At 42.2% G+C, this 144,179-nt stretch overlaps 4 protein-coding genes and 1 long non-coding RNA gene across 9 annotated transcripts in view; 3 read left to right on the forward strand and 2 right to left on the reverse strand.

Moving 5' to 3' along the window:
* The first annotated feature begins 3,349 nt into the window (after window positions 1–3,349).
* LOC149323108 (tartrate-resistant acid phosphatase type 5-like) lies at window positions 3,350–37,171 on the forward strand. 4 transcript variants are annotated; one of them, XM_089510000.1, is made up of 7 exons: window positions 3,350–3,413; window positions 24,353–24,523; window positions 25,818–25,921; window positions 31,266–31,523; window positions 32,205–32,332; window positions 33,717–34,062; window positions 35,348–37,171. In XM_089510000.1, exons 4-7 carry the CDS (start codon window positions 31,266–31,268, stop codon window positions 35,588–35,590), a joined length of 975 nt encoding a protein of 324 aa, XP_089366126.1. In that variant the 5' UTR covers window positions 3,350–3,413; window positions 24,353–24,523; window positions 25,818–25,921; the 3' UTR covers window positions 35,591–37,171. The 4 variants fall into 4 exon arrangements, with proteins under 4 accessions (XP_089366126.1, XP_089366145.1, XP_089366116.1 ...); XM_089510019.1 differs by lacking the exon at window positions 3,350–3,413 and adding an exon at window positions 3,536–3,900; XM_089509990.1 differs by lacking the exon at window positions 3,350–3,413 and adding an exon at window positions 15,996–16,176.
* Window positions 37,172–43,685: 6,514 nt separating this feature from the next.
* LOC149323109 (uncharacterized) lies at window positions 43,686–48,513 on the forward strand. 2 transcript variants are annotated; one of them, XR_016272433.1, is made up of 5 exons: window positions 43,686–45,764; window positions 45,872–46,143; window positions 46,250–46,440; window positions 46,536–46,621; window positions 46,720–48,513. It is a non-coding gene; the product is annotated as an uncharacterized LOC149323109 (long non-coding RNA). The 2 variants fall into 2 exon arrangements; XR_016272432.1 differs by having other exon boundaries at window positions 43,686–46,143.
* Window positions 48,514–51,674: 3,161 nt separating this feature from the next.
* LOC149323110 (transcription elongation factor 1 homolog) lies at window positions 51,675–58,562 on the forward strand. The gene is made up of 4 exons (XM_089487438.1): window positions 51,675–51,801; window positions 55,523–55,644; window positions 56,255–56,325; window positions 57,049–58,562. Exons 2-4 carry the CDS (start codon window positions 55,529–55,531, stop codon window positions 57,111–57,113), a joined length of 252 nt encoding a protein of 83 aa, XP_089343564.1. The 5' UTR covers window positions 51,675–51,801; window positions 55,523–55,528; the 3' UTR covers window positions 57,114–58,562.
* A 5,663-nt stretch (window positions 58,563–64,225) lies between these two features.
* Window positions 64,226–109,522, reverse strand: CNN1 (calponin 1). Its single transcript, XM_089487439.1, has 7 exons — window positions 109,363–109,522; window positions 77,801–77,922; window positions 75,047–75,113; window positions 72,870–73,007; window positions 70,446–70,556; window positions 67,756–67,902; window positions 64,226–66,569 (listed from the first exon to the last, which is right to left on the reverse strand). Exons 1-7 carry the CDS (start codon window positions 109,423–109,425, stop codon window positions 66,318–66,320), a joined length of 900 nt encoding a protein of 299 aa, XP_089343565.1. The 5' UTR covers window positions 109,426–109,522; the 3' UTR covers window positions 64,226–66,317.
* A 26,650-nt stretch (window positions 109,523–136,172) lies between these two features.
* The window catches only part of LOC149323112 (TLC domain-containing protein 4-like), a 19,418-nt gene continuing 11,411 nt past the window's right edge, over window positions 136,173–144,179 (reverse strand). Inside the window, exons 4-6 of the mRNA XM_089487451.1 lie at window positions 143,771–143,865; window positions 137,700–137,773; window positions 136,173–136,810 (exon numbers count right to left, since the gene is read on the reverse strand). Of these exons, the coding sequence (XP_089343577.1) occupies window positions 136,519–136,810; window positions 137,700–137,773; window positions 143,771–143,865 (461 nt within the window). The 3' untranslated portion in view covers window positions 136,173–136,518. The remainder of the gene's footprint in view (window positions 136,811–137,699; window positions 137,774–143,770; window positions 143,866–144,179) is intronic.

Below are 144,179 nucleotides of genomic sequence, written 5' to 3' on the forward strand. Positions count from 1 at the left end.
AGAGGACACACTGTCCAACACAATTTTCTACTGAAGGACTTGTAAGATTTGTAGGGAGGCTACAAGGAATTTGATGGGAAAATTCAGCACAGGGTGGCTTTTGTAATAACCACCACTCTTTCCTCTCCTTTGTTGTCTCTCTTCATCCCAGACTTTAATAGTGGGAACAGCATGGTGGACCTGAAGGTGTTGGAGAACTACAGTCCCCAGCATTGCCTCTTGGCAATGCTGGCTAGTTCAGGAAGATCTGGAAGGCCTCACAATTCCTAGCCCTGCTTTAGAATGGAGGCTCCCTGGGGCAGAGGCATAGATTTTACTTATGTGACTCTGCAACAGGCGATCGTGACGTCCTCTTTGGGGAAAGCCTGTGGGCTTCAAAGATAATCTTAAAGCCTTAATGCACATTTATGGATACACGCAGCCCAAGTAATTGACAGATTCTCACTGTTTTGGAAACCCCGTATGCTGCAGTGCTTGTACGTTCATCCAGTGCAGCTCAAAACCCTTCTCTCAGTGGGAGTGTCTGAAGCAATGTGCAACCCCATGTTTTCCCAATAAAGGTACCTAGAAAAAGCCATCCATGCTTACATATATGACATAATGGAGTGCATTGCATTCTATGCATACCTACACTCATGCACACTTAATAACCCAGGCCAGATCTGGAGGCCTGCCAAGGGTTGCCTTGTTCCTCCTGGCTGGGTCCAATGGCAGGAAGCACCTGGCCTGTTTGACAGGAAACAGCCCGCTCCATCTGCTTCCTCCTCTTCCTGCCGTACTGGGGGACGTGGGCAGCGCATGGGGGCGGGGGGAGAAAGACCATTGAGGCACTCTGTCCAAACAGGATATATGCAAAAGTGACCACTCCGCAGGTGGCTGGATGGTTCTCCCTCCAACTGTCCCTTTCTCTTGCTCTCTCTTTCTTTCCTACGAAACGTTGACAGTACATTACCCAGTGCTGATCAGTAGAGACTGGGATTTGAAGCAAAGGCTGGAAAAATTACAACTCCTAGAGTTGCCGGGCCCGTAGCATCCTATCCCCTAAGGTTTCAAGGCTAAAATCTGCAGCCAGAGGACCAGAGGTCTTCCAATGTTATGGAGGCAAGGCCTTCTGGTGTCACAGAGATGGCAAGGCTACAGAGAGCCTTGAGCCAGAAGGCAAACTGAGAGAAGCAAGTTTGTCTTTCTGTTTCCGCATGACGTTGAAGCACTTTCCATCTCTTCCAGTAGTAAAAATGAGAGAGATGGTGCTAAAAATGTTCCTTTTTACCAAACAGATTTTTCCGGCTTGACAAAAGAAACACTTTTACCATACTCTTATGACTGGAAGAGAACAAAAGTGCTTCAGTTCATATGGAGAAAGAAAGACAAACACTAATCCTCTCTGCATATCCTCCCACCCTGAGGCTCTACCATCAACAATGGAACAATACACAGATTAGCATGACAATCGCTCCTCCCTACCCAGGGTCACACAGTATATATATGTATGTATATCCAACTCTCTTCCAGGCTAACATTCTCTGAAGATGCCAACCACAGATGCTGACAAAACTCCAGGAATAAACTCTTCTAGAACATGGCCACATAGCCTGAAAAACCCACAAAAACCCTTCTCTCTGTTTGCCTGCAGGGCTTGTTTTCAATTCAATAAGCCTGTCAGACATCTGAATGTGAGAACAGGCATGAGAGTAACGGGTCCAGAATTTTAATTTGTGCTAACCAGGTATATGGCTATCAAGTGATAGGGGAAGGGAGAAATAAAGCCAGGCTGGTGGGAAAATGCACCCACTACCTGCAGCAGTTACTACACTTCCCACTAGGGCTCACATCCCATAGGGTAGATGGACAGTTTTCCAGGATATACTCTGCTGGTGGGTCTGTGGAATGCTGGAGACTGGCCTATGGAGGAGATTTTCCTGAGACTCTGCGTCACTAGGGCTGTTGGATCTCAGATCCTAGCCCTAAATCTCAGACTATCTTTCTATAGCTCTCAGAAAGAATCTTAGTGGGGGATCCGTTCTGGACACCACCACCACCACCACCACCCGGAAAAATGGAAATCCAGCAATATTCAAGCTCCATTGATGATCCTAGGGGCCATATTGCCAAACACATAAAGTGATTAGAGTGATTCATGCATATCGCAAAATAGGCTGTTTGTTCTTGCAAACTTTCATGGCACACACTGCACACTTCCTGGCCTTTAAAGTGCCACCAGATTTCCAGTTGCTCTGTCTATAACAGGCCCACCTAAATACCCTTGCAGAATTGTCCCTTTACAATAGAGAGAGCATCAGGCCCAAAAGCCCTAATCATTAAGATATGAACCAAATGGGATTCTAGCAAGCTCAACCCCCACTCTCCAATATCTCCAGTACCTGAGTATGGAGCTTTCCTGTATTCATGGACAATAAACAAGAACTGAATTTCTTACATTATGCACTAGAGGGCAGTACTACCTTTCTATGGCTGGCTGCAGAGCAAAAAGAGAAGACTGAGAAAAAGACATTTCTAGTGCAAGCTTTTGTCCACTTGATCACATGGATGAAGTGAAACCTCTGTGGACAGACAGATATATTGCAATGCTTGGGGAGGGGGAAGGTGATTTTGAAATGCAAAATATGGTGATGGAGTAACAAATTCAACCTCAACTATTATAAAGAATTGTTGTTGGTGTTGTTACTTTCTACTTCATTTCCAGACACAAAGGATATTGAATTTGAATTGACATTCTCACATACCATGATACCAATATATATATATTGGGTTTTCTTGACAGGTTTCTTCAGATGGAGGTTTACCTTTGCTATCCTCTGAAGCTGAGAGAGTGTGATGTGCCCAAGGGTACCAAGTGATTTTCCATGGATGAGCCAGGGTTTGAACACTGGTCTTCCAGAGTCATAGTCCAACACTCAAACCACTACACCAAAGAATAGTCCTGAAGAATAATTAAAAGGACAAAGGTGGAAGACAGGTTTTTCATACGACTGCATAAACATATGAATAGTGGAGGAAGTTCTTGATCTAGTCCATTGATATGAAAATGAGACCAGTAAAGTGTTGAAATAAAAGATACTATGTAGCAGGGATGACAAGCAGAGCTTTAATGTGTGCAAGAAGCCCATGTCAATGTTCAAACCACTGCCAGCGAGCTGGAGTTTGTGGATATATCCTAACTGATCTGTTTCTCTTTCCAGTCTCCGTTTGAATATTTTGTTTATTTTTCTTCCAGGACTGCTGTTTTGAGGTTTGAGACAGAATTCCAGGAAGACTGAAGTACTTGGCAATTCCCTGTTAGGTGCTGCTGTTTCTGATGCCCAGTTTGTGCCCATTTATCGCCTGGCATAGTGTATAATGCTGACGGCCATTGTCGAAAAAGGATGGCATATCTCACATGGAAGGATGAGCAGGTGGAAATGCCTCTAGAGTTGTGGATGATGACATGAGATCCTGTAATATAGATAAGTAGATGCATGGGGGCAAAGTTGTCCAGATTTGTGTCAAGGTTTTGCTCCTGCCTTCCCATGTTTGTTCTGGTCACGTTGTGCCCTGTTGCACAATGTTATGTAGCCTCCTGCAGAGCAAGTTTTTTTTATTAACAGCAGTTGTCTTTCCCTCTCTTGTGCTGTCTACTAATGGCAGGTGGCTTCCATGGCAGCAGGGTAATGAATCTGCTTTGGATTAAAGGCGATATCTTATGTGCTGGACCCCAACCAGATAGTTTCAGCATCTGAGATAGTTCCTTTGCAGGCCAGAATAAAATATCCCCTGACATTGGGGCCACAAGCCTCTGCTCTATCTGGCTCAACCAGCTTGTTAGCATTCAAATGTCATCAGCTCCATAATAATCCTGAGAGTTCAGTCAGGAAGAGAGAACCTGTAGAAGGAGCATCAAAGGTAGGAAAAAGCTTTTAAGATGATGATGGTGATGGTGATGGTGATGATGATGATGATGATGATGATGATGATGATATGTCCGTTCAAATCATTTCTGACTTATGGCGACCTTAAAGTGAGCCTATCATGGGGTTTTCATGGAAAGCTAGACCATCCCCAATAAGCAGCTGTCCATCTTCTATTTGAAGACGAAAAGACAAGAAAGGCTGGTTACTTTCTTTGTCTTCCATGGAATTCCAACTTTTGCTAGCAGTTTAAATGGCAGGAACATTTGCAAAACTGTTTAGATTTCTAATTAAATTCCAAGTTATTTAGTTATTTATTCGGCTATATCTCCATGAGCACTGTTTTGCTGTAGTTGTTGTTGCTTTAAGTGGTTTCCAGCTTATGGAGACCCTACGGCAAACTCATCATGAGGTTTTCTTGGCAAGTGTCTTTAGAAGGGGTTTGCCATTTCCATCCTCTGAGGCTGACAGTGTGTGACTTGCCCAAAATTACCCAGTGGATTTCATGGCTGAGCTGAGAACTGAAGCCTGGTCACCAGAGTTGTAGTCTAACACTCAAACCACTACACCATGTTAGCTCTCTAATAATAATAATAATAATAATAATAATAATAATAGAAACATTAATTGAGAGTCAGTGTAGTGTAGTGTTCTGACCATTTGACTAGGATTTTGGAGACCAGGATTTGAAACCCCATTTGGCCATGAAAGACCACTGGATGACCTTGGGCAAGTTACACTCTCTCAGCCTCAGAGGAAGGCAAAGGCAAATCCCCTTTGAACAATTTTTGCCAAGAAAATTGTGTGATAGGGTCATCTTAGTCAGAAATGACTTGAAAGCACACCACAACAACTCAAACACATAATAAAGTCACTTAATAGTTTTATATCTCTCTTTGTGAATTAAAATTGTACATTAATATATTGCATGTGGACATGAGGCGAACAGAAAGGGAATAGCCACAGGAGAGTGATTGGGGATTCCTGGCCTGGCCTGGTTCCCGCTCTGCTTCTGACCCACAAAGATAAAATGGTGGTAAAACATTTACATTATGTTGTAGGTGTGTCAGGTTTCTATTACAGGAGCATATCCAGGAGAAAGGTGGTGTTGATGGAATATTTTTCTGTATTGTATTATACACAAGTTGTACAAGGTATTTACTTTTCCCAGGCCAGTTAATATCCATTGCTGTTTGGGTGGGTGTCAGCTCTGAACAGAGATCCTTTTCCTTGGCTTTGAAAAACACTTTTCCTTTTTCTCTCCTTCTGTTACTGTTCTGTGACAGATGCCTAGACTTATAGGGCATGGCCCAGGTGTGGGCAAATCCCAACTGGACCTGATACCAGTTGCTTTTCTCTGAGGATTTGCCACTCCATGGGAAAGTTGCTATAAAAAAAACCTCCCATTGCCATTAAAACCAGGGTAAACCCAAAAACCAGCATAGTATAGTGATTTGGGTGTTGGGCTAGGGCTGCATTTGCACTGCAGAAATAATGCAGTTTGATACCATTTTAACTGCCAAGGGTCAATCCTATGGAATCATGGGATTTGTAGTTTATTGTGATCCCTAATATCTTTGACCGAGAAGCCTTATTATCTAACAAAACAATGAATCCAAGAATTCCATAACACTGAGTCACAGCTATGTTAAAGTGGTGTCAGATTGTATTACATCTGCAGTGTAGCTGTAGCCTAGGACCTGGAGACCAGGGTGCTTTGCCATGGAAATCCACTGGGTGACCTTGGGAATGTCACATTCTCTCAGACTCAGGAAAAGGCAAAGGCAAACCCTCTCTGAACAAATCTTGCCAAGAAAACCCCATGATAGGGTTGCTTTATGGTCCATTAAACTGGATCAGTTTGAGTTGGTCAGTACCGATGATGTGGACAAGATCCTTGGAAGCGTTCGGAAGACAACCTGCTCTCTCGATCCCTGTCCCTCATGGCTAGCGGCTCAGGGGGGACCGGTGGTAACCTCGTTGTTACACCGGATTATTAATACATCTCTGAGGGATGGGCAATTTCCATCCAGCTTGAAATTGGCCACTATAAAACCGCTGTTAAAAAAGCCCTCCCTCGACCCCCTGATACATAGCAATTATCGGCCAGTCTCACTGCTGCCATTTCTAGGGAAGGTGATCGAGAGGGCGGTTGCAATCCAGCTTCAATCGGTCTTGGATGAAACGGATTATCTGGACCCATTTCAAACTGGCTTTCGGGCGGGTTTACGGGGTTGAGACGGCCATGGTCGCCTTGGTCGATGATCTCCGTCTGGGCATCGACAGGGGAAGCGTGTCCCTGTTGGTGCTCTTGGACATCTCAGCGGCTTTCGATACCATAGACCATGGTATCCTTCTGGAGCGCCTGGCAGAGGTGGGAATCGGGGGCACTGCGCTCCAGTGGTTCCGGTCCTACCTCTCTGGGAGGTTCCAGATGGTGCAGCTGGGAGACGTGTGGTCCGAAAAGAGGGCCCTCACAACTGGGGTCCCTCAAGGAGCCATTCTGTCTCCCATGCTATTTAACATTTACATGAAACCGCTGGGAGAGATCATCCGGAGACATGGGGCGCGGGGTTATCAGTACGCTGATGACACCCAACTAGTTTTCTCTATGTCTCCGACTGATGCAGTGACTGAGGATGGCGTCTCTCCTCTTGTGGCTTGTCTGGAGTCGGTAATGGGCTGGATGAGGGAAAACCGACTCAGTCTGAATCCAGAGAAAACGGAGGTACTTGTGATAGGTTCCCCTGGTCCAGGAATGGCGGTGGTTCCACCTGTCCTGAACGGGATCACGCTTCCTGTGAAGGACTCCGTGCACAGTCTGGGGGTGCTTCTTGATTCGTCCCTTCACCTTACAGCTCAGGTGAATGCGACGGTCAAGAGCACCTGTTATCAGCTTCGGCTTATTCGCCAGCTGCGCCCATACCTGGCCCAGAGGGACCTTGAAACAGTGGTACACGCTCTGGTAACTTCTCGATTGGATTTCTGCAATGCGCTCTACATGGGGCAACCCTTGTACCATACCCGGAAGGTACAAATGGTCCAGAATATGGCAGCCAGACTGGTCACTGGCACGTCCAGGACCAGTCACATTACACCGGTACTTAAAAATCTGCATTGGCTACCCATTCGCTTCCGGGCGCAATACAAGGTGTTGGTTATAACCTATAAAGCCCTACATGGCTTGGGCCCAGGATACCTTGAGGACCGCCTCTCCCCATACATTCCGCCCCGCACCCTCAGAACATCTGGGCAGCAACTACTGAGGGTTCCAGGGGCCAGATTAGTCTCCACAACAAGGAGATCATATTCCATCCTCGCCCCGACCCTCTGGAATACGCTGCCCACTGAGCTCCGCTCGGCCACCTCCCTGGCCCAGTTCAGGAAGGAGCTGAAAACCTTCCTGTTCCAATCAGCATTCCCCAATACAAGTTCAGCTAGTCCCCCTCACTGACAGCAAGGGTAGTTGGCTTAAGGGGTTTTAATATTGGTTTTAATAGTTGTATTGTACTTGTATTGTTTGTTTGTTTTGATATGTAGATGATATTGTATTGTTTTATCCTGTTGTTCACCGCCCTGATCATGGGAAGGGCGGTATACAAATAAAATTTTTATTATTATTATTATTTATTATTATTATAAGGCAGAAATGACTTGAAGGCACACAGCAACAACAAAACCAAATACTAAAAGAAGATGGACAAGAGCTCCTGTTTCTTCAATAGTTGTGAAACAGGAAGAACATGCACATTTACTCATACTTGCATTCCATCTTCTATATCACTGTTCAGTGTTGCTATTAGCAGCAGGTAGATTCTCCCATGACAGTGGGGCAGTCATTCCACTCCAGGTGTGAACCCATGCTTCAAAGAAGCTGAAACTCCGATGTTTCATACCCATACAGACAGGCCAAAATAAAGCTGCTTCAGGTCACTTTGGAGTATGCTGTTTAAATGATGCATGCATCCTAAAAGGCCAGAAGATGCGCCAAAGCAGCGCTCCAGTCCGGCACGTGCTAGGGTTGGGGCCGTGCGGAGGCTCTGCCCCCACGCAACCCTAGTACGTAGCCAGGCCTCAGAATATCAAAATTAAAATCAGGGAAAGGTTACAAGACAACAAGCATTTAAAAACCATTGATACTTCTACATCAGAAATCATGCATCCCTCCTGATGTGGTTGGACTGCAGCTCCCAAGATCCCAAACCAGCACAGCTTTGTTGTGAAAAATGTTGGGAGCTACAGTAAAACACACTCCCTCGTAGGGTGGTGGAATCTCTTTTCCTGTCGTTTGCATCCATTGTTCCTGGTCCTATTCTCTGGAGCAGCAGAAAACAAGCTTGCCTCATCCTCAATATGACACAAACTGTAGTCCACTGGCAGTGGTTTGAAAAAAGACAATGATTTCTGGGAATGCTACACATACTAAAACCCCCACATTGGGGGAAGTAGGCTCAAGTCTGCAAAAGCGTATGCAAACAACTTCTCTCTTTCAGTTTGGAGATTATTACACCAGCCCCTTCCACACTGTAATCACTCTATTAAAATGGGAATATACCACTCTCTATGCCTCCATCACCACACCTCTTCTCATTCCCACATCCGGGGCTGCTGCCTCCATTCCTGCCCTCTCCCTTAACCTCATCACCCTTCCTTTCACCCTACTCAGCATGTCTTTAGGTTTTTTTCCTCAACTTTCTTCATGCAATTCCAGTTCTTTACAGCCACAGTCTTTCAAAGTTTTTACAAACTTAAATTGAGGCTGCAGAGCGCCTAAATTACATGAAAAACTGGGGGGGGGGGGGTGTTGTGTTAAAAGGACTAGCAGGGGGAAGGAGGGAAGGAGGGGACAATGACACTACATGACTGGCAATCATGCAACTGCCCCACAAATGGCTTTTTTCATCCAATACATTTCAGGATTGCCAGTTCATTCACAGGTTTCCCCCATAAATGAAAAGGGACACCTGAGGGTCAGACAGCTATGGGTGGGAGGTGGCATCATACGATCAGCATCACCAAAGCTACTTCCCTTCCAATGAAATTGCAGTTTAAAAGCTGAGCGTGCTAATCTTCTAAGTCTTAATAGTGGTGCAAGATCCCTTTGCATATTAAAATGTTAGTTGTCATCTCATCTGCTAAGTGAGGTTCTTATGCCTGCTTTGTTGGAACATGTTACTGGTCCTGTACCCATATCACTGAGTCATAGAATCATAGAGTTGGAAGGAGTCTCATGGCCTTTTCAGTCCAACTCCCTGTTCACTGCAGGATCTCCAGCTTTTGAAGATCTCCAGAGAAGGAGACCCCACTACTTCTCTGGGCCATTGGTTCCATTGCCCAACTAGTCTTACAGCCAAGAAGTTCCTGCTTAGGTTCATTCAAAATCGATTCTCCTGTTACTTCAAACCATTAGGCTTGGTCCTACCCTCTGGGGCAGCAAAGAACAGGCCTGCCCCATGTTATGAGATATTTAAAGAGTGCAATCATGTCTTCTCTTCACCAGGCTGAACATATCCACCTCCTTCAACCTCTCCTCATATATTTTACTCTTCATATCTTTTATCATCCTCATTGCCCTTCCTTGAGCCTGCTCCACCTTGTCCATATTGTTCTTACAATGAGGCACCCAGAACTGAACACTACTGCAGATGAGGCCTGGCCAGTGCAAACTCTCCTAATGTTCATACTTTGCATGTTCATCATGGCTTGTATGTAAAACCCATTTCCCACTTTTGTTCCTTTAACTACTCTGTACTGAACTTGTCATCCCATCACCATGCCCATATATTTTACATTCCTATTAAAAGTCACACTCCTCTTGACCCCCGTAATTCTTCACCATTGTCTGTGCTGGTTATGCCTGGCTGATAGATGTTGTAGTCCTGCAACATTTGAAGGAAGGATGACACATCCCCATCCCTGTTTCAAAGAATATTGAAATGCACAAGTTTCCATTCCTTCAATGTGCACAAATAGTGTAGCATTGTAGTGTAGTTGCAATGTAGTGATTCCAGGCTAAGTTAAAGGCAATGTATGTGGCAGTCGAAAGCCGTATTTATTCTGAATTAGGGATAAAAGTGTGACCTTGTGCCAGTCACATATCATGCCTTTAGCACATCCTGCCTGGTTGGAAAGGTTTTTGTTCCATGAATCATTATTGCCAAGTCATGGTCTCAGATCCACATGATCTTCTTAGGAATGGAAATGGCAAGTCATGCAAAGGCAGGAGAGAGAGAGAACTGGGCATAGCTGTGAAAAGGGGAAGAATTATTGTCTACAAGGAAGCAAAAAAGAAGGAAGGGAAGAACTGAGGGACCAGCCTGGCATACAAATAGACAGAATATATGGCTGCTACCTCTGCCCTTTAATATTTAGCCTGGTTTCCAAAAAAATAGGTTTTTTATTTGTTTTGTTTTTCTGGCATGGAATCAAGATGACAGAAAAAGCTTCACATGTAACTTTTGTATGCCAAGCTGTTGTCAAAGGCACAGGAGCACAGCCAATTATAGCATTGTCCACCCTTTCCTTCATCCCCGGCAGTTTGTAAAAGTCATTATGCAAGATGGTTGGCTTGGGGTGCATCTACTCTGCCAAATAATGAAGTTTGACAACACTTAAAATGCTTTCGCTCCATTCTATGGAATCCTGGGGTTTATCATTTTACAAGGTCTTTTGCCTTCTGTGCCAAAGGGTGCTGGTGCCTCACAAAACTACAAATCCCTGGATTCTGAAGGATGGCAGTTAAAGTGGTGTCAAACTGCATTATTTCTACAGTGCAAATGCACCCTTGGTGTTGTATTTGGGTCCCACTTTTGCTTCTGATAACAACTGTGTACAGCCACAATGTAAAGCTCTGAAAGTGGCATAAAAATCATCTCCTAATTCCAAATATACATGTGCAAACTGCTTTGAGTTCCCATTAAAAATCCAAGTATAGCTTCAAAACAGAATAAAAAGGAGAATTAGCTATACAATCCTGTCAAATAATCACCATTTTGTATGTATAATGTGATAGATCAAGCAGCAGCATGTCATTTGGGTATATAATTTCGACTGGTCTTGCACCTATTTCACAGCTCAGAAAAGGTTTTCAATCACAGTTCCAAGAATCCACCCAGAAATTATAGCCATTAGGCGCACTGCCTGGGGATTCTGGGAATTGTATTCCAAAAGACCCTTTCCCTAGGCTCTGCCTTTGTTCATACACAGTTTAAGCTATGGAAGAACAAGAATTCTGGGCCATGTTGCCTTCATAATGTACAGGGAACCTACCGGTATGTTCATTTCTGAGTATGACGTACAGATTTTGTGGACCATAAAGGGACAAACCATAAAAGAACAAAGATTTTTGGACCATAAAGGAACATAAACAGGACATAAAGGCTCCATCAATAAAGGGCATCCCTTGTAATAAGGGACTGCTGATAACCATAGCCATGATGTTAGAAGTTAGCCTCATGCAGGAAATTGTGCTTGAGAACATGGGATCCATTGCAGTGCCTATCCTGAAGACAGGTTTTCAGATAAAAGAAAATTTGTGAAGGATAAAGCAAAGGAGTTTTTTCCATAACAACCTTCCCATGTTAGACTCAGATTAGATGAGGAGTGGGAACTGTTTGTTTGTTTGTTTGTTTGTTTATGTTTATTCATTTCTTTTGTATGCCACCTTTCTCCCAAAGTGTGAACTATGCAGTCCTCCAGAAAGAGTTGGATTGAAGGGCCGCCATTCCTCACCATGAGCTCTAATGGCTGTGGCTGCTAGGAGTTGCAGTCCAACTACTTTAGGGAAACTGATTCCCATTCTTTCTTTATACAATATCCTATGAAATATGGGTAGAATCAGTAATACAGTATTACTTCATACACTGCTGCTATTGGTTTTCACATTATGATTTTGCAAGAGGGATTTAGCTTTGGTCATTGATTGACCAGAGTCTTAAACCTGGAGTTCACATGGTCTTCATTCAGGCAGCTCTGGTGTTTTTCCAAATGACAAAGACTGCATAGCAGTAGGTTACAGTTGCTAACCCTCATGATACATTGGTTCCTCCACATTCACTGGGCTTAGGAGTGAAGGACCCTCGTGAATGTGGAAAAAACTCAAATTAAAAAAAAATTGTTTTACCTGAGAGAATACCTAGAAAAGTGTTTTCTCTTGGAACGTCTAGGAACTTTATCGCACCCACTTTTTTCAACATTATGGGTACAGGAAGAGGACGCTCGTGTCCGCCATGACCACCCCAAAATGGATTTTACCACACGCCAAAGCATCCTCCAAAAGGCCCCGTTCCAAAATGGTGCCCGTCAGCACTGAATGGGGACGACTTGGTACTGGGTGATGGAACGGGGCCTTTTGGGGGATGCTTTGGCGTGCGATAAAATCCATTTTGGGGCGGTCACGCGTGCACACGAGCGTTCTCTTCCCATACCTGTAATTTTGAAAAAAGCGGGTGCGATAAAGTCCTAGGTCTTCCAGCAGAACTCTATGGTCAACTTCTGGCAGAGTTGTGCTGGAGGACCTAGAGATACCTAGAGCGAACATATTAAAAAATGCAAATAATCAAATCCAAAAAAGTCACAGCTGCAAATGTGGAGGGCCAATGGTACATCCAACTGTCTCTTCATCAGAGAGAGGGGGAAAGAGATGTTTTGAACATTGGACTAGGACTCTGGGAAACCAAAGTTGGAATCCATGCTTAGCCATAAAAACCCTTTGGATGACTTTGGGTTAAGTAACACTCTCGCAGTCCCAGTAGAATAGCAGTAGCATTTACATTTCTATACCACTTAGCACTCTCTAAGTGGTTTACAATCTGTAAGCCAATTGCCCCCAACAAACTGGCAATGGCAAAACTTCTCTGAATGAATCTTGCCAAGAAAACTCTACAATAAGGTTGCCATAGGTTGCAATCAGCCTGAAGGCACATAACAACAACAACTTCATCAGAGAGGTTATGGAAAAGACTTAACATGATTGATTGTAGCCAAAGAAATGAGGAAGCTTGGAAATCAGTGCACAAGAAACCACAAAATGCCCAGGAGAGATTCAAGTTATAGTCAGGAATGTAGCTGTGGGGCGAGGGAGCAACATGAGGGTATCTATCATTACAGTAACTTCAAACTTCACTGAGCATTTCGAAATAGAGTTTGAGCACCCAAAGAAAAGGCCCTGGCAAAGTGACCAAGGGAATGCAAACTGAACAAACACAGGAATTCTTAAGTAGGAACGCTTTTCAGTGTCTCATTATCTGCAGTGCTAGAAATTTGGAGGTGGAAGAAAAATTTTATGGGGGTGAGAATTTGTGTTTGGGAGTCCAGTGCCCTCATTTTGTGCCCCTTCAGAGCAGTGTTGCCAATCACCCTCGAAGGAAATCCCCTGATTGGCCTACTGGAATGCAACCAAAATTCATGGGAGGGGGTGGGACCTCTGGGTCAGCGGGGTCACAAGGCACAACGGGAAGGCTAAAGGGGGTGGGACATCCAGGATGGGAGGTATGTTGGGCATTTTGGGGGTCGGGAAGGTATTTTCGGGCCTTTTTTGGGCAGGAAGGTGTGTTTGGGCAGGAAGGTTAAATTCCCTGAAAATTCTCGGAAATTTGGCAAACCCAGAAAATTCCCAGAAAGGTTTAAAATTTCCCAGTTTCTGGGACATTTCCCGTGAATTGGCAACACTGCTCCTGAAATACACCCTTGGCTATAGTCCACCAGAATTAGAAGGGCCAGAGATTCTGCACACTTGCTCTGTAGCATGTACGTTTCATAGAATCCCACCCTACAAAGCCAAAAACAATCTGCTAAAGATAGGAACAAAAGAGCCATCATATCCTTTTCCTTCTTCTTTTTTAAATGGACAAGTTGTGCAAAAGAGCAGGCTGTGAAAACGGGCCCAGCTGTGTTACAGTTGCTGTTTAAGCTCATCCTTGGTAAAAGTCAGTAGCACTTTTATCTGTACAGTGCAGACTGAGCATTGTCGTGATTGGGAAAAATGGCAATTCTAGTGGCAAACTTCATTCCTAATCCTAAAAGAAAGTAGGTGGGTGCTTGGGTGGAGAAAAGGAAAGCAATATGTTCCTAAAGAGAATGGGAAAAGGAGGTTAAAATCCATGTGCAGTTTGTGGGTTGATGAGACAACTTATCTGCACAAATGGTCTGGGTGATTAACTGATAAGGAACAACCTCATTGGTGAGACAAATGAGGATATTATTGGAGGTCTTCATCTAATCATTGTATCTGTGTTATCTTTATTGTGGTGTGTTAAGAGGGTGTTGTGGTGGGGTGATAGGAAAGCAATGAAGCATCTGTCATCTGCTAGCTCTTGTGATATGCTGCAGTTGTCCACAAAGAGGCACAACACTGGGGGAATGGAGGGGTCAAACTACATGGTATATTAAAGACAACGTGTACACCTACAGATCAATCTCCACACACTCTAAAGCAGGCACATGTGGCCTCAGCCCAGGCTAGGACTGGAAAGTATGTGCGGAGAAGGTTTAAATCTGCTCCCATATGATTTCTATCTATTTTTTTTTGAAAGCTAGATTTTTAAAAATATCTTTATTAATAAGTTCTTATTAGTAACAAATTACACTTCGTTAACTGTACAAATAAACATTTTTAAAAGATAACATCTTTTGATATGATTTGCTCTTTTGCTCTTCTTTTTTTCCTGTACTTCCAATCTCCATTGTCCTATATATGTTACTTCGTTCTTCTTCTTTTTCATTCCCTCTAGTTTGACTTCATCTTATTTTAATTTGTTAAGCTGTCCTTATCATCTCATCTATTCTCTTCTCATGTTCCATGTTATCAATTATGTTTTTTTAACGCATACCAAAATATTCCTGTATATTTATATATCCATTCCATATACATACCATAAATTATATCCATAATATATATCTACAACTTATCAGGGAACAAAAATATTCTTAAACATAGTGCTATTGTTTCTGCTGTTATTATTATATATTTAAATACATATCGAGTCCTACTATATTAGTGGTACGTATATTCCTCTTTTTGTAAATACATGGATGGGGGTGTTCTTATTGTTCCACAGAAGGCATGTGGACAGTTTGTGAGATAAGCGGGAGAGCAAATCAGCTCGAATTGAGACCTCACTCTTACTCTATATCCAGGGAGAGAATGTACAGGTGTGCTATGCACAAAGGAAGCAAGCTGAGTGAGAAAAGGCTGAAAGCAGGGAAGTAAAAAAATCAAGGAGCAAGTCCTAGCCAGCAGCAACCCCCTTTTGCTAGGCTAGCCTTTCAGGAGGTAGGCAGCACATTTGCTTTGCATGCACAAGATCTCATATTTAACATCTGGTATTTCTAGGCAGGGCTAAGGAATAACCCTGCATGAAACCCCAGAGATCCATTGCTGCCAGTCTTGTCAACCAAGTTGACAAGCCCAGTCCTCTCAACAGTGGTAGAGAGCAATGGCTCTGTGGGGTCTCGGGCAGAATTATACTCCATGCCTAGAGATGCCAAAGGTTTAACATGAGCTCTTATGTATGCAAAGCAAGTGTGCTATCCATCCAACTAAAGGCCCTCCTTTGTCCCTGTGTCACTACCAGGATGACCAGACATCCTCTTTTTCCAGGCCACATCCTGCATTTTGACCTTTTGTCCAGGAAGAATTCCAGAATGTCCTCCATTTTAAGCATGACCAAAAAGCATGCATTTGCATTTATATGAGTGTTTTGATCTTTAATTTGGTAATGTTCTCCATTTTTTGTGAATGTCCTACATTGGGCAGTGCCTTGCCATCCTTTGCGGTTAAGACATCTGATCACTCTGATCCCTACCCCTTTGGTCAGTCATGCTTCTCCTGTCTATAGAAATGAAGGTGCCATGGCTCTGGCTTTTACTGGACAGAAGTTCCTGGCTATCAGTTTGGCCCTCTCTATCTTTGCTCTCATTTCTTTGGCTATTTACCAAAATTTGATGTATATGCAACGTAAATTCTTCAGGTCTAAGGAACTGCAGTGAAGGTGCTTGTATTCCAGACAGTAGACAATCTACATATTATGTGACAGTGACCTGAATACTAGTTGCTGGCAGCTTGTTGTGGTTTGTGGGTTCCCCATATAAGGCGGTGTTTCTCTTCTAGCTGACACTTCCTGAACCAGGAACAGCGTCTTTCTCTTAAAGTTACAAACACACTTTCTAGAATTTACTACTGCGTAGGATATTATGGGACTGAGATATAGATACTGTAGGAAAGAAGATCTGAAAGAGAATGGGACTTGAGAAAACTGAAGGCAACGAAAGGGTATGTGTAGCAAAACGTCACATAGGCGTTTTTTAATGATTTATTTGATTTATAGTGGGCCCTTGGAATCCACTGGGGTTTGATACCAGGAACCTCCCAATGCCCCCAATCTACCTGGATAGCAAAATCTACAGATGCTCAAGTTCCATTGTACACAATGTAGTAGTAAAATGGTGTCCCTTAATCCATCTTTGCTTTTTTTAAATGTTTTCAAGCCATAGATGGCTGACTCCATGGATGCAGAATCCAAGAATGGAGGCCTGATTGTATACCCCCCCCCCCTTTCTTCCTATGCAGGATCCAAGGTTAGAGAAAGATTTATGTTATTGAAGTAGAAAAAGAAGAAGAGCTGCACAGAATGGGGCAATAGCTAGTTTGGCAGCAAGTTGAAGGTACCAGATCCCATCTAATTCAGAAGCCTCCTGGTTAGAACTTGTAAGGAAGACTGCAAATGAATTCCAGATTAGCTGTATTTCAGGGGAAGGCGATGGCAAACCACCTCTGGGTATTCTTTTCCTATTAAATCTATGGGATCATCATAACTCAACAGGTGACCTGAAGGCACATACAGTCAGCCCTCCATATCCACAGATTCCTTATCCATGGATTCATACGTCCATGACTTGAAAATATTTTTTAAAATATGTAACTTCCAAAAAGCAAACCTGGATTTTGCCATTTTATATAAGGGACACTATTTTACTATACCATTGTATTTAATGGGGTTTGAGCATCCATGAATTTTGATATCCACAGAGGGTCTTGGAACCAAAGAGTATAGCAAGGGCCCACTGTATTACTACTGTTACTACTATGAAGGTAGGCAGTCACCAGCAATTCTACCTTTTATCTCCTCCTTCACAAATATCCACTGAAAAATATAAGATGGAAGAGCTGCATGACAGGAGCTGTCTATGGGGATTGGGGAGCTTGGCACTGAAGAAAGGGGAGGCTTGAGAGATAAAGTGGCCCTAGGGATAAACCAGAGGAATGAAAGCTGAGGTTTCCAAGGATGAACACCCTTCACTCTTTCTGGAAACCTTTTTACTATCTCCACTAACATAAGCAGGAATCAAGAGGAGGGAAAATGTGGTGGAGCACAACTTCAGAGCAGGAGCAATGAGTCATCTGCTGGAATGCAAAAGAGCTGTTATGTGTTATTGCTGTTTGCATCAAAGAAATGCAGAGGAATCTATGGCCTAAAGTAGAGAATCATGTGGCCCCTCCACTGGACTTCAACTCCCAGCATTCTCACCATTGGCTAAGCTTGCTAGGGCTTCTGGTAGCTATATTATTCATGCTCTTAGCCTAATTCCAATGGCTTGTCCAACTAGAATAGGTCCATTGACTCAATGGGATTTACTCCAGTCTGGTCTAGTTGGATTTGGAACTACCATTGATTACAGGTGAGAAAGAAGTAAATAAAGAAGAAGAATAGCATCCCATACGTTGACAGGCAATTTAAAGGCACCCACACGTGCAACCACACACAGACACACACACATATTTGTAAGGAGCCTCATAGGCCATCAAAGGGACCCCTTAAGCAAGCCCTAGCTCCACTCAGAGAAGGATCTCCAGCTAGACTTTTCAGTACTCCAGATGTTTTGGACTTCAGCTCCCAGAATTCCTGACTATTGACCAAACTAGCTGGGGCTTCTGGGAGTTGAAGTCTAAAACACATGGAGGACCAATGTTTGAGAATCACTGAGCAAGAGCATTCTCAAAAAGCAGCTGTTCATTCTCTTTTTGAAGACGAAAAGACAAGAAGGGATGAGTACTTCCTTTTTCTCCCATGGAATTCCAGCTTGTGCTAGAAATTTAAATGGCAGGAACATTTGCAAGACTGTTTAGATTTCCAATTAATTCAGAGTTATTTAGTTATTTATTTAGCTATTTATCCATGAGCATTGTTATGCTGCTGCTGCTGTGTGCCTTCAGGTGGTTTCTGACTTATGGAGACCCTAAGGCAAACCTATCATGGGGTTTTCTTGGCAAGTTTCTTCAGAGAGGGTTTGCCATCGCCATCCTATGAGGCTGAGAGAGAGTGACTTTCCCAAGATTACCCAGTGGGTTTTATGGTGCAGTGGGGATTTGAACCCAGGTCTCCAGAATCATAGTCCAACGCTCAAACCATAACATCACTTTTTCTATTAAATACCCAATGTGATTAACAAAATTAAAATTAAAAAGATAACACAAAAATCAGCAACAAGGAAGGAAGCTTAGAAACTTATACAGTTCATAACAAACGCAATATCCGGTGTGACAGTAGAGCATGCTTAAGCAGTATGTGTGGTCAGGTGATGCCTATTGAACCGTTATAGCACCTGTTCTTCAGAACATTCTCAACCCAGATTCAACAAGTCTACACCAAGGGCATGACATTTCCTGATGGTAAGAGCGGTTTGACAGTGGAACACACTCCCTTGGAATGTGTTGGAGTCTCCTTCTTGGGAGGTTGTTAAACAGAGGCTGGATATAGGGGTTTGTGATTGTGTCTTCCTGCATGGCAGGGAGTTAAACTGGATGGCCCTTGTGGTTTCTTCTAGCTCTATTATTCTATGATTGTTGTCATGTTGATCTTAATGAGGGTGCTGGTGTGTGTGTACTTACATATAGTTTACAGGTAATGTTCAGAGACATAGCACATTCTAAAATTCCCTCCATTCCCTCATATGGTCATCCACCCATCCTGGCCTTAGGCAACATCTTTCCTATTGCCTTTGTCCCTCAGCCATTGTTAAAACCGAACTTGTCACCTCATCACCATAACCACCCATTTTGCATTTCTATGGCTATTTATTTGTTTATCAGCTTGCTTCAAGTCTACCTAGATGAGACACCTCCAAGATCCCCTGTACTCCACTCTTCTGCTTAGGCAGTGTTAATTCAGACCCCTGACCTCCCTCATTGAATCTAGCCATCTGGTTTTAATTCTGCCTTCTTCCTTTCCCAGCATTATTCCCTTTTCAAATAAGTTGTGTCTTCTCATGATGTGGCCAAAGTGTGACAGCCTCAGTTTGATCTTCTTGGCTTCCAGGGAGTGTTCAGGCTTGATCTGTTCTAGGACCCATTTGGTTGTCTTTTTGGCTGCCCATGGGATCCTCACCACTCTTCTCCAACACCACATCTCAAATTAGTTGATTTTCTTTTTATCCACTTTCTTCATTGTCCAGCTTTCATATCTGTACACGGTGATGGGGAATACGGTGATTTCTATGATTCTGACTTAAGTGCTCAGTTTTATATCTTTACTCTTTAGGATATTTTCTAGTTCTTTCGTGGCTGCCCTTCTCATTCCTAGTCTTCTTCTGATTTCTTGACTGCAGTCTGCATCCTGAACAATGTTTGATCCAAGATAAAGAAACTCTTTAACTGTTTCCAGTTTACACTCTGCCTGCTGAATCTCAGATTATTCAACTTTGTGATGTTTAATTCAGATGAGAAAGGATTTCCAGGGCAGGAGGTGGGCTGGTGATAATTTGAGCTGCTCAGATCTTTATCGATCTGATAATCTCCATCTGTTCTCACTGTGAGACCAAGAATCTTTGAGCCTTGGTTACTTCTTGGGCATGATGGCTGGAAATGTGGTAGGTCAGTTTGGCCTGGTTACCCCATGGATTTGCCTTGTATGTATTCAGTGGGTTAGTGTTGATCTGTCAGTTATTGTGTTTGTCCATCCAACAAGATCTTCTGGAAAAAGCTTGAAATGTGGTTGTAAACACAGACCCGTTTGCAGACTCTTTGGATATGCTACTAAGGGGAGGCAGAGGCTCTCAAAAGCTGGAACTTTCACAAGGCTGAAGATTTATTTTCAAAAAGAATGACAGCAGAGATTCCCAAGGATGCAAAATTCCCAAGCAGAGATTCCCAAGGATGCATCTTCCAAAGTAATATCCGAATTGTGTATCTCCCGAATCCAAACTGTGAAGGATATTTTGACTCTTGTCCTTTGGCACCATTTGGAAATGGTTTGATCCTATGAGATTGTGGGATTTGTAGTTTGATGTGGTACCTGGACTTCTATGCTGGAGAACACTAATCCACTACCCTTGAATTGCAGCACTGAGGCTCTCAAGCATAGCGACACTATTCTTAGTGTTTCAGGATACTATAAATCCCAGGATTCAATGGGCTGGAGCCTTGGCAATTAAAATAGTATCAAACTGCTAGAGTTGTGTGATTTGGATACATCCCTGAAATTAAAAAAAAACTGCTTTGAGGAACTTTATCTTTTCATGGCTCTTCTTACAGCACCTCCTCACATTTTAAAATTCACATATAACTCACTGGCATGCGCTTGAGCCATTCTGAACTGGTAGTTGTTTCCCTTAGAATTTTTTTCCATGTAGGAAAGGCATAATAGTTCTCTTTTCACAAGAGCTGGTAGATGAAAGCGTGAGAAACTACTAGGTCTTGTTATCCCAGTCCTCCACATATCTGTGTTGTTGTATGGCTTGAAGTCATTTCTGACTAATGGCAACCTAAGGCAAACCTATCATGGGGTTTTCTTGGCAAGATTTGTTCAGAAGAGATTTCCCATTGCCTTCCCCTAAGGCTGAGAGAGTGTGACTTGCCCAAGGTCACCCAGTGTGTTTCCATTGTTGAGCTGGAATTCAAGCCCTAGTCTTCAGAGTTGTAGTCCAATGCTCAGACCACTATGCCATACTGGTTTGGTGATTGACTTGAAATTAAATCGTGCTTTGCTTAATGGGATTGTTCAGTTTTAAGACACTGTTACTGGGTGCCCATTTTCTCATTCAAGCAATTTGTGAGTGAAAGATCCGTCACTATGCAATCTTTTATGCAAAAGGATCTTGTAGGACAGCTCAAAGGTACTAAAAGATCATTTTGTATACTGATTCTCCTGACCAATGCAGCTATAAATTTGAATCCTGACATGGAAACTGACACTCCCTTTAATTGTGGGAGGGGGGTGTTGTGTCTACTGTGGGTCTTGGGGCAGGCAAAATGGCCCCAATCCCATAACCATATTTGGAGGTCAGGCTTTTCTTATTCCTCATGTAAATAGCCATAAACCTATATATTAAACTGCATTAAAGTGATTTAAAAGAAAAACAGAGAATGAATACAGTGGACCCTTGTTATACGCTGGGGTTTGGTTCCAAGATCCCCCGTGTATAACAAAATCCATGTATGCTCAAGTCCCATTACATATAATGACATAGCAAAATGGTGTCCCTTATAAAAAATGGAAAATCAAGGTAAATTTATACTTTTTTAGAACATTTTCAAACCGTGTATGCTTGAATCCATGTATAAAAAATCCATGTATAACAAGGGCCAACTGTACAACCCAATAAATAATTTACACTTGTGAGTACCATAGCAATATTGTTTTATTTATGAGCTAATGTGGATTAGTACTTTCAGTGTTGTGAGACCAGAATTCACATACCCGCTCAACTATGGATATCAGCTAGGTGGCCTTGGGCAAGGCACACTCTTTCAGCCTCAGAGAAAGGTAATGCAAACCTCCTCTTAATAAATCATGCCAGGAAAACTTTAGGATAGGGTTGCCATAAGTCGGAGTCCACTTGAAGGCACATAACAATAGCTTGCTCACCACCAGTATACATACTGGTGAATCTAAAAAGAAAAAAAATCCTTAAAATCATATCAGTCAGAGCTCAGAAAAGTGGCTTTAATATATGTTTCTGGACCCCTACATGCATACATGCATGTGCCTGTGTGTGTGGTTGCAGTTGTGTGCCTCCAAGTCATTTCCAGCTTATGGTGACCTAAGGCAAAACTATCATAGGGGCTTCTTGGCACGTTTCTTCGGCGGGGGTGTGTGTGTGTGCCATTGCCTTCCTTTGAGGCTGAGAGAGTGTGACTTAGTTAATACTGGTCTCCAGAGTCACATATTACAATATTCAAACCACTATGCCACACTGGCCATCATATATATGTGTAGGTATATGTATATGTATATACAGTTGGCCATCTATATCCAGTTCCAAAAAGCAAACCTTGGTTTTGACATTTTATATAAAGGACAGCATTTTATGAGAGCTAGAGTGGTGTAGTGGTTTGAATGTTGGACTATGACTCTGGGGACCAGGGTTCAATTCCCAGCTCAGACATGAATCCCACTGGGTGATTTTGGGTGAGTCACATGCTCTCAGCCTCAGGGGAAGGAAACGGCAAACCTCTTCTGAACCAATCTTGCCAAGAAAACCACATGAAAAGGTTACCTTAGGGTCACCATAAGTCGGATATGACTCCAAAGTGCACAAAACAACATTTTATTACCCTGTTGTATATAATGGGACTGGAGCATCCAAAGATTTTGGTATCTAATGAACGCCAGCAGATACCAAGGGCACACTGGAAATAAAATATATTATAAATTATAAAATAAGTTGCCTCTCGGAACATACTCTACAAGAGTAACGTTTCTGAGCTCTCTTCTTAAAGGAGAGAAGCCCTTGCCCCTTTCAGGAGCTGCACATACCTTGCTATCAATTTATCTTTTGTGCGCATTGGCTTTTGCTAGCTGTTTTGGATCAGGGGCCTTGCACACTACGCAGCTGTAGTGTTCCATTTTAATTCCCAGGACTCCATAGGAAGCAGTCATGGCAACTAAAATATAACCATAGTGCTATAATTGTGTCATGTGAAAGACCCCCTGGTAGAAATCACTGAAATGTGGGGGAGGAGCGGATAAGTTAATTCTACCTCTCCTTTGTCCTTTTTCTTCCAGGTATGCAGCTTTTTTTATCCTCATACATAATAAGGATGTTTTGATGGGGGAAACTGCATACTCACTGGCCCATCTGGAGAATTATGCTCAAGGAACATGAGAAGAAGAAAAGTTTATCCCATGTTTTAGTGACCATGAATAATGTAACATCCATCTTGCTGGAACAATCCAGCATCTCTGTCCAATAGCCGCTGGACATCTATCTCTGGAAACTTATAACCAGAGCCTGAGAGGGATAGTGGTACTCTATTGCTTGCCCCCAGCACCTGGTCATCAGATATACTCCCTCTGAATATGGAGGTTTCATTTAGCTCTCATACCTAATAGCTAATACTAGCTGATTAATTTGCTATTCAAAGACGGAGAGACTTGACAGCTGAATACAGTGGGGCCTTAATATCCATTGGGCTTCCATAGATGCTCAAGTCCCATAAAATACAATGGCATGGTAAAAAGGTGCCCCTTATATAAAGTGGCAAAATCAAGGTTTGCTTTTTAGAATTGAATTTTTTTTTAATATTTTGAAACCGTGGATGCTAGAATCTGTGGATAAAGAATCCGTGGGTAAGGAAGGTCGACTGTACACTGCCTGAATTTAAAAAAGCATTGAAGACAAGTCTACTTTGTGTCGTGTCTTTTTAGATTGTAAGCCTGAGGGCAGGGAACCGTCCAATTAAAAAGATTGTATGTACAGCGCTGTGTAAATTTACAGTGCTTTATAAATAAAGGTTAATAATAATAATAATAATAATAATAATAATAATAATAAGTCTCTTCCAGCAGGCTTATCCAGATGATTTTTTTTTAAACTGTGAATTTTAAATGATGAATTTTAAAGGTGGATTGTTTTAATATGTGTATATCTTGTCCTTTTAAATTGATGTGGGGCATCTGTTAATTGTTGTTGTTCCCCACCTCAATCCATGGGGCAAGGCATGTAAGAAATAATAATAAGAAGAATAAGAATAAGAAAGCTGTGTTAGTCTGGAAAATCAGCATGCAAAGGGATCTTGCAGCATCTTTGAAACTTTCAAAGGTCCTACAAGATCCCTTTGCATACTTGCTTTCTCTCTCTGATACTGAAAGTGAGATTGACATCTCCCAGTTTCAACAACCAGGCTTTAACTCACACAGGTTGTTTTGCTGATTTTCGTAGACAAGCCAAGTAGCCTAGGTATGTCTTTGAACCAGAGGTGGATTTCAGGATGGGCCCAGACTACCAAGTTGTTTTAAAGGGTGACCTCTGAGCCTACCTACCTGTTATTATTTGTCTTCCCTCATGTCTCTGTATTTAACCTTTTAGTTTTAAAGTTGAAAGAAATAGAGAGAAGCATTTTTCAAAGTATTTTTTCAATTTATTATTATTATTATTATTATTATTATTATTATTTTGGAGAGGGGAAAATATTTTTGATCCAGATTATTTACACACATTTGTTGTTGCAGTGTGCCTTCAAGTCGATTCTGACTTCTGGCGACCCTATCATGGGGCTTTTCTTGGCGAGATTTGTTCAGAGGGGGTTTGCGATGGCCATCTTCTGAGGCTGAGAGAGTGTGACTTGCCAAAGGTCACCTGCCATAAAGTGGAACACAACCGTCGCTTCTGAACATCTCAGGGTGAGGACTCTTTTTGGTTTGGGGGTCAACTCTGTATGAAATGAGGGGGGAGAAACCCACTTTCTTTTTCTATTTGAGAAATCCCACCTCACATGGCATCGTTTTGACCCATAACCTGCTTCTCCACCCCAGTGAGGATCTGGTCCAAACAGGATGACCAGATGTCCTCCTTTTCCAGGGCATGTCTCCATTTTAACATTTTGTCCAGGAGGAACTTCAAAATGTCCTCCATTTGGAGCAGGGGTAAGAAGCATGAATTGATACCAGTGTTTGTAGCACTCCATCTTCCTTGGTTGTCCTACATTTGGCAGTGCCTTGTTTTCCTTGGCATTTAGGGTCTCTGGTCACCCTGGGTCAAGGTGACCAGAGGTCCTGTTTTTCCAGGACATGTCCTCCATTCCAACTTTCTGTCCAGGAAGAATTCCAAAATGTCCTCCATTTGGAGCATGACGAAGAAGCATGAATTGATATGAATGTGGTTTTTTCCCCCATTTCCCTTGAATGTCCTATATTTGGTGGGGCCTTGTCCTCCTTGGCAGTTAGGAAACCAGGATGACCGGATGTCCTCCTTTTCCAGGACATCTCCTCCATTCCACCAGGAATTTCAAAACATCCTCCATCCTGAGCATGACTGAGGAGCACGGTTTTACATTTTACATTTCTAGCTAGGAGTTCTTTTAGCTTTGATCAGGTCGTGTCCTCCCTTTTCCTTGAAGGCCCTCCATTTGGCAGTGCCTTGGCAGTTAGGAGGACATTGGGTAATTGGGTCCAAATGTTGATTGATTGAGTGATTGATTGATCGATTATATTAATGTATGTCCTGCTTTTCTCCCAAACTTGGGACCCAGTCTAAAAACTTGCAATCAAAAACTCACCAAAACATAAACAAAACCAAGTACAAACTTGCCAAAGTGGCAAAATGAAACTGTTGCAAAATTAAAAATGTTGCCTTCTGTTCCCCAGATAAGGAGTCCTCAGGTGGCCAGGAAAGTGGGGGGGAGAGACTGAGGAGGGGTGTTGGTGCACCTCTCTTCTCTTATCAGTCCCTTATCAGTGGAGGCAGGTTAAAGAATGACTTGAACCTCTCTCTGGCTGTTAAAAGGAGGAGGAGGAGGAAATGTTGTCACAAGGCTGAAGAGGAGGAAGGGAGGAAAAGAAGTAACTGTGGGTCATCATCAGAGCCTTTTTGTCTCTGTTACACTCAACTTTTCTGCTTTTGGATCCATCTCCCCGCCCCTGTGCCTTTGTTTCCCCTTTTTGGGTGCCTGATAAAATGTTCTTCATTTCTGCAAAGGTGCTGCAGTTGCACACTGGAGAGGCAGGCAGTGCTGAATTCACATCCAGGACCACCTGAAAGGAGCATCAAGGCTGCACCAAGAGAGCAAGCTCCAAGAGACTGTAAGTTTTGGTGGTGGTGATCATCATCATCATCATTCAAAGATATAGCTGTGTTAGTCTGTAGAATCAGATTGTAGAGAGATCTTGCAGCACCTTTGAGAGTAACCGAGAGAAAGAAGTTGTTAGCATGAGCTTTCATAGACTTAAGCCTACTTCCTCAGATGCATGTTTTGCATGTGAGAATGAAGTAAAACAGTCCAATATGCATGGTAAATCCAAAGATATAGCTGTGTTAGTCTGTAGAGAGATCTTGTAGCATCTTTGAGACTATTATTATTATTTTATTTCTTTTATATGTCGCCTTTCTCCCGACGTAGGGACAAAGGAAATGCATTAACATGTATTGTATGTATGTATGTAATGTATTATGAGTATGTAATGCAAATGTGTGTAAACATTTTAAATGTAAAATGTAAATACGTTAAATGTAAATATGAGTTGCAAGCTCTTTAGTTTTATGTTTGCACATGATATAATTTTATTTTGCTTCTTGGTTTACTTGTCTTTGGTCATTTAGTTTTGTTTGACTCAGTGTTGTTTCTATCCATAGTTGTTGTTTTTTCTTTACATTTCCCACATCTTTTTGTCATGGTTATATATTCTTCCCCATTCAAAATGTAATAATTTTTTAAAAAATGTAAATACAGAGTCCAAAAAAAAAAAAAAAATTAAACCAGTTTTTAAAAATTACAAGCATGACGCATTCACATTTTAAATTTTACCATGCAAACTTTTTATATACAATATACAAAATCTATTGTATATAAATATATATACTGTACAAAAATTCAGAGTGACACATCCTCAGAATTATTATTATTATTATTATTATTATTATTATTATTATTATTATTATTATTATTGGCACAGCAGACACTCCATGTGCTGCAGTGCTTTGGGTGATGGACTAGGCCTCTGGAGACCAGGGTTCTCAGCCAAGGAAACCCACTGGGTGATATATACAATTTTTAATATACAGTACAGTACAAATCTTTGCACAGCATTTAAAGTCCAGCCTTTGTCAGTTTGAGAAAGCCTGGCAACATAAGGATATTTTTACCTGACCCAAAGGAGAGTAAGGATGGGGCCATCCTGGCCTCTCTAGGGAGGGATTTCCAGACAAGTTCCTCTTGCATGTAATTTTCTACTTTTATTTTTATTTTTTAGCTAGTGGAGTTTAATCTGTCTTCTACATTTTGGATTGTAAAGCTTTCAAATGAGTTTTCTTTGTGAGTCACCTTGGGTCCCTTTCTAGGAGAAAGGCCGCATAGAAATGACATGAAATGAAATAAATAAAATAGCTGGCAAGAAGCACCTCCACTGCCTTCTCTTGGCCACTTTCTCTTTCTCTTTGCCAGCCTTTTGCTTGCTGGCCTAGCTTACTAACCTGCTCCTATGATTGTTGTGTTTGTGGTTGATGTGTGTTTTCCAAGTCCTTTCTGACCTATGGCAACCCCAAGGTGACCTTATCATGGGGTTTTCTTGGCAAGATTTGTTCAGAGGAGGTTTACCATTGCCTTCCCCTGAGGCTGAGAGAGTGTGTCTTGCCCAAATTCACCCAGTGGGTTTCCATGCCTGAGCTAGGATTCGAACCCTGGTCTCCAGAGTCCTACTCCAACACTCAAGCCACTGTGCCATGGTGGCTGGAGATGACTAAATATAATGAATCAGTTGGCAAGTCTAAGAAGTAATAAACTTAAGAGCTCTTGAGCATAAAAGCAAGAATGCTCTCACATAGCTCAGCCTCCACTGTGTAGTTCCAGGAATTAGACTTTAACTCGATCATCGCCACCTCCTGCTTTGAAATCCCTAGACATGTGGGCTCTTAGAGAATACAAATGTCATGCTGTGCAAATTATACGCAGCTGCAGTGTTCTACTGATTGTTCTTTTGAGTTTATTGACTTATCATCACAGGCATGAAACACAGTCCTGTCCACCTCTGCTGACATGTGGCTGGCGCCTTTGCTCAGTATCTTCTCTGAGGCTCCATCAGCACTTGAGAAATGATCCAGTTTGACACCACTTTAACTGCCATGGCTCAATGCTATGGAATTCTGGCAATGGTAGTTTGTTGTGGCATATGGGATACATGTGCTAACCTCTGGTGCCACAACAAACTGCCATTGCCAGAATTCCATAGTACTGAGCCATAGCAGTTAAAGTGGTGTCAAACTGGATCATTTCTTATGTGCGGATGCAGCCTGAATTTTCGCTTTGATCTCAGAGAACCCATGTGCTATAGCGATGATTTTGGTGATGAGGCTAGGCTAGGACTCTGGAAACCTGAGTTTGAATCCCTTCTCAGCCATGGAAACCCACAGGGTGACCTTGGGCAGGTCACACTCTCTCAGCCTCAGAGGAAGGCAAAGGCAAATCCCCTCTGAAAAAAATCTTGACAAGAAATTGCTGTGATAGGCTCACCTTTAGGGTCCCCAGACATACCACAATAATAGATGCAGCTCAAAGAGATGTTATCAGTCTATCAACTTAACAATGTACTCTATTGTTACGCTTTCATTACTGGAGAAAGGATTTAGTTATAAGCATCTGTAGAGCCATGGGGATTCAAGGGCTCTGTAGCTATGTTTTGACATCCTAGATTAGATGGCTATCCCTTTGTAAAGACTTCTCTTTTGAATGTATACTGTTTGAGGAATGTGCTCCAGGCCTAGAGCAGAGACATGTATATGGTAAAAAGGGACTGTCTCTTTTTGAGTTGCCAGACCAAGGTTCAATGCTGCAATTTGGAAAGGTTATGTGGTTGATGGCTTGGTCCCACACTCTATCATCACTCCATGAGATTAGGGGAAGATTATCTCTTCTGCTAATTGATATTTCTGCCCTCCAGCTTAGTTTGGTTCTGCATGTCTGAGGCTGTGGTCCCTATGCATACATCCCTGAGAATAAGCCCCACCTGGGATTGATTCTCATGAGACATGCATTAATTACACTTGATTCAGATGAAAGGTTTGCATTATAAATGCCAGTTACCCTCCTAATGGGTTGTTTATGTTAACAATGCCAGTCTTTTTACATTGATGCAAACATTTTCACCAGTGATTTTTAAAATGGTACTGGAATTCCCACAGTTTGTAAGTATGAAGGAGGGAAATACAGTGAAAAAAATCCAATTTCTTATTTTTAAAAAAGAGTTTATACGATTGTTAGGTACACTGATGGTGCAATTCTATATGTATGGCTTCTGTGTACTTGCTCCTGGTGCATACAGGATTGCAGCCTGAAAGACTTTTAAATTGCTAGACAGCAGGATACAAATCTTTGTTTTAAAATGTTGTGTGCCTTCAGGTTTCAGACTTATGGTGATCCTGCCACATTGGCAAGATTTGTTCAGAGAAAATCTGTCATTGCTTTCCCCTGAGGCTGAGAGCATGTGACTTGCCCAAGATCACCCAGTGGGTTTCATGGCCAAACAGGGAATCGAACCCTGGTCTCCAGAGTTATAGTCCAACACTCAAACCACTACACCATAGTGGTTCCATAAAAATCTTAGTGGGAGAAAAGTCAAACCAGCTCCACTTTTTTCAACTCAATAGCCACATCCTGAAACAAAGTACTAGAGCCCAAGACTGACATAATGTGTTACATTTCTAAAAGTATACGAAAGAAACAAAAGGTAATGTGAAATCATTTTATTAGTCCATCCGGTTGCTTAAAAAGCGTCAAAGTTTTTCCAACATTTATGGGAATTCAATGCAAAAGTGGATTTGAAAAAAAAAATCCTAAAAGTGGGATGAAAGTGAAACAGACCTCTTAATTAAGTAGGATAAAAAGGAAGAGTTTGTTGTGTGTACTTTCACATCATTTCCGACTTATGGTGACCCTATCATGGATTTTTCTTGGCAAGATTTATTCAGAGTCGGTTTGCCATTGCCATCTTCTAAGGCTAAGAGCATATGATTTACTCAAAATCTACCTGTGGGTTTCCATGGCCAAGTGGGGAACTGAACCCTGGTCTACAGAGTTGCAGGCCAATACTCAAACCAGTATGCCATAAAAAGGAAGAGTACTGAGTGCCACTTAGGTGAGTGGAATATATTCTACAAAGAGCTGCTGTTGAACATTGTTTTTGAAAGCTACAGCTGTTGCAAAGTGTAGCGTCCATTCTGTTCTCTGGTGTGCACTTTAGAGATCACATATGAGTGGTTAGGTCGTATACCAACTGCACAGAATTTGCATTCTCTGAAGATGCCAGCCACAGATGCTGGCAAAAGTCAGGAATAAACTCTTCTAAAACATGGCCACATAGCCTGAAATATCCACAAAAAACTATGCACAGAATTTGCTTCTAAGCCCAATTCAAGATGTTGATCTTGACCTTTGTTATTGTTTTGTACCTTTAAATTGCTTCCAAGGCAAAAACCTATCATGAGGTATGATCTACAAAGTCCCAATTAGTCTGGGGCCAAAACAGGCAGTTAACAAAGCTTCTGACAACAAAGCTCCTTTTTGTATGCCTCCCAAGCCCCCTTTTTCCTCCTTTTGTCTTGTCTAGTTTTTGGTTTTTTTTAGCAGCATCAGCACTGGAAAGATGCTGAAAGAAGGCTAGAGATAACCAGCACATATTTTATCACACTTAATCACAGGACTTTCAAACATAATTTAAAGAAAAAGCAATACTGAGTGGAGAGGCAGTGTGGTATAATGCTTCAGGCATTGGACTAGACACTGGAGATCAGGGTTCAATTCCTTGCTCAGCCATGAAAACCCACTGGGTGACCTTGGGCAGGTCACACAGTCTCAGCTCCAGAAAACTTCATGATAGGGTCACTGTAAGTTGGACTGTTCTGAATATTTCTGGTAATATGAACAGATCTTTGGCTGGTCTACCTCAAAACATTTTTTCTATCACACTTTTCTCTATCCAAATAAGAGCCATACTGGATGAAACCAGCAGCCCATGCCCTCCTGTATTCTCTTCCCATAATGACCAACAGGATGCTTCTGGAGAGCCTGGAAACAGCATAACAACACCCTCCCACTCATCTCTCCCACAGCAACTAGTGTGTTGTCTCTAATACAGTTGGCCTTCCATATCCATGGATTCTTTATCCATGGATTCATCTTGTCTTGAAAATATTCCAAAAAGATATTAATTCCAAACAGTAAACCTTGTATATAAGGGATACCATTTTACTGTGCCGTTGTATTTAATGGGACTTGAGCATCCGCGGATTTTGGTATCCATGAGGGTTCCTGGAACCAAACCACAGTGGATACCAAGGGCCCATTGTACTGGTGGAAATAGACAGCCATAACTGCTAGTAGCTGCTTGACAGGTTTTCGTCCATGATAATCACTTGGTTTCACCTTTTCCCTTCCAGATGCAGGGCCTCCTGTTCCTCCTGGGGCTTTTCCTGGCTGCCCCACCAAGTTTTCATGCCGGTTCTTCCTCCTTGCGCTTCATTGCTGTGGGAGACTGGGGAGGGGTCCCCAATGCTCCTTTCTACACGGCACGGGAGGCAGCTGTGGCCAAGGAGATGGGCCGTACGGTCGCATCGTTGGGAGCTGATTTCATCCTCTCCCTGGGAGACAACTTCTACTACAGCGGCGTCAATGATGTCTATGACAAGCGTTTTCAGGTAGAGAGACCTGAGGTGGCTGAGGAAGGAATGGCTGAGTAACTCGTATACAGTGGGCCCTTGGTATCTTCTGGGGTTTGGTTCCAGGACCCTCCATGGATACCAACATCTGTGGACATTCAAGTCCCATTAAATACAATGGCGTAGTAAAATTGTGTCCCTTATGTAAAATGGCAAAGTCAAGGTTTGTTTTTTGGAATTTTTATATTTTTAAAATATTTCCATTACATTTTCAAGCCAAGCCAAACAAGATGGGGATTTTATTTGTTTTAATTTTTAAGAAACTGTTCTAAATTAATATTCTGGGGAAAGAACATTGCTATTGGATTGGCTTCCTAAGTTCTGTATGATAAATTGTTTCAGACGCATTTTGTTTTAACTTGTATTGTAAGCTAGCTTGGGTCCCTTATTGTGAGAAAGGTGGGATATGAATTAAATAAAGAAGATGGCAAGGGAAGAAGAGAAGCAACATAATCATACACTTGTTTTTAAAGTTACAAATTTAAGGTCTTATAAAGACCTGCCAGACCACACTTCATGAGTCAGGGCTACAGTGGGAAGTTATTGCCTCCCATTAGGATGAGGGAAGGGAGAACCCAAATCCTTGCCAAGTGTTATTCTGCAGACGTCTTTTCTTCTTTGGCACAAACATAGATAAATACTCTTATTTTTCCCTGACAGGAGACCTTTGAGTCAGTTTTCCAGGCCCCCTCACTGCGAAAGGTGCCCTGGTATGTTGTAGCTGGAAATCATGACCATTCAGGGAATGTCTCTGCCCAGATTGCCTACACCAAGATCTCCAAGCGTTGGTAAGGCCTATTTATTTTATTTTATTTTATATCCTGCTCTTTTCGCAGAACTGAGACTCAGTTTTTTACTGGTTTCTGTTTACTAAAGTGCAGCAGACAAACTGCAGCTATATTTGGAAAAGTTTGGGGAAGGAGAAGAATTTGTGGGAGAAAGGAGATCTCTTGCATCATCCTTATCTGTGTACATGGCCACCTGGGTACATGGCTGAGGCACAATTTGAACTGTGCGCTTTGTAGTCTTAGCCACTATGCTATACTTGATGTTATTAATCATCATCAATATTTTTAATTCCTTATTTTAGTAACACCCCAGAGCTAAACAAGTAAGCAAAACAAAACCTATCTACAAACCAGCTCACATTATTATCTATTGTGTATGAGTTTAGAGGTTTGGGAGGGCTTTGTGTTGCCTTACTTTTCATATTTCCCATGCCTAAAGGTTGTTTTATCTAGTAAGAGATGGGAAGAATTTCAAAACATTCAATGATCTTATCTTCTTCACAGATTAATCAAGTGAAACTTTATTAATGTTTCCATCTTTCTCCAATATGGAACCCAAGGGGACTCAAAATTTGATTGTAAACACAATACAGTGAAAAGTTAATGAACAATTGAACAAGCAATCACATTAAAAGCATCAGTTCATTTTTTTTAAAGGCAGTTAAAATACAGCGTACCCTTGTTATCCACCTGGGGTTTGGTTCCAGGACTGCTGTGGATACCAAAATCTGTGGATGCTCAAGTCCCATTAGATATAATGGTGTAGTAAGTTGTCCCTTATATAAAATTGCAAAGTCAGGGTTTGCTTTTTGGAATTTACTGTTGACCCTCCATATCCACGGATTCTTTATCCACAGATTCAACCATCCATGGCTTGAAAATATTCCAAAAAGCAAACCTTGATTTTTTCCCCATTTCATATAAGGAACACCATTTCACTTTGCCATTGTATTTAGTGGGACTTGAGCATCTCCAACTGAAATTAATATTCAAAGACCATAAAGTCTTCAACTGGCAGTGGTTAAAAAAAAAGCAGAGAGGGGACCAATCTAGTTTCCCATGGGGGGGAATCAGTCTTGAAATCAGCCACCAAAATAGTTATCTTTCATGTCTTCATCAAACCTTTAGAGTAGTGATTCCCAAACTTTAGTTCTTTGGGTGTTTTGGACTTCAACTCCCAGAAGCCCCAGCTAGATTGGCACAACAGTCAGGAATTCTGGGAGCTGAAGTCCAAAACATCTGGAGGACCAAAGTTTGGGAACCACTGCTTTAGAGACTATCATACTCTTTTTCTTCAGAAAGAAACTGAACATCCCTCTAAAAAGTCTTGCGAGGTACAAGCACCTTCTCTGACTGTTCCGCCTCCTGTCTTTCTCCCCCTCAGGCATTTCCCCAAGTACTACTACAAGCTGAAGTTCAAGGTGCCTGGCAGCAATGCTTCTGTTGCCATCCTCATGATAGACACTGTGACCATCTGTGGCAATTCAGACGATTTCCAGAACGAACAGCCCTTGCGTCCACGGAATTTAAACATGGCCCGTAGCCAGTTGTCCTGGCTTCGCAAACAGATGGCCAACTCCCAGGATGACTACTTGATCGTGGCTGGGCACTACCCAGTGTGGTCGGTGGGAAAGCACGGCCCCACGGCATGCTTGGTCAAGCAACTACAGCCACTGCTGCTGAAATACAAGGCGACAGCCTACTTATGTGGCCATGACCACAACCTGCAGGTGAGTCAAGGAAGAGGAGGTGAAATCTCTTTTCCTGTAGTTCGCATCTATTGCTCTGTGTCCTAGTCTCTGGAGCAGCAAAAAACAAGTTTCCTCCATCCTCAATATGACATCCCTTCAAATATTTTATAGAATCATAGAGTGCTTGTGTGTTTTGTGGCTCTTGTGGTTGCTCCTGGTCTGCAGCCTTTTTTCCTTCATGGGAGATGTGTTTTCACATCTCCTGTATCCTCAGTTCCCCAAGATTGTGTTTTCTGCTGTACTGCACAATGCCTTGCAAAGCAGCCCAGTTTGTATGCCTGAATGGGGAAAATGCACTGAAAGAATTCCAATTTATTATTTTTAAAGAGTTTATATGATTGTTAGGTACACTGATGGTGTATACTCTATACATATTGCTTCTGTGCTACCTGCTCCTGCTATATACAGGTTTGCAAGCTGAAATACTTTTAAATTAGCAGGATAAAAATCTTAGTGGGAGAAGTGATAGAGTCTCCTTCTTTGGAAGCTTTTAAATGGGGCTGGATGGCCATCTGTTGGGAGGGTTTTAATTGTGTATTCTTGCATGGCAGAACAGGGTTAAACTAGATGATCCCTTGGGGTATTTTTCAGCTTTATGAATCTAGGATTCCATGAAGTCTCCAGAGTCAGCCAACTTAGTGCCTTCAAACCCCAATAGATATCTCTTTAAACCAAAGCTTTTCTTGAACCTTTCTGTTCAATCTGACCTTCACTACATCCCTGACCATTGTTTGCATTTGTTAGACATCTTTGATCTTTCCTTCACCAAACCTTGACCTTCTAAGACAGACTGTTAGCCTTCTCAGCAGGGAGAAACTATTTTATTGGCCTGTGTTATCTTAAATACAGTTTATATTTCTTATAACACTTAGGCTGCATCTGCACTGCAGAAATAATCTGTTTTGGCACCATTTTGACTGCCATGGCTTCATGCTATGGAATTCTGGGAACTATTGTTCATTGTGACTGGTGCCACAATAAACTACAGTTCCCAGAACTGCATAGCATAGAGCCATGGCAGTCAAAGTGGTGCCAAACCAGATTATTTTTGCAGTGTGGACGCAGAATTATTTCTTGCAATAGCTCTTGTTGTGGCGGTTGTGTTTTCCACATTATTTACATTCCTGACTGGGCTGGGAGCTCCCAAAAATGTTCCTCCCAGAATTATTTCAGGCACTAATATGATGGATTGAGGGGGGTGCCCCCAAAGTGATTTGACAATGATTCGGATGTAAGCCTATTCCTTGTTTTCTTCTCGCCCCAGTACCTGCAGGACAAAAACGGCTTGGGCCATGTGCTGAGTGGAGCAGGCAACTTCATGGATGACAACAAGCAACACCTCCATCAAGTCCCTGCTGGTTACCTGCGTTTCTTCTATGGCCATACTGCTTCTCAGGGTGGATTTGCCTATATTGAGATTGATAGCAAAGAGATGAGTATCACCTACATCGAGGCCAAAGGCAAGTCACTCTACAAGACCTCGCTGCCCAGGCGGAGACTCTTCTAAAGACAAGACAGCCAGCATCACTGACTAGACATCCTAATTTGTAGCAAAGGGCACCAGTGACATCTCTGGCACACACACATATCCTAGTCTGAGAGATGGCATTTGTGGGGAGCGTACAAACATCCAAGAGAGTTTACTAGCCTCTTGCAATCTGGGGAGACACTTCCATGCCAGGTGTACAATTCTTGGAATTTCCCCATCTTCTCAAAACCAAAAATATTCTTTTCTCAGTGCTGTCTCTGAAGCCTCCCAAAGGATCTTTGTGAGTCCTGCCAAATCTTGGGAATGCCCCAAATCAATACTTGCCTCATGACTAGTAGATCCTATGAGCCTTTTCATGAGGAAATCATGAGTATGAAGTTTCCATCAATTTAAGCAAGGCCCATGACAGAAATTGGGGACAGGTCAGTAGCAGACTGTGGTCTGAGCCCTTTCCAACCTTAAATGAAACACACACCTTTGTCCGTGGCCTTTGTTCCAACCCTGAAGCTGTCCAAGTTGCTGTGCTTTAGAGTGGAATGGGAACAGGATTTAGAGGTCTGATCTATCCCCGTTCCTGAGGTCTTAACAGCAACCTGCCATCACGTAAACACAATAAAAGGTGGCAACCATAGAAATGGGCAGTGCTGGATAGAAATCTTTTTTGCTTACACAGTAGGAAAGAAATGCACTGGAGAAGAAGGCAACATGGCTTACTGCAAAGTCTATTCCTACAGCATGTTAAAAGAGTTGGTCTTGCATTGAGCACCCTTGAAACAATAATTTGCTCTTGGTGCTGCTATTAACTCTCAGAATTATTAAAGGAGATTGAACTTTTGCTTAGTTTAGGATCACTATATTGCAGGGTCATTGCTTCCTGGTGAAGACAGTGGGATGAAGGGCCAAAACACACTGTAGAAATAATCCAATTTGAGACCACTTTAACTGTCTGGCTCAAATAAATTCTTCCACAATGCAGCCACAAAGCCCGAAAAATCCACAGAAGACTATTGGTGCCAGCCGTGAAAGCCTTTGACTTTACGCTGTGAATTATCTCTTTTTACAGTAGCAATCTACCTTTTTAAGCAGATCACATGGCCACATGCCTATAGGCATTAGTTAACATTTTTAAAATACAGGTTTTTCAAAACCAAAAATAGGTTTCTGACTAATTCCCACACTTTTTTTGAGTGTCCCAGAAAACTGATTCCTGGACCCACCCTAGTTGCGTACCCTTGGTTTTATGCCTCAGTCTCTCAGTCCATCCAAAAGTACTGGTACAACAACCATCACAAGTCAAAAGGAACCTTTATCTGTGTGTGCCAAAGGAACTGTAGATCTGTCTTCTAAACTATCTGATGACAGGACTCTTCCTTTCTCATTTTTTTCTCCTTTTGGCTCCTTCCTGTTGTATTGCATTGTGCTTTAAATCATACCTGATGTTACAAATTTTAAAATTATTAATTTGCCAAGATTTTCATTTTCTGAAATGAAAGAGGTCAGCTTCCTGAAAGATCAATTATTCTCTGCAACTAGAACTCAGTTTTATTCCTTGTATGGGCTACTTAGCTTTGTTTAAGGAAAGAGCAGAAACAATGTGTTATTTCAATGAGTTTTTCAATAAATTACTTTGAGAATAGTTCTGCTTTTTTTTCATTAGCTACAACTTCAGAAAGATTTGAAGAGAACTGCACTTTTCAAACCTGTTGGAACATGGATAATTTGCCCATATTGTTTCACAAAAGACCCAAGCCGCTGTTTATTTTTATGCATATGACATGTTTAATTTAGATCCCTCTTTTCTCCCAAAACTGAGCCTCCAGATGGCTCATTGACATAAAACGGTACAAATAAAAACATGAAAAGATTGTAATATTAAACAAAATTAAGCAAATTAATTTGAAAACACAAGAGAATTGAAACAATTTAAAAGCACATAAATAAAATACAGTACTCACCCATTAAAATCCTGCCAATTTAAAAACATATCAATGAAGCACAGCGTGTGTGTGTGTGTGTGTGTGTGTGTGTGTGTGTGGTATGCCTTCAAGTCATTTCCAACTTATGGAGACCCTAACTTTGTGGTTCCCAGACCCTTCACCATTTTGGTCGCCCTCCTCTGGACACCCTCTAGCTTGTCAACTGTGGTGCCCAGAACTGGATGCAGTATTCCAGGTATTTATTTCCCATGCTCTGTGCATTATTGTAGAGACATCTAACTTAGACCATGAGACATCCCCCTTAGCTGCCTAGAGTTATCCCCCTCCCACTGTTGGGTTCTTGCCCAATTTGCCTTGATCCCTTTACAACAGTTTTACTATTATCTCCAGCCCTTGATGAACTCCTACCCTCCAGAATACTGTTTCCCTCCACCTCATAACTCAGTTTAAAGCCATCGTGATCAAATTTTTGAGACTATTGGCAAAACCATTTCTGCCAACTGGTGTGAGGTGCAACGCACCGCTCGCCTGAAGTCCCCCTCCTGAAACCACAGCCCACAGTCCAAGAAGGGAGCTGAGTATGTTTAGCTTGGAGAAGAGGTTAATAGGCGACATAATAGCCCTGTTTAAATATTTGAAGGGGTGTCATATTGAGGATGGAGAAAGCTTGTTTTCTGCTGCTCCAGATAATAGGACATGAAGCAATGGATGCAAGCTACAGGAAAAGAGATTCCACCTAAATATTAGGAAGAACATCCCGACAGTAAGATCTGTTCAACAGTGGGACATGATCCCTTGGGAGAGTGATGAACAGCCCTTACTGTCAGGAAGTTTCTCCTAATGTTGAGGTGGAATCTCTTTTCCTGGAGCTTGCATCCATTGTTCCATTCTAGTCTCTGGAACAGCAGAAAACAAGCTTCCTCCAACTTCTTGGCTGCAATTTCAGGAGGGGGACTCCAGTGGCTGGAGTGAGTAGGGGCAGGAAATAGGTTAATACCTACATTCTCTTCTATTACTATTATTAATCTTCTGTTTGGTTCAACTTGTGGCTGCATCATATTGTTTTTAGTATTTTGCAAATGCTGCTCATCGATGCTCATGAGCACAAGAGAAAAGAGAACACGACCTCTGCTGGAGGACTTGCAGCAGAACAAGTAGCCAGAATAGCAGACCATGGCTGCATCTACACTGCAGAAATAATCCAGTCTGACACTGCTTTACCTGCCATGGCTCTATGCTATGAAATTCTGGAAGTTGCAGTTTTATGATACATTTAACCTTCTCTCTCAGACAGCTGTGGTGCCACAACAAACTACAATTCCCAGAATCCCAGAATAGCATGGAGACAAAGTGGTGTCAACTGGGATTATTTGTGCAGTGCAAGTGCAGCGCATGGTCTTTTTCATGCAGGGATTCGAACCCTGGTCCTACTCCAACACTCAAAGCCCTGCAGCACACTAGATCTCAAATATGAACGTTAGGGGATGACTCAATTTAGTTCTTTTGCATGCATAAGGCCATTTATGAAGAAATAAATCCCAGACTTTTTCTGTTTTTGCTGACTTCTGCCCTTGCTGACTTGCCAGGTGACTGCCCTGCAAAAGAGTTGGGGAGATTACGAATTGCGATACTTTGTTTGGGCCAAGCAAAATTTACAAAGCACAGTTGGTCCTCCTTATCCAGGGATTCAAGCATCCACAGCTTGAAAACATTTCAGGAAAGTATAAAATCTTGATTTTGCCATTTTATGTAAGGGACACCATTTTGTACTGAATGGAACTTGAGCAGCCATAGATTTGGGTATCCACTGAGGATCCTGAAACCAAACTCCATTGGATAACAAGGGCTCCACTGTACACTGTTTTGTGGATTTTGGATGTTGTTATACTTTACATCATGGCTAAGATGGATGGCCTGGCTATGTTTTAAGGTTACGCACTGGACTGAAGACTTGTCTAGCTCTTTCTAAGATAGGCCAACATATGCCCACCATCCCAAGGGACACTTGAAGGATGCTCATAGCCAATCCCAGTGTGGCCTATACAAGGCATGGATGAGGCACCATGACTTCCATTATGATGTGCCTCTTGTTCTGTGGCAGTTAAGGTTCCAGCAGGGAGCGGCAGTTAGCAGCAGAGCAAGAAGGACCAAGAATGGGGCAACAAATGGTTGAGTATTTGATATCTTTGTACTGGATTGTTTTTTCCAGGTTTCCTTCTTGGAAAGAAGAGGGGCTGGTGGTTTTTTGTGGGGTTTTCTGCCTCGGGTGCCCAAATGCCTTCACTAGCTTGGCTACTTTCACTTCCAGGAGTGGAGGGTGGCATTTGGTGTTTCTTTTTCCCTCCACAAAAACCCACTTGTGGTTCCCATTCACATGAATTTGAATCGATTCCGATTCGCTTGTGGTTCAAACTTGGGCAGAATCGATTTATCGAAAAAGAAGAGGGAAAAAATCAGCGGGTTAAATGGGTCTAGAGCATGGGCCCCCTCTCAGAATCGCTTCAGTGATTCGTATTAAGTGAGAACCAGGGTCCTTTGAACCAGTTCAAACCAAAACACAATCCAATTTAAAAGGCAGTGGGAATGAGGCCTTTATCTATTTGGAATTATGGGAGTTGTAGTCCAGCTGCAATATCTGGAGTTGCCAGCCCCTCATCCTAAATCTTACCTACGAATTGCATGTTCCTGTACTCCTCTGCCTATATTGGAAGAAAGGTGGGATATAAGTAAACAACAACAACAACAACAATCACAATATAGCTGGGAACAGCTCTGGCAGATAATATTTGATTTACTCTGGAGTAAGAATACAAAGGACTGGTAATTCAGGAGGCAACAAATGAGGATCATACTCCTGTGAGAGCTTTGCAAACCAAGGTTGTATTTTACAATAACATCCCAAATCCACAAAACAGCTATACCGTGTCTGGGCCAAGCAAAATTCACAAAGCACATTTGGTCCTCCTTATCCAGGGATTCAAACATCCATCGTTTGAAAATATTCCAGAAAAGTATAAATTCCCTAAAGCAAATCTTGATTTTGCCATCTTATGTAAGGGACACCATTTTGCGCAGCTATTGTATTGAATGGGACTTGAGCATCCATAGATTTGGGTATCCACAGGGGGTCCTGGAACCAAACCCCATTGGATAACAAGGGCCCCACTTTACACTGTTTTGTGGATTTTGGATGTTGTTATACTTTGCTACATGGCTAACATGGATGTCCTGGCTCTGTTTTAAGGTTATGTACTGGACTGAAGACTTTTCTATCTCTTTCCAAGAAAGGCCAACATATGTCCATCATCCCAAGGGACACTTTTTTTAATTACTAATTTTTATTGTTTACAAATACATTTCCATAATACTATAACCTTTACAATTTTTATCACATATTTCCATGCACTTCATTACACATATACAAATTTTTTTCTGTAGATAGGTTCAATGTTGACTGTATCTATAATTAATGCTTTAATGTTATATCAGCTTAATTTTCCTTTATTCTTTGTCACTATTCCCCCACCCCCAATGTTAAGTTTATCAAGGTGTTTTTTATTTACATTTTCCCCATCTCAGTACTGTTTTTATGTATTTATTTTTTTATATCTTGTCCTCTAAATTCAAAGGGATTGGATATAATTAATAACAACAACAACAACATAAAAAAAGGTTTATCTGGTTTTTACAGTTTCTGTCCATTGTTTATTTCATTTTTAAAGTCATAATTCCTCTAATTTTCCCCATTTCCTTTTGTATTGTTTTCCCGTTTGCAGTCATGGAGAGATTATCAATTATTGCTAATTCCTGCACTTTGGTTTTCCATTCCTCGATTGTGGGTTCCTTACGACATTTCCAGTGTCTCGTATATACTTTGCGTGCCGCTGTTAACATGTATAGCAATATGCTTTTTTCCTCTTGATTTAATATATCATTCACTGTCTCAGTTATTTTTAGGAGAAATAATTCTGGTATTAGCAGAAGGCTCTTTTGTATACTTTTTTTTTAATATCTCTCCAAAACGTTCTTGCTACTTTTACACCACCACCATATTTTTTCTGCATTTCCAACAGTTTTTCTTGCTTGTCCTTGTAATTTTTGCTAGTTTAGTAGGTGTTAAATACCACCTAAAGAAAATTTGAAAATAATTTTCTTTTTGGTTGTTCCATTTTGAAAATTTATAGGTAATTTGCTAGGACTTTTCCCAGTGTGCTAATGGAATTTCCTCTGCCAATATTTTGCATCCATTTGATCATGTTAGATTTCATGGTTTCCTCTTCCATCTCTATATCTAGGACTATTTTGTAAATCTTAGATATGATGCGTTTTCTCCTTCTTTCAGTATCCTATCCAAGTCCTTAGATTTGATCTCTATTACGGTCTTAGCCATATCTTTTTAAAGATCCTCTCTAATTTGACGATATACAAACCAATTAATCTCTGCCATTTCTCTTTGTAGTTCCTCTCTTGATTTAATTCTATATCCTTCTTTGTTTTTTACTAAGAGTTCTTCATATTTATACCAGTTACCTCTCGTCAAATTTTCCTTTCTATGTAGGGCTTCCTGTGAGGATAGCCATCTTGGGAGTTTATTGTAGAAATGTTGTTTTATATGAATTCCAAACTTTAAATAAGGGTTTTCAAACAAAATGTTCAATAAAGTCTTTTTTCTCTTTAAAGCCTTCATAGCAAAGATATGCATGCCATCCCTTAGATAAATTATAACTTTCCAGGTCTAATTTTTTTTTAATCTTCTAGCAGGATCCATTCTTCAATCCACACTAATGCACAGGCTTTAAAGTAAACTTCCAGGTTAGGCAAGCCTAGCCCCCCTTTTTCTTTGCGGTCCTGCATTACTTTATTTTTTTATTCTTGGTCTTTTTCTTTGCCATAAAAATTCTGAAACATCCTTCTTCCACATATTAAATGGTTGCTTATTTAATATTATAGGTAGTGTTTGGAACAAAAAGAGCATTTTGGGTAGTATTGTACATTCAATGGACACTTGAAGAATGCTCATAGCCAACCCCAGTGTGGCCTAAACAAGGCATGGATGAGGCACCATGACTTCCATTATGATGCGCCTCTTGTTCTGTGGCAGTTAAGGCTTCAGCAGGGAGGGCAGTTAGCAGCTGAGCAAGAAGGGCCAGGAATGGGGCTGCCATTGGTTGAGCATTTCATGTCTTTGTACTGGATTGATTTTTCTAGGTTTCCGTATAAGAAAGGATGGTTGTTTTTTGTGGGATTTTCTGCCTCAGGTGCCCAAAGGCTTTCACTAGCTGGCTACCTTCACTTCCAGGAGTGGAGGGTGGCATTTGGTGTTTTGCTTCAGGCAGCAACATCTCTTGGGTCAGCCCTGGCAGGGTCAAGAGCATCTGACGCATTCAAGAGTAGGCCAAATCCTAGAAATGAAGATGAAAGTAAAACAGGGTCTTGTGGAAAACAGTGATGCCTTCGGGAAGAGGAGAGGTCCAAAGAGAAAAACCAAAAAGAATTCCAAATCTAGCACAGCTTCTAAGGTCCTCCCTTATCAAGTTGGATTTGTTGAAGAGTAAGCTTGATGGAAATATATATGTATATTTGGTATAATACAAGTTGGAGAATTCAACAATCATGCAGTGTTTCATCCCTGCCTTTCAAAAAAGCTGCTGTTCCAGATGCCTCTCAGGAGCTGCATCTACATGGCAGAATTAACACAGTTTGACATCTCTTTAACTACCATAGCTCACTGCTATGGAATTCTGGGATTTGCAGTTTACTGTGGCAGCTGGTATTTGTAGTCTGGTGCCACAACAAACTAGAAGCCCCAGAATTCCATAGCACTGTGCCATAGCTCTTAAAGTGCATTAATTCTGCAGTGCAGATGAAGCCTGGGACATAATATGATGGTATCAGGTGGAAAGATAATGGGGTTTATCACACGGAGATTTTTAGAGCTTTTGCAGATCAGTTCCAACTTGACTGCACGTCCAATGATGCGGATTCACGTCATAATGTGAATGTGTTATCAGACGAGATTCCTTTCTATGGGAGCCCCTTCCGTGGCGCTTCCACAGTGATTCCAAAGTGACTCCTCATTTTGATGAATTCAGAAAAAAGGGAATTCACAGAATTTGCGTTCAAGCTCACTTCAATTTCACTTTGAATTGGTCTGGTGTGGTGGTGCTGTGCTGTGTCCTGCACCATCATTCCCCTCCTCCTACTTCATGCCATCTCGCACCCTCTGCCACCCTGCCACCAATCTTATCATCCCCTGCCTTCTCCTGCATCCCGATCCTGGCTCCAGAGACCCCCAGAGATCTATCCCATCATCCCCTGCCTTCTCCTGCATCCCAATCCTGGCTCCAGAGACTCCCAGCGATCTATCCCATCATCCCCTGCCTTCTTCTGCATCTCGAACATGGCCCCAGTGACCCCCAGAAAACTATCCCATCATCCCCTGCCTTCTCCTGCATCCCGATCCTGGCCCCAGGGACCCCCAGCGAGCTATCCCATAATCCCCTGCCTTCTGCATCCCAATCCTGGCCTCAGCGAACCTCGGCGAGCTATCCCATCATCCTCTGCCTTCTCCTGCATCCCAATCCTGGCCCCAGTGACCTATCCTATCATCCCCTCACTGCTTCTTCACCCCATGAAGGATGACACCTAAGGAGGGAGCAGGGAAGGAGGACAGCGTTCAGAGCCTCACTGAGCATGTGCAAGGGTGCCGATTTGAATCGCTGAACCCTCCGGTGTGGTAATACAATGTGCACTCACTCCACTTTGCTTGAATCTGCATCACGTGACGTGCTTGGAATAGAACTGACTTTGCTTCCCCCTCGATTCGGAAGGACAACAGAAAGGCAACCAGGTGTGGTAAAGCATCACGTTTTAACCTTAATTCGCATTGCTAGACATGAATGACTCTGTATCTGGTGTGAAAAAACATCATGGTTTGCATTGCTAGAACAGGAGTGACTGCGGATCTGAGCTGCAAACCCCCCATGTGTGATAAGGTCCATTGAAATGCAAAGAGACCTCATCATGCCAATTTGGAATGGAGAGAAAGTGAATAAAGAAGAAGGAAAGAATGAGAAGAAGACTGAAAAGGGAAGGAAGGAAGAGAAGGGCCAGAAATAACAACAATAAGCTAATCAGAATGAAGGAGGCAAAGAATAAAATCAGAATAGGTAAGAGGAAAGAAAAAGGGCAACCGGAGAAGATGGCAATAACTGACAAGACCATGTTTGTAGAAAGAGAGGTGAGAGGAAGAGGCAGATCGTGGTGAAGCTGCTCATAGATTTAAAGAGAAGGGGAAGCCAATGGCTAGAAGCTTCATTTCCAGTGACTGTTTGAATTCTGGTTGATGGTCAACTGGGAGGACTGGAATGGAACCACGGCTTCTTGGTCCCCAATGTTCTAGTGCTCAATGGTTTTAACGGTGAATCCTTGCTATTGAAAGGCTTTTGGCATTCAAAGGAATCATCCCCCACGTGTATATTTATGCCTCAGGTCCACTGTCTGCAATGCCTTGCTCCAATTTCTTTGCCATCTTGCGAATGATGCTCCACCATATTCGCCAAAGGTGGGTGATATCTATAGGCTGGTCAGACCAATATCAGAGTAAGCTGGGAGCATCTGAATGAAGCTGCTTCCAGCCCAAGCAGTCTCTTTTCGTGGATTGTAAGTATTGCACGCGAAGCTTTTTCTAATGTATTTATTATTGAGAAGAAGGAGAAGGTGTGCTTCTGGAACACTCAACATTTAAAAGCTGCTGATATATTTCAGAGGAAGGCCAAAAACCTGGAGGACTATGAGTAACAGCTTGCATTGCATTTTTAGCAGTGAGGAGACATCAACAAGACAGCCAGCAGAAGACCTGAGCGGCTCAGCCTCAACTGGATAAAATTCTTTGAGGTATTCTGGCCTGTCTCTCTTTCCACTTCACTCCCCTTCCAATTCTGATGGTTTTAGACTACAAGCTTTTGGTGAAGTTCTTTTCTTTCCTTTGCAGGAAATTTACGTAGCTGTTTGATCTTCAGAATGATGGGAAATGTGAAGGTAGTGCTCAGCCAATGTTCAACCATAGCCTTCTATGTCTCCTTCAAAATGGACCACTTATGTGATGAACATAGATTGCCACTTAAGAAACAGGAGGGGGCTAAGTACTTCTGTCAAGTGTGATGCCCTATTTACACTTTGAAAATAATCCGGGATGAATCCTTGTTATGGACACATACACAACACTGCAAGGCCTTCAGCCAAACAATCACCAGGTACGATCTTTGTAGGAAGGATGTTTTTTGGAACCCAAAGCTTCTAATACAACTCAGAGGAAGCACTATTATTCCATTTATTTATCAATCATTGTATTATCTTGCAGGTGAATCTTATTTGAGTCCTTATGGACACTTAAGCAACACTACAACGCCTTCAGCCAGATATGACCTGTGGAGGAATGATGCTTTTTGAAGCAAGAACATTGAGGAGCTTCTAATATGTTTCAGAGGACGCCTGTGGACCAACACTTGAAGGAAAACAGCAGAAACTTATATTGCAGTTTACACTGACCAAATTCATCAGCAAGATGTCTAGGAGAAGACAGGACCAGCCGAGCCTGAAAGACATAGAAGAGCCTTTAAAAAACCCACTGAGGTATTCTTACACTTCCTCCTCCTTGACTTCTTCTCTTTCTCTTTTAGTCACTTTTGCTTGTAAGCCTGAGGTAAACTCCATCATCTTTTCTTTCTTCGCTTTGCAGCATCCAGTTGGATCTTCACAAGAATTGAAAGGATGAAGACATTCCTAAGCAAAGTTGTAGCTGAGGAAGGAAGACTTTAAGGAAATAGTCGGCAGGATCTCTTCCTCTCATTACTTCTCCATGCAATTGCATGGAATAAGGTTTCCTTAATCCCAGAGACGATAGCTTTCCAGGCGGACTTGGTTCTCCAGGTGAGTTTTCTGCACTTCATTTCTGATCCCAACCCCTTTCCTCCATTTTTTCCCCTGCAACCCAACATTGATGCTCCTTCTCCTCCGTCTTGCAGACTTGGATGACAACAGAAAGACTGAAGCTCCACTGTACAAGAAAGCTGAGGATATGTGGACACAGCATCCCATCATGCACAAAAAGGTGAAGCAAACGTTTTGGTTTTGAAATTTTTGGAAGCCATTTGCAATCTCACCTTTTAAACACTATTTAACAACATTGTTTTCATTGCTGTATAACAGGTTTCTGTGGATAAATGAGGAGAGGCCATCAAGAAAACCCATTAATTCATACAAACATCTCAGGAAACGTTAACTTCAAAGAAACTGTCAGAAGGTAAGTAACATACAAGAATAAAACCTGTGACTCCAGAACATTTAAGAATAACTGAGAACAACAGACTTTAACTTCAAGGAAACTGTCACAAGGTAAGTGATCTCCAGAAATGAACCCTGTGGATGCAGAAAAAGGTTTATTCTTTGAGCCTTCAGGTAAGAAGGAATGCATTTGGCCTGAGCAAGAGTTGGCAGGTAGGTGGTCTGTGGTCCTTGCTGACATGCCCAGGGTAGCACTGGCCGCCACTTTAGGGGTCGGGAAGGAATTTTCCTCCAGGGCATATTGGCCAGAGATCCTGGAGGTTTTTCGCCTTCCTTTGGGCATCCGGCAGGGGTCACCTGTTAGGATGTTTGCAAAATTAATGTATTTTGTTACTGTTGTTGTTAACTGCCTTCAAGTTGGTTTTGACTCAGGGTCATCCCATGGGTGAAACACTCTTCAAGCCCCTCCATCCTCAACCATTCTGCATCCTTTTTCAGGCTTTGAGCTGGAGCCTCCTTAACTGAGTTTATCCATCTGGTATGTGGTCCACCTGTTTTTCTCCTATCCTCTACCATTCCAAGCATTATTGTCTTCTCTAGTGAGCTGTGCCTTTTCATAATGTGACCAAAATACGACAGCCTTAGTTTGTCCATCCTGGCTTCTAGGGAGAGTTCAGACTTGCTCTATTCCCATATCCATGTCTTCTTGGCCATCCATAGTGTCCTCAGCACTCCTCTCTAGAGCAACATCTCAAATGAGATGATTTTCTTTCTGTCAGCTCTCTTCATAATCCCACATCCATAGATGGTGATGGGAAATACAATGGTATGGTTGATGCTTTCTTTAGTGTTCAGTATTATAGCTTTCCATTTTATGATCTTATTTCATTCTTTCATAGCTGCCCTTCCCAGTCCTAGTCTTCTTCTGATTCCTTGAATGCAATCTCCATTCTGATATTGATGGATCCAGGATATGAGAAGTCTTTTCCTTTTCCAATGTCATCATTTTCTAGACTGAATTGATGCAAGACCTCTGTGATCTTTACTGTTGTAAAAACCTGCCAGGTTGAAATTGGCAGAGAATGACAAGCCTCTGAAAGAAAATTAATAAAAGATATTCATAGGGAATTTTTGAAATATGAAGCCCACTTTTGAAAGAAGAAATGCTTGAAGGTCTTCAGAAATCCACATAAGAAAACTCTTACCCTTTGGAAATGGGGGATAGCAAGATGTCGAATATTGCTTGCTGCAAAATGATACTCCAGTAAGAGAGTATTTACTCATCCTTTTTTTAAAAAAACAACAACCCTGCTTGCTAAAATAAAATTTAGAAGAAACATCACGCTGTCCAGACAGGATGGCTTTTCCTTGATGATGACGATGGAGCCTGGAGGATGCCAACATGTCTACTCCACGGAGAGATGGAAGGAGGGAGCTTCACCATTTGCTTGTATAAGGAAGGCTCTTGTCGACATGCCCAGGGTAGCACTGGCCGCCACTTTTGGGGTCGGGAAGGAATTTTCCTCCAGGGCAGATTGGCTGGAGATCCTGGAGGTTTTTCGCCTTCCTCTGGGCATCCGGCAGGGGTCACCTGTTAGGATGTTTGGGAGATTCATAGGCATCACATTAAACTTAGAATTTTAAAACTTGCCAAACTGAATCTGGCAAATAGATATAACAACCATAATGCAAAATCAATAAAAATCAGAACCCTGGAAATAGTTCTGTTTCTTTCTCTTTTGTTTCTTCATTTTTGTCTTTAAAAATACAGTTGTGGTACTGCTCTTGAGTTCAGTTCAGAGAGAACAACATTGCTCTCCCTTTAGGTGGAACTTTGGGTCCCTTTAGAAATCATAGGGCTCTCAGACTGTTGTCCCTCTCACTTGCTCTCTCCTGGAAAAAAGGTGTTCAGGAAGAGAGGAATTTGCGCTGCTTCAAGTCTACCAAACAAACTAGATTTGACAGTGCTTGAACTGCCGTGGCTCCATCTTATGAAATCCTAGGATTTGCAGTTCAGTTGCATCTCAGGAGGAAGTTTGAGATTCCACATACATTCTAAACTGGAACTCTCTGGCAAGGAATCTGAAATCCATCAGCAAACTACAAATCCCAGGATTTCATAGGGCATAGCCACAACAGACACGTTAATATCAAACTGCTATTGATGTGCAATAAGCATTCGCCCACATTCAAAACAGCAGACTGTAGAAAGCATTACACATGTTTAAAAAATATCCCGGTATGGTTCACCTTTTCCCGTAACATACTCTCCCTATCAGTTTTGGGATTTCAGAAACCAAAAAACCGAACAGACTGCACAGTTTATCTCCCATTGCTGCATTTTGCTTTCTTGTTTATGGGTGAGTTAGCTTTTTCAAGCGATCATGCCCTCCTTATTGCTCTGCTAGAAGAATCCTGCTCTAGGTCAAGAACTGTCCTCTGGGATCCGTCTCAAGCGGGAGTTCAGCAAGTATGTTTTCCCCCAAAGTGCCAGGGATGTGGAGCCAATGGCTTGAGGACCACCCCAGATGCACAGCCCATCACTTTCAATAGCATTGATCTAGAACAACGTTCCTCAAAGGGATGGCCATCTGACAGCACCTCAACTACTAGTCCCTAGCACAGTGATGGCGAAACTGTGGCACACGTGCCAGAGGTGGCACTCAGAGCCCTCTCTGTGGGCACATGCACCATCATCTCAACACAGACTTCACTAGAATTTGTCATTAGAAATCCAGAGAAACATGGCACTTTGCAATAAATAAGTGGGGTTTGGGTTGCAGTTTGGGCACTCGGGCTCTAAAAGGTTCTCCACCACTGCCCTAGCATGTTTCCAAGAAAGAAAAAAAAATATTGGGCCTTTGGCATCTGCTGGAGTTTGGTTCCAGGACGCCACTGTGGACAGCAAAATTCGTGGATGCTTAAGTCCTATTAAATACAAGGGCATAGTATAATCGAGTCCCTTATATAAGATGGAGAAAATATTAGGTTTCCTTTTTGGTTCATATATATATATATATTGAACATTTTCAATCTGATGATGGTTGAATCTGTGGATAAAGAATCCATGGATATGGAGGGCCAGCTGTAATTGTATCCAATGGACTGAAGTTTTGTGCAAATTATTGGCACGTTGGGGGGGAAATATTGCCTGTCTCTCACCCCTTATAGCCTGAGAGAAGCAGTGATGGAATGCCACAACCCATTTCTACCCAAAAGGCAGGCATTTGAAGCTCAGTGTGTCACCCTACTTGAGTGTGTCATCTGGTGCAGCCTGCATCCCCTGCACCCTCCTAGTGACACCACTGGCTTGGGGTAATTGCTCTTGGCAGCTTGGCAGTAGTTGCTCTTCTCATCCTATACCACCTTAGCTGCCGTAGGAATGTGACACCGGGAGGTTTCATAGGCCCCACATTGCTGCTGGGTTTTGTGGGAAATATCCCCAATTACTGTATCAATGCCACCATGGCAGGTGCAAAAAGGAAAATTCACAAGTCTCAAGTGCATACATCTATTGCTAGTCTGCCAATATGCTGTCAAGTGTAATACGCATCCGGACACCTTCCAGACACCTGCTTCCCTTTTGGCCTTTGCTTTTACAAATAAAATAAAATACAGTGTCCCAGAAACCAACCTGCCCACCCACTAGAACCAATAAATCATAATTATAAACAATAACAATAAAACAATACCATTAAAACTATTAAAACAGACAAGCCAGGGTAGTCAATGGGGGCAGCTGAGATGCTAATCTGGGAAGGCCTTTCGGAAGAGATCCATCTTGACAGCCTTTTTAAATCTGTGAACAAACAACCAAATCCGCAAATATGGAGAGATGAGTGTGTGTGTGTGTGTGTGTGTGTATGTATATATATATATACACATACATATATATACTCACATTCACACACCAGTCTGTGTATATACATGTATACTGTATATGTATAGATATGAGTGTGTATATGCATACACACACATATGTCTATGCACACATCTGTCGGGGATGCTTTGACTGAGACTTCCTGCATGGCAGGGGTTGGACTGGATGGCCCTAGTGGTCTCTTCCAACTCTATGATTTATATATATATATATATATATATATGCATACACATAGGTATATCTATATGACCTGATATCCTTCCCCACCACCATTCCCTTCTCCTTTTGTTTCGTGTCTTTTAGACTGTAAGCCTGAGGGCAGGGAACTGTCTAATTAAAAATAGTAATTGTAAGCCCCTCTGATAGCCTTTAGGGCTGAAGGGCAGAGTATAAATACCACACATAAATAAATGTGTGTATACATATCTGTATGTATCTATCTATCTATATGAGTGTGTGTGTGTGTGTGTGTGTGTGTATATATATATATATATATATATATATATGCATACACATAGGTCTATGTATATACATGTATATATGCACATATATATGTGCGTATACATATATAATTACAGTGCTCTAGAAATAAAGTTTAATAATAATAATAATAATGTATATGTATAGATATGAGTGTTTATATATATATATGCATATGAACACATAGGTCTATGTATATACATGTATATATGCACATATATATGTGTATACATATCTATATCTATATATATGACTGTTTATATATATATATATATATATATATATATGCACAGACATATATGTATAGAACACATAATCATCTAATCTTACCTAACCTCATAATATGTTATTATCGTAATAGAAGGCTAGGGCTGCCCTGACCCTTTGTCTTTCTCAGCCAATGGGGAGACGTGTTCAGTCCCTAACCATCCTCTCATCCTCCAATGAGCTTCAGAGGAGGAGGAGGACCTGGCGGAACCCGCCTCTTCCGCCTCCCTTCCACCTCTACACCTTTCTTCTCTCTAGGCGCACAATAACCAACCTGGAGGGGGCGAAGGGGGCGGGGTCAATAGGTTTCCCTTCCGGTCGGGAGGCCGGAAGTGGTGGTCTCCGTTGGAAACGCGGCCTAGCGAGCTGGTGGGAGCCAGGTAGGAGTGATTTGGGGGCAAGGAGCCCCTTTTCGAAGGGTCTCCGTTCGGTTTCGGGGCCGGGGAGACGGAATCCTGGGCTCCGGTGGAAGCGAGGAGGGCCGGAGCAGCTGCGGGGCCTCTGGAGCCGGCGCCCCTCTCCTGGCTTGTTTTTCCATTCCTGTTACGTTGGCTCAGGGCGGTCCAGGCGTCCTCCTTTTGTCCTCCACCCCCACCTCCTGCCCAGGAGGAGCTCTCCCAAAACGCCCTCTATGTTGAGCCTGACCAAGAAGCATGGATGCAACTCCTCCTGGGCAGAAGGCGGGATGGAGGACGTGTCCTGGAAAAGGAGGACCTCGGGTCTCCTTGCATGTGAGGCCCAGCCTTGCAAGAAGTATTGTGTGCCTTTGGGTTGGCCCTATAAAGGTATCCCTGGGGCCTTGTGGATTGGGGTGACACTATAATTTGTTATACGGCCAACGCGGATACTCCTGGATGTGATAATAATAAAGATCATAATACCATTGGACAGAGGAGAGTGCCAAGGAGGACGAGGCATTGAAAAAGGGAGGACATTCCCCCAAGGAAAGCCCCAAGGAGGAGCATGCATCGCCAAATGGAGGGCAGGGATCAGAACCGTCGAGTCGGAAGAGACCCCTAGAAGGGCCCTGATCCAGTCCAGCCCCATTCTGCCACTCAAAGCACCCCATGCTTTGTTAGTAAGATGCCTGCGTTCTGTTCTTTCTGTCCATAGTTAAAAATGGTATGGGATTAAGGGGAGGGCATCTTTTGCCAGGCTGGCCCTTAATCTTAACTAGGGACAAAAACAGCAAAATGCAGGCATCTTACTAACATCTTCCATTTTTCTCCTGCTTGGTTTGAAACATCTTTCCTGATGAAGAAGCAGCCAGTGGAGCATATTGTGCATTTTGGTTGGCCCATAAAGGTATCACTGTTTGGTGGGTTTTTGCTTGGCCAACACAGGGCCCCCGTATGCCTCTTAATTAGTTTTGGTTAATTTGCTGTTAACGGTGGAGCAGATCAAAGGGCCTCTTCAGCTGTGGCTTGCAACCTTCTTCTCTCTTATGGATGCCCCGATGGGGAGAGAAAGCTCTTATCTTTTGCACACCGATGGAAAGGCATCACCCCTATGGAGGCAGGGTTATCCTCAGCATGAGGGCCATCAGCAAAAACAATAATAATGATGATGATGATGATGGAAAGGAAAACATCCCACGAGGTGCATAAAAGGCAACTGTAGTTCCGACACTGGCCAATACCTTAATCAGAACCAAGCAAAGCAGTAGATGTGGTTTTAATTTATTCATCAAGGTTGATATTAAAATATAAGGGATTTGGGAGAGATGCAAAATACCTATCTCGTTTTAAAAATAGCCTGGATCTTGTAGCCATAAGGTCTCCATGCCCCCCCCCCCCCATTAAGATTAAGGCTAGAGTTTCTAGAACAGATCACTAAATAGTCTGTAATCACTTAGAAAGGAATATGTGATTATTAAACATCAGCATAGTTTTCTCAAAAACAAGTCATGATAGATTAATCTTATCTCTTGTTTTATTTATAGATTCACAGGCTTGGTAGATGAAGGGAATGCTGTGGATATAGTATATCTTGATTTCAGTAAGGCCTTTGACAGGGTTCCCCATGACATTCTTGCAAACAAGCTTGTAAAATGTGGGCTAAACAAGGCAACTGTTACATGGATCTGTAATTGGTTGACCAGCCGAACTCAAAGGGTGCTCAACAATGGCTCCTTTTCATCCTGGAGAGAAGTGACCAGTGGGGTCCCACAGGGCTCTGTCCTGGGCCCAGTGCTATTCAACATCTTTATCAATGACTTGGAAGACAGAATTGGGGGAATACCCATCGAATTTGCAGATGACACCAAATTAGGAGGAGTAGCTAATACTCCAGAGGACAGGATCAAAATTCAAAATGACCTGAATAGAGTAGAAAACTGGGCCAAAACTAAAAAGGGGATAAATGTAAAGGTACTTCACTTGTCTTAAGCAGTAAAAATGAAATGCATAGATATAGGATGGGAAACACCTGGCTTGACAGCAGTACATGTGGGAGAGATCTAGCAGTCTTTTAGCTGCTACATCACAAACAGAACATGAGTCAACAATGATGCAGCAGCTAAAAATGCCAATGCAATTATAGGCTATATCAATAGAGGTATACACTCATCCCTCCGTATTTGCAACTTTGACTGTTGCAGATTTTATTATTCACGGATTTTATTAATATATTCTCTCTAGGAATATCTAGGTCTTCCAGCACAACTCTATGATCAACTGAAGGACCTAGAGATTCCTAGAGAGAACACTCCACTAGGCCTTTGTAGCTCCTCCAGCCCAATTCTATAGTCAATGTCTGGCAGATGTTGACCACAGAGTTGCACTGGAGGACCTAGAGATTCCTAGAGAGGTGTTCTCTCAAGTAAAAGCATAGCGTTTTTGTTATTTGCTGTTTTCCCACATTCACAGGGGTCCTGTGCCCCTAACCCTAGCGAATGTGGAGGGCTGAGTGTAGTGTGTGGAGGGGAGGGAAGTACTAGTAACACTCTGTTCTGCTTTAGTCAGACCTCACCTGGAATACTGTGTCCAGTTCTAGGCACCACAGTTCAAAAAGGATGTTGAGAAGGTGGAACATGTCCAGAGGAGGACAACCAAAATGGTGAAGGGTAAAGCCCTATGAGGAGAGACTTAGGGAGCTGGATGTGTTTAGCCTGGAAAAGAGAAAGTTAAGAGGTGATATGATAGCCTTATTTAAATATTTGAAAGGATGTCATATAGCAAGCTTGTTTTCTGCTGCTGTAGACTAGGACACAGAGCAATGGATGGAAACTACAGGAAAAAAGATTCCACCTCAACATTAGGAAGAACTGCAACAGAGGAACACATTTCCTCAAAGTCTGGTGGAATCTCCATTGGAGGTCTACAAACAGAGGCTGAATGGCCATCTAACATAGGTGCTTTGATTGTGAGTTCCTGCATGGCAGGCAGCCCTTGGGATCTCTTCCAACTATGTGTTCCTAGTCTGTGCTGTAGATAACAGGCTTGCACTTTGGATTTGGTAGTAAAGAGGCAATGGCTGTTGCCTGTGTTTTGCAGATATAAAGTTTCTCAGATTATCCAGTTAGTCAGATCTGTCTGTTTCTGTAAAGGCAAATGTGTTTTGTATTTTGACAGAAAGCAGAACAGGAACATAGTAGTCTTAGCAAAACTGAGAATTGATTTTGGTTAGTGAAATAGATGCAAAAGACAATTGAATTGAAATTGTGTTATTGTTTATTGTCAGCCAGTAGTGAGTTAGCCACACAAAAAGAATAAAATGTCAAGTTTCTAAACTTATGTGTGTACATCTGCGTGAGGTGAGAACTCCTGGTGTTACCTTTGTAGCCCTATGGGTAATGTTTGAACCATGAAGCACAGTCAAGCTCCCACCAGTTTTACTGCTGTTCTCCAAAAGGCCCATCTCCTGACTAATGAGACACTACCTCTTAGATTCCACTCTCTCAGTTCTGAGATCTGAGCCACAGTGAGCCTGCCATTACTAGGTGTCAGTAATGTTCTCTAAAATGCAAAAGTTTCCTCAAGGTTTGCATTTCCTCTTAATCTTGTTTCCATCATTTGGAATGGAAAATAATATTTCTTTTAATGTTCTAAAAAGATCATTGTTCTCATTATTTGTCTTTTCGTGCTTCTTTACCTGCTGCAGGAAAACATGGGTCGTAGGAAATCAAAGCGGAAGCCTCCACCCAAGAAGAAGATGACTGGAACACTTGAGACCCAGTTTACTTGTCCATTCTGTAACCACGAGAAGTCCTGTGATGTTAAAATGTGAGTTCTGCATGCCTCTGAAAGAAGAGATGAGAGATTATCTGTTTTATGGCAAACTGAATTTTCTTTATAAGGTGTAGCCATTGGCACCCCAGGCCCTCAGAAGGGAAGGTTCATAAAACAGGAATTCAGGCGGTTTCTTTCTAGCTGGTACTGTACTTCAGTAGTGAAAATGACTGGGAAGAAAATCATCCCTTCCCTCAAACTGGACATATGCACTGCATTCTGCAGAATACCATAGACAGAAAGTATATTTTCTACCAAGCTGTGTTTACAAAGCAAAGTTTTGCAAAGCCAGAATGCTTGCTGGAGTGCTCGCCTCCCATATATAAAGTGCCTGTACAAAAATGAAGCATTTTTATAGCATACCCTCAGGAAGGCTTTGTAGAAAGTACACAACACCTTTGTAGTGTCAGTATTCTCTGATGTCAGTACTCTCTGATATGAATGAGCCATTATTTGTGCCTGCTCTGAATTACTTGTTAAGGGATGTTTATTACCAAAGCTTGTTACATGTGAGCAAGACTATTGATGCTTACCTTTTTTTGCTCTTATGCAGATACTTTGTGGGATTAAATTTGTTTACAGTAGTATGGTTTCTGTGTTCCAGGGACAGAGCTCGAAATACTGGTGTGATATCCTGTACAGTTTGTCTGGAAGAATTTCAGACCCCCATAACCTGTATCCTTTGATCTTTGACTCAAGAACAGTATCTACAATAAGAAGGTCCCTGGCCCATCATATTTGGGTGCAAGGAAATGTAAGTGAAATGGCTGAAAAGGAGGAAAAGACTCAGTGTTTTATAGTAACTGACTCCCTTTCCCCTGCGTACGACTGGATTCCAGGAGACTAATTTGCAACACAGAATGAGGACCTTTTTGCAGTCTTGATGAGCTCTGTGCTAATCAAGTTAAGACTCTAGAAACAGAGAATTAGTATTTGAACTGATGAAACAGTCATATGGGATGTATTCTTAACAGAGTGCGTAGCATTCCATGGCGGCTGATACTGTACGATGAAAATGAGCCAAAAGTCCCACTCCTGTACCAATGTGGGAAGGAGAAAATGGGATGAACAGACAGATGTCTTGAAGACAGACAGACAGACAGACACACACACACAGCCTCACTGGCACTAGTAAAAAACAAGTAATGTGACAACTGTTCCACTGTGTATTCTGCTGATTTAATTATTTTATCTGGAAACAGTTGGGCTAATTTGTTGGTTCCATCTCTGTAAAATGCAGTAGGCCATATGGCTTAAAGGTGCTTGTTGCATGGAAAGCTTAGGAGAGGCGTGGAGGCTATAGGAAAATAGCAGTGGCAGAAGTGTTAGCATCATACATTCAGACCACTTGAAGAATTTTTATGTAGGAGGCACTTTTCCTTGACCTTAGCCTTAAAGATCTTTCAGAACCCGTGGACGTTTACAGTGATTGGATAGATGCTTGTGAAGCAGCCAACCAGTAGCAGCAACTGGAGGGGAGCCAGCCTCACGTTGACAACCTTTCTAAATTTGGGGGGCAGGGTGGGAGGGTTTGTGTGTCAGTTATGTAATGCATTATTACTTAATGCATAGAAGAGACAACTGGAACAGTGGGGAAATGATGGCTCTTATGCAGTTTGTAACTATCCAGTAAACTTGTCCTTTTTCATGTATTTTGGGAGATTTGGGGACTAAAGACTATTGGTGGGACCTGCAAGTGTGGGAAAGGCCAGTAGTTTTGTGAGCTGCCTGGCCATTGGAAATCTTGCTGTGCAAGGCTCCACTGGATGTGATCCATCACATGTTGCAGCTCAGTTTATAGAAGAGATTTCATGGCAGCTTGGTGCTCACTGACATTCCTTGGAATGCTGTGCTTCCTGCGCCATGGTTGAATTGCAATGTTTGGTAAGCAAGAATACACAGAATATAAGAAATAATTTCCTCCTGATCCCACACCATAATTCTTTTGAGTGTTGATCATTGGGCAACTTGCCCTCTTGATTGGTTGCCTCCAATTAGGAAGGATGATAGTGCATTGCATTTGTGTTGTTTCTGACAATGCTAGAAGAATATCCTTCAGCCCCTTCCCTCTCATCATTTCATTTTTCTGTGCACTTTTGCATGCAGGACTTCTCTGTCCTTTTTGATACTATGCAACTGGGCAAGCAGAACTACTTCTCAGACTCACTTTGGCCTCTCATTAAGACTCTTGATTCTCCAACATGGTAGATTGAAAAGATCTATGGTTCCTTTTTTATTTTACTATTTCATATGGGGTCTCTGCATCCAATGAAGAAAGTGTTGTTTTATTAGGAATTCCTTATTTAAAAGCCAATTAGTTGCCAGCATTGTTAACTGTGTTTCTATGGCTAGGTCCTCTATGGCAGTGGATATGGGATTTTGAGACTTCTATCATGACATAATAAATTTTATTCAGAGGATTAAGCAAGCCTGCATTGCTGAGAAAATGTGCCATCTTTTGAGAAATATGTGCTTGTGTAATATACATAAGTGGAATTGAATAGCATATTGTAAAAAAACAAGCCCTTTCATCCTGTGTGTTTTGTTTCATTCTTTTTAAAAATCTTTTGCAACATATTTCCAGGTGTTTGGTGAGCATACCCTCTACCAGTTTGGCTTGCCTTTTCCTATTGGACTTCAATGGCAAGCTGTGAGGATCTTAGCTTGCAGGACAGGAGTATGATTCTGTATCTGGAGATCAAGTAAGAGGGATACTTTGGCCCATTCCCAACAGAATGATTTCTGTGCTTTCTTGGAAAACAGATGATCAATCCTTGTATGTAGATAATGTTCAATGAATCTGAAACTCAGATTCATTGTATTTGAGGAGCTGTATTTGAGTTTTCATTGTATTTGAGGATCTTCCATTGCAATTAATACCCCTTTTAAATAAATGCTATACTGGAAAAGCAGACCTTACTGTTGATGATATGTTGTGTCCCTTGCTGTTCCTTTTGTGTTGTTTGATATCCATGTAGCTTGCTGTGTTTTTTAACTGCTTCTGTAGTAAGAGTTTTCTTTTTCTCCTATTGTCATATGACTGGTGTTTATGTATTACTGATTTCCACTACTATTCCACACTTAGTGATGAAAATGTTAATGATTCTGGATTTTGTGGGAATGCTTTTATCTATTTATTTGAGGGATCAAAGGGCTATCTGATCAAACTCACTTATGAAGCTTGTATACTACATAGAATCACAGAATCCTAGCATTGGAAGAGACCACAAGAGCCATCCAGTCCAACCCCTGCCATACAGGAACTTACATTCAAAGCACCCTTGAAAGTTGGCCATCCAGCCTCTGTTTAAAGACCTTCAAAGAGGTCAACTCCACCACACTCTAAGGGAATGTGTTCCACGGTTGAACAGCTCTTACTGTCAGGACGTTCTTCCTAATGTTGAGCTGGAATCTTTTTCCTGTAGTTTGCATCCATTGTTCTGGATCCTATTCTCTGGAGCAGCAGAAAACAACCTCACTGCATCCTCAATATGACATCCTTTCAAATATTTAAACAGGCCTCTCGTGTCACCCCTTAACCTTCTCTTCCTCAGACTAAACAAACACACCTCCCTAAGCCGCTTCTCATAGAGCATGGTTTCTAGACCTTTTATTTCTGCAGTGTGTTTTGGACCAGAATGGGCCATTTTCTTATGTTTCAGTGTTTTGGTGGCCCTCCTCTGGACACGCTCCAATTTGTCAACATCCTTCTTGAATTGTGGTGCCCAGAACTGGACACAGTTTTCCAGGTGAGGCCTGACAGAATAGAGTGGTACTGTTACTTCCCTCGATCTAAACCTTATACTTCTATTGATATGTCCTAGAATTGCATTGGCTTTTTAAAACCGCCACATCACACTGTTTACTCCTGTTCAACTTATGGTCTACTAGATCTGTTTTGCATGTACTAGCTTTCCTCCCACCTCCAGCTGACCATTTATTCATGAATCCACGTGAGACTACAGTGTACCAGAGGAAGAGTGTAGCTTCTTGTACATAAGTTAGTAAAAGGTTAAATGCTCCTGAGTACACTGCTGTAGAAAGCTAAAAGCCTCTAAGAACAATGGCCGGATTTTGTTTCCCCAGAGGACAAACCGTAGCGAACTGTGAAATTCATTCACTTCTGGCATTCCCATTCTGTTCTTTGGGATACTTGGAGTAACTCCTAATCACTCTCCTATGAGCTAATATGAAGAATTCAGTTTGAGTAAACCATTGTGCCTGGATGCGCCTGTTGCTGACAAAAAAAAATTATTGCTTTCAACAAGTCTTGGGTAAGTCACCTCTCATGAGCCTATAGACATGCTGTTGTGCTAGGCTTCCTGGAAGAAGAACAGAGGATGTTGGAATAATAGCCTAGTTTCCAATAGGCAAAAGTATGAGCATCTTGTTGGGATGGTCATTCCAGAAATACGGTAGACCCTTTTTATATGCTGGGGTTTGGTTCCAAGATCCCCCGTGTATAACAAAATCCGTGTATGCTCAAGTCCCATTAAATATAATGACATAGCAAAATGGTGTCCCTTATAAAAATGGACAATCAAGGTTTGATATTTGAAATTTAAACTTTTTTTGAACATTTTCAAAAATGTTCAATCTTATACTTGAATCTGTGTATAAGAAGGGTTGACTATAACTTGATGGTCCATACTTACGGTAGGTTTTCCAAGGTGTCTGTCTTAATGGAGGACTGTAATAAGCTACTTAGATCTGTGCTGTTTTTGTGAATGAACTCAATAGAAATGGGAAGGTGGGAGATAGTTTCAGTGTGGCCTATATTAGGGCAGGGAATTGTCCAGTTATCCAGATGTTGGGCTGGAAGTCCCAGCCATAAGCAGAACTGATGAGAGTTACAGCTCAACAACTGAAGGGCTATGTTGATTTCCACCCCTTTCTAGGTGTGAAATGTACCTTTGTAGATGGGGATTCATTCAGTTTGGGTTAAGGCTCCACCTCCTCAGACTAGAAAGCAGGGGTAAGTCAGTCTTCCAAGGAGATGGACTTCCTTCCTCAAGCTTCAGATGTACTCCGGTCTTGGTTGGGAAGGCTGCTGGTGGTTTGGAGGAGAGCTCCAGGAGTTTCACAGGCAACACAAAAAAGACCATGGAGCAGGTATGGCATGAAGAACTGGCCATTGGGACTGCCCTTTCCCTTCTAGGCCACATTACAAGGGCCAGGCTGAGAAGGCAGTCCTCTAATGTAGCCCAACCATTGGAGCAATAGGAAGGGAAGACCATTTTGGCAGCATATTGCAATGGTTTACAGGAGGCTCCCTATGGGAAACACCATTGTGGTTCCAACTTCACATTTTTGGAGCAAACCCACTATTTAAACCCCTGTCCACATCTAAGGATGTATGTGAAGGGTCAATATGTAGACATTATGTTGAGATCCCATTCCCTCCACTAGTACCATGGACCAACTAGATTGTGTCAATCTAAAACCATGTTTGGGCACAGGTTGCCTTGAGAACAAGTTGAGAAACAAGATTTATCTCCATCTTCACATTCTGGCCTCACCAGAGATCACTATTCCTGTTGTTTCCCTCATCTATGAATTGCATTTATATTTTGCCTTTCAGTTACAACTGTACACAAGACAGCTCTCTTTTTGCAGGTGGTCTGGTGGCAAAATGTTTCCAACAGATCAGAATTTCAGGTTTTCCTGGCTAAGAGATTTTGGACAGTAGAGATTCACTCACCAACCAAACTGGCCACCCCTATCTGCTTGTCTGTTCTGTCATTATTAGTAGTAATATTACGCTCCTGCTTTTCCAGTGGCTTCTCAAAGTGATCAGCATTATTTTTCTCTTGACCTCAGCAAAGACCAAGCTGGTTAAGAAGCCAGGATCACAGAACAGAGTTTCTGTAATCGGTGGGGCTTGTTTACTGAGCGATTAGGCTGAGTAAATGGAATGAGAAGCGGCAGTTGCCTAATCACCAAGGTGATTTATTGGCACTTTGGGCAGAACATTTTAGGACAGCCAGGGCCCCCCTGAGCAGCCAACACTGTTTTCTGTGCAGCCTTTGTCCTTTGGGGCTCTTTGTGCTCTTTGAATGGAAGCAGCTAGGATAAATAGCACGGACGCAGGTGTCATCCACATTATTTGAATGATTTTTAACATTTTGTATGCCACTCCTGCAGAGCTCTGGTCCAGGTACCCCAACCAATTGGCAACGAATGACTAGATTTTGCTCTCTACAAAATTATATTGGTGGCTGATATTTTAAAAAAACCTGCCACAAACTGAGCCAAGTGCCTTTAGAATCCAAAGTTACCTCCACTTCTGTTCGCACAGTTAGGTACAGTGCACCTTCTGCTGCAAGTTCATAGGTGGCTTTCCTTTTGTATTGTGTGCACAATACAGGAGAAGACTTTTGTTCTGTGGTGGTATCCTTATAGTAGGGTGGCTTTTTTCATTTAAACACAGTCACTGATCTCATAACTTGCAGAGTGTATAACATCCTCCTTATGTGAGAGACCTGTCATATTGCTAGGCACTGTAGTATTCTTTAATGTATTTTGCAGCCAACATAATGGAACAGATGTATGTAGTCATATGGGCTCAGCCTGCATTAGCAGCAGTGCTTTTAAGCTGCTCCACACAATCCAGTGTGTGTGTATGGGGTGTATGAAGAAATACACTGCTTTTTGACAGTCATAATTGGCCCATGCAGTTCTGCATTGCTTTCAAACTGACACAACAGCTTTACCCCAACAGGAGGTTATCAAATTAAATGTAGTTTGACTTATTTTGTACGTACTTATTTTCTAAGACCTGCTCAGTAACAGGCTGTTTTGAGTCTGTTTGGTCCCCTGAAAAAAATCCTGAACTAAGCCAAATCTGCACACACAGCATACTGTCCTTCAACGGTCTAATTGCACAGAAACGTCCTGTTATTTTCAGGTTTTATCTATAGCTACAAGGAGTATGGATTTGCTCGTTTAAAACAGCAGGTCATTGGATGCTGGAGTTCTCAAGTTCTCAGTGTATTCAGTGAGCTTATTCTCTCAGTGCGGTGGAATAATCTGTAGATGGTGGGTAGTGCCCATCCCTGCCTAGAGAGAGGCACAGAGTTGCATACCTCTTATTTTCTTGCAATGAAAATAACAGAGCTATCTAATTGTTAGAATTCAAAGATATAGCCACATTAGTCTGGAAGGTCAGTATGCAAAGGGATCTTGTAGCACCTTTGAGACTAACTGGAAGAAAGAAGTTGGCAGCATGAGCTTTCATAGACTTGAGCCTACTTCCTCAGATGCATGTGAAAGTGCTAGAACATCCCTTTGCATATCTAATTGTTGTTGCTCTTAATGCATCCTCTACAGTTAACTGCATTGTACTTGGCAATAGGTGCTTACACAGACAGAAAAGTTCAACACAGTTGAGGGAGGCTAACATCCAATGTTTGTTCCATTACTAACATTTTGATTCTATTTCCTATGCACTTAATAAATGGTGGGGGTTTGTTCCCAGAATCATAGGGTTTGACAGGACCTTGAAAATCACTTCTCCTTCCTGGCTTAGCACAACCTCTGCAGTGCCTGCTGCAACTATATTATTCTTGGCAGGACTATCCAACCTCTGCTTAAATACATCCAAATGAAGGAGAACCAGCCACTTCCCCAGGCAATCCAAACAGCTCTGTTAGCAAATATTTAGTCAAAATCTGATTCCCTAAAGTGTCCACCCATTGGTTCTAGCCCTTTCTTGTGAAAATAGCTCTGTTGTATCTTCCACATTATTGCCCTTCAGATATTTAAACACCACTATCAGGTCTCCCCTTAATCTTTCCCTGGATGAACATACCAGTTCTTTGGGACTTTCCTCATAGGACTTGGCATTGATCTATATTGTGTTAGCCATCCTTCATAGCTTTGTGTCATCTGCAGATCTGATCAGCCCATTTAAACCTTTATAGCGTATTTATACAAAGGTTGAACAGAGTCCTGAGGTACTCCACTAGAAACACTGCTCTAGTAGAGATAAGGGAGTCATGTGGTCCTCCAGATGTTGCTGAGCTGCAAATCCCAACATTCATCATCGTTTGGTGTACTAGCTAGGGCTGCTAGATGCTGCAATCCCAGAGCAGGTAGAGGATAACCTGGTCTTCACTCCTGCTCTAGGAGCATGGTGAGCCTTTAATGAGCTCTCATTGAATACAGTTGTTCACCCAGCTGTATATCTACTACCCTGCTGTACTGGTAGATGTCTGGTAAAATCTCTGGTTCACATTTTACCATATTTTCAAAAAGTGTAATGTGGGATACCTTGCTCATGCATTGATGAAATCAAGTTATACTATGTCCACAGCGTTCCTATGATCTACTAACAACTAACAAAAAAGTTGACATGGTTGATCTCACATTACTTTTTCCGGAAAAGTCCAGGCATGTCCTATGAAGAGATCTTGATACAAGGCCAGGAAAAACTTCTGCCTAGTAATAATTGGGGGGGGGGGGGGGTGTCAATGCTGGGCTAAGTAGAGCAATGGTTTGATTCAGTATACGGCTTATAAAGATAATTTCCTATCTCTTTGTCTTGCCAAAAACAAATATTAAGGAAATTCTTCAATAATGTTAAAAAATATATTTTTTTCTTTTTTTATTGTGCCACAGTGAAATTAATGTATTCATTAGCAGAGCATTACAAACAAATACATCTGTTTATAAATTTGGTTTTGAAGGGGATAGTGTGTTTAGCTGTTCAGCATGCAAAATGCTTCTAACTGGGAAGAGAAGGGAGGAGGAGGAACTTTAAGGTGTTTGAAGACAGCTGTTTTCTTTGGCAAAACAGATGACTTCTCAGTAGTCTAGATCTCAGCATTTTCCCAGTCTCTGGCACCACATATCAAACAAGAGAGCCCATGGGCAGATGGTTTTCCTCTAATTCTAAATTTGCCAGTTAACAAATTAAATATATAGATTTATATATATATTGCATGTGAGTAATTACAAAGGAATTGCAAGTACCTCCAGATGAGACATTTGTCCTTTGTCCTCACCCAGAAGGGAATGCCTCTTCTGAGACAGTGACTGTGTGACACATGCAGGCATCCTCACAAAATAGGAATACATACTTTTCAGAATGGATGTGGTACGATATGCAAAACTATGCATATTTGATTAATCACATGATTAACTGACTATGGTTTCCTGAAGCAATAGCTTATCTTAAATCCAACTTAAAATGTGCCGGAAAGTACTTGTGATTTCAGTGGATCTTACTTCGGTGTTCATGTGTTCAGGCTCATGAAGCTAACCTTCCGTTGAACAATACTGGCTTCACACCAAGTTGTTTCTCTTCATGCAAGGCACATGAATGTTGAGAAGCTGCTTTGGTTTTAAATGTGAATTAGTTCCATGGCAACCAGTGCGTCTATAGTCTTATCTAGGACTGTTCATGTTTTATACCTCAAGAATTGTTAAATCCTTCTAAGACTGTTTGCAAATGGCTAGTTTTGCATAAAATTGCTTGATAATTCAATTTTTTACTATGGAATAATGCATAAGTGATGGTAGTAGGATAAATGGGGTTGTTGGCAAGGAATTGATTTACTGGCTGAGAACTGTTGGCAACAGAGACACAATCGTAAGTGGAATGGAGCAAGGAACTATGTGTCCAAAGCACTACTGTTCTCTGTAAAAGCTGCTTGCATATTGTGGAGCTAGATTGATAACTAAGAGTTCTGGACACTTTTAGAAAAGCAAACACTGCATTCTTGAAAATCTGGCAGCTTGTTTTAAAGACATTCAAATTCTGCCTGAAAATGTACATGTATAGCCATGGTTTATATTTGCACTTCCCTGTCTGTCATCCTCTCTCCCATCACCCTTGAAATATAGTATCTCCAGGTCTATGGATATGCAGTGTGCACATATAATTTCTGGTGAAATGTGCTTTGCATATGTGCCTATTCTTCTTCCACAATCTCTCTCTCCACCATACACATGTTCTACCTAAACAGGTCCATTTCCAGGAGGCCAAGAACTCATTCCATTTCCGTGTTCTACAAACTCTTTGTATTTAGGAAGGAGAACTGACCAGAACCTTTGGCAAAACAGGCTGATGGAAAACTTGCCCTTCTTACCCCTAGGCTGGTTGAACGTAGGAGACAGTCACTAATTCAACTTGTACTAGAGCAGCTTCTGCTACTGAGTTTACAGACAGAGTGCAGGAGCTAATACATTCACCAACAGAAGCTTTGCCTCCATTGCCTACTTCTGCACTAACAGTAGTGGTGGCAGTGGCAGCAATTGACACAAACAAGGAAAACAATGATGCTAAGGGAGGCTGGACTCTTACTCTGGAGGGAGAGAAGGAAAGGAGAGAAATCAAGCATACTTATTCCCCTGCTTCTCCTCCCTACCCTGAGGGCTTTCTGCCACATTAGTGCATGCTTAAAAGATGTGTCTGTATGATAAGTTAAATAAAGCGTGAAGGCATCAAGGTGAAGCTTTAAGGCTCAGTGGTAGAGGCTTGGAGGAGAGACCTGACTTTGACATGGCTTAAAGAGTCTCTAGTGAGCTGATGAGCAGTTTGGGGGAATGGTCTACATCTCTTTATATTCCCAGGTGAAAATAACCACTTGTGGGTGTATCTCTTGGGGGAAGCGCCTTGCAGTGCCGGTGTCTCTGTTCCACGTCTGTCCAATGATTTCTGCTGTCTACTCTGAGTTGTAGAAGTTGTGATGGCTGTGGTTGTACTGGTCCTCATCCTCTCCGATGATGGGGTAGTTAGGCGTGAGGCAGTACTTGGAGTCATAGACTTGCCGTGGCAGCCCATACACAGTCATGCCCTGCTGCGATGCCCCTTTGTTGCTGCCCATCTGCAGGGAGATGTTCTGGGTGTCGCAGTGCTCCATACCCAGGGCTGGCTCAAAAATCTGGCGCTTGGTTCCAGGAGCAGTCATCCCCGCCTGAGGAGTAGGGAGAAATACAGGTGGGTGGTGGAGGGGGAAGAGCAGACAGGTAGGAAATAGTTAGCTGAAAACCATAAGAAGTTTGCAAATTGGTTTAATGGAAGACACAGGGCTTCAGATGAAATGTTTGTTTCCCCCACTTTTTAGTATTTAGTGTCACCAATAGGGCTTCCTTACTGTTACATGTGACCAAAACGTCCTTGTGTTGTACAAAGCAAAGTTCTGGCTTTTATGTTACCATTTCTTTTCTCCTGCCTTCTAAGGCATGGCTGTGTGCTTTGGCATATTACACATCTGAGTTTATCTCTTTATCTTAGGGGAAATAATATATTTTTTGAAGATTAGAAGTGCTAGTTTTCTGAACTACTACCTTTAGGTTGGAAAGAACAGGCTAGAACTTGTTAGTGATAATCTTATCTTGAGATAATGACCCCTGCCTTCTCTGAATTTGCTTCAGCTTTGACTTTTATGTTTTCAAAAGGCTAAAAGCAAGGCCATTGGCTTTGAAAAATCACAGGCTCCTTTCAAAAATGGTCAGGCTGCTCGTATTGGCTTAAGTGATCAAGCACCAAAAAAAGCAGCAGGGGCTTTATCTCTGGCAAAGTGTTAATATTTGTACATGATGCCTAAAAGCTAGTTGTACTGAAGTGCTAAATGCACAGGCAACCCTGACTAGTCCACAGAGAAATATGTTGGCAGAAACTTGTCTTAATGTATACAAGAAATGCTATATAAAAAAATAGTAACACATGCACAGCTGTTTCCTTCAGAAAGTGATGTCTAGTTAACACCACTGATGTGCTTCATTATATTTTTGACATTTCTGAGGAACAGCTATCTGCTTTTTTCTCTTTCTCCATGGAAACAGCATTGCAATGTAAACAGCATGCCAGCTATAACAAGGAAGACTATATTGATTGATAGGCCAATGTTATTCTATCTGAAGGCTTGGAAAATTAAACTGATGGCAAAAGATACTATTCTTCCCAGAGACGACACTTGAGGGCTTTGGTGAAAACAAGAAAACTCAGTTATGCAGGGCATTTAACTGTTATGTTGGTCCTGGCTTCCTTAAAGGCTTCATATGACCATCTTCTCATTAAATGTACACTTCCTTCTCTAGTTGGAATACTAACTATTCCATCTCCACAATAGCACATTTTCTCCTTTCCCCTTTTCTTACCTGGCTGGCTCCTTTGTTGGTACCCATCTGTAGACTGATTGTGGCTTGATCTAGAGGCTGATCTGTGCCCAGCTTTGGATCATAGAGGTGCCGACGTGTGCCATATGCTGTCATGCCCTGTTGACTGGCAAACTTGTTGGTGCCCATCTAAGAAGAAAAGTACTGACAATGAAAACTGGCCATTCCACCTTTGCCATGTCTCCTCTTGGCAGTGAGGTCTCTCTCAGACACCAACAGGTAGAAAACCCCCACGGTACCCTTTTGTTGCTGTTACTGTTGTTCTATGGCTTCAAATCATTTCCGACTTCTGGCAACCCTAAGGTGACCCTATCACAGGGTTTTCTTGGCAAGTTTCTTTAGAGGGGGTTTGCCATTGCCACTCTCTAAGGCTGAGAGAATGGGACATGCCCTACCACTCAGACAATTCCTTATTTTTAAATGTTCCATTTATGGTTCTTATTATCCCATTTCAACTCTTTTTGCAATGCTGCAGGAAGATCTAGCAATTGGAGGTCTCCTTAATTTGTTACCACTCATCACTTTTCTGGGCATTAGGTTTTGAGGTGAGACTGTCCTCTATAAACAGTACAGGGCTCAAAGGGGGCAGAATGAAACTGCTGTTCTGAACCTGATGCACAAGTTGTAAAAGAGCAGAATGAACTTGGGGGTAGCTCATTTCTAGACAGAACCCACAGGACACCCGCAGCCTAGAAATATTTATTGCACGTTGTGGTCTCTTTGGGCCTCTGCTGATGTAGGTCAGGTGCTCTACTTTGCTTCTCACTTTTCCTCAGTGCCCTTATTGATACTCCCTCTTCAATCCTTTACAAAGGAAGACAGTGGGTCATAAAAATTTCTTGCATCAAGGCTTCTGCCGAAATGTGATGTTATGCTCCTATACCTGGCTCCTCTGTCACAACTTGTTACCACTTCATAACTATCATGTTGCTTTCCTGGGATTCCTTCTCTTTTCACATAATAAAGAGGGATTACACATATGATAAGAGCCAGTGTGTTGCCGTGGTGTGAGTACTGGATTATGACTCGAGACCAGGGTTTGAACCCTTGCTTAGTCATGACAACCCATTGGGTAAGCTTGGGAAAGTCACCCTCTCTCAGCCTTAGAGGGTGGCAGGCAAACCCCCTCTGAACAAATCATGCCAAGGGTCACCATAAATCAGAAACAACTTGAAGGCACACAACACTGAAAAATTATTTGCTGGCTGATGTGATGTGCATTTATATGGAGGGAGTGTTGTTGTTTATGTTTTTACTACAGTGGCAACATGTGGTGATTATAAACGTTTTCAGTGTGGTAGGCTTTGCCTACATCCCCAAGATGGCTATGTGGATGTTAAAGGGCTTTAATATCAGCATGGAGAAAGAGATTATTTTTATAGTATAAAAATAATTTCACCACTAACCTGCCATGGCACATAGTACGTCATGTATGTGAGACAGAGAATGAGGGAAATGCAGGCAGCTGCTCTGGGTTAAGGTAGCTTCCCTGATGTTTTTTAAACTTCATTTTTCATTACCTTTGGATAAGGGCATTATCATGTAGTGCCACCAGGTGGCAGTTTAATGCCCAATACCTTCCACACAATAGGAAAACCAGATGTGTCTTTTGAATGCTCAAGCTGATTGCACTGGAATTGGGGGAAAACCCTCCACATTTCCAAACCTCTTTTGTTTTCACTTGCTTGTGGGATGATTATGATAGTGTGATGTGCTTTCAAGTCGTTTCCAACTTATCCTGGGGTTTTCTTGGCAAGATTTGTACAGAGGAGGTTTGCCATTGTCTTCCCTTGAGGCTGAGAGCATGTAGAATCATAGAATCTTAGGAGTTTATCACATGGGAGGCAAAGTGCCCAAATCCCATGAGTAAACAGGGTTTAAATCTTGGGAATATCCCACAAGAGTCAGATTGTTTTCAAACATCTCGGGTGATTTTGACATTAACACGACATTAACCTGTGCGGAAAGCCACAAAATCACGATGCAATTTTCCTGAAGTTAAAAAGCGGTGCAATTTTGCGGCCTTCTGCACGGGTTAATGTCACATTAATATCCATGTCGTGCGATGTCCTCTGAAAACAATCCCACTCTTGCAGGATATTCCCAGGTTTAAACCGTTTATCCCCCAGATTTGGGCACTTCCATGTGATAAACTCCATAGAGTTGGAAGAGACCACAAGGGCTATCCAGTCCAACCCCCCGTCACGAAGAAACTCGCATTCAAAGCACCCGCAACAGATGGCCATCCAGCTTCTGTTTAAAAAGCTCCAAAGAAGGAGACTCCACCACTCTCTGAGGGAGTGCCTTCCACTATCGAACAGCTCTTACTCTCAGGATGTTTAGGAAGAGTGGAGTGGAATCTCTTTTCCTGCAGCTTGCACCCATTGTTCCAGGTCCTATTCTCTGGAGCATCAGAAAATAAGCTTGCTCTATCCTCAATATGACACCCCTTCAAATGTGACTTGCTCAAGATTGTCCAGTAGGTTTCATGGCTGAGCTGGGAATCGAACCCAGATCTCCAGAGTTGCAGTCCAACACTCAAACCAATACACCACGTTGACTCTCAGCATGATTATAGACACCTCAAAAATGTCCAAGTCAAGGATGGTGCCCCTCTGATAGCCACCTCCATCTTTCAATACTACAAAGGGTTCTGGAATGAAACCACACACCTGCAACCCAATAATGTTCCGGCCTTCTTTCAGCTTCTCAGGCAGGAATTTGCGTTGCTGTTTCTCAGCATATTTCACCCCAATGTTCACCTTGTTGCCTTTTGTCTTGGCCTGTACCAGGGAAGGAAACAGAAGTTACTCTCATGGTTGCTTTGTGCCAAAGTAGGAATCCAAACCGGCACCACTCTCTTTGGATCTTGTGCACTAGAAGGCAGCATGACTTTTCCTGGAGAAAAGAGTTGGCGATGTCACCAAGTTTGAGCAGCTTCTGCCTGGCCTTCAGACTGAGAGCCACAGGTGGCCTTTCTTCTGAAACCTTATTACTGCGCTCTAACTTGGGCTCAGAATTCAACTCTGAAAAATGCTTTGTTCAAGATGAAAGATGTCATCTGCTTTAGAAATGCAATGGCCAAGGAGCGACAAAGCCAATGAATTCTGTGAAGGTATACTCGCAACATTCCACCAATAAAAGCCAAACCACATGTGCTCAGGTAATGCATGAGTGTGATCAAAAGGACAAATGTTATTAATGAAGAAGAACACACAAGCCAGAAGAGGCTCTAGCAGTTTGCTTTTGCCTGAGCCTACTGGGAAAGGCAGGATTCTGCTTTTCCCCACCCCTTTCCTCCTCCTCCCCCCCCCCCCCCGGTAAAGTTGAATGCAAACTACTTTTGCATTTAGAACTCAGTTTGTACCAATAGATGTATGCCATAGACCAAGAGAGGAACTGGGAGGGGGAGAGAGAAATTGGGACATTTTAAAAGCAGTTGGAAAAGCAGGATCATAGCAGATTCATTGGGACTTTCCCTGCCAAACTGGGCAGGGTATTTGAACACTTGGAGACATCTCAATTCTTCACATATTCCCAGGCTTCAATCTGATACTGAAAACAAATTCTAGGATAGAGGCTGGGATGAAATTAAGCCCTACATATTGGAATGGGACTTTCTCCTGCCCACTACCCATACAGGGAGAAAATGAGGTTTATCCTCTCAGACAGCCTTTCTGAAACATTTTACCCTGGAGAAACCCTTAACATAATTTTCAGGTCTCAGGGAACGCCTACATTCAATTTATTATACAGTCACCCCTCCAAGTTTGCGGAGGGGTGACCATCATTAAGCTCAATGGGGTGCATGCCCATAGCACACACTCCACATACACGCGCCCCATACAGGCTTCAATATGCATGAGTTCCAAAGCGCAACTGTATTTACAGCTCAAAAAAGCCCACTTCCATCATGATCTCTTGTGGAACCCTTAAAAACTGCAAGCAGAGAACCCTGATTGAGAAACCTTGCACTTGGAGAAAGAAAAGTACACTAAGGATACATAACCAGCAGAATTGGAAATCAAGAAATTACAGTGAGTCCTTGGTATCTGCTAGGGTTTGGTTCCAGCCCCCCCCCCCCCCCGGTGGATACCAAAATCTCTGGATGCTCAAGTCCCATTATATACAATGGCATAGTAAAATGGTGTCCCTTATATAAAATAGCAAATCAAGGTTTGCTTTTTGGAATTTATATATTTTTGGAATACTTTCAAGATGTGGATAGCTGAATCCATGTATAAAGGATCTGTGAGAGTGGAGCATCAACTGTACAGTGCCTCAAAGACACGGTGGAAAATGCTGACATGGGTGGGATACTAGGAAAGTTTATACCAAACCCATATTGAGTTATAGCTTGCCTTGAAAAGTGTGAGCTAAGCTATTCTTTTGCTGCAAGTCCTGAACAAACCAAATGTCCTCAAGAAAGCTATCATCCTGGGCCTGGGGCCTTAACCCTATTTATTTCTATATTAATAAATATTTCTATCCCACATTTCTTTCTGCTTTTTAAGCCAGCAGACTTGGCTTTCCTCCTTCCCATGTTATCCTTACAACAATGTGAGGTAGGGCTGGCCAAGAGAGAGAGAGATGGATCAAGATCAAGATGTCTGTGAGTCACCCCATGGGTTTTGTGTCCCAGGGTCTACTGGGAACTCTGAAGTCCCGGTGCAGCCCTTTCATAGCTGCACCATTTGCAATGTCAGGATAGAACTGAGAGCATTGTTTGCAAAGATTGCTAAGGTTATATTTTTGAAGTACCGTAGTTTCAACACACTGAGTTAGCTGGCCCTCCATATCCATAGATTCCTTATCTACAGATTCAACTATACATGGCTTTGGAATATTTAAGAAATTCATAAATTCCAAAAAGCAACCTGGGCAGATATCTCCAAGCGATCAATTAACCATTTTACATAAGGGACACCATTTTACTATGCCACTGTATTTAATGAATCTTTAACATCCATGGATTTTGGTATCGATGAGGCCTCCAGGAACAAAACCCCAGTGGATACTAAGGACGCACTGTACATGTGAAATAATACTGTGGCATTGCCACCTAAAAAAATCCACAGGGATCCCAAGTTACTTACCATGCTAGCCAGTGCGATGAGTGTAGACTGGACCTGAGTGTGGTTTGTGTTCTCAAAGAGGTCGTTGGCTTCAAAGATGTCATGGGGCTTTACTCCATATTTGGTGGTGGCCTTAATGAAGTTGCCGATGTTCTCCAGCTGCAAAAGAAGAGAGGCCAATGATAAACCATCTGCTGATCTTTTTTTACTCTCCTTCTCTCAGGCAGCCCATGCGACAGCTTCCTCCCACAGCTATCCAGTTAAACAAGAATGTAATTTCAAGTCTTAGAGTAGGAGCAGGGCACTGTAGCTCTTTGGATGTTTTTGGGCTGCAACTACCTTAATTTCTCACCATTTGACTATGCTACCTAGGGCTGATGGAAGATTTAGCTGGCCCAAATATTAATTTATTCTTGCTTTATTGTGCAGGTAACATAACTGCCTTTTGAAGCTACAGTTCTGTTACAAGTGTATCCCATTTCCCAAGCACTTGGAGCAGCAGAGTGGGGAAATTTAATTTCTCCCTGGGCAGAGCATTCATTTCTATTGAAGTGGTTATGTAGGACAGGGCTATATGAGTTCCTCTGGTTCAAATGTCTTCGCTGTTTTGTGATTTTTCTTTATTTCTGATATTTCTTTTAATGTAGTCATAGTATGGATTGCCTAATGCAAGACAGATAGATAGCTATGGTGTGTATGCCTGCGTGTGTGTCTGTCTGAGAACCAGCCTGGTGTAGTGGTTTCAGCATTCGATTATGACTCTGGATACAAATCCCTGCTCAGCCATGAAAACCCACTAGATGACCTTGGATTAATAAATAATTTAAAAAAACCTTTTATTTATACGACTTAGTACTTGCAGGAATAATGGCAAAAGGCAAAATGTGTTTAGGGTAAGGAGAAGAAAATAATTTTTCTGGATCAGTATATCCATTTCCCACTTCCTTGGATTTACAGTGGGATGAAATACATCTTGCCTTGCAAACCTATAAAATTTCTAAGGCTTACAGTGCATTTGTGCGAAGGAAAACATTTCACAAAGTCATGCATGCATATGAAAATACAGATGACTAAAGTTATATATATTTAAGAAACATACAGATATATGTCCTAGTCAGTGGTGGAAAATGAGTATAACAGTATGTACATTAGCCCGAAAAAGCCACAAAAAACTACATTTTTTAAAACAGACACACTCATGCAGGAAGAAAGAAATAGATATAGGACTGGGATGAGTCAAGAATACTGGTGGGATTCTGATAAATGTTTACATCTCTAGTTAGGTTGAGAAAGCCAACGTGGCATAGTGGTTTGGCTGTTAGACTAGGATTCCAGAGACCAGGGTTCAAATCACTGCTCAGTCATGGAAACCCACTAGGTAACCTTGGACAATTCACACTCTCAGTCTCAGATGAAGGCAATGGCAAACCTCATAACAAATATTTATTTATTTATTTACTTATTTCATTTGTATGCCGCCTTTCTCCCAGGAGGGACCCGAGGCAGCTGACAAATAAAAACTTTAAAAATCTCAATAAAATTCCAAATTATTTACACACCAATATAAAAATGAAAACCTCATGATAGGTGTGCCATAGGGTCACCATAAGTTGGAAAGATATGAAGGCACACAATGAGATGGGGTGCATTATTTAGAGTATTTATCAGGCAAAAATGCTTGACCCTTCAGTAAAAAGTCTCCTAGGGCAGGATTCTTTTCTTTATGCAAAAAATTGCTCCTTTCTTATGGAAAGTAAAGCCAAAGGCTGCAGGAAACATCTTGTTCTAGGGGAGTCCTATTGTGGAATTTGGTGTCTAGGCATAATTTAGGCAAGGGATGCTGCCAGTTTTTCAGTGGGTTCCTTTTTTTCTGCCCCATTTTCAAAGACAGGTTTCCTGTTACAGACAGCCAAAATAAAGCTGCTTCGAGTCACAGTGGAGGTATGGTGTTTCAATGATGCATGCATCCTAAGAGTCCAGAAGTTGCACCAAAGCCACGCTCCAGCCCTAAGGACTGGAGTGTGGCTTTGGTGTGGCTTCTGGACTCTTAGGACGTAGGCATCATTGAAACACCATACCTCCACTGTGACTCGAAGCAGCTTTATTTTGGCTGTCTGTAACAGGCCTAAGCGCAGAGAGAGAGAGAGAGAGAGAGAGAGAGAGAGAGAGAGAGAAAGAAAGAAAGTTGGTTAGTTCACCTGGTGCCAGTTCTGTGTGGACTCGTTCACCTTCCTCACAGATCCAGGTTGGAGTTTGTTGATAAGCCTGAAAGGCAGAAATGGGAGAAGCGTGTTCAGTTCCATGTGTCTTATATGTTGCTGAAATGGTACTACAAGCATCATGTTTCTCTGTCTGAAGAGCATCAGCTTCTCAATCTGCAACTATTTTGATCTATTAGGTGAAAATGTGAGTGCTTTTTTCTATACAGGGGTGATCTCCATACAGAAGAAGCTTCTGTCTAGAGAAGAACGGGATCATCAGCAGAAAGTTGCTTTGTGGTTTATTTTTTAAAAAATACTATTCTGCTTCCCCCTCCCAACAATTCCAAAGCAGCTGACACATCTTGCTTTGTAGGGCAGGGGAGAGAGAATTTAAGACATGGAAGTACAGTGGGCCCTTGTCATACGCTGGGGTTTGGTTCCATGATCCCCTGTGGATAACAAAATCCGTGTATGCTCAAGTCCCATTAAATATGACAGAGCAAAATGGTCCCCCTTATAAAAAAATGGAAAATCAAGCTTTGATATTTGAAAGTTATACTTTTTTGGAACATTTTCAAACCGTGGATGCTTGAATCAGTGTATAAAAGATCAGTGTATAAGATGGGCCGACTGTACATTGAGAAGTGTCTAACAGCCAAGAATCAAACAGTTTATTATTCTATGTACTCCCCACTTTGTGATCCATGAATTTGCAGATGCTACTGAAAATACGAAGATTTCATTTGTGACCAAGCAAAGTAAGGGATTAATAAGGCTGAATAACACTAAAGCTGTACAATTATTACGAAGTACAAAAAAGAAATGAGGAATTAACAAATGCATACAGATGAGAAGCTTCTAAGGAAGCAAAACTGGATGTTCTTAATTTACTAGCAAGGATCTTTGAATCAGACAATAAACCCAAGAAGAACAATCTGACCCTTGTGGAAAATACCTGTAACTATTGAAAGAGAGCCACTTGTTTTTTATGTGTAGCAACACAGATGTCATTTTTAAAGAAACAGAGCAAAGAATAAAGAAAAATCCAGATATTAAGGAATGAGGCTATTCTTTAACTTAAAAGTAGATCTTCTGGTTTAAATAAAGAGGTGCATGATATATTACTATGCACTATTTTTAAAAAATAACAACATGGGAAATATTTTAGAAAAAAATGGGAATTATAACTAAAAAACGTCAAGCCTTGTTCAACTGATGCAGACTTTTTCTTCTGCTAAGTTCTAAGACAAAGCAATTAAGGCCTATTACTTTAATTTTAACAACAAAATTAGTTTATTGTTGCTAGGTTTCCCTATTTTTGTTTTCCCCATGGAATCAAACGATGTAAATCTTATAATGGGCAATTATTTGTTTTCTGAGTCAGTTTGATCTTATTTTAATTTATTTATTTAAAAGATTTATGACTCAAACTTCTAAGGTAAACCAACCCTCCCAAGGCAGTATATATTAAAAGTAGATGGATGTGAAGGAAAAAAATAGTATGGAAGATGTTGGCTTAGACTTCCTAATATCGAGTGGTATTTGGGTTCAGTGTTAACACAGAAGAATATCTTTGGTGTGAGCACTTGGAGATTTATCATACAGATTTTGAGACTCATTCTACTGTTAACAGTGGGTGTTTCTCACTAGTTACTGTCTATTTGGGTTAGTATTTTATAAAATATTCAAAATAATAAAAGAACAACCAGCAGCAGCAGCTAGGCTTCTTGACTTTTGGGCCAGTTGCCAGAATATTTCATGTAAAAAGGCTGCCTGCGTAAAACTTTTAAGGAAAGCTAAAGGAGGAACGCCTTCTCCCATATAATCCACCTTGTACAATGTGTGTATTTTATCTGATGTGTTTTAATTGATATGGCATGTCTGTTAATTGTTGTTGTTCAACATTCCTCAATCCACGGGGAGCTGGATAAGAAATAAATATTACTACGACTATTATTATTAGTGTAAAAGCCATTGATAACATTTTCACTTGAGGTGCATGGATGATGTACCTGGGTGTACACCTGAGGAACCAAGCTGTAGAGCTCAGCCCAAAATACCATTTCACATGCTGTAGGTGGATTCTCCTTAGCCATTTTCTATAGAGTCTATAGAGGAAAAGGAGGCCAGGTGGGATAGAGCGAGGAGTTTGGTAGGGACAGGTGGCAGAAGTTTCCTTTTCAATTGACAACATCCACAGTGCATTTCTTCTGTCAAACCCTATAACCAACTTGTAAAATTTGTACCCCAGAAGGCACCACATTAAACGTGTACCTCATGTCAGTACAGTTGGCCCTCCGTATTCACAGATTCTTTCGGATTCAATCATCCATGGCTTGAAAATATATTTTAAAATGTATAAATTCCAAATAGCTGGCTTTGATTTTGCCATTTTAAATAAGGGAAACCATTTTATTATGCCATTTTATTTAATGGGATTTGAATGTCAACAGATTTTGGTATCCTCGCGGGTCCTGGAACCAAACTCTAGTGGATATCAAGGGCCCACTGTACATGTGAAGAAAAGCTTCAGCCTGCTTCCTGCCATGTTCTTTGGGGAATTCCTTTCCAGCGGCTGGCATGGTATGAATGATTATTGGGGACAAGGTTGCAGACACTAGTCCATGGACTGGGATTCCTCGTCCCCATCTTGAGCCTTACAAAAAGGACCACAGTGCCAGTGCTGGGCTTCCTTGCCCCCCCCCCTCCCTCTGGGGCAGAGACTTTCCCACTCCCCACATGGCTCCTTACTCGCATAGGATGACTCCATCTTTCAGACTTTCCATGAAGCTTTCTCCAATGCGCTTCCCCGTCACCTCCTCAATCCATACCCGCAGTTCATGCTCCCTCTGGAGATCGTATTTTTGTGCTAGCTGTAGGGAAAAACAGAATATTTTAAAATTAGAGCAAAAGGTCAACAAGACTCCAAGCACTAGTCTGGCATGTGACATCCACAGCCCTTTGACATTCTGTTGTTTCAACCTCTAACCAAGGTTGAAACTCTAACCTAGAATCAGGCCGTCCACAAAAGATAAAGCACCACTTTCGAAAGAGAAATTGATACTATGTCTAGCCACTTTTCAAAGAGATGACTTCTCCCACTCCAAACCATATTGCCCTACTAGCTTATGTCTGAAAATACTTGTCCTGAGTTGGCACCCACCTGAACTTGTGTTTATTTCTCTAAAACTGTGAATACACACACCTGTTTCTAAGGGAATGTGCTAATGCTCAAAAACATTGGTTGTGCTTCCATTCTTTGGAATATATGGATCTCTCAAGAATATATAGCGATGAATGCAATAATATACGCATCCCATCAGGACCAGGGACTACAGAAAATCTGTGTGTTAAGGCAGGCCTCTTCTCTTTTTCCTTCTTATTGCTCACACTATCCTGATATTCTCATACTTACCAGTGGACTTAGAAAGTTACTTTTTGGCATAACAACTCCTATAGTTGGGATTCTAGGAGTTGTAGTCTGAAAAAGTACCTTCCACAAACACTGCCCTTGTTAAAATACTGATTTAGCCTTCCAGAGAGAAGGAAGTCTGTGGGATCTACTCCTAAGAACAGAAAATTGCAACCATGGTTGGGAACTGAGTTATGAAATTTGAGGCAAGCTGACAACATCGGTATTTATTTTAAAAAGCTGTAATCCTGCAGGCATTTCTATGTAAACATCCATAGGATCCTGTCTTGTTTTCAGCATTTAACATCTTTATGGAGCGTAAGCATTTTGGTTTGTCAACAGAACAAAGTGCATGAATGTAATGTTCAACAAGCTGAGAAGAGCCTATAGCTAAGGTGTGGGGCACAGGTGGACACTTAGACAGTGGTTCTTGGTGGGAAGATGGTGAGACAAATCCACAAATTTCATTTGTAAAATGTTGGCATAAATATCAGTGCGATGGAAACTTCAACCAACCAGAGAGGATGACGTGCCACCAGAATTTGGGTTTTATGTACCACTGGGAAAAGCAACCTTGGCTGTAGCTTGCCTCTTTATTTGGAAATGTGTTTGCAAGCAGGTCCTTCTAAGGGTTTTGCAGGCCCCCACTCCTGCCCATGGGTCTTGGACTCCATTGGTCTCCTGGGAATGTGGGGCAAGAGTGACAGGAGATGGTTTTGAGGGCTTCATGATGCCCTGGCTTGCAAAAAAACCCACAATGGTATTTGGGGCTTTTGAAAGGTCCACATTCTCTGTCAGCCAAAAAGTCCAGATGCGTAAATCATTAAAGCTGGCTTGCTTCACAGACACATTTTTATTTCTGTTTTCTTCTGTTGTTTTGTTTTTATTAAAAGAATCTCCTAGAGCAGTGGTACTCAAACAATTTACCCTTGGGTCTCCCCTGTACATCTACATGCGGACGTGACGTGCCCCCCCTCAACATAGTATATGAATAAAAATATTTTGTTTAATTAGTGTGCTTATTTTCATTTGCACATTCATTTTTATTCATATTTTAACATTTTATAAGTAACTACCATAGCTGTACCCAACCACGCTATGGCTCAGTCTGGTTAAATGGAAAAGAGAGAAAAGAGAAAGCGCACTTTTCTGAAATATTCAATTTCACAATGTTTGTAGGTATATAATATTTTTGGTTGTTCCATTGTCTGTGTAGATATAGAGATTGTGTGGTTTGCTGACTCTAGAACACGGAATGTATAATTGTCCATGTGAGAAGCAATCCATGTCTAGATCTAAACCACACAATTCTAAAGATTGGCCCTGAGATTTGTTGATGGTGATTGCAAACGCCAATCGAATATTTAGCATAGCGTGTGTTGCTGTTATGTCCAACAGATGGCGCTGTTTTTTAAAAACATATTTTTACCTGTCACAGGTGTGACATCTATATAATAGTAGGTATATGTATATAAAAACAGACGTGTATCTGAATGGAACGTTGTGTCAAAATTTCAAAGCAATCAGTGAAGAACTTTCAAAGATTTAAGGTTTTGAACAAACGAACATTTACATATTTATTTATATAGATTAGCTTTTTCTTCAAATTAGATCAAGTTTATGTAAATTCAGTCAGCCCTCCATATCCATGGATTTTTTTATCCCCAGAGTCAAGCATGCACGGCTTGAAAATATTCTAAAAATACATAAATTCCAAAAAGCAAGCCTTGATTTTGCCATTTTATATAAGGAACACCATTTTACTATGCCGTTGTATTTACTGGGACTTGAACATCCACTAATTATGGGGGGGGGGGGGGGGGGGTCCTGGAACCAAACCGCAGTGGATTCAAGGGCCCACTATAAATTCAATATTTAACTTAATACGTGTGTAAATTTTACACATAAAATGTTTGGGAGGAGGGATCAGAGCTTTCCATAAGTTGGAAATGACTTAAAGGCACACAGCAACAACACCCTTAGCCCCTACTCTCTGCTCCATTTCTTGGCTTGAAGGGTGCGTTGCTTGCTCTCCCTCACTTCTGTTTTTTCTTTTGTTTCTGCCTCTGCTGCTGTGCCTTTTAACAATAGGCTGGCAGACTCATTTAGCAGATAAACAATTTGTTGGTGTGCAGAGAAAGCAACAACGGAAATCTTCATCATCTTCATTTTAGAGAGTTGTTGAAGGCATGTAAGCAAAACCACCAGGAAACAGGTTGGGCCTGCTTCTCTCTTGCAACCTCCTCTGGGCTTGTCAGACTATGCATTGTCGTAAGTGAGAGGTGGGGAATTGATGACGTTCGACTGCAACTTCCATCAGCCCTAGTCAGTTTAGCCAATGATGAAACATGGTGGGAAATACAGTCCAACAGCTTCCCTGAAGTAATTGAAACTAACAGCCACATCTCCCTTTGGCCTCCTGAGTATTTTGTTGTTGGATGCATCTCTACTGCAGAAATAATCCAGTTTGACACCACCTTAATTGCCATGGCTCAATGCTATAGAATGCTGGGAACTGTAATTTGCAAAGCTCTGGTGCCACAATAAACTACAGTTCTCAGAATACCATAGCATTGAGCCATGGCAGTTAACGTGGTGTCAACCTGGATTATTTCAGAAGTGCGGATGTAGCTTTTGTCTTCCCTCTTTCTTCCAGTCAATAGCATGCAGCCCCATTTCCCCTTCACCTAAGCCTGGACTAACATTTCACCCTAGTTCCACTTAATCCTTGGCTTGCTTTGCCTTCACTACTTTCTGCTCCCATCCGCTGTCCTCAGATCCTTGCTTTTCAATTTCTCACCCTCTCCCCTGCTTTTTCAAAAACTATGCTCAGCAGCTTCTTTTTTTCTCCCTAGCAAAAACTGACAAGTTTTTAATCCTGCCAAACTGACCACTTTCCCTTCCTCACAGAATCTGCATTAAAAGTCTGGCATACCTTTTACTTTGTGGACATTGCATTGCACCAACTCCCCCACTTAACAACTAAGGTTTCACTGGCACAAGCACAATACACTATAGATTTCTCTCCTTTGTCAACAGCTCCACAGTATTACACAGAACAGTGTGAATTATGGACTGGTTGGTGATGTGTAGATGTAGGGCAGACTCTTTCTAGCTGTAGGGAGCTGGACCAGATAAGCCTTTTACTGACTACAGAAGCACATCTCCAAATTTGGCTAGTTATCTCAAACTGGGGCATGAAATTGAATCCCAGCAAGTGTTTTCCAATACAAGTACTATAGCTACTGAATCCGAGCAGTGGAATACTGTGATTTGGCAGTGTTATTGCACAAACACTTATCGGCTAATTCCCATAATACAGGAGAGGGTAACTATGGCCCTCCAGATGTTGTTGGAGATCTTGATTCCTTGCAGTTGGCTTTGCCAGCTTGGGCTGATTGGAGTTACAATATTTTTTCTATATATTTTCTCAAGTTGGTATCCTTGTTGAATGTCTCATCTTTTCATATGATTTCTCAAAATTATCTATTTTTCCTTTGTCACTTCCTTTTTATCTTCCCCTTTGGTAGCTGAACGTTGCCTTACTCGTGGGTATGCCACTGTTCTCTCACCCAGCCAGCCTTTAGTATGAGCACAGTTATGCCTGTTGGAATTTTGTAGGTTTTTGGCACTGCTTTTCTTTGCTTCATCCTTTAGATCCTTTGATCATGCCCCTAAATTTTACCCTTGATTTATCTACTGGTCATATCAAAAGCCACAATACATAGAGTATATACATTATATTGTGCACTATATCATACAGATATGCCCTATCTACAATTTGAAAATGCTAACATCCACTCTTATCAGCTATTCAGCTACAAGGGTAGACTAGACACAATACCATGACTGTTCCTTTTTGGAAAGACTGTTGCTGTAGAAAGCCTGGAAAGATCAAGATACATGAGGCACTTGTGTGAACGTTTTCAATATGGTCTTCATCCCTTTTAAATCCAAAACAAGTGTGACCTGGATAAGAGGCTAACACATGAAAGGGGTGGCACATTCCCTCCTCCCTTGCTGGCTATTTTTATGATCAAAGTGCCCTTCCCCACTTTTTCAACTGTAGGGGGGAACTAGAGTCTCCTCCTTCCTTCCTTCCTTCCTTCCTTCCTTCCTTCCTTCCTTCCTTCTGTCCATCCATTTCTTCCTCCCCACTTCTCTCTCTCTCTCTCTCTGACACACAAATTTGGATTAAATTCATCTGATGGAAGAAGCAGTATACAGGAGAATAATTTTCTCCAGTGTGAAATTCTGATCCAGCTCGCAGCTTTTTGCAGCTGCTGTAGCTTTGAAAACACCAAACACACACTCAGGGCAAACATTCCTATCCATTGTAGTCTGAGCAGAGCCCTGGGCCACAGATTCTGGAGTCAGCTAATGGACCAATGGATGGGATGTGCAAGAAGTTCATTCTAGCAACAGCAAGCCAGATGAGGAAAGACTAATTCAGTATTGCCTAACTTCTTGTTGAACTGGAAGGACTATGAGCTTTGTTCGGACAAAATTCTTTTCTTACAGCTCCATGCTGTGTTCTTGGCCAGCTGTTGTAAAGGTTAGCACAATTTATTTTTACTTGGGGTATGGGCAGGAGGATATATATGAACATCGCTGCTGGCTAATCCAGTGCTATCCCTAATAATAATAATAATAATAATAATAATAATAATAATAATAATAAATTTCTATTTCCCGCCTCTCCCTATGAATTGAGGTGGGATCACAGCAGATAAAATACATACAAAGCATAAAAATTTTCAACAAGTTAGCAATACTAATAAGAGGTACAGGAGATGAGTAGGATTTTAATCAATGGTCAAGCTTTCAGGCTATGAACTTGGTTTGCTAAATTCCACATCTGACACAGACAATGGTAAAATCCTTGTCTGCAGCTAAATTGGTAAGGAACTATAGAGATTAATTTCATGGCCTGAAAGTGGGTTCATCTTGGCAGTGGATAGTAAAGCCCCAGGGCTGATAGAGGCTTTACTATGTTATGATAGTAAATTTAGTAAATATTCCACTTTGTTGTTGTTGTGTGCCTTCAAGTCATTTCCAGCTTATGGGGACCCTAACATGACCCTGAGAGCCAATGTGTTGTAGTGGTTTGAGCACTGGACTACAACTCTGGAGACCAGGGTTCAATTCCCACTTGGCCATGATACCCACTGGGTGACCTTGGGCAAATCACACCTTCTCAGCCTCAGGTGAAGGCAATGACAACCCTACTATGAACAAATCATACCAAGAAAGCCCCATGATAGGTTCATGGGCATGCAACACACACAAAGGCATGCAACACACACAAAGAAGTCGACCCTGTGATTGTTGTCACAAGGTTTTCTGTGGCTGAGAGTATGTGACTCACCCAAAGTCACCCAGTGGATTTCCATGGCTGAGTGGGGAAATGAATCCTGGTCTCCAGAACTGTAGTCCAACATTCAAACCACTATACCACATTGGTTCTCTAAATACTATACTATGCAGTGTTTATGTTTCACTATAAAAGGGCATCCATGTTTAATATTCCACCACACTATCTGCAATCCTGGAGATATAAGAATGGCTAGTTGTAGTTTTAGCCTATCTATGAGGACATGATACTCTATTAGTGATTTCCATTGAGTAATGATTCAGCCTGGGATCAGTAAGAGTAACTCTTCTCCTTCACAAGAGGAATAGTTCCTAGTCTCCTTTTCTTCTTCAGCAGGGGTTTACAAGCAGGGTCAGATCTAAAAGGTCCTGTTACCACCATCTATTCCAGCCCCATTTAAGATTCCTCCTGCCTTTTCCAGGCTAAACATACCCAGCTCCCTAAGTCTTTCCTCATAAGGCATGGTTTCCAGGCCCTTCACCATTTTGGTGGTCCTCCTTTGGACTTTAACATTTGAAAGTACAATATCATCCAAAATCCACGAAATAGTGATATCTTTATTTAATCAACCAAAATGCACAGAACACATGATGCAAGTTTTCAAAGCTCCACTGGCTTCTTTGCTGAGCAAAGGTGTTTAAAAAATCATACAGTAGAAAAAAAATTATAAAATGACAATGTTTGTCACAGGCCTGCATTTTCTCAAAATGTTGTTGTTGTGTTGTTCTGTGAAGGGATCTCTGTGCAAGGAGGCCCCTCCTCCTTCTGGCCATGTGCAATGGGAACAAAGCATGCCAAAGCCCAGGAGATAAATTTGAAGTTTCGTTAGCAATACAAAAAGGTTATTTCTTCTGAGATCCAAGATGTCTCTGTCCCTTGTGAGGTCACAGACCTCTTTGTCAGGCAAAGAACATTGAATCTCTCAAATGAATCCTCCATGCTTTCGCATGAGGAAAATATTAGGTACTGTTTTGGTAAAATGTGCCAAATGAAGTCCTTTTTAAAAAATGTTTTACCTTTGTTGGAAGTAGAAACCCCAAATAGTAAAGTCCCGGTCCATTTACTCTCTCTTTAGATGTTATTATTTAGATGTTATTGTACTTTGCTATATGACCAGCACTGCTATCCTTGAACATATAACATTGGAAAGTTATGTATGATGACACTATAGTATACTGATGTTTTGAGTTACAGCGTCTAGTTACTTACAAACATTACTTTTAAGGGGGATATTGGCTGGCATTTTGACATTAATATTTGATGCTTTATGCTATTCTTGTATCAACCATAAGGTTTCTCCTCTTTAAAACCTCAGAAATAATAGAAAAAGGGAAGCACTGCAAAAAGTAATGCAAGTTACCTTTTGAAAACTGCAAGAAGGTAATGGACTGAATTACCTTTCAACTGCTATAAAAAGGAACAAATTACTTTTTAAAATTAGTTTTCAAGCCTATACTAACAATATATGCCAGCACACGTTGTTGTTATTGTTTTTGTTAGGTACCTTCATGCCCTTTCTGATGTATGATAACCCTAAAGCAACCCTTAGCAAGATTTATTTAGAGGACGTTTGCCACCATTGCCTTCCTCTGAGGCTGAGAGAGTGTGACTTGCTCAAGGTCACCCAGTGGATTCTTATGGCCTAGTGAGTACAGTATTTGAAGCCTGGTCTCCAGAGTCATGTCCAATGCTCAAACCATTATACCATGCTGACTCTCACTAATCCACATACCTTCAATGGATACTGACTGCAAATTGATGATCTGAGAATGGACCCAAGCAGAATAAACATACACAAGAGGGATATATCAGTAGATCTGGTGAACCTCAAAGTTTTATTTAGAGAGGGAAATAAAACTTAACAGGGAGGAGACCAGATAGTTTTTTGAAGACTGAGGCTGTTCTTCTAAATGTTGAGGAAACAACAGGCTGGTTGGCTGGACTCCTGGTCAGGAATATTTTGTTAGAGGTCCCTCTTGTTCTCTCTTTAAAAAGCCAGTTCCTGGATCTGTGAGTGCTTCCAAACAAGGTCTTTATTGTGGAAGTGCACTACCTCATTCTAAGAAGCTGACTGAAGTGCCAGGCATCTTTACTTTCCATTTGCAGACCTCACATGTTTTCCCTTTTTCTTCTTCTGTCTTTTGTCTCTTACCAGACAAAATTCTGTAAGACAAAAGAGGGACTAGCAGCATTATGCCTTTTAATGGTGAGCAGCAAGGGCCCTTTCAGATGGCCTAAAAACCTGAAGGAGCAAAGCAACAAATACCCTAAAGGCACTAGATCTGATCTTGGAAGCTAAGCAGGGTCGGCCCTGGTTAGCACGTAGATAGGAGACCACCAGTTAAGGTGCTGTGAGCTATATTTCAGAGGAAGGAGCTGGCAAAACCACCCCTGAGTATTTCATGCCTAAGAAAATCCTATGAAGTTTATGGGGTCTCCATAAATTGACAGATACTCATACACACACACACGTCCTTTGGACACAGCCTGCCTCTGCAGTGACCAAGAGCAATTCCAGATGGAGCCTCCTCACACTCAATTATACAGCTATTCCACCTTTTTCTCCTTAATAGATTTTCCACATTAAGTCAGAAGCACTGCAAAAGCTTGGCAGGGTTATAAGAGTGAGTGATGGTGCCATCTAGATTTCTCATCACATTTTGTGAGCAAAGCAGGACAATGGTGTGATAAGAGGCCTTGTCTGGAAGCTCCCCAAGAAAGAAGCCCCAGGATAGACTCATGGTTTGAGTCTATTCCAAGAGAGCTGGTTCATTTTTCCGGTGGTACCACTGAAAGCCATGAAAGAACTTGATGGAATCCTAAAGAATAAAAGATCTCGAGCAGAGCACTAAAGTCAGAATCATCCAAGCCATTATATTTCCTATTACCATGTATGAGTGTGAGAGCTTACAGTGAACAAAATGGAAAGAAAGAAAATCAACCCATTTGAGTTGTGGTGCTGGAGAAGAGTTCTGAGGATACCATGGATGGCCAAAAAGACAAACAGATTAAGTCTTTGATCAAACAGATTAATTCCTTGATCGAACAGATCAAGCTAGAAATCTCCCTGGAAGCCAAGATGATCAAATGGAGGCTGTCATAATTTGGTCACATTATGAGACGGCATGACTCATTAGAAAAGATGATAATGCTAGGGAAAGTGGATGGCACTGGCAACAGAAAGAGGAAGACCATATACTAGATGGATAGACTCAATCAGGGAGGTCATGGGCCTGAAACTCCAAGACCTAAGCAGAGCAGTGGAGGACAGAGGTCTTGGAGATGTCTCATCCACAGGGTCACCATGAGTCAGGCCAACTCAAGGGCAGTTAGCAATGACAACAACCATTGAGTTCCACAGGAGAAGACAAATAGGTTGCAATTTGCAATAAAGTTGAGAGATGGCAAAATCGACCTGCATTACAGACAAGTTACTAGGGCAGAACAATAAGAAAGGTGTGCTGGGTGAGACCAAGCTCATTGTCCTCATGTTAATATGGGGCATAGAATTACTTTTAAATAGCTATTTAATGTGTGAAGAAAGGCTTTCTTTTATCTGCTGACAGTTAGGGCTCAAACAGGCAGCCTCAAAGTATCAAGTTTTTAATTCTTTTTGTTTTGGCAGTATCTGTTGGAGAAGAGTGCTGAGGTTACTGTGGATGGCCAAGAAGACAAACAAATGAGTCATTGAAGAGATCAAGCCCAAACTCTCCTTGGAAGCCAGGATGACTAAACTGAAGTTGTCATACTTTGGCCATATCATGAGAAGGCAAGAAACATTAGAAAAATTAATGATGATAGAGGCAACAGAAGGTAGAGGGCAACAGAAAGAAAAGAAGACCCCATGCCAGATGGAGAGACTCAATCAGAGAGGTCATGGATATGAATTTGCGGGACTTGAGCAGATAGAGGATCTTGGAGAAGTCTCATCCACAGGGTCGCCATGAGTTGAGACTGGCTCGGGAACAGTTAACAACAACCTGAACAACCTGATGGCTTGCATCTAGACCTCTTTTGAAATATCCCAGGTCCCCCATCACCATGTTTCCCCCCTCCTACTGATCATCTGTCATATCCAGTCTTGTACAACATTTCAGAAATTGATTTTCACCAGTTTAGACTGAGCCCTGTTTAGTATTATTCAGGAGTTACAGTCAAATTGTTAATATGCTTTAGCAATATCATACTAGTTAAGCATTCGGATCTTTTTTTTTTTTTTAGTACTAACATTCTTTTTTCCTTGCTTGAAAACAATAGCTGTGTGGCAGCCGCCATCTTTACTGGTTCTGAGACAGTCAAAAACAGAGGAGGCAAGAAATCAGTAGATTTCATTTGAGAAAGTTTACTTTCATTTCTCAAATGAAAGTACTACGTTAATTTCAATTGACATGGGGAGTGGGAATAAAAAGTTTTTGGTAATATGGAGAGCACCCAGAAAATACTTTGAGTTGAAGAAAATATCATATGGATCTCCAAAATAAACTGGTTCCCCAAAATAAACTGGTTTGTATGGGAATAAACCTTGACATTTCCTGACACCCTTTTCTCCATCTGGAGGCATGATCAGTTAGAGGGGATACTTCTGTATTGTTAAGGGACAAAGTATTGTTAAGAGACCAAGCATCACCAACAGATACTTAGTATGGGGACCAGAAGAACCATAGGTGATCTCCTCACCCAACACACACATTCTACTGGGTATGATGGAAGTCATTTTACTTATATTAATCTACATAAACAGAGGGAGAGAGAAAGACCAAGGCTGTTGTTGTTGTTGTTGTGTGCTTTCAAGTCATTTCTGACTTAAGGAGACCATAAGGCAAACCTATCATCGTTTTCTTGCCAAGATTTGTTCAGAGATGAATTGGAAAGCCTTACAAACACCCTGTAAGCAGTGGTGAAAATTAAGATGACAGTAGATTTACTACTACTGAAAGCTCTATGTAAATGTGCCCAAGATCCAAATCTCTAAACCTTCTGCATATCACAATACAGCTAGGAAATATCCCCATCCACACAAGAGTTCTTTTTAATCTTTTTAACTGCATTTTATTATTTAAAGTGTGGATCTGAACTGTTTTAATACTTTGATTACCGATAGTTTAATTCCATTTTAATGTTCACTTTTTGTACGTTTTTATCTGTATTGTTCTTTGAAAATGGCAAGCCTCCCTGAGTCCCAATTTTGGTAGAAAGATTGATGAAAAAGAAGATACAAAAAACCACAAGCTAGCCATGTTATCTCCCTGCTCCCAGCTTACACAAGACGCCTTGTAACTTTGCTGCATTTAACCTTGAACAATCTTTATTATGGTCATAGACCAACACAAGCATTTAACCTTAACCTTCATGTTGAGAGACTTGTCAATGGGCACCCAGAAAATCTTATGTCCTAGCAAGGATTTGAACCCATGGTTTTAATGCCAAAGCCCTAGTCTTTGGTGGAAGATAGTGAGAGACTTCCATCCATCCTGGATTTAAAATATGGATGTGGCATGCAGACAAGTTGATGTCTTTATGCCAAGCAGGCTTGGACAATGTTCCAGGTGAATTGAACCTGGAAAAGTTATTTTTGCTTTAAAGCTTTCAGAATCTTCCAGTCACCATGGCCAAGGCTAGCTGGGATATTCTGGGAGTTGGAGTCCCAAAATTAATTTTTCCAAGCTCTGGCTGTAGTCTAAAATATGGTCCACTTGAGGTCTTCTGCGATACACTAACTATTCTTAGATGATACAAGAAAGCCTGCCCTGAAGACAGAAAATTTGTTGGAGAGGGCCCTGGGCATACAATTCCAGCTTTGAGAGATAAGTGAGAGAGTGCAGGCATTTCTGGGATTTCTCCATAAACAGAAATATATTGTTAGAGAATAAACTCAAAATTATTACAGTGTATAGATGGAGCAGTAGTTAACCTGGCAGTAGTAGGATCTAATATGATTATTTAAAAAGCAAGCTTGAATGCATTTTGAAAGAAGGAAAAAGGAAAGACTTTTGAGGCTATGTAGTGAGTCAGAGGAAGAGCTAGAAGGCGAGATCAGGGCTGGAATGTCAGCATAATTCTCCTGGCACTAAACCCAGAAAGGAATGTATAAACCAGAGTCATTGCTGTCTCCTAGCCATATCCCTAGAACCCATGTCAACAGTAATGCTATTAAGACCCTGGGCACTTAAGAAGGGCCAGCTTTTGCATACTTTGAAAGTTGCCCAGTTTCATCTCCTACGCAGGCAGGGGGCTGGCTCTCAGACATGTGCTGATGGTGTTCCTCTCCCATGCTGCTCCTATCCATTCTTGGTGCTTGGCAGGCCTGGCTGGTGTGTGTGTGTGTGTGTGTGTGTGTGTGTGTGTGTGTGTGTGTGTGTATTCCTGGGTTCCTTCCTCTCTCTGGATATGAGGCAGCTTCATACCTTCAGCTGGTGCCAGGGAGTTCTGCCAATCCAAACAGGCTGTGTCCCCTCTAGAAGGAATTCACCAAACTTGGGAGAAAAATGGGGGATGTGTCTGCACAGATTCACAAGGATTTATCCCTCTGCTGGGATCTTTCAAAGACTGACATGCTGGACTGGGAGGCTGACTGGAGGAAGACAGAGGGCTAGGTCTGCTCTCAAGATCCCCAGCTTATTTGTTTTTGCTCTCTCTTTTTTTGGTGTCCATGAGAGGAATTGCTCAGACTTGCTGAGAATAACACAAGAGCAATTTGCTGATCGCCACATTTGCAGCTAATGCCTAAACAAACACAGGAGGACCTTTTCTAGCACCCCGACACCTCTTTGCAAAGCTTTTTGAATGCTGTTTTCATATTTGGTTTGGAAGTTTTAGGCACCATGGTTGACCATTTTTAGATCACTTAATACCCTCCAGATGTCCCAATTTGGCAGGGACAATATTGCTTAATCTTCTGCTACCCTGCTTTGTCAACTGTTTTCACATGTCCCAGTTTCTCTCTCCTTCTCCCACATCCACCCTTTGTCTTCAGCTTGCTTCAATTGGTACAAACCGAGCTTGCATCTTCTTCTGCATTAATAGCTTTTGCCACCTTGACCACTCTCATGACCCCATTTTCACTTGTGAAATGTTGGAGGGTATGTCCTTTTCCCCACAATTATGCACAACTTTTAAAACCCTTTAGCTAACTGTGGCCCGGTACAGCTGGGCAGGGAGCGGTGTGCCCGTGCCGATTCTAGGGTTCCAGAGCATGCACCAACCGCACGCTCCGGAACACTAGTCCATACGGATTCCATCATCAAGGCGGCCTCCTGTCCACACAGCAGGCGCCATGATGACATCACTGCCATGCAGCGTCCGGACGTCACTTCCAGGAAGTGGCGTCATGGCGGCGCCTTTTCCCTTTACAGCGCCGCAAAAAAGCCATTTAGAGCGGCTTCATTTTGGCAGTGTGTAGGTGCTGCGCAGTGTGGTTGCTGCAGCACCAATGATGGGGAAAGACGGGTGGCACAGAGCCGTTCATCTGTACAGGGCCTGTCTGACTGAATGGAAAGGGGGAGCAATGCCAGGCATTCAAATATTGCTGTTATGTGTGGCTTGGCTCCTTTGTGTGAATCAGCTAGAGACTTTTGCTCTGGGGCATGGTTATGACTTATAGTGATTTCTGCCTGTCACCTAGGCAAGGTTAGATTCTGGAGCAAGTGACCAAGGTGACTGCCAGGGGAACCTGGCCTGGGTGACGCCTGTTGTGGACTATCTGTTCACCAGGTAAAGGGGGGGAAAGTTTACCTTCTCTTGGACAGCTCACCACATTGCATGGCTAGCACTGCATTAACAATCTGTTTTTACTTGGTAGGAAAATGTTCGATATCAGCATTCGTTCAACAAACAGTGTGCCTCCGAATGACTGTGATAAGATCCATGCCTGCAGATTTGTCATCTTAAATGGCAAGCACAAATCCTGCATGAAAATTGGGCATCAACACTGTTGAGTAAGCTACAACTGTAATAAAAAAAATGTAGTCAAAAGATGAACAAATGGAAAGGTCTGTGTGTCCAGAATGCTTCATTCCTGAGCTGACATTTTGTCTAAGACCCCTATGTTGTGCTAGCATTGGGCATTTGATTTGCAAGAAAATTTACATCATCTGTGTTCACCAAATTTTGAATGTGCTGATGACTGCAGCGATAACTGATAACCATAACTGATGGTCTTGAGGTTAGTAAATTTTGCTCCTTCCTTGGAGATCTTTAAACAGAGGCTTGATGGCCATCTGTCGGGGATACTTTGATTGAGAGTTCTTGCATGGCAGGGGGTTGGACTGGATGGCTCTTGTGGTCTCTTCCAACGCTACGATTCTATGTTTTAGGAGGAGATAGCTGAAGGGCAGGACACTCTGGCCTCATCCACTGGCCAGGAGAAAAGGGGCCATTTGGGGGTTGCTTCCCCAAAAGCACATAATGGCATTTGTGAGAATAACCTGAACCTATCTATAAGCTAGAGGAGAAGCTGAAGTTTCACCTCTTCCCTCGCCATTATTTTTTCTCCCTTTTGTAATGGTTGTACACTCGTCCTTCCACATTTGCAGCTTTGACTTTTGCAGATTTGATTATTCCCGGATTCTATTAATATGTTCTTTCTAGTAATATTTAGATCTTCCAGCACAACTCTATGGTCAACTTTAACCAAAAGTTGCACTGAAGGACCTAGAGATTCCTAGAGAGAACACTGTACTGTACTATGCATTTGTAGCTCCTCCATTGCAATTCTATGGTCAATGTCTGGCAGATGTTGACCACAGAGTTGCACTGGAGGGCCTAGAGATTCCTAGAGATGTGTTCTCTCAGGTAGTGTTTTTGTTATTTGTGTTTTCCCACATTCATGGGATTCCTGTGCCCCTAACCCCAGTGAATGTGGAGGGATGAGTGTATTACACTGTGAGCTTGCAGGCGGGGCCTTTCTTTTCTTTCACTATAAATGTAATACAACAGTCTAGGCACTCTGTTAAATCATCTTTTGGCAAACCCACTTTTGCAGTTTTTGTTTTTGTTAGCAAAATATGTGAGGTCTGCTATACATGGATTAATATTTCACTGCCACCTTTTGATGCTTTTGATCTTTATAAAATAATGGAAGCTACCTTTTGCCTGGCCCTCTTAGAATGATTTTGGACATGTATTTGTAGGGGGATATAGAAAAAAAGGGACAACATTAGAGGATCTTGACCTACCCAGCCAATTTTAAACTACCAGTTTTAAATTGGCATATTAATCTAATCTGAATGATTTTAATGTGTAGAGTCTGTTTTGATCCTATGTTTGTGTGTTTTAATATATGTGTTTAATTGTTAGATTTATGTTGTATTTTAATCTATGCCATCCCCCATCTTGAGCCATGGGGAGAGGCAAGTAAGAAATAAATTATGATTATTATCAGGCTGAGATACAAAAACCAACTGAAGTGAAAACCCAAGTGTGACACTGTGAATTGTTTGTTCTGCAGTTGTTAAAGTGAACATTGTTTTTAGCCTTGGAAAATTTAAATGATTACTAATAAAGATGTCTCATTAAATAAACATCTAGTGAATGCTACTGCTTTGATGACCCATGAGAGACTGGCATAGTTTGCTCTTTTGACGAGTTGCTAGCCTATGGATCTTTCTGATGCTGTGTTTCATTGTGGAAGGGCAAGAAGAGGCAAAAGATATGGCTTGAATCTAGACTATCTGAAAGACCTTTATCTCAATTTGAGCCTGGCCATGTTTTCAAGCCCTCAGGGGAGTCCTTTCTCTTATACCACCTTTATAGGCATGTTTGTCGAAGACGTGGGCTATTCAGTGGCTGCGCCAGGCAGTGGAATTCCCTCCTACAAAAGTTGGCTCTTCTTCTGTGGTTTTTTGTGAGTTTTTCAGACTATGAGGCCATGTTCTAGAAGAGTTTATTCCTGTTGTTTTGCCAGCAGCTGTGGCTAGGCTTGCCATATCCCGCCTGGGGGCGGGACTTTCCCGGTTTGGGGCAGGGCCACACAGTCCCGCCCCGGTTTAGCCCCTCCCCTGGGACCTCCCCCCCCCAGCAAGGCCCTGGAGGCAGCTCCATCCCTCCCCATGGCTGTGTGCCACCCTCCCCGCCTGACTTAAGCCTAGAGAGCAGGCCTTCAAGACATCTGCCACTCAGAGCTATTGCCAGCCCACTTGGTATATATACCCTGCAAGAGGCATTACTTTCAGGTTACAGTGAGCAAAAAAAAAAAGGCCATCAATCGTTCCTGTTTCCCTGGGAGTCTAAATGCCTCCTCATCTTTTAAATGTATACCTCTCAGTATTGTTGTAATTCTTTATCACAGGGTCGTTTTTGAGGCCCTAAACACCTTTCCTTGTAATATGCAAATTTCTCCCGAAGCTGACCAATGGGAAAGAAGCAATCAGCCCCCCTCCCCTTGGGTTGGTTTTCAATGGCTTGGAAGGAAGAGATTTTGCCTTGCAAGTTGCTGGTAAATAATAGAAGGCTTTGGGGTAGCAAAGGCTGCAGAAATAGTTTGACCCCCCCCCTTAAACATCCATGGCTCAGTGCTATGGGATTCTGGGAATTGTAGTTTCTTGTGGCACCAGAGTTCTTTTGACAAAAGGAGACTGAATGGAGGCGTTGCATGGCTGGGGGCAGAGCCTCTTGCCAGCAGTGAGAAGGCTGCGATGATGAGGAAAAGCAGGGGCTCCTCTGGTGGTCCTGGCCACTTCCCTTGGCTCCCTCCCTCCTCCTCCTCCTCCTCCTCCTCCTCCTCCTCCTCCTCCTCTCAGAGCTCATTCACACTCCCTGGCTTTTCTCTCTCCCCCCCCGCCCTCTGCACTTTGAGACCCCTTTAACTGCCAAAGCTCAATGCTCTGGAATTCTGGGGTCTGTGAGGCATTTGGCCTTCTCTGTCAGAGAGCTCTGGTGCCACAATAAACTACCATTCCCAGGATTCCAAAGCACTGAGCCCTGGCAGTCCAAGCAGTGTGTTTTGGACACAGAGATCCTCCAAATGAATCCAGTCCCTAGCTTTTATCTCTCTCTCACAGACTGCAGGAATAATAACCCACTTTGAGACTGCTTTAACTCAGTGCTAGGGAATCCTGGGAATGCGAGTGTTTGGGAGACATTGAGACTTCTCTGTCAGTCATGGCTCTGAGGCCACAATAGACTACAATTCCCAGGATTCCCCAGCACTGAGCAGTCTCAAACTGGATCATTTCCTCAGTGTGGATGCACCTGGGGAGGAATTCTGGGCACTGCAGTTCAACTACGTTTGGAGGGTTATGGGACTCCCTGTCAGAGATAGCTCTGGGGCCACAATGTACTACAATTCCCAGCATTCCCCAGCACTAACCCAGGACAGTTAAGTCACTCTCAAACTGGATTATTTCCTCAGTGTGGATGCAGCTTTGGTGAGGAACTCTGGGCATTTCAGTCCAGCATTGTTTTATTTCTGCAGTGTATTTTGGACCAGAGACAAGGTGACCAGGCATCCTCCTCCTTTTCCAGGACATGTCCTCTTCTGTCACATTTCAAAATGTCCTCCATTTGGATCATGGCTAAGAAGCATGGATTTATAATTACATGGGTGTTTTTAGCTTTTATTTTTGGCCATGTCCTACATTTTTTTTTTGCTTGGGTGCCCTACATTTTGGGGTGAGGGCATTGGTCACCTTGGTCAGAGAGCTTTCCAGGGGTTAACTGCCATTCTGCTGTGGTGCTGGAACAAACCACCATTCCCAGAATTCCATAGCATTCAGCCAAGACAGTTAATGTGGTCTCAAACCAGATTATTTCTCCAGTGTAGATGCAGCCCAAGCCTTTTGCCTCTCTTATGCCTGAGATTTCAAAGCCCAGCCTTGGCACCACAACAAACTACAAATCCCAGGATTCCATAGGATGGAGTGATGAGAGTGAAAGCAGTGTGGCAGCAGCCTAAGTGTGCTTAATGCAGTTCTTAACATGGTTCACCTCTTGCCTACAGAGTCTCACAAGACTTTTTTGTTGAACAACTTGTACCCATTAACTCCATTTCATGTCTCCTTTATTTAGTGGGGAGGAATACAGACAAAACAAGTCAAAATGAAGAAAAACCAAAGTCCCTTGACCAAAGGGTTTGGTTGTGGAATACGCCTCTGAAATATGCAAGAGGCAATGTTAAAATAAAGCCATGTTCAATGCTCAAATGTGCTGTTTGGAATGGGGACAGGGGGGTGGCCAGAAAAGGAAGTACATTTCCGTGATCTGTCTACGAATAATGTCAAAATGTCCTCCATTTTGATCATGCCTAAGAAATATGGATTTATATTAACATTTCTAAAAAAGCCTCATTTTTTTTGCGTGTCCTCCATTTTTTAAAAATGTGTCCTACATTTGAAAATGTTGTCCTGCATTTGTCCTACATTTGTCCCGGTTTGGAGGTCCTCACTTATGGCAACCCTAGCTGTGGCTGGCATCTTCATATTGACTGACTGACTGACTGACACACAAAACTATGGAAGCCGGCCATGAAAGCCTTCAACTTCACATTCTCTTTCTGTTCTCTTTCCATTGGCAAGCCTTTGAGTATAGCTATCTGTTGCAGAAGGTCTTTTAACTTGGGTGTGTTAAATTTGTATTTTAATTGTTATTATAATATTTTAACTACTTTTTAAAAATGGGTTCAAATTAATGTTTTAATATGATTGTTTGATTAATTTTTAAAAAACTTAAAAAAACCTTTTGTACTTCTAGTTGTTTTAACTATATTTCGTTTTAATTCAGATTATGAGCTGCTGTGGATCTCATATTGGAAGAAAAGCAGGATACTGTATACATTATATTAAAGAGAAGCATCTTTTTGAACTAATGAACTTGTTGCTGTTAATACAGTTCAGATTTTTAATGTTAGAGAATATTGTAAGTTGTTTTTTTAAAAATGCTGAAGGACCTACAAATTCCCAGAGAAGTGTTTTCTATTGGAACATCTAGGTTCTCCAGCACAAGTCTATGGTCAACTTTTGGCAGAGTTGTGCTGGAGGACCTAGAGATTCCTAGAGAGAACATATTAATCAATACTGCAAATAACCAAATCCGCAAAAGTCAAAGCTGCAAATGTGGAGGGTCAACTGTATTTCTTGTCAAGGGAATGGCTCAAATAGTCAGACACCAACTAGCAGTTTCCAACACCTAGGCATATTCTCCAGTTCCCAAAGCTAAGGACAAAAGATGGTAAATAAAGCTCATCCAAAAACAGAGGATAGAAAGGACAGTTTGAGCTGAAGCCTTCATCTGCGCTGGTCGACTGTGGTTAGCCTTATCTAGAACCAGGGTGACCAGGCACACCTTTTCCAGGACACGTCCTACATGTGAACCTTTTGTCCAAGGGGGATTTTAAAACATCTTCCATTCTGAGCACAACCATTGAGTAGTACCACCTTTCCCTTCAAGAAATGTATCTACTTGACAGCTTGTCCTTACTGCAAATAGGGGATAGGATGGATCCTTCTAATGTCCTTTTTTCCCAGCAGCAGCAGCAGATAAGATTCGCACCAATAGCTCAGGGTGCATTTGCATCTCAGAGGGGAAAAAGACAGCAAATATGTTAGGCAATGGAGTGCTTGAAAACACAATGCTAATATCAAAAGGGTTTTTCTCTTAATTTCACCACAATGGACAAATTAAAGTAATAGTTTAAATGTAGATACATTATAGGATTTTCTCACTGAATTGAGAAAGTGCTTTGGGCTCGTCTTGGATACTGTGCACCTCAGTGGGCTGGCATTTGCTATTGCACTTCAGGCAACAAACTTGTTGGTCTGTCCCTAGCTTGAGTTGTGCACATCTGGCAATTTAGAGAGCTGTACTGTTTTTACTCTGGTTTCAGCACCTAGTTTATCACATTCTACATTATTTGGTCTGGTTTGTTGAGTGCTTAAAAATTATGATGAGAAGAGTGGTAATTTTGGGGGAAATGAACTTTTCCTATTGATTCTGCCCATTGCAGTTCAGTTTGTGCTTCCATTTTGGGGTGGTTGACTTGATAAGGAAGGCTGAAAGTGTTCGCATGAATGTTCTGGTTCACACTAAATGCTTAGTTATAAGCAGATTCTTTTTATAGTGCACATAGCATCTGCATGTTTCCTGGTCCTAACTATAGGTTTATTTTTTTTATAATGTACAAAATACAGAGACATGCTAACTCCCACTCAGATGTAGCAAATGTATTTTATCACTGGACAAGATGTGACCCTCCAGATGTTACTGGACTTCAACTCCAAGCTTTCTTACATCTGGCTATGCTGGTTAGGATTGGTGGGAGTTGCCATCTGACAACATCCAGAGGACAGTGTGCTCCATCAATCCTGAACCAAGTGATCTAGTTTAATTAAAACAGTACAAATGGAGGATTCAGGAATTAAGTGGGGTAGTATAAAAGAGCATATGCAAGTTGCCTGACTAGCAGCCATTGGAAAGCCTCTGCAGGCTCACCAAAACTGAATATATGCCACAATGTTTCAGAGTCCTAAATTCCTAAATTCAGAAGCCATTGCACAGAACAGATATGAAGTTTCAGCAATACCATGCATACATTCAATAACAACATAGACACGGGGTTGTTGTGATTGCAACAGCAAATCCCCCCCCCCCTTGCCTTGTGCGCAGCATCATTTAGGCACTGCACATAATGAGCATCATCATGGCGTGTGCCGTGTAGATAGGCACACGTCAAGATGGCACCTGGGCAACGTGGTAAGGTCTTTGAGCGTGCAGACGCTCAGCCTTTACCATGCATACAGGCCGACACAAAGTGCAGGTCTGTGCTGCCCTAAAGAAAGAGCAAGAAGGAGACCAAAGATGTGTATCACTAATTGTGCAGACAATGATTTATTTATTTAAATATTTCTAACCTGACCCCAAATCAAAAAGTCTCAGGGAAGTACAGAGGTGAAACTAATACCAACAGGTTAAAATAATTAAAAACAATAAAAAGATACAGTTGGCTCTTCCTTCGTATACACGGATTTTTTTATACATGGATTCAAGCATACACAGTTTGAAAATCTTCCAAAAAAAGTATAAATTTCAAATATCAAACCTTGATTTTCCATTTTTTATAAAGGACACCATTTTGCTATGTCACTACATTTAATGGGACTTGAGCATACACCGATTTTGTTATACACAGGGGATCTTGGAACCAAACTCCAGCATATAACAAGGGTCTACTGTATTTAAAATAGACTAATAAGCCTTTATTAATAAGCTAAAATAGGTTTAAAAGATTAAAATACAGTCATCCCTCCATATTTGCGGCTTTGATATTTGTGGATTTGATTATTCACAGATTTCATTAATATGTTCTCTCTAGGACTGTCTAGGTCCTCCAGTGCAACTCTGTGGTCAACTTTAACTAAAAGTTGCACTGAAAGACCATTTGTAGCTACTCCAGTGCCATTCTATGGTCAGTGTATGTTGGACATTGACCACAGAGTTACACTAGAGGACCTAGAGATTCCTAGAGAGGTGCCCTCTCAGGTAAAAACAGTGTTTTTGTTATTTGCGGTTTTTCCATATTCACGGGGGTCTTGTTCCCCTAACCCTAGCGAATAGGGAGGGACAACTGTAATTGAAAAAAAAAAACTATGCATAGTATTTGAACTAAATATGTGAGGCCCAAAAGGTTTGATAAACAGCCAGGTTTTAACGTGACACCAAAATGAAACCAGACTTGGTGCCAATCAAGCCTCCAAGGCATCCCCCAATTGCAATGTCACAACTGAGGGGTCATCCACATGAACCAAAAGGCCTGGTTTGCCCCTGGCCTCACATCAGCTAGTTCAGACAATGTAGGCCAAAATCTTGGGGACAGGATTGGGTTTGATCCTGCCTGTCCAGACATGGATCCAGAGGATACGGTCTGACTCTGGGGTAAAGAGTCTTTACCTCGGGTTAAGACAAAAAAAAACAAATTAAAATGCCCTTGGTTTTGCATGTAGTTTCTAGGAAACTCTGTGGCAAACCAGGGCTGTTAAGATGTCGCCCCATGCTCCTTACTTTGCTGGCCATCAGTCCTATTGAGAAACCCCACAATCACCATGACTGATATGGAAACAGGGCACCTGGCCGCATGAGTGCAGCCAGGCACCCCATTTTCACATCAGAAACAGCTACTGGGAGGCTTCTCAGCCGGATCGATAGCCAGCAAAGTAAGAACAATGTGCCGGTTCTGGAGCCCAGGTCTGCAAAGTGCTTTTCTGCATGGTATTCAATATTCGAAACTGCTGTTTTAACTGTTTCAAAACTGGATTCTAGCTTTGCTTTTAGGACTTTTTAATGAGTATTTTATTGTGTTTTTAAAATGGGTTTCCCCCCCCCAAATCTTTGCATTATTTTAATTGGTTTTTATCTGTTCATCGCCTCAGGAGCCCTTGCAGGCAGTGGGAGGCAATACAGAAATACTTACCAGTAAAATAAATACTGTGATACATAATAAAAACGTACAGTATCTACATATCAACTCTATTAGATAGGTTTGGCTGACTCAGTTATTCAGTGAGCTCCACCACTGAGAAGGTTTCTGAACTCAGGTTATTGTGGATCCAGTCTAATACCTTCCCCACTAAAGAACATGGTCTCTCTATAAAAATATTTATGAGGGGGGATGTTTTTAAAGCATCACAAAATATATGTCTAATGTGCCTTTTTATTTTAAAAAGAGAAGAAAGTGGATTAACCACTTTGTTTGCAGCCTTCATTGTTATAGATTTACACTTCAAGACGTACAAGCAAAAAATGGTTATAGTTTCAGCTTTTGTTCATGCTCCCACAGTGTTGATGGAACACTGATCTCAAATGGTTTTACTGTCACAGATTGTCCCATGTTTTAATCTTTGCGTTTTTCTCCAAGACAGGGAAGCGAGATGACAGAACACTATCACAGAATAGCTTCAAAAAACAAGCAACTGCATATTATGCAAAATAAACATTTGTATGCTAAAGGTCCCAAACACACTGCAGAAATAATCCAGTTTGAAACTACTTTAACTGCCCTTGCTAAATGTTAGTGAATTCTGGGAACTAATTTGCAGGATTCCCTAGCACAGAGCTAGGGCAGTTAAAGGATCTGAAACTGGATTATTCCTGCAGCGTATTTTGGACCATAGATAACAAACAACCACATGGTATGCACAGCTGTCATTTGTCACAACAAGAACAGTACAAGTCATGGCAAAGTTTCCAGAACTTAGAAAAAAATACTTTTTTAGGAGTACAGCTCTCAAACTCCAGCAGCATGTCTGGTCACAAAAAAGTAGTTTTTCAGGTTTTACTTTAATAAAAACATCTTAAATATCCCAGGTTAAGTAGGGTTTTTGGTAGCCACACCCGAAAAAATTAACCAGGTGCATTCAGGATGCATGTGAACAATGGAGATGCAACCTGGATTCATCATGGATTCTATTTTCACCCTAACTTCTCAAATAGATTCCACTGGAGTTAGCCAGGAACACCAAGCGTATTAATGTCTAATAAAGTTCCAGCACAGATAGTGGTAATACCCTCGATACATTTCAACCAGATTCAGGTTGCACTTAACAATGAGAGTCATATGCATCCTCTATAAAACAATAAGCCAAGTCTATAGCATTGAGCTAGTAGGTTTGCCAGATAGTCTAATACCCAAATCTGCAGAAGACTACTCATATGCCTTGTCACAATTTCTGGAAAAACAGGACTGGTTGAAGACATTTTACAGCCTGCAGTAAAAGGCAAAATGGCAGCCAGCCATTTCCATGTGCAGAAGCTGACTATAATGACAACTGAATCTTATTTCACCACTGGAAACAAGGCATGTGCCGTCTCAGGTGGCTGATCAACTTCTCCTAAGGGAAGATAGACAAACCACAATGGAAAAGTAGACAATGTTCTCTCATATAGAGGAGGAGTTGCAAATGCAAGAACGGAAGAAGCTTAGAATAGCTGGCTATTCTGGCTAAGGCAGCCCCATTTATTTAATTGTCTGGAAGCAAAATACCTTCCAAGAGTTTGTGTTGAAAAGTTATTTCCATAGCTAATGACAATGATACTTTGTAGCATATCTAGATATTAGAATCTTCTGGTTTTCCTAATTACAGTAGCCCCTCCGAATTTGCGAGGGATCCATTCCAGACCACCACCCCCATGAAAATGGTGACTCGCAAATATTTGAGACCCACTGAAAATAATGGTGCATGCACCCAAGGTGCATATGTGGGGCTGCGCACAGGCATGCACTGCCATTTTATCCCTCGCTGCTTGTCCCTCCCATGAACAGCGAGACCGCAGACTCCAAGTCCATGAAAAGGGAGGGACAGGTGTATTATATTAACATCTAAGCCGATTGTTACAATGCTAGAAGAAAACACCTACAAAATAGCCACCACATGAAGTGGTAGCAGACTCCTGTTCTGTGTTGGTGGTCAGTTGTAGCTACTGCTGTGAGTTAAGTATGCAAAAGTTACTGCAAGTGGGTGAAGAAGTGCTTAGTGCTGAAATACTGTGTTTGGCAAGGCTGTGAAGAACTATCTAAACAGATTAGAAAGCTGGGCCATAACTACTAAAATGAATTTCAACAGGGAGAAATGTAAGGTACTGCACTTACGCAGAAAAAATGAAATGTATAGATACAGGATGGGGGATACCTGGCTTAACAAGAATACATGTGAAAGGGATTTAGGAGTCCTAGTAGACCACAAGTTGAACATTAGTCAACAGTGCAATGCAGCAGCTAAAAAAGGTCAATGCAGTTCTAGGGTCTGGAAACCTTAAAGCCCTCTGAGGAGAGACTTAGGGAGCTGGGGATGTTTAGCCTGGAGAAGAGATAGTTGATATGATAGGCCTGTTTAAGTGTTTGAAAGGATACCATATTGAGGATGGAGCAAGCTTGTTTTCTGCTGCTCCAGAGAATAGGACATGGAACAATGGATACAAGCTCCAGCAAAAGAAACTCCATCTCAACATTAGGAGGAACGTCCTGACAGTAAGAGCTGTTCATACTCCCTCAGAGAGTAGTGTATTCTCCTTCTTTGAAGGTCTTTAAGCAGAGGCTGGATGGCCATCTGTCAGAGGTGCTTTGCTTGTGAGTTCCTGCATGGCAGAATGGGGTTGAACTGGATGGCCTTTGTAGTCTCTTGCAATTCTATGATTCCATCTTTTTTTTTACTACAACACCAAGAATGTACACAAGGCGAACTTGCTGGGGGATTCTGGGAGTTGCAGTCCAAAGGTACCCCTTTGGAGATCTCGTTTGGTTGCTCCAGTTTGTACTTAACTGAAATCTAGATAGACTTGATAATTCTCTGCAAGGTATTAGATAATCTGATGATAAAATAACATATGAGTTTTTATGGTGGGGAGGATCTAGGTTGTTCAGCGTAAAGGGTGAAAATTAGAAGTTTTTGTGAAACAGACTGGCTCATTCTCAGTGATACATGTTTGCAGAATAAGATAGTTACAAATTCAGTTATTATTTATTATTTCAGTCAGAGAAGAGTTTAATCACAAAACCAGACTGATTCTTCCCACCTCTAATTCCCAGTTAAAATGCACTGACAAAATGGAGATTACTAGAATTTTTTTTAATTTTTATTTTTTAGCCTGAAGAAATAAAATACATTTGCACTTGTAACCAAGTTTGCTGTCACATTAATGGTGGCTCATTAATAGTGCAGCTCAAAAGACTGTAAACTCCTGTATCCTTAGAAACAGCCAAAATTCTGCTGCATTTGTAGTGGAAACAGGATGGCAACATAACACATGTCAAGGATACCCAAGTTTTGAATAGCACTGTTTTCTTACTGGGGCTTTAGAGAAACTCGTTGTTCAAGAAAGGATGCTGATTTCACTCCTCCTATTAGGGAAAAAAAACCTATGCTCATGTGTAATGTAGGGAGCCCTTAACTTTGCTGTGGCTGTGAAATGATAGAGGTAGAGGGATCTGTCCCCTCTGGGGTCTCAGGGCAGACAGGGTGTGCCTGCAAGATACACACCCTGCCAAATCATGCCTTATATAGAACCAGCCTACAAAGAAACCCCAAAAGTGACCATATATGGTGAGTCTATTGCTGCCCAGACTCCAGCAGCAGAGTGGGGAGTGCTGGCCAGGACGGTAGCTGAGGAATGCAGCTGGGAAGGGGAGGGAAGGGACTGGTCTTTTGATGGAGCCAGTGCTCACAGTGAGCCCTGGGAGGTAAAGGATGCAAAGATGGGAAAGCCGAGCAACAGGGTTTAAGGGGTGTGTGGAGGAGCGTCTACGCTCCCTAATCAATCACAGTGTTTCAGAAGTATAAGCCGTTTTAAAATCTTGAGTCACACCATTTGCCCATTCACTTCTGGCTGCAGCCCTCTGGGGTTTCAGACTGGAATACTTTCCGGTCCTACTGGGAGATTCAAAGTATTGAATAGAGGCCTTTTGTAGGCAAAGTGTGGGCCCAAGTCCTTCCCATCCACATGTGAATGTTTCATATGATCTAAAAAGTCCCTCCCTTCAGATTTGCAGCCCTAAAAATGCTCCCATTCATGCTTCTAGGCTAGTGTTGAGATGAATGATCCCCAACTGTACTATGAGAAGCGACTTAGGGAGCTGGGTATGTTTAGCCTGGAGAAGAGAAGGTTAAGAGGTGATATGATAGCCCTGTTTAAACATTTAAAGATATGCCTTTATTGAGGATGCAACAAGCTTGGCTAGGACCTGGAGCAATGGATGCAAACTACAAAAAAGAGATCCCACCTCAACATTAGGAAGAACTTCCTGTCAGTAAGAGCTGTTCAACAGTGGAAGACGTTGTCTTGGAGAGTGATGGAGCCTAATTTTTGGGAGGTTTTAAAACAGAAGCTGGATGGCCATCTGCTGTGGGTGTTTTGATTGTGTATCCTTGCATGGCAGAATGGGGTTGGACTGGATAGTTCCTGAGGTCTCTTCCAACCGTATGGAAAAGATTCTATGATTCTAACACTGGCTCTCTCCAATAGGACAATAGGATTCCAGTAATGAGTCCCACCATTTGCCCATGTTCCCCTGCTCCCTCCACTTCCAGCTGTATAGGATTGGCAAGGGGCACAGGAGAAAAGAAAAAGCTCCTCCAGTTGAGAGGCAGTGAAATAATCAATGAGAAGGCTTGCCAAGCCACACAACAGCTTCCCATGCTAGGGGCAGAGATGCAAGGCTGCTAACTACACCACAACATTTTAAGGCCTGAGCAACAACCCACTGTAGGATGTTGTTCTGTGTCATCCTTCTTGGAATATATAGAAGCTCCACTAGAGCATGACTGAATTCACTTCTGTGAAACTTGTGCAGAATGTTCTGCTGAATCATGTCCCATGCAGTACTTCAACTGTGGGAAAGCAATGAGGGCCCCATCCTTCTACTTCCTTTTATTTCAATCACACATGAGCTGCATTCAAGTCACCAGTCTTATTTTGACTTGATAAATTTCATAGGGTTTTCTCAGGTGAGGAATCCCCAGAGGTGGTTTTGCCAGTTCCTTCCTCTTAAATATAGCCTACAGAACCTGGTATTCATTGGTGGTCTCTCATTCAAATAGGTCACCCTAAGGCACCAGATCCTATCTGCTCTTGGAAGTTAAGCAGGGTCAGCCCTGTTTAGTACTTGGTTGGGAGACTCCACTAAATGCTTCAGAGGAAGGACCTGGCAAAATCACCTCTGAGCATTCCTTGCCTATGAAATTAATGTGGTCACCATAATAGGCAATTGGAACAGGCACAAACCTACACAACCCATTAAATAAGCAGTTGCACGTTTGGAGATTGGGCAAGAGTGGTTTCTTATTCGGGATCACACAAGTCCTGTTGTCACAATATAAACACAATGTAAATCACTGTGCAAGCAGTTTGCTCTGCCTAGTTGGTTCTGTGAGCACAGTCCTCAACCATAAGTATGGAGTAGGACTGCCTATTGCTAATGGGAGAGTGCTTGGCCATACCATCCACTACCACACTATCTGTTACACAAAGGTACGATCCAGTAACTCCAGCTGCAATGTGGCATAATTGGACACCATATTGTCCTCCTAGCCTGCCTCCTGGACCTCCTCTGAAAATGAAGAGGACACCACAAAAGATAAAGGCTCTATGTTCTTCTCTTTGTTGTATGCCTTCAAGTCACACTGACTTATGGTGACCCTAAGGTGAACCTAGCATGAGTTTTCTTGGCAAGATTGGTTCAGAGGAGGTTTGACACTGAGGCTGAGAGAGTGTCACTTGCCCAAGGTAATCCAGTGGGCTTACATAGTCAAGCTGGGAATCGAGAGTCTTCAGAGTCACAGTCCAACACTCAAACCACTACGCCATGCTGGTTCTCCTGTGTCCTTCACCTCCTTGTAACTGAAGCCATGGTGTACTCAGACTCCCACACACACCCAACTCCAAATGATGCCATAGACCAGGTAACTGAAGCAGCCAGCTCACTATACCTCTGAAGATGTCAGTAATGGACTGTAAGAGTCCTATCACACCAAAGCCTTCAAGATTGTCCCCCTGTATTAAGCACTCATCTCCAGTGCTCTGCACTGATCTAGCTGGGTCTGGATCCCCTTGCTCAGCAATAACTGCAAAGATGGACTCTTCCACTGCAACTCTCAGTGTGTGTCTTGGAACTTAGAGGAAATAGGCATAGGCCTAATCAGGGTTGCAGCTATGTGTGTGGGTGGTTGTTGTTATGATAGCATTGTCCACAAATAAGAATTCTGCCCCCCCCCCCCATTTTTCTTCAATCTCCAATTGCTAGCATTGCAGAAAGTGGGACACTGAAAATTATTCCTTCTCAGAACTATTCTCTTGCTGTGTTGGCATTCTCTTAGGAACAGGGCCTGCCCATTTGCTTTGGAAACTTAACTGTATTTCCAAATATTCAACTGAGGTTTTAAGTCACTGCAATGCTATCAATTTGGGAATTTATGGAAAATTTCAAGAAGGCGGCGGGGTGGGGGTGGGAGAATTCTTATTTGGGAGGGGCAATGAACTTACATCCCCCCTCCTGCTGTCAATAGCTATAGACCTGGGTCTGGTCAATCCTGGGATGGGAAACTGTTTGGGATTCTCTCCATATGTACAACACACACATACCCCTCCTCAAGTTTCATGGTGTAAGAAAGGTGGGGTATAAAATAAATGTATTGAAACTAAATTTAAAAATAAATAGGAAAAATAAGAAATCAGGATATATTCACATATACATTGGATTAAGTCCTATTGAATGTGATGCTTTCTTAAGGGAAAACAAGGGAAAGTGTTTCCTCAAGCAGAGGAAGAATGTGTGTGTGTGTGTGTGTTGTGCCTTCAAGTCATTTCTGACTTATGGCGACCCTAAGGCAAACTTACCATGGGCTTTTCCTAGCAAAATTTGTTCAGAGGAGGTTTGCCATTGTCTTCCCCTGAGGCTGAGAGAGTGTGATTTGCCCAAGGTCACTCCCAGTGGGTTTCGTGGCCATGCTGGGAATTGAACCCTGGTCTCCAGAGTTGTAGTCCAACACTCAAATCACTATGCCACACTGACATCTGGACACAGCTTCTTCCAGTATGACTGCAATGATGGGGCCTTTTTGGGAATGTTTTTAATTCTGTTGGCCATTCTGAATTTGTGGTTGTTCTCAGGCATGAAACTCAAACTGCAGTTCTATACCCACTTACCTGAAAATAAGCCTCACTGAATTCACTGGGATATTTCTGTGTAAACAGGCATAGGGTTGTGCTCTTGATGGCTTTATAAAAGTCTAAACTGTCCAGAATGCTCATTACAAAAACTTCTCTTTCACAACAATCAGACCATAACCTAAGCAGCATTGAGAGACAGTTACGGTATACGCTTGGCTGGTTCATGATGGTAAGTCCCTTTATCTCAGCAGTTTCATATCTGCAAAATGGGTATAAAATGATCTTCCACACAAGAATAAAAACATTGTCATCACTAAAGGTTGCAAAGGGATCTTGTAACACATTTGCGACTATTCCAGACTGACATGGCTATGTCTCCGAATCAAAGCTTGTTAAACATGGTAAACTTGTTGACATACACTCGTTCTTTCTTAGTTCTAGTCCATCTCTTGTTTGAAAAGGTGAATACTGGCCATGAACATGAACAGATGAGTGCCTGGTTCTTATTTGGCTACTACCACAAACACAGTACAGGGCCATAGGCAAGCAACCATTTCCCCAGCCTCAGTAGTCCCATCCACAATATGGGGATATAGTCTTACGTGCAAAACACATTGCAGAAATGATCCAGTTTACTTTAACTGCCCTGGCTCAATGCTAGGGAATTCTGGGAATTATAGTTCTGTGAGACATTTAGCCTTCTATGTCAGAGAACTCTGGTGCCACAGTAAACTACAGTTCTCAGATTCCCTAACATTAAGCCAAGGCAGTTAAAGTGGTTTCAAACTGGATTATTTCTGCAGTGTGGTCTACAAAATGTGTGTTGTAAGGTTTATTGCGTCTCACACTTGAAATGTGTTATACAAAAGCAATGCTTTGGTTTAGTTTGATGCCCCCATTCCTCCTATAGATAACCAGCCCCACCCCATAGCTTCTGGTGTCTGCCACTCCCGCCTCGGTAAATTGGGACTGACCCAGACTGTGATCATTTGCAGTAGTCTGTGCCTGTAATTAAATAACTCTATTGCCTACAAGATCTTTTAAAAACTGACTATTTGTATAAACAACTACATTGTCTCAAACTTAAAATCCTAGAACATTTAAAAAAACAGTTGCCACATTAAATTTGATTTTGTTTGTCCATTTCAAAATCCTTCACAACCTATTCCGTGAAGCTATGAAATATATATTTTAATCACCTGGAGTTACTACCTGAATGTGGAGCCTCTTCTGTCCTGTCCCCTTTGACTAGTCTGTCCTTTCCCAACACAGTGCCCTCTAGAAGACTTGTACTATAAAGACCATCACTTTGTCACCTAGCGGATGTAGTTGATGACATTTGGAGAGCACCAGATTGAGGAAGACAACGCTAGCCACTAGATGCCCTGAATCCCTAGGCTCTGTTACCTGTGAACATCCTAGTGCCCTCTAGTAAACCGATAAAGGAGTCATTCACACGTTGTTGTTTTTAGCATGATTATATGAATAATCTCACTCACACAATCTGATTTTGTTGTTTACACTGTGGTACTGTATCTATGCATCTATGTGCATCTCGGCAGGTGTCAGCACTCAAATAAAGATGGAGTCAATGATGCAAATGTATTCAAAACACATTCAAGGCATGCAGTGTTTTATCCCAGTTTATCGCACATCTTCACATTGGTTATTCACACAATAGAATCTGAAACTTTAGAAAAACTAAAAAAACCGAGGTCGATTATCCAAGGTTAAGTGGGGTTTTTTGGCAGTCCCCCGAAAAACTTAATCGGATGCGTTCAAAATGCATGTGAACAACAAAGATTCAACTCAGATTCTACCCAGATTATTTTCCCTGTCTGAATAACCTCGCAATCTCCATCCCTGGGACTATAACAACCACCATTCCATGAAGTGCATCCTCCAATGCTATGTCTGTATCACCACCAGCAATGTTGATCTTACCTTATTCTTGACTTCAGCTGACATGCCATAAGCAGGGCCTCTGTTGAAGTGTGTCGCAGACATGTTGCGCACGTGTGGCGGTGCTGCTGTTCCTCAGTGGGGTTGGGTGCTTTCCTTGGTGCACGTTGAGTCTGCCTCTCCTCTGGCTTTCCCTGCAACTTTTAAAAACTCTTTGCTCTCCGGCTCTCCCCCTTCTCCCATCTGATGGGGAGTCCTTCCATTGGCCAGCCTGCGTGGCCAATCGCCACCTGCCAGGGATGCTGATGTCAGCCTGTTGGTATTAAGAAATGATGGTGTCATTTTTTCCGCCTTGGGGGGCTTGGGGGGCATCCAGTTCTGCCGCTGACTCGATTCCCTAAGATATTCTAAATATTTATAGAAGCTTGAACCTGTGAGAAGTGGGGACACATTGATGGGATGGGATCAACTGGCAGAGCATCCCCAGCCCACGACTGACTGGCAGAGCATCCCCAGCCCTTCTCCCCCTGCCTTGAGTGCCATTGCCTCCTGTCTCTCTTGCGCACTACTTCTGTGTGCTTCTCTCTCTGAGTTTTCTGTTCAGGCCTCCCTCCCTCCCTTCCAGCACCTTCCCCAAGGAAAGCATCTATGCCACTCACTTTCCTTTTCATGCCTCAAAACCCCAAAAGAACAAGCTAGAAAAACAGAGCCCAGTCATTCAGGGGGCAGCCCTCTGTTTGCTTTCTGGCTGGGCCTCCCTGACCCTTTCTGCACCAGTTCCCTTTGCTTCGTCATCTTATTTGGTATTTTCAACTCACATGTTGCTTTGGCAGCTGGCTTGGCTCCTTTTCTTTCCTCGCAAAAGAACTTTTTCCCCTCAAAGAATCTGCATGGAACAGAACAGTTTAACTTGACACTTTTCCCCACCAGCAGCTGTGAAACAGATCTGACTCTATAGATGTAAGGAATCCAATGTTTCTAGATAAGAAACCCTTACCGAATGTAGCTCCCTGCCTGCGCCTGAGAATTTAGGCATAGAGGGGGGCTGAGGGTGCGGGAACTGACAAACAGCACTTGACTGAAGAACTTATTGGGATTTCTTGAAAAGAGCACTTAGTGTCTGCTGCTGCTGCAGCTGGAAAAAAGGCAACTAATCTGCTATACTTTTTTAAAACAATCAGTGAACAGATTTCAGAAGCAAGCATGAGAGGAGACAGAAAAGCAGATTTAGCAACATGCTGCTGGGGAGCAGTTCTTTGCAAGTTTAAGGACAATCTCCCCATTAAATAAACCGTAAAATTGTTTTAAAGGAGGAATAGATTTTTCACAGCATCCGAGCCACTAGGTATTGGACCTCACATATCTTGCTCCTTTCAGAGATTCCAGGGCCCTTGAAAAGCATGAGAAAGAGCTAGTTCTCATCCCATAAATACATGCAGCTCAGTTCAACAGACATGTTCTGGAGATATGGCAAGGCACTCTACCTGGGTCTACATTTTGGCCACAGCATTTTTGTTGGACATCACTGCTGTCAGGTTGGGTATAAAAAGTGGGTAAGGCATCTGTTCCCAGCTGTGCTGTTCCCCTTTAAAACACATGGATCAGAGCCAGGATAAATCTTGTAAGGAGTTCCCCCAAGCATGCAGCCCCATTCCACAGGCATACAAAGGGCCTGCTTGGATTGAAAGCTACATAAACATCTGTCACAGCAAGCAGGATTACACCTGGACTATTGGTCCTTGAAGAATGAAATTACAAAGGAAGGCTAGAAAGAAAAACTGCAGAATTGAATTATATTCACAAATTTCAAGCCATTAGCAGAGGTATGAAGAAAGGCAATGGCTTCATGGAACACCATGTATATTAACACAAGAGTCCTTGCCACTGAATATATCTGTATAACAAAACAAATCTTCTCAGAGAGTTTTTGTGAGCAGATTTATTATTTTCACACATCAACACTAACTGACCACAGTAATTTTCAAAGAAATGTGGCAGCACCTTTAAGACTAACTAGTTTTTATTTTTGCATGTACATTTGTGGATATAAACAACCTACTTCTTTGGATGATTACAGAGTGCAAGTTTCTTCAGAGGGGGGTTGCCATTGCCTTCTTCTGAAGCTGAGAGAGTGTGACTTGCACAAGATCACCCAGTGGGTTTACATGACCAAGCCAGGATTCAAACCTTGGTCTCCAGAGTCATAGTCCAACACTCAAACCGCTATATCATGCTGGCTCTGTTGCTCTGTGCCTTCAAGTAGTTTCTGACTTATAGCGACCCTATCACAGGGTTTTCATGCTGCATGAGACTAACACAGCTACTTTTTAAAAAACTACCTGGCCTATTGTGTTGTCCAAGCTTTTTCTGAAAGCCCAGGTAGTTTAGCATTCACTTAAGAAATCCATAAAATACCCATGATTGAACACAAGTTTTAAATGAGAATGAAGTTCAATAATGTCTCCCTTGCTTCAATTCCTCTCACAGCTTATCCGTAGTTTCAGACCCACGGGGCATTGGATCCCACAGCTTATAACATACGAACAAATCCCAAGTCATCTTGTGCCTTGCCTCCCCATTTCTGAATGGCTCCCAGTCACCTATCAATATATGGGGTCACCGTGAATTTCACAGGGTTTTCTTAGGCAAGGAATTCTCAGATGGTTTCGCCAGTTCATTCTTCTGAAATATAGCCTATGGCACCTGGTATTTGTTGGCAGTCTCCCATTCAAGTACTAACCAGAGCTGACCCTGTTTAGTTTCCAATATCAGACAGGATCTGGTGCCTTCAGAGTATTTAGACACTCCTCATTTTCACATGGACTAAGTTGTACATTGTTCATTTGTTATTGTTATTTGCCATCAAGTTGACTTTGACCCGATGAAAGAGAGATCTTTGAAATCCCTGGTCATCAACTGCCCAGCTTAGCTCTTGCAAATTCAGGACCGCCATGCTTTTCTTGATTTAATAATTGGTCATACTCTGAGGCAAAAAATAGGGAGCTACAAGAGTTTTGGGGGAAACTGCTGCCTTATAGAAAGTAATACATGAATATGAAGTGAGAGGTTTTAGTTGAGAAAAATAACTCAGAGGTGATTTGAAAACAACCTATGGGATAGGGTAAAAAAAAAAATTCTCTTTCTCTTATAATAACTTGAATCCGGGGTCACCCAATGAAAGTTTCTGATAGTAGATTTGGAGCAGTCATATAGTAAGGTTTTCACATAATGTATTATTAGCTTATGGAACTTGATGTCACAAGATATGATGACTTACCACTGGCTTTGAATCTTGCTGTACATAGATTACACAAATTTATGGGAGAGAGAGAGATCTACCAGAGCAAGGTCTATCATCATTTGCCATGATAACAAAATTGGACCCTGGATATTTCAGGGTCAGTGCACTATTTGAATTCCAGTTGCTGAGTAGACATAAAGCTATCACTTTCATGTTTTACTTACGACCCCCATGTCTCTCCAAAACATATGGATTGCTGCTCTTAAAAACAGGGTACAGTATTTGACTAGGTTGGATCCTGGCCCTGGCTCAGGAGAAGAGGCTGTTTAATTTTTTTTCAAATTTTACACTGTTGTTCACAATATAAAACAACAAATAAAAGAATCACCTGAAACCAAACATACTAGTATAGCACTATATAGCTCCATCACAGAGAGAAAATACTCTCATCCTTCATCTACTTCCAAAGGCCTGGTCAGGATCTGAAGAGCAATACTATTTCCAGTCATCAGGATATGCATTCAACGCAAACATCTAAATGCATTGTAACCTTTGCTAGGCTCTCCTGTCCTGACTCAGAGACCCCCTTCCAGCACCTGTCGTGGGTGACACTGAATCAGAGATTGGAAAAAGCCACTTATTCAGTATTTTCCAGTGCACTGCAGCTGTGTGACACAGCACAGAGAGATTTGGCCTATTCTTTCATGGGCTTTGTCACTGTGTAAAGTCACCTTGAGTTGCAGCTGCCAGGCAAACATTGCCACTGCCTATTGTCATAGATGAGCCTGTCATGAACTCCCCCCACTACAGCTTCCCACTGATGTAAGCTTCTTTTTCTACCTCTTCTACTTCTTTTAAAGCCTTTTAAAAATTGATGTTTATATCATGTTACAATTTATGATTTTATGCTTTTATGTCATACACACTGATGATAATGGTGTAAAGGCAGATTGTCTGTGTCTGCAATCTCATTGGATTCATTTATTGGATTAAAACACATGTGTTGCAAAATTGTTTTTTTAAAGGATATATATATATATATATATATATATATATATATATATATATATAAAAACTGGTAGTACTTAACACAGAGGTTTATAGTCTGCAGAAAGATAGCACTGTGTGGAATTATAGCTATGTTCTCCAATAAGAGGAATTTGGAAATCCTACTGTGATCTTCATCAATTCCTGGGTCCCTGTGCCTTCATCATTTTCAGCTACTGAGACAGAGTGGAGTTAGTTTTGGACTACCAGACCCATCTTGGTTTGAGGATTCTGGAAGTTGTAGTCTAAGGTATGAATCCAATTCCTGACTCATCTAGTGTTGGGATTTGTGAAAGTGTTGATGTTCAGTTCAGCAGTTTATTAAAGAGGTCCAGTCTAATTGGTACTAGGATTTTGATTTAGGTCCCCAAAAGTAACTTTTCCAAACTTTGTACATAGAGAGCTCCTGTAGCACCTTTGAGACTAACTGAAAGAAAGAAATTGGCAGCAGGAGCTTTTATAGACTTCAGTCTACTTCCTCAGATGCACGAAAGCTCATGCTGCCAATTTCTTTCTTTCAGTTAGTGTCAAAGGTGCTACAAGATCTCTCTACATACTGATTCTACAGACTAACACGGCTATATGTTTGAATTTTCTAGACTTTGATACATTGAACATGGTATTGTGTTTCTTCTGTTTTGTGAACAACTCCATTTTGGGGCAGGGAAATGGTGATTTGAAGGTGAATCGACAGTGGGCCCTTTGTATATACGGGGGATCTATTCCGGATCCCCCTGCATATGGGAAAAAAACGTGGGACCTCAAGTCCCATTGATTTCAATGGCGGCGTGCTCCCACGTGTCCCCAGGCTTGCTGTCCAAATTAGCTCAAGTCTGCGTATGGCAAGCCCACATATGGAGAGGGCAGACTGTATTACTAGATTTTCTTGGGAAGATTTGTTCAGGAGGAAGTTGCCTTTGCCCTTCTCTGAGTCTGAGAGAATAGGAATTCAAATCATAAGCCCTTATCAGATGAGTCTGGAACTGGGGGTCTTCAGCACTGGGCGGTTCGAATTCACGTTATTTCGCACAATACCATCATACCAGCATTCGAATGGCCCAATCCGAACTCACGTGAATGCGCGAGATGCCGAACTGAATGCGTACTGGCTCCTCTTTTTGGAGCGTGTTGGCCAGTGCGCTGATAAGGGGATTGGCAATATCCTGGATTGGGGCTCTGTTCGATCTCAGTGCGAATGGCTCTGGTGTGACTACCCAATCCTGAATTCCATCGCAAGACCCCCAGATTCCAATTTTAACTTCCGGTGGGTCTTTCCTCTTGCCGGTTCCAGGGAAGCGGGGGGGGGGGGGGGCGGTTCCAGCGGCCTCCTCCTCCTCCTCCCGGCTTGGGAGCCAGCATAGGTTGCATCCCAAGAAGGGAAGAGGCGCGGGGGCCGCTGGAACGGCGGCGATCGCCGCGATTCTAGCGGCCCCGCGCCTCTTCCCTTCTTGGGATGCAGCTTATGCTGGCTCCCAAGCCGGGAGGAGGAGGAGGAAAAAAGCATCCCCATTTACTTAGATGGCCATCCAGCCTCTTTGACAGCCGCTGGAACTGGTCCTCCCCCCCCCCCCCCAGAATACATATTCACACACTCACACACACACACGTACAACCGGGCATTGCTAATTTGTTGCAAGGGAAGGTCATGGTAACGTTAAAACCAAGCAGGATTGTAGAGAGGAAACAGAGAGGAATGTAGAGAGGGCACGTTGTATCGCGATTGTTAATGTGCATGAGCTGGCTCTCCAGCTGTTTACCGGGATGTCATGACGTGACCTCCCCTTTCACCCCGGAAGCGTTTAAGGTCGCAACCCATGCAGGGCACCACTGAGCATGTGCGAGGGGGCCGATACGAATCGGCCAATCCTCATGTTGAGCACCGGTGTGACAAAACATTCTGCACTGAATGCACTTCGCGCGAATGCGTATTGGCCAATTTGAATCATGCCAATTTGGAGGGGCTCCCAGGTATGATGGTATTGTGCGAAATAACGTGAATTCGAACCGCCCAGTGCTGAAGACCCCCAGTTCCAGACTCATCTGATAAGGGCTATAGTTTCTCTGCGACTTAGTCCAGCACTCAAACCATATCACCATGCTGGCTCTCAGCAAGATGTTCTATTGAAACAAAAATAATTGAAAGTCTTCAGAACTTGTCCTGAAATACCAGTTGATGCAGCAAGCTAAGCACGAGGTCCCACTAGGTGTATTTCTTGATCTTACTGGGATCACACCCTTGCTGCAATTTCCTTCTCCTCTATGCAGCTTATACAGCTGCAGTTCCCAATGGACTGCGTCCAATGCATTTGGAAGGATGAATGATCGTGACAGCTGGCTTTGAAGCCTGAATGAGGGTACACATTTTCGGGTGGGAAAAGAGTTTCTTCCCTCCCATAGACACATATCTCAAATGTGGCAGCATAACATCAAAACAGATATGAGATTGCAATGCAGTCTTCCAGATTTTTAAAGCATTAAAAGTAACTGCAAGGTGGGGAACAGGGCAAGGGAAGCAGTGCTTGAGTCAAGGGTGTGATCCCCTCCCAGGCCCCCACTGTGCCATTTTCCTACTCAGTCACTTCTCCTTCTTTTTAAAGTGGTTATTAGCCCTGCTGGAAGTATAGATTGCATCTGTTATTTTAACTCTCTCCATTAGTGCTAATAGGTTTCGGCAAGGGTCAGGGATTGCTGTTTGGAAAAACAATGCAAGGGAGAAGGGTAAAACACCCACGCCCACAACACTTGTGCCTCAGCGCAATTTAATCCTCACCACCCCAGTTTCTTTTAAGTTTAAAATGGGAAAACATGGGGAGGTCTTATAATGGATTTTGGTCCCAAAACTTATCTTATGAGAGTTGGGAATATATATGTTTTGTAGCGATAGAATTTATCCCATCTCAGTAGTCAGTACTTTTACTTATAATCATACAATGAATTACTTTTGGTATAGGCTCCGAATCCAGTTTCACTGGGTTTACAGGAGTCTTTCCAGGACATTTAGATGAGATATTCCACATCATATGAGAATCAAAGAGCAACTACTTTGAATACTTCGTCATGCTTTCACCACCCAAACATCACATGTTTTGCCTCCACCCGGAGAGGGCAACTTTTCATCCTCCACATATCTTCAGTATAAACTGCCTTACAGGAATACAGTCAGCCCTCCATATCCACAGATTCCTTGTCCATGGATTGAGCCATCCACAGCTTGAAAATATCTTAAAATATCTATAAATTCCAAAAGGCAAACCTTGATTTTGCCATTTTATATAAGAGACATCATTTTACTGTGTCATTGTATTTAATGGCACTTGAGCATCCACAGATTCTGGTATCCATGGGGGGTCCTGGAACCAACCCCCAGTGGATACCAAGGGTCCACTGTATGTGTATTTCAGATCTAGAAAGCCCTGGTGATACAGTAGTTAAATGTTGGTACAGTAGCCACAAGGCTGTGAGTTCGATTGCAGAGCTCCAAGGTTTACTCAGCCTTCCATCCTTACGTAGGTCAGTAAAATGAGTACCCAGGTTGTTGGAGGCAAATAGCTTACAGATTGTAAACCACTTAGAGAGTGCTGAGTTCACTGATAAGTAGTACAGAAATGTAAATGCTATTGCTATTGCTAGCTATCACTATTGCTACCTGTGGCCTCTAGAAACACTGTACCATCCACATAGAGGCCCGTACCTACCAGCATTTCATGAAAACTGGAATGAGATTGGTTGGCCAGAGTGTGATCAAGATGGCAAAAGTGTGCTTTTGCCTGAGCTTACTGGGAAGGACAAGATTCTGTGCTCTCCTCTGCTGAGTTAACTGAGGGCAAACTACATTTGCATGTAGAACTCATTCTGCAGCAATTGAAATAAGCTGAGGACGATGGGGGAAAGCAGAAGAAGGGGAAAGAAACTGGGACATTTTAAAAACATCTCAAAATGTGAGATGACAGAGGATTAATCAGAACCACTATTGCCAAAACTGGAGGTTCTGAGAACACTCAAACTACTACTTAAATGGGCAGAAAACACTTTGGTGGACTGTGAGCAATAAACACTGAAAGAAAAGAGATAAATCCACCAGTGTGGCACTGGCTGTTGTTATATATTTATATCTTGCCTTTCTTCCAAACTGCTTAAGGCTCCATACATTGTTCACTTGCCAGTTTTTACCTTTCCAATTCCAAGACAGTGACTGGCCCATACAGGCACCTAGTGACCTTCATGTCCAAGGAAGGATTTGAACCCATATCTCCAGACAGTTGCTTAAACACTGTAACTACTACAATGTACAACTTGATAAGCAAGTTGCAGGGGGTCCAATCAATGTGTTGTTTTTTTTACAAGACCAAAGGTCAAGTTATCCAGCAACTGCAGAAGGAGGATAATCAATACAAAATGTATTAATAGCAGACTTCCCTATTCTGTTTAATATAATTATTTAATTTATACCCTCAGAATTAATATGTGGTTTCTCCATTGTTGTCACAGAGAAGAAGCAAATCAAGAGGAAAGAACCAATTATGTTGCTGATTTAGAAACACCACAAAAATAATTTATCGATTGATCATCAATCAATCTCACTCACAAATTTAATTTTAATTTCCATTTTAACTATAATCTCAATCTCTCTCTTGTAGGAGTTTCTGAAGGACATGGTTTGCAAGTATGACAAGAAGGGCTGTGAGTGACCAGCAACTTTTGACAGAGCATTGCTGGGGTCACTGGAGATGAGAAAGGATGTTACTTGTCCCACCGCACAAAGATGCCCATTGAGACCACTATTTCTCTGCCCTAATATTGGGGAGAAAATGTTTATCTCACTAACACCAGATTTGCTGGCAGGGCTGAGGAGAAGTAAAAGCCTCCACCCAAATTCCTGACCAACTTTGATGTTCTGATGCTGTAACTACAGTCTTTCTCTTACTGATCATCTGGTGTGGGACTCTCTAGCTTTGGCGGCACAAAGTAACTACCTTTATGCGACATCATGGGGAAACATTGTCCATTTGGCCAGGGGGGAAAATTATTTATTGGTTTCCACTCTTCTACTCAAAGTACCCAGAATAGCTACAAATCATAGAGAGACATATGCAGACAGGCTCCCAACCAGACACATCATTGTTAAAATAATGGGGTTCTTAGTGGGAGGTGATTTTAAAATAGCACTTGCTATTCCAAGCTGTAAACACTACAAATGATCTTGAGGCTCACCCGCTGAATTGCCTCCTGCTTCTTTGCACCACCTAAGGAAGAAGTGAAGTGGAAGGAGCAGGCAGCTTGTGATCATGGCAGTTTAGGGCATGTATGCAATTGGGCCATAATCAACTTAACCTCATCATTAAGAAGTCAGAAAGTTGAAAGGTTGCAGACAGGTACTGGGGGATGCCATTTTCATCTAAAGTTAGCCTTTTGGCTTTCCCTAAAAGACTGACTTGCTGTTCTGATTACATGCAGCTCTCAGGAACACTGCTGTCAGAGCTTGAAAAGGTTACTTTTTTGGCCAACAATCCCAGAATCTATCATCCAGCATGGCCGTGTTGGTTCAAAAAATAACTTTTCCATGTTTATAATACATGTGTTACTGTAGACTGCTAATCCCCATCACCCTACCATGGCTGGGCTGACAGTAAAATCCAGGAGTCCAGGTACAAAATCCTCTCCCTCATATGTGCCCTAGAGCAAAGGAACGGATGAGGATTGCTGTCCCCACTCCATGCCCAGAGGCAGGCAAAAGGAACAGAGGTTTGGCTCCCTGCCCTTTGCTCTATCTGCTAGTTTATAAACCCTTATCAGCCCTATTCAAGTGAGGTTTTTAACTTTATGAATCTGAATATTTCTGGCACCGATCTGAGAGAGGGTGAGGGGTGGTAGCTTTAATTTATCTCAGCACTGCTATAACTAATGAGCCAGACTCCTGGCTGTAGCAGATTGAGTCCTGCTCTTTACTTGCCTTATAAGTCCAGCATCCTTCCTTCCTTGCTTTGCTTTTCTATCCCCCCCTCCCTCTTTTCCTTGGCTGTCCATAAATCTGGTAACAATCAGAAGCAAAGCAAGCAGCAGTGGGCCAGGGAGGCCGTGTAGGCCCGGAATGAGGCAGGGGGTGGGGAACGAGTGTGAGAGAGCCTGCACGGGTGCCAGGTTCCACAGCACTTTTATAAACATGTTTGTCTCAAGCCAAGTGGTGCACATTTTCAGCCTTTATATGGGAAAGGAGCAAAGAAAGGGGGCCTCAGAGAATCCTTGGGGCTCCCAGGCTAAGGAGCTGAGGGGTATGCTATTTGGGCACCTCACTTGGTAGTCAGCCACAGTCAGATGCTAATGGGTCTTGTGAGTACCAGGGGTGCCATCTCCCCTCTCCACTGCCACCCCATCACTAACTGTTTTTAGGCTGGCTGACTATTTAACTAACCAGAAAATGGAGAAATTAACTTCTTTGCCTGCCTGCCTACCTTTCTTCTTGCTTGCTTCCTGCCTGCCATGAGTTTTTCCATAGAGCACCTTTCTTCATTTTGGGAATGAGCAGGGCAGCGCTACTATTAGGGAGAGCAAGGCAGCAGGTGTGTTATGTGTGAGGAGATGAGAATACTGTAAAGCAGAGCATCTCTTCCCCCCATTTGTATACCTACATGGCTCACTCTGTGCCTCCTTAATGTATGTATGTATAAGTCTAGAAATTTTAGTCAAAAAATTGAACCAAAAAAACCCGACTTGATTTATTCATGGGTCAATGTAAGTGACCGTATATACCTGTGTACAAGTCAACCTCATGTATAAGTTGAGGGAAGGTTTCAGGGTCAAAATCCTGAGTTTTGATATGACCCGTAGACAAGTCGAGGATAAAACTAAGGAAGGCTGGAAAGGGAGAAATACCACTTCTGTCCCTCCTGCTCCTTTTCTGGACCTCTCCCAATCAATTCCCAGGTGCTGGAGGAAAGGTTTTAACATCGGAATGAGAAAGGAAGCAAGTGGATTTAAATGGAGAGATGTTTCCATAGGATGGGAGGTCTTGAAAAATGGACTGGAGAGATGGTTTTAAATGGAGAGGGTTGTTTTTTTTTAATAGAAAGCCAGGACTTGTAAAAGGAACCAGAGAAAGAAACAAGTGGATTTAAATGGAGAGGTTTTTCCATGGGAAGTCAGGTCTTACAAAAGGGAGCAGAGAAAGAAATAAGTGGATTTAAATGGAGAGGTTTTTCCATGGGAAGTCAGGTCTTACAAAAGGGAGCAGAGAAAGAAACAAGTGGATTTAAATGGAGAGGTTTTTCCATGGGAAGTCAGGTCTTACAAAAGGGAGCAGAGAAAGAAACAAGTGGATTTAAATGGAGAGGTTTTTCCATGGGAAGTCAGGTCTTACAAAAGGGAGCAGAGAAAGAAATAAGTGGATTTAAATGGAGAGGTTTTTCCATGGGAAGTCAGGTCTTACAAAAGGGAGCAGAGAAAGAAACAAGTGGATTTAAATGGAGAGGTTTTTCCATGGGAAGTCAGGTCTTACAAAAGGGAGCAGAGAAAGAAATAAGTGGATTTAAATGGAGAGGTTTTTCCATGGGAAGTCAGGTCTTACAAAAGGGAGCAGAGAAAGAAACAAGTGGATTTAAATGGAGAGGTTTTTCCATGGGAAGTCAGGTCTTACAAAAGGGAGCAGAGAAAGAAATAAGTGGATTTAAATGGAGAGGTTTTTCCATGGGAAGTCAGGTCTTACAAAAGGGAGCAGAGAAAGAAACAAGTGGATTTAAATGGAGAGGTTTTTCCATGGGAAGTCAGGTCTTACAAAAGGGAGCAGAGAAAGAAATAAGTGGATTTAAATGGAGAGGTTTTTCCATGGGAAGTCAGGTCTTACAAAAGGGAGCAGAGAAAGAAACAAGTGGATTTAAATGGAGAGGTTTTTCCATGGGAAGTCAGGTCTTACAAAAGGGAGCAGAGAAAGAAATAAGTGGATTTAAATGGAGAGGTTTTTCCATGGGAAGTCAGGTCTTACAAAAGGGAGCAGAGAAAGAAATAAGTGGATTTAAATGGAGAGGTTTTTCCATGGGAAGTCAGGTCTTACAAAAGGGAGCAGAGAAAGAAACAAGTGGATTTAAATGGAGAGGTTTTTCCATGGGAAGTCAGGTCTTACAAAAGGGAGCAGAGAAAGAAATAAGTGGATTTAAATGGAGAGGTTTTTCCATGGGAAGTCAGGTCTTACAAAAGGGAGCAGAGAAAGAAACAAGTGGATTTAAATGGAGAGGTTTTTCCATGGGAAGTCAGGTCTTACAAAAGGGAGCAGAGAAAGAAATAAGTGGATTTAAATGGAGAGGTTTTTCCATGGGAAGTCAGGTCTTACAAAAGGGAGCAGAGAAAGAAACAAGTGGATTTAAATGGAGAGGTTTTTCCATGGGAAGTCAGGTCTTACAAAAGGGAGCAGAGAAAGAAACAAGTGGATTTAAATGGAGAGGTTTTTCCATGGGAAGTCAGGTCTTGCAAAAGGGAGCTGAGAAAGAAGCAAGTGGATTTAAATTGAGAGGGTTTTCCATGGGAAGCCAGCTCTTACAAAAGGGAGCGGAAAGAGAAGCAAGTGGATTTAAATGGAGGGGTTTTTCCATGGGAAGCCCAGTCTTGCAAAAGGGAGCAAAGAAAGAAGCAAGTGGATTTAAATGGAGAGGTTTTTCCAATAGGAAGCAAAGGCTTACAAAACGGAGCAAGAGAGAAGTGAATATAAATAGGGAAAAATGGAACAGAGAGAGACGCAAGTGCTTTCAAATGAGGGGTTTTTTCTGATAGGAAGCAAGGCTTACAAAAGGGTCGGGGGGGGGGGAGGAATTGGTGTTCAATGGAGATTGGGGCATCAGGCTTGCTTGCTTTAGGACCTTTCTAAGCACTACTGATGTATTGATCCTTATATAGGTCTACCCAAGATTTTACAGGCAATTTTGGGGGATAAATTCCTCAACTTATAGTTGAGAATATACGGTACTGTATTTTAACTCTTCTTTTAAAAAAGGAACCATCCCCTAGTGAAAGCCAAGAATGTAATCTGTCCTAGAAGCACTGATCTCCTCTACTCTCTTGTGTGAACACACATAGTTAGGACTGCAGGAATTTTGTAAGTACTTTGGCATAATTTTTCTTTGTTCTTCACAAACTTTGTTACATGTCCCTAGACTTTACCCTCAAGTTATCCATGGGTCATATCAAAATCCATAATTTTGGCCCCCAAACATTCCCTTGATTTATATATGAGGTTGACTTATAGTCAAGTATACATGGTAGGTAGCCTGCTGCTCTGGGTAGGGTCAAGGATGCTGCTCTGTTGCTGGTGTTGAAGTAATGTTCAACTTCCAATTTAGTCATGCCCCATGCATGGAACAGGGGGAGTAGGAGCCAGTGAGGTGTTGTGTTTTGAGTGTTGGACTGGGAGTTTGGGTGACCAGACACAGAAACTCATTACACTCTTTTAGCCTTACAAGAAGACAACTGTAAAAGCCCTCTGTACAAATCTTGCCAGCCAAAACCCATAAATAGGGTCATCATAAGTCGAGACAGCTTAAAGACACACACAACAACAACAACAACAACAGCAACAACAACAGCAGCAGCAGCAACAAGAAGTGTAGGCAGCAAAATGACTTGGGACAGCACCAGGAATGAGTACTCAAAGCAGTTGTGTGAGAGGAAAAAGGACACACTCCTGGCCCAAACTGAGGCAATTCGCTGGTCATGTCCTTTGGGATGTGTCCAGAAACATCCAACCTTTTGCCTACCATCATAATCAATTAAAGGCACTTGGATTAAATGCAGTTGTAGTGTTTTAAACATAATTACATGTGTGTGTATGTGTTCAAAATGTCTGTAGTCTTATGGAGACTCCATTAATTTCATATGATATTCTTAGGCAAAGAATACTCAGGGGTAGTTTTGCCAGTTCCTTCCTCTGAAATATAGCTTACAGCACTTGGTATTCATTGGTAGTCTCCCATGCAAGTGCAAACAAGCGCTAACCCTCCTTAGCTTCTAGGACCTGACAGGATCTGGTGTGTTAAGGGTATTTAGGCCCTAAACTTCAGGGGGATATAGACGGGCAGAAAGGGGCGGCGAGACACCACCCCGTTCTGCCCCAGATAGAGGCTGCAGCAGACAAACGCTGCAGCCTTCACAAGGCCTAAAAAGAACCTGCTCCTGGCAGGTTCTTTTTGTGCCAGTTGCCGGGCGCCATTGGTACCCTTGTGCGTAACAATGACATCCGCACGGCATGGTGCTGTTTGGGCGCATCACCACACGGACATCATCGTTGTGTGTCCCGTATGAATGGGTGTGCAAATCATGGTGCTTGCATGCCGATTGTAGGGCTGGACACATGTGGACGCTCAGACCTACAAAACCCTAATTTCGGCCCCAGACCAGCTCAAGGCACCAGTCTGTACAGGGCCTAAATTAACAATAAGATAAATTAGAATTGCAATCCTAACCCTATAACATCAGTCATTTAAAGGAGCTGTGGTTGTCTAAGGAATACTAGGATTACTCTCTCTTTAGGAATCCACAAGTGTCCCCCACTAAGATAGATGAAGTATAAGTATTCTCTTTTGTTGCTTTTGATTAGCCTCAGCACAAAACTTTTCCTTCTTTTTTCCCCACTTGGATTTCTTATGACTTAATCTCTGCTCAGAAAGCTAAACATGAATTAACAGTGTCATGTGGTGGTAAAAAAAGACCAATGCAATTCTAGGCTAAATCAACAGTAGCATGTTGTCCAGATCAAAGGAAGCAGTAGTGTTACTCTATTTTGCTTTGGTCAGGCCTCATCTGGAATTATGTGTCCAGTTCTGGGTACCACCATTCAAGAAAGGTATTGACAAACTGAAGCATGTTTTGAGAAAGGCAACCAGAATCATTAAAGGTCTGGAAACCAGGCCTTATGAGGAACAACTTAGGATGTTCATGTTGGGTATGTTTAGACTTGAAAAGATAAGACTGAAGGTGACATCATAGCTATTTTTAAATATCTGGATGTCATATAGAAGATGAAGAAAGTTTGTTTTCTGCTGCTCCAGAGACTACAGCCCAAACCAACAGATTCACATTACAAGAAAAGAGATTCCACCTGAACATTAAGAATCTATTTACTGCTAAGAGCTGTTTGACAGTGGAATAGACTGCCTTTGGAAAATCTGGATTCTCCTTTGCAGATCTTTAAACAGATTGGATGGGCTTCTTTCAGGAGTGCTGTAGTTGTGTATTTCTGCATGGTGAGGGTTGGACAAGTGGGCCCTTGTGACCTCTTCCAACTCTAACATGCTATTCTATTATTCTGTCATGTCTGGGCTAGTTAGTTAGGCCCAGTACACATGGGCCAAAAGCAGCATGGCGCTAGGGTTCCGGAGCACGCAGCAACCGCACGCTCCAGAACCCTAGTCCATACACACTGTGTCATCATGGCTGCCTCCTGTCCACACGGCGGCCGCCATGCAGCATCCGGACATCACTTCCAGGAAGTGGCATCATGGCGACACCCTTTCCCCTTAAAGGCACCACAAAAAAAGAAGCCGCTTAGAGTTTGTTATTATTTAGGGTTTTTAAAGTTAATTTTTGATGTAATGAAGAAAAACATAGGAAGCTCCCTGTTTCTCATTGTTAATCCATTTAATTCTAAAATGAACAAAAAAAAGTGATCTACCTCACAGTGGACGTACAAGGAAACGTTGCTTCCTGCTCATAGGACAGCACAACCAATTCACTGGCTTTGAGATGGAGTATAAGTCTGACTTCATATTATTATTAAATATGTCTATAATTGTACCTTAATTGGATAAATGGACCATTTGCTCCATTCACGCATGCAAAAATAAAGACTAAAATATATTCCTGACATCATGAGTAGAACATCCTATACCCCCTTCAAATAGATATAAGGACATATGGAGACTTGTGCTACCATACCATGCTGCTACTGTGGTGTGGGTGTGTGGTTATGCGCATGCATAAAATCCTACTTCATATACTTAGCCATCTTCTTTCTGGCAGGAGCAATTACCAATTAATTAGTTAGTTAATAAAGAATTACAAACCAGTCTTGGTTCTGCCATAGAATAAACTATTGGTACTGCTAAAAGTTATAAGCATTGTTCCTCCCTCTTCTTCATATGAGTTAACATTCACTTCTATCTTGAACAGGTATATAACTTTAATTTCTAATCCATACACTGAGTATAATTAATGGGTGGCAAACGTTTTCCTCTTTTTCTTATTCCTATGTTGTTCTGTGAATATGGTGCCTGTATAATTAACTTAGTTCTTATGATTATTAATCAAGTTATAATTCCCAATACCATATTTTAAGCAGTATTTGAATAAGAAGAAAATGTGGTCCTTTTAGCAATGGATTTTGTTTAACCACTCAGACTATGAAAAAAACTGAATTGTTTATTGAGCATGGGAAACAGCTGTGCACACCAGACATCTTCATAGCCACTTTGAATCCCATTTTGGGAGAAAGGTGGGATATAAATCCCATAAAACAAACAAACAAATAAATAAATAAATTCACACCCAACAATTATTTGTTATAATCCACAGAAACAGAGGCCAAGAAGAATGGTCTTTTAAGAGAACCACAAACAACTCAAATGAATAACTGTTGTTGCTATATGCCTTCCATTTGAGTCTGACTTATAGAGACCCCATCACTGGGTTGTTGTTTTTTTGCAAAATGTATTTAGAGGAACTTTGCCATTGCCTTCCCCTTAGTCTGAGAGAGTGTGACTTGCCCAGTTTACCCAATGTTTCCATGACTGAGTGGGGATTTAAATCTTGGTCTCCTGGATTTCTAGCCCAATTATTTTATTATTTATTTATTTATATCCCACCTTTATTGGCTTTATTGTTGATTTATTATCCCTGGTTATTGATGCAAATATACACAAGCCTAGGTGATATAAGGCCTCACTTTCTCCTTCTCCTCTTCTGTTTCTCTCACAGAGCACGCTAGCAGTGACGTCTTCTGGGCTTGTCTCCTAAAGAGGCCATACTGGACAGTGTCCCATGTCTCTTTGTCCCAAGAGAGGGTCAGCTGGCAGGACCTTCAGGCAGCTGCCAGGGACTATAGTGTCCTGCCAAGGCCGCGATTGTACTGACATTTGCCCTGAGCCCTCTGAAATGGGCAGCTGCCTCTGAAGTATTATTTAAATTCCCACAAATTCCCACTGCTGGGTGTCCCGCCTGTGGGCAGGAGAACCAAGGGGTACTCCCCAGGGCCCCCCCCAGCTCGCATACCCACTCACCCCCCTACACTTTTTCATCAGGCTGTAATGGGGAAAGAAAATGTTTGAAAAGTGGGCTCTGTCCATAAACAAAGAAAGTGTGTAGCTGACGTTTGGATGCGCGGAGCTAGGTTCAGCCTGCTCCCTGATTTCGCTTTCAGCATAGCAAGGATATGAAGTCTTTGCAGTTTCCCTATGTTGGCTCTTTTGAACTAGGAACTTGCCCAATTCTACAAAGAGAACAGATGGAAGGAACCAAAGGGAATAGCAAGGGTGAGCTGTGTATGACAAGAACGTGAGGATGCAAGGAGCTTCGTACAGTGTGTCCTTGGTTTGGGGTTTGGTTCCTGGGCCTCCAGTGGATACCAAAATCCATGGATGTTCAAGTCCTTTTTTAAAAAATTGATATGTCTATTGAACAATTATAAAATGTAACAAACAAAAATACATTAATATTAGACATTGATATATGACATTACATTTAACACACCCCATATTACCTTTTCCATTACACTGATCAGCACTTCATTGAACAGTTTCCTATCCTTCTAAAACTTTATCAATTCCATACACTAAGCAATTAACACTTCATTAAACAATTATCTATCCTTCTAATCAATTATATACATACCAACATTGTTTCTTTCACAATATCTCTTCTCATTTGATATAATACAGTTCTACTGTTTAACAACCATCCTTCATCTCATTCTCTCTCCTCACTCTCTTTCTCATTTAACTTTCCCTTCCTTTCCCTACTATACTTCTTTCACATGTGATGTTCAAGTCCTATTAAATACAATGGATAGTAAAATGGTGTCCCCTTGTATAAAATGGCAAAATCAAGCTTTGCTTTTTGGAATTTATATATTTTCTGAATATTTTCAAACTGCGGATGCTTAAATTTGTGGATAAAGAATCCATGTATATATCAGGCGACTGTAATAGCTTGGTGATATTTCAGAGTCACAGTATGACCATAGCAATGTAAGATTGCCTTGCTGGATCTAATCATGGTCTCAACTAGTCCATCATTCTCTTTCCAGATTATCTTGTGTCCACAATAAGTCAATGGAGAAGGTGGCCCTTCTGTAAAGCCTTGCCCCAGCTTCTTCTAGTCAGAAGTATACTGTACTGCCTTCTTCACAGGGTGGGACCTATTGTTGGGCAGAGTGGTGCAACTGATTTCCTCCGGCGAGCTTATCCACCAGACTCCATATAAAAGGTTATGATGATTGCTCCACTCCTGACTATGATTGTTGGCTACTGATGAATTGTTATTTTAGAGAACTAATAGGAATGTCAGTTAAGTTAATTAAGTATTAATGTTTTATTGATTGTATTTTGTATTATTGTATCATTTTTACTGATGTAATCCCACCTTGATCATTGGGAGAGGTGGGAAATATAAATAAACATTATTATTATTATTATTATTATTATTATTATTATTATTATTATTTTAAGTGATAAAACCATTAAAGTCATTCTTATAATCAGGGCAGTAACTAGGGGTGTCTGGGGGGGGGGGGTCCCAGCAGATGGCCATCCAGCCTCTGTTTAAAAACCTCCAAAGAGGGAGACTCCACCATACTCCAAGGGAGTGTGTTCCACTGTTGAACAGCTCTTACTGTCAGGAAGTATTAATATCTGATCTCTTCCCCAATGAGCTCAAGGCAATGTATATGGCTCTCCTTTCCCCCCACTTTGATCCTCACAACAATCCTCTTAGGTAGGTCAAACTGAGAGATAGTGACTGACCTAAGGTAATCCATTGAGTTTCATGGCCTAGTTGGGAACAAGGACCTGAATCTCCCAAGTATCTGGTCATCACTCTAACTACTACACTGGCTTTCTCAGGTGTGTGCTAAATTGCCCCTTTACGTACACAGTTGTTGTGTGCCTTCAAGCTGCTCCTGACGTACGGCAATCCTAAGGCCATACCATGGGGTTTTCTTGGCAAGATCTGTTCAGAGGAGGTTTTCCATTGCCTTTTCTGGAGGCTGAGAGCGTGTGACCTTCCCAAGGTCACCCAGTGGGTTTCATAGCCAAGCTGGGAATCAAACCCTGGTCTCCAGAGTCATAGACCAACATCCAAACCCATTCACCACACTGGCAGTACTATAATACAATTAAACAACCTAACAAAGCTATTCTTGTTCTTGTTGTGTGCCTTAAAGTAGTTTCTAACTTATGCCAGCCCTATGGCAACCCTACCATTGGATTTTCTTGGCAATGTTTGTTTAGGTGAGGTTTTGCCATTGCCTTTGTCTAAGGGCAACAGAGTAGGACTTTTCCAAAGTGGGTTTTCATGACTGAATGGGGATGCCTACTCTAATCTTCCAGAGCCCCAGTGTACCATTCAAACCACTATGCCATGCTGGCTCTGTCGATAGGCTTACTCCCATGGGATTGCACTGGGGCTCCTTTATACACGTTTCTGGGAACAAATCCCATTAAACTCAGTGGAGTTCAGTTCTGAGTTGACATGTATAGGATTGGTGTTTGGAAAGGGAAATGATACACAGAAGTAGAGATACTTTTAAAATTCAACCAACATCACTATGCCCCCATGGCACTATTCTTATGTCCCATATGAACACACTGTATTTTATTCTAAAATGAAATGTCTGGGAGGAAAAGAATATAACAGCAAAAAAAAAAAAAAAAAAGTTCAACGTTGAACTTAGTGGCGGTTTAAGAAAACTGTTTCTTTGGTAATCCTGATGGTAAAACTTTTTCTAGAAAAAGAAAATAAATAACAAGGCTAAATGAATCAAAATAAATTTCCTAGGGAGCACACAAGTTATAAAACAAAGGAATCAGGCATAATCCAGAAGCCAAACTATATGGCCATTGTTAACATGGCAAATTCATGACAGGGAGAAATTTCCAGATTATGGTAATTTACCAGGCAAATTTCATAAGGCCACTTTGCCCTGTGAAAGAACTTTAAAGGAAAGTACAGTAACAATAACTTCCACTGAAATCAATAGGCCATATGCCAGAGCAGATTACAGCCCCATCTTCTGTCTGCATCCTCTCCATTCAAAGAACCTGAGGCTATAGGGCTGAAAGAATCACTGCATTTAGGTAAATATTAATTCAAATGGGCTGGATAGACCAGTGATCTGATTAAGTAGAAGACTTTAGGTGGATCTTGCCCAGTAATTCTTGAAATACAAGCCTTTGAGTTTAGTTTGAGGTGGCCTATTTGCTTTCCTTCACAGATACTGTGTGAATGTATGTGCCTTCAAGTCATTTCAGACTTATGGCAAACCTATCAGAGGGTTTCCTTGGCAAGATGTGTTCAGAGCTGGTTTGCCTTTGTTTCCTCTGAGGTTGATTTGCCCAAGTTCCCCAAGTGGTTTTCCGTGGCTGAGTGGGGATTCAAACTCTGGTCTACAGAGTCGTAGTCCAGCACTCAAACCACTACACCATGCTGGTTCTCTACACAGTAGAGGAGTTTAAATATGTTTTAATATTAGAATAACTAGCAAAGTATATTTTGCTTTCAGGCAATCTCAAGTTTAGTTTTCCACTAAGCAGGATTCATCAGCCAGAGAAGTCCAAATCTTTGTCAGAAATGTGAAGTTGAAGGTTTTTATGGCCGACATCCATAGTTTTTTGTGGGGTTTTTGGGCTCTGAGGCTGTGTCCTGGAAAAGAGTTTCTTCCTGATGTTTTGCCAGCAGCTATGGCTGGCATCTTCAGAGAATTCTCTGAAGATGACAGCCACAGATGCTGGCAAAACTTCAGGAATAAACTCTTCTAGAACACGGCCTCATCGCCCGAAAAACCCACAAAAAATTTGCCAGAAACTTGGAAGGAGTGCCACTATTTCAGGTGGAGTGGAGTATGGTAAATAGACAGGTGAAATTTTGGATTGTGTTTCAGTGAGGGTTCTTCCCTAGGCATGCATTTTGCCCATAATGTGGCACCCACATAGTTAACTCTGGTAACCCTCAAAGCTTACTGTGTAGTTTGGCACAAATAGCCTCCTCAATTCCTATGGGAGATTCTGGGAGCTTAATTTTTGCTGATGATGTGAGGCTGGGATGCGTGGCGGCTGAATCAGAGCTTGCCCTCTTCTCCCCCTGCTGAGTGCTGTATCTTTACTAAGAATGAGCATTTCCATTTATAGAACCCTGCCAGTTGGGCTGATGTCATCACTGCCCCACTAGCTTGGTAAACACCGCCTCTGTGTGTGTGTGTTGCGTGTTGCTTCCTAGGGAAGGGAACAAGACAGCTACTGGGCCGCTACTGAAGCATCCCACTTGGCAGGGCCACCTAGCTGATGTCTACTGCCTTAAACTATGTGGCATCCATGGCTCACGGGCAATGAATGAAGCCATTTCTTTGGGCTTTCCTTCCATGCAAGGAAAGCTAATCTCCAGGGTGGCTGTTGCATTTCTTTGTGCTGATGAGGGTGGCTGCTAAGAGGTTTTCCAGGGTGCCAAGGCTACCCGTCGATGACAGCTTGCAATATTAAGATGGCTGGGCTGAGCACAACAATAGAACAGTGCCAATGAGCAAAGCAATATCTGTAATGCAGTCAATAAATTGTTCTGAAAGCGCAACACTGGGATTTGGGATCATAGAATCGTAGAGTTGGAAGAGACTGCAATGGCCATCCAGTCCAACCCCATTCTGCCATGCAGGAACTTTCAATCAAAGCATCCCCAACAGATGGCCATCTAGCCTCTGTTTCAAGACCTCCAAGGAAGGAGATTCCACTACCCTCCAAGGGAGTGTGTTCCACTGTCGAACAGCCCTTACTGTCAGGAAGTTCCTCCTAATGTTGAGGTGGAATCTCTTTTCCTGGAGCTTGCATCCATTGTTCTGGGTCGTTTTCTGGAGCAGCAGAAAACAAGCTTGTTCCCTCCTCAATATGACATCCCTTCAAGTATTTAAACAGGGCTATCAGGGATAGAAGGGACTAGCTCCTCTGATTGCATATTGGGGAGTAACACCATTGCCTTGCTGTTTCAGCTCACCACTGTAGTGCACTGGCAGAGCACATGTTTTGCTTGCAGAACATCCATGGGTCAATCTCTGGCATCCTCAAGTAGGGATTAGGAAGCATCTGTCTGGAACCCTTCAGAGCTGCTGCTAGTCAGAGTTGGCAATGCTGGTCTGGCTCAGAGTAAGTCAGTTACTTCCCTGTGTTCTTATACTTGTATAAATCCATTGGTTCTCTGTAAAATTTCCCCTCCACCTCTATGAGCTGCTGCCATGAAATAAAGTCTTGCCTCAATCTTCAAACTGTTTGTGGGACTGCAAACATCTAGTTTTCTTGTGGGAAGTGCACACTCCAGTTGCAGTGTATTTCAATGGTTGGTTTAGAGAAGCTCCTATCTGAAGGTCAACACAAGTCTTTTTAATGAATGCCCCCCACCCACCCCGCTTTCTCTGTCATTCAAAATACTTGTTGGTTACTCTCACCTACTGAACAGGCAGTAAAAGCAATCCATTTACCAATTTTCTGTATTATTGTCCTCTTCAAAAACAAGCATGGCAAGAGAGCATGTCTTTCCCATTTCAGTTGTGAAGTGATCACTTTTGCTCTTATTTACTTCAGTCCATACATGTTGCAGCCACCTACAGTTTCTAAATCAAATGGGTTTACATTCTTTTGTCTCCAGAATAGCCGATAAAAGCAATCCATTTACCAGTTTTGTGTATTATTATCCTCTCCATGGCAAGATAGCATGTCTCCCCCATTTCAGTTGGGAAGCTATCACTGTTGTTCTTATTTGCTTTAGTCCATATAGGTCGGGTTTACATTCTCTTGCCTATTTGTTTCCCCTCCATCCCAACTATTAAAGAAGTTGCAGGAATTTCCAAGAATTTGACACTTTAAACTGGACAGGAGGCCAAGCTGGACCTGTTACATATAGTTTTTAAAATCCACACAGTACCACCTCAGATTAACTAATTCCTGATCCTTTGGATACAAATACTTTGATACCAACTCATACAGCACCAAATGCTGGGCTGAGTGGGTCCAGGAATCTACATACAAGGCACCTGGCAACACACTTGTCATCATGGGTTCTGGACACTGCCTTCAAAACCTGATTCCTTTCCATTTGTGTGTGTACACTATTTGCAGCTGATTACTATGGTTGAAAAACTGAGAGAGAGAGAAAAAAATGTAAAGACATCCAGTGGGGAGAAACTTTCAAGGTTCAGCAGCCCATATTTGGTTTATGCATGCTTCCCTGTCAGTATATTTGCCCACACAGCAGACTGAAATGCAAACATTCACAAAATACAATACACAGATGTGTGCACACAGACAAGATTGAAGACAGAATAACAGAATTTAATAAATTAATCTTATTTATTATATTAATGCTCATTGATTTGAGTTAACAAATGGAAATTAGAAAATTACAAACACTGCTTAGGTAAGGATTAAACGATTCTATAAGGCAGAGGAAAATAAGAAACAGAATTTCCTCTGCTTGTTCAGGGTGGAATAATGTATTTTGTCAGGTGCATCCAACTAACAAATTAAAGGTGCTTTTCAGAATTTTAGTCTGATGCTGAATGTTTGGTAAAGCCTCTTAAGGCAGAGATTTAGGAGCAAAGCTCTCGCTACCAGTTTCTCTTAAAGATGACACTTTACTCTCCCAGCATCCTAGGTAGGTTTTATAAGAATTTAAAAAATAAAACTGAGATTGCATAAATACTTATCCAAACGTGCCCTAAGATGTTTAGTACCAGCTGTCAGTATGTTTGGTATCTGTCCGTTTGGTCCAGAGTGAAAATATAACACGATCGTCTTAAAAGTCCCACTGAAATGAATGGGAGCTTTTTTCAATGGGGCATATAAAGTGGAATTTCTTCATGGATTTTAACTTAGTGAAATAATTTTCTCTGTGACGCTGATTTGCTGTCTACATTAGAATTTGTTTTAATATTGAATAGCTAGAGGTCTTAGTTACTGAGAAGAATCAACACTGTTAAGCAGAAATACACCACTCGAAACAAACTTTGGCAGTCTGACATTGGGATGGGGGAGTCACATTTACCAAAAAGTAAACATTCATCTGTGGATGTAGCAGGGTTGGGGGCCAAATGCATCCACAACTTTGTTGTCAGCCAACTACTTAATAGTGTCCTTGGGTAAGTCCCTCTGCCTTAGTTCTCTCTTTGTAAAATGGAACAGGGGCACTGGACACTTGACTGGTATAGGGGCAAATGAGACAAAAGGAAGCAAAACCTATCCACATTATACAGTCACATGAACATGTGTAGTGCTGCATGGAGCTAGAACAGCCATGATTTGGGGCCATGTTATAATGCCTTTGGAAAACAGTTACATTAAATCTCTGTATGCCCTGAACCAGCATCCCCTTTTGGCTGGTTGAGTGAATATCAACTGGCCTGGTGCAATGGGAACAGGGAAAGTATCAGCAGCAGCATTACTGCAAAATTTGTAGTTGGACAAGACCTCAAGGGCTATTAAGTCCAACCCCCCCGTCATGCAAGAACTCACAATCAAAGCACTCCTGACAGATGGCCATCCAGCCTCTGTTCCACTGAACAGCTCTTACTGTGAGGAGGTTCTTCCTAATGTTGAAGTGGAATCTCTTTTTCTGTAGTTTGCATCCACGGCTCCATCTCATAGTCTCTGGAGCATTTGTTTTTTAATGTAGAGGTTTCCTGAGACCTGTACATTATTTAAAGGGTTCCTCCAGGGTAAAAAGGTTGAGAAAGGCTAGTGTGGGGTGGTGTAACCTCGGTTCTTAATTATGTCTTTTATTTCAGATGAGAAAATCCTAGCTGAAATTATATAACTTTTCACAGTTCTGTAAAACCAACAAACCCTGCAAACACAGGAAAAGAGGAGATTGGCTTTTACAGTGAATTATTAATAAGTTACTAGATCTTGCCTTGAACAGGTGGAGGTAAACATTATGCCCTGCCTTAAGGTTACTGCATTCTAATGAGAGCTGGCATTTTTGTCCACTATTTAACATCAATATTTTCAATTGGACAGTATTTGCTAGTTGACATATTTCATGGCATTTAGCATTTGATAGCCAAGTGATATGGCGGGATTTCATTTTTTTCTGACAGTCAAAACATTCAGAATATGACAAGCATAAAAATACAATCCTTTGCATGTGTTCAGTTGGGTTCACCCCCTTGGCACATCTGAAACAACTGAAATGTGGATTCACACTCAAAATGTGATTCTTAATGTATGTATTCATCATAATTTCACATTCAAAAATTCACATTAAGCAGAAAATGGGATTTAAAAAAAATAAAAATGTGCAATTTCTTTAAAAATGTGCAAATTTCAATTATGTTTCTGGGCTTTACAAAAGAGATCCACTTCTCTACTACTGCAGATGAAGAAACAAGAAGAGGCAAGGTAGGATAGGGTGGAGAGAGAAATCTAACAAGCATACTTCTCTGGGAAGATGAATGGTAGAGATTGGTTGATTTTCCCCAAGTACCCAAACCTGTCTTTAGGGATTAGACTGCCCCTGAGATGGCCCAAGGGGAGTAGCTTTGCTGCAGGAGGAAACAGCTGGACGTATTTCTGTTCCTTGTATAGGATTGCTGGAGACGTGGAGATACAAGATTCAATGGACTATATTTTAAAAGGAGGGGAGATATGCATGAGCATTCCCAGAATGAAAATGGGCAAGTACTCCATCTCTTTAAAATGGTTTTAAAAAAATAAATAAATTAAACAATGTATTAAGACAAGTTAAGTAAATGACAAAGGAATAGGGAAGCCCATGACATTAAGGTTCAAGGAAATTGCATCTGAACAACAAAATGCTGAGTGCTGCAAAAATGATGGTTTTCCTTTAGAGAGAAATGTTGCTGGAATGAGAACCACTCAGTTCCCAGAATCACATTCAATACCCATGCCGCTATTGTGAAAGGTGCTGAGCCCCTTGGATACATCTACCAATCACCTCACACCGTTCCTTAAACATGCAGCAGTGTTTACTTCCTGATCTAACATGCTGATCGAAGGCTTTGATGGCTCTGGAAATTGAATGCATCATTGAGCTGCATCCTCCTCTGTTCATCCACCTTTTTTCCATCCTTGTCTTTTAAACATACTCCGTTTGTCCTTGGACAATTTGTCAAAATGGCCACCCTGATTTCTTACTTTTCTTCCAAAATAGTCCTTTTAAAGAGCTAGAAGGCCTTTTACCCAGGAGGCAACAAGGACCATTGTTCCAGTTGATGGATTTACAGCTGAAACTGGTTGAGTTCCAGTCACATGAAACACAAGCCAGGAGTTTCACCTATTTAGCCATTTCAAGTCTCATTCTAGCTGCCCTGCAACAGATCAGTCACAACGACCAGGTGACCACTGATATAGCTGTATCTCCCAGTATGTGCCAAAGGGAAGTCCTATGTTGCTGGGCCATACATGCTTTGAAGCTATGCATCTCCAACCATGTCATATACCACTGAATGTTCATCTCCAAAACTTGGATGGATGGTTATTCTCTCGTACTCAGCTGCTGATTCTGGTCAGGATGGCAAAGACTTGGATGTAATAAAAATCAAAGGCTCCAGCTGTGTGCTTCTGGGATTTTCAGGCCCAAAGGAATAGTCAGTAGTAGTTCCTATGGATACTGGCCTCTAAGGCAATTAGAAGGGTATATTCAAGCTCTTATGTTCCTGTCTGTCCTCATGATGCCTTGTGTGCCTTGGCCCGACAGAAGGCTCGGTAGAAGCCACGGATAATGCGATACATCCAAACCACATTGAGCACTTCCAACGCAACGCTGGGCCCAATCCAGGCCAGCTGTACACCCAAGCCCAGGCGCTCGTACTCAGGAGTTCCATACCAGAAGTACACCTGTGCGTAATAGGTGGGGATGACGGCAATGCGCACCATGAAGAATACCACCATCATGGCCAGGCCATTGGCCATGACAAGCCAGGAGGAGCGGGGACAGCCAGCTGTATCTAGGAACCATCTGGGGCAGGAAAAATAGTAGAGTCAAATATATATAGTTCTTCCCTGTATATGGGGTGGTGGTGGCCCAAGAAAACCGTGCCCTAAGGGAAAATGGGAAAGAAGTCACCCACACTGACTTATAGATCCCAAGTAGGTTATCAGGGCCCACATAGCAACATGAAATCATCTATGATTTCTGTTGATAAGCGCAACAGGGTAATTCTACCAATCTAGGGGCAATTTCTGGAACCCACAAGGGGCTGCTGTACCCCCTCATGTAGGCAATGCAGCAGCAGCTGTAACTAGAGAGCTGCATATATCTAAGCCCAAGGCATGTTTGGTATACATGTCTTGTTTTAAAGCACAGTTACACTTCTGGAAGCATGGTTGTTCTCTGAAACAAGGTGCAGTGACAATTTGGGGAGCAGTCAGGAGATGTTAGGAGCAACAAAATAGGATAGACTGTGGGTTCCCCACTTTTGCCTCAGAAGAGTTTCAGAAGTTCTTCATAAGCTGGGTTTGAACTGGGCAGATGCCATGAAATCAAGAGTGTGTCCTATGTATTCCTCATTAAGAACCATTTGGTAGTGGAGATGGCAGAGCCTATTTAAATCAGGGTTGGGGAAAGTGGGCCCTGTGAGCTACTACTGAATGAAACGCTTGACCCAAAACTAAACAGTAGCCAATCAGAAAGCTCTTTCTCCAGTTCAGACCCACCATTAATGTGCTAAGGACTTCAGACAAGGCTGGCTCTTATTTTTCAGGGGGGCTTCTTATTCTTCCCCAACTCCCCAGCACTTCCCTGCCTGCAAACAGGATATAAGGGACCACACCTCAAGTAACTGATGTGGGTTCTCAGACAAGCTCACAAGCCCATATCCCTTGCCAAATCCCCTCAGACAACTCACCGTAGGTTCACAAAGGGTGTGGAGAGCTCTGACAGAAGACGGAAGTTGGCAAAATAGGGCAGCACCCCACGACTCTATTGAGACAGAAAAGGAAGCCCTAAGTTACCAGGTTTGCTGCACTCAGGACAGTAACACAGGTCTTGTTTCAGTCATGGCTGGTGGCCTCCCTCATCAGTGGAGAAGTGAATGTGCTCTGGGTGGTAGTATGAACTTTAAAGAAGTTGTTCAAGGTGCTCATTTCCAAACAGTTCCAGCACCTCAGACAGTTCTTTTAAAACCCAGGCTGAAATCCAGAATATATTTCACTGTCCCACTGACAAGGGTCAGTCCCAACCACCGCTGTCTTGCTCCTTCCAGTGACAGAAGATTTACGTGCCTCTAAAGTACTGAGCAGAAAGCCCCCACCTTCCCATCTCCCCGCAACAAGGAAGCAAAGCAGAGAATTGTTAGACAGCAAAGGAGCAGAGAACTTACACAGCCAGACCTACTGCTACCACCCACACTTTTTGGCCATCCTGAACTATCTCATTCTCCCCCACAAGAGCTTCAACAAAGGGCTTTCCCTAATACTAATATTTGCTTTATTGATCAGCTGAACTTTTCATCCATGAAACATTTCATAAGGAAAGGAGAAAAGAGTTCTGTTTCTCAAGCCACAACCCATTTCCCTCTTTATGTGTAGTTTGTGTTTTCCTGCTCACAATTACTTGACACCCTGGCTGAAAAGGAGAAGGATCGCTTCCCTTCATCTTTCTCCTTGGAGGGAGGAGGGTGGAGGAGTGATCTGTTCACTAGTGACAAGTCTTGAAGCTGGCTGAGTCCTGGACTTGAGTCCTAACTCAACCAACTCTGGGAAGAACCAGCAGACAGAGGGACAAAGAATCCTCTCCATCTCCAGTCAGAGGCAGCAGGGTCACTGTCTTCCTTAGTCTGGGGACAGGGGTCCGGGATGGGGTAGGGCTTTATGAAGGAGGTAAGTGGGGGACCTGACTGCTGACTGGCAGGGTTAGGCCTACAGGCTGGTAGTTCCCCTCTGCTCCCCTACCATGTTGTGCCATTCAGCTTTAGGAAGAGTTCTGGAGAATCTGAAAGCTTGCAATCTTCTCTGGCTTCTTAACTAGTTCTAATAAAGCAATACTGGACTTTTTTCGCCTCATACAGACTAGCACATCTATCTTAAAAAAAATTGTAAACGTACATAGCAAAACACTCTTTTCTGTCCAAAACTGGGACAAAAGTCTGCACACAGGCATATTCAAATGCCTGAATATTACACAAACAGAATCTGGCCCAACTGATTCCTATTTTTACTTGTTTTGTCTTACCAATGAATTATTTGTGCCCCTCTCTTTCTCTCCAACAGCCCTACTATGATGCAAGGCATGAAGAGTTTTAGCCCCATTGGAATGAAACTGCATCCAGATGAGCCCTGCTAGGAAAAGGTGTGGGTTTTTGTTTGTTTGTTTATTTTGGACTACAACTCTCAGAATCCCTCAGTTGGCATAGTCAGTGCCCAAGCTGACTAGAGGCTTCTAAGAGCTGTACTCCAAAAAGAAACTTTTCCAAGTTCTGCAAACAAGTTCCAGATATATTTCCAGGCCGGAAGACAGTTCTTTTGCCTGGGGTGTGGGATTCTTGCTCTGACTGATGCCAACTATCATGAGGGAGCAGGTGAGGTGTGTCTGTGCACAGGAGAGTGACCGCAAGTGATGCAGTGAGTTAATGCCTGAAAAAAAGAAACAGAGCCAGAAAGGATAAGGAAATCAGGAGCCGGATGGAGTGGGGAAACCCTTAGCTGCAAGGAGACACTGAGGATAAGATGATGTCGAGAAATGGTGTTCAGTACTGCCCTTCAAACTGATGTGTCAAGCTGTGCTTATTCATAAGTAGGTTCCCCTCAATTTATTACAGAGGTGGGAAGCAGGTGGCCTTCCAAATTTCAGACTACAACTCCAATCAGTCTTGACCAGTACAGTAACGGGGGGGGGGGGGGGGGGGATGCTAGAACTTGCAGTCCGAAAACTTGTGGACCAGTGCTTTATTCAGCCTGATTTAGTGAGATCTGCCTCTAAATGTAACAGCATAGAATTTTTTCACAGCCCCAATATATATATACATTTAACTCGGGAATAAACTCTGCTGAATTCCTATTACTTGTTTCCATATTAGTATAGGACTTAAATTCCCAAAATCCTCCAACAAGTATGGTCGGAAACGTAATGTGTATTCCAAAAAAAAAAAAAAAAGTTGTCGTATGAAAAGTAGTATTTCCAAGCTCTAGGCTGTGGTTTTTGTTGGTCTGTGATGCCTTCAAGTTGTTCTAACCTATGGCGACCCTAAGGCAAACCTATCATGGGATTTTCTTGGCAAGATCTGTTCTGAGGAGGTTTGCCTTTGCCTGCCTCTGAGGCTGAGAGAGAGTGACTTGCCCAACTAATGACCAAGTAGGGATTCAAACCCTGATCTCCAAAGGCATAGCTCAGCACTCAAATCATTACACCACGCCGGCTTTTTCAGCTATGGCCTTACAAGTCTACTTTGTCTTTCAAACCTTACAGCAGTGCCAGTGTTACTTGTACTGGACTTGGTCAAATCGTATTTATAGGCCAAGGAGACTGTGGTGTCTAACTGTTCAGAGCTGTCTGACAGTGCAATACACTGCCTTGGAGGGTGGTAGACTCTCATTCTTTGAAGTCTTTAAAGAAGCTAGATGGTCATGTCTCAGGAGTGCAACTATCCTAGGGCCACTAAATGAATCCACTGTTGAGCAGAACACAAAGACCTGAATCTTCTTGGTTAGCTAGTGTCTGCCTGCTGAATTAACTGCTGAGTCAACAGGTAGGGAAATCCAATGGATTCAACAGGTCTGCTCTAGGATTTTTAAGTCAACATTTCAGGGACAACATTCTCTGCCCACTTACAACCTAAAATCATGAGTAGATTCCACTTTTATTTTTTTAATTATTTCTTTTTTATATTGTAAAGTTAAAATTGTACAATAGATTGTAAAATACACGTACATTCAAAAATAGGCCTGTGTTTCTCCACCCCCCTTTCCTATTCCACTTCTCCGTTATCATATTTTCTAATACCTAAACATTAAACCAGCTCTTCTTGTTTCTTCCTCTCTTTCTACTTTTCCCTTTCTCTTGTGTCATTATCTTTTATGCTACTTTATTCTTTCAAAGATTGTGTAATAATCTTTAGTGTTTTCTCTACCTATCTCTCCTTCTATTAAACCACATTCCAATGATGTATATATCACCATCTTTTAACTTTCTTCCCCCCCCCCCCTTTGTGTTAGAACCATCCATTAACAGCTGGTAGAGGTCTTTTATTACAATATTTAATAAAGGGTTCCCATCCTAAATCATATTCTTTTATTTCTTCTTCTCTCATCAATTTTGTCAAGTTGTCCATTTCTATAACTTCCAGGGTTTCAATTAACCATTCACCAATTTCTGGAGCTTTATTTTCTTTCCAATTTTTTGCTATTACTATTAGAGAACTAGGATTGTTAACTCCATAGTTCTGGGAGGAAAAACAGAAGATCTCTGTCATTTCACAGATTGTGTAATGTTTGTTGGTTTGTAGTTGTTGTATGCCTTCAAGTCATTTCCGACTTATGGTGACCCTCAAGTGAACTTATCATGGGTTTTCTGGGCTGAGAATGTGTGACTCACCCAAGGTCAACCAGTGGCCAAGTGGAGAATCAAATCCTGATCTCCAGAGTCATAGTCCAACTCTCAAACCACTATGCTTCAAGGAAATAAACCCAGAAGAATTTTTACAACTTTTCCTAAAGAAGTTGATCCTTTAACATGAGACATCTTGTCTATTTCACACTGTGCTTCTGATTCTCCCTCATCAATCTTAGTGTGTCTGGTTCTTCTCTAGACTAGGGGCAGAGAACATTTTAATTAACACACATTTTAGACCACAGTTCCCATAGCGCCTTCTCTATGGCTATGCTTGCTGGGCTTCTGGGAACTGAAGTTCAAAACAACTGGATGCCAGAAATTCCTCAAACCTGCTACAGACTATGGATCTGTAGGGAAAAACTGTGTTTTTAGTGGCATCTGTTTTTCAATCAGGCTGTGATCTGTCTTGGGGCACCAGTTGTAGGAGACAGCCAGCCAGTGATGTAGCTGTGGCAAAAATGAGGACATTGGTTCCCCAAATAAGAATTCTGCCTCCTCATTTTCAGTCCCCAAACGTTTAGTGGAGAGGAAAATACTGATAATTGTTTGTACCCAGAACTCTTCTATTTATTATGTTTGCATTCCCTTGGTCAGTTTGTCTGTCCCTTTTCTTTCAATGTCTAAAATGCACATCGAAATCATCAACTGAAATTTCAAAGTTACTGACAGAAATATGGGGACTGAAGGAGAATTTCATGGGGGGCAGAATTCTTATTTGGGGGCAATGCCATCAACTTCGCCAACTCCCCAGAACCAGCATATCAATTAATGGCTCATTTAAAGAATATAATCTCTTTACAGTATCTAATTACTGTCATGCAGCACTCTTAAATATAATTACTGACCAAAAAACCCTCTCTGAGCTCACTGAGACTTACCGTATATACTCGTGTATAAGTCGAGAAATTTAGGTCAAAAGATTGACCCAAAAAACATGGATTGACTTATACATGGGTCCATGGGTAAATGACCTGACCTTCTCCCCAGCCCAGCTGGGGAGAGGCTATGAAGGGCGATTGCATGCCCAGAAGCCTCTCGGGAGCCAGGCTTTTTCCCCCGGGAAGGAGCCTGGCTTTGGAGAGGCTTTGCTGGGCGATCGCACGCCCAGAAGCCTCTCGGGAGCCAGGCTTTTTCCTCCGGGAAGGAGCCTGGCTTTGGAGACACTTTGCTGGGCGATCGCGTGCCCAGAAGCCTCTTCAAAGCCAGCCTTTTCCTCCTGGGAAGGAGCCTGGCTTTGGAGACACTGAAGCCTCTCCAAAGCCAGCCTTTTTCCCCCAGGTAGGAGCCTGGCTTTGGAGAGGCTTTGCTGGGCAATCGCGCACCCAGAAGCCTCTCCAAATCCAGCCTCCCTCCCCCTCGGGAAGGAGCCTGGCTTTGGAGAGGCTTTGCTGGATGATCGCGCGCCCACAAGCCTCTCCAAAGCCAGCCTTTTTCCCCTGGGAAAGAGCCTGGCTTTGGAGACGCTGGGCTGGGCGATCGCTCAGCCTCACTGCAGAGAGGCTGGGCAGGGGGAGTGATCGCCCTGCAGCTTGTCCACAGCCCGGCTGCCTTGGGAACTATGACCCCCGACTTATACACAGGGCATACCAAAATCCATACTTTTGCCCCCAAAAGTTGACCTCAGTTTATACATGAGGTCGACTTATAATCGAGTATATACGGTACTCACTGAGACTTACTTGTGAGTAAATATACTTAGGGTTCTTCTGCTTGCTCTCTCCCTCTGTCCTTCAGCCCTTCAAAAACTCCTCAACTGTGGAAATGGGAAGTGAATCAAGAATTCTCATATACAGTGGTACCCCGGGTTACGAATTTAATCCGTTCCGCGGCGCCGTTTGTAACCCGAAAAGCCTTCGCAAGCCAAAATGCCATAGGCGCTAGCGCTAAAAGCCGCGATTTCGTGCGAAATAGCGCCGAAAAGCACCAAAAAATTTTTTCGTAAGCCGAAAAAAAAAACGTAACCCGGAACAGTTTTTCTCTTTGGGATTTTTTCGTATCCCGGGAATTTCGTAAGGCGGTGCTTTCGTATCCCGGGGTACCACTGTATATGGAAATTACACTTCTTACTCTCCAGATTATTAGGCAAAGGGAATAGAAGAGTTGGAAAAGTTTTCAATCCCAGTGGCTGTGCTTTTTTCTCGTTGTTTCCCTAGTAGATATTGCAGTCCTTGTTCGTTTTGCTTTTCTGTGACCCAGTGTTTGTGGATGGGTGTGTGCGGGAGCTGATGTCATATTGACCATTGCAGAAGAAGAGCAGAGGGAAGCAGAGTTTGTTGAAGCGTAGCAAATTTTTTTAAAAAAATCAACAAACAAACACAGAGAATGGAGAATAAAAGAAAGCTCATCCCACCCCAGGTCTCTGGAACTAACCAACACATATCCATAAGCGTATAGCGCCGCCAAGTGGTGGCAAACGAAAAGGGAATCTCCCAATGTTGTCCAGTAGCGCACTAGCAGCAACAGATCTAGAAGTCAGAACACAACACATACACACACAAGGAAGGTTTACTGAGATATACATTGGCAGGAAACAGGGCTCAAGCAGAAGGTAGCAGAAACACAAACCAGGGTTGACACCTTTTTACCATGGACCTGTCCTCCTTTTTTCCCCCAGCCCTACATTCCTCGGTGGCATCCTCACCCCTGGTGTCACCCAGTGTGTGTGTATAGGGGCTGCTGATGGGCTCTGGCAGGCAAAAGGACACACTCTGCTCTCTCCTTCATTGCAGTGGAGGAGATCTCCTCATGAAGAGGCCTCAGCCACTGCGGCAAAGCTGGG

This window comes from Sceloporus occidentalis, unplaced genomic scaffold (genome assembly GCF_023333645.1).
Source record: "Sceloporus occidentalis isolate IW3139 unplaced genomic scaffold, rSceOcc1.0.p SCAF_1, whole genome shotgun sequence".
NCBI lineage: Eukaryota > Metazoa > Chordata > Lepidosauria > Squamata > Phrynosomatidae > Sceloporus > Sceloporus occidentalis.

Bases quoted from the DNA above. Each gene is read 5' to 3' on its own strand.
- LOC149323108 (XM_089510000.1), top strand. From the start codon at position 31,266: ATGCAGGGCCTCCTGTTCCTCCTGGGGCTTTTCCTGGCTGCCCCACCA. The intron at 32,333-33,716 runs GTAAGGCCTATT...TCTCCCCCTCAG, and splicing joins ACCAAGATCTCCAAGCGTTG to GCATTTCCCCAAGTACTACT. The intron at 34,063-35,347 runs GTGAGTCAAGGA...TTCTCGCCCCAG, and splicing joins GCCATGACCACAACCTGCAG to TACCTGCAGGACAAAAACGG.
- CNN1 (XM_089487439.1), bottom strand. From the start codon at position 109,425: ATGTCTGCGACACACTTCAACAGAGGCCCTGCTTATGGCATGTCAGCT. The intron at 75,114-77,800 runs GTAAGGAGCCAT...TCTGCCTTTCAG, and splicing joins GATGGAGTCATCCTATGCGA to GCTTATCAACAAACTCCAAC. The intron at 70,557-72,869 runs GTAAGTAACTTG...TCCCTGGTACAG, and splicing joins TCATCGCACTGGCTAGCATG to GCCAAGACAAAAGGCAACAA.
- LOC149323110 (XM_089487438.1), top strand. From the start codon at position 55,529: ATGGGTCGTAGGAAATCAAAGCGGAAGCCTCCACCCAAGAAGAAGATG. The intron at 55,645-56,254 runs GTGAGTTCTGCA...TCTGTGTTCCAG, and splicing joins AAGTCCTGTGATGTTAAAAT to GGACAGAGCTCGAAATACTG. The intron at 56,326-57,048 runs GTATCCTTTGAT...TTAGCCTTAAAG, and splicing joins ATTTCAGACCCCCATAACCT to ATCTTTCAGAACCCGTGGAC.